We start from the raw sequence: 144,179 nt of genomic DNA, 5'->3' as shown, positions 1-144,179 counted from the left end.
GTCACTACTGGCTCTCCTCCACTTCCCTGGTGACCTGTACAAAGCAGCGGAGGCAGCCATAATCTTCTTGAGAACGTAATTCCATTGGCCTGAGAACCACACCCCATCCACTCAGTGGGGGCAGCAGCAAACCCTGCCCAAGGAGACTCCGAGCTCAGACATGCCCAGCGCTGCCCCACCTGAAAGTCTTTCTCTACGTGCTCTGGTAGCCAAAGACAAAAGACGAAATCTCTTGGGAGCTCTATGGTCTCGCCCATCACCTGAGAAACCTGAATGTTTATCCAAGAGACCTTAGGACAAGTTTGTATCCCCCCATGCCACCGCAGCTGATGCTTTCTTGAAAGCGCCACCTCCTGGCTGATGAACAACTAACTCAAGCCAATACAGCAACTCATAAAAGAACAACGCTGCTCCAAGAAAGGAGAAAATAACAGCTAATTTCACCGCCTGAAACACCCTGGCTAACTGGAGATCCTGCGTCTGTCCACATGATAACTTCACTGCTAGCACAACCAGCATTTGAGAAAACCAATGTACTAAACAAAACTATAACCAACGACCCTCACAGAGTGTATTTTACTCCCCTGTCAACTCCACTGGTGCTGGTGTCCACAACTGAGACACCTGAAGATGGATCACATCACAAGATTTTTTGTAAACACTCCCCAGTACCAGCCTGGAGCCTAGTAGCTCCACTGGGTGGCTAGACCCAGAAGTGCAATAACAGTCACTGCAGTCCGGCTCTCAGGAGGCCCCATCCCTAGGGGAAGGGGGAGAGTACCACATCAAGGGAGCACCCCATAGGACAAAGGAATTTGAAAGCAGACCTTGAGCCCCATATCTTTCTTCTGTCATAGTCTACCCAAATGAGAAGGAAGCAGAAAAACAATTCTGGTAATATGACAAAACAAGGTTCTTTGACACCCCCAAAAGATCACACTAGCTCACCAGCAATGAATCCAAGCCAAGAATAAATCTCTGAATTGCCAGAAAAAGAATTCAGAAGGTTGATTATTAAGCTACTCAAGGAGACACCAGAGAAAGGTGAAAAACAAAGAAAAGTTTTAAAAAGTACTGGTTGTGTTAGTCCATTTTCACACTGCTATCAAGATACTACAGAGACTGGGTAATTTATAAATAAAAGACGTTTAATTGGCACAGTTACATATGGCTAGGGAGGCCTCAGGAAACTTACAATCATGGCAGAAGGCAAGGGAGAAGCAAGCACCTTCTTCACAAGGTGGCAGTAGAGATAGAACACACAAAAGAAATGCCAGACACTTATCAAACAACAAAATCTCGTGAGAACTCCCTCACTATCATGAGAACAGCATGGAGGAAACCACCCCCATGCTCCAATCACCTCCCACCAGGTCCTTTCCTTGACATGTGGGGATTACAATTTGAGATGAGATTTGGGTGGGGACACAGAGACAAACCATATCATAGGATATGGACAAAAAACATCACCAGAAAAATAGATAGCATAAATAAACAACAATCACAACCTCTGAAAATGAAAGGCACATTTAGAGAAACGCAAAATACACTGGAAAGTTACAATAATAGAATCGAACAAGTAGAAGAAAGAGCTCAAAGACAGGCTTTTGAATTAACCCAATCCAACGAAGAAAAAGAAAAAAGAATTTAAAAAAATGATCAAAGCCTCCAAGAAGTTTGGGATTATGTTAAATGACCAAACCCAAGAATGATTAGTGTTCCCAAGTTAGAAGAGAAATCTAGAAGTTTGAAAAACTTATTTTAGGAAATAATCAAGGAAAACTTCCCTGGCCTTGCTAGAGATCTAGACATCTTAATACAAGAAGCTCAAAGAACACCAGGAAATTTATCACAGGAAGGTCATCACCTAGGCATATAGTCATCAGGTTATCTGAAGTCAAGGTTAAGAATCTTAACAGCTGTAAGACAAAAGCATCAGGTTACCTATAAAGGAAAATATATCAGATTAACAGCAGATTTCTCAGCAGAAACTCTACAAGCTAGAAGGGATTAGGGTCCTATCTTTAGCCTCTTTGAACAAAACAATGATCAGCCAAGAATTTTGTATCCAGTGAAACTAAGCTTCAGAAATGAAAGAAAGATAAAGTCTTTTTCAGACAAACAAATGCTGAGAGAATTCACCATTACCAAGCCAGCACTATATGCTTGGAAATATACAACCCCCCTAGATTATATCAGGAAGAAATAGAAACTCTTAACAGATTAATAACATGCAGCAAGATTGAAATGGTAATAAAATTACCAACAAAAAAAGTCCTGGATCAGATAAATTCACAGCTGAATTCTATCAGATATTCAAAGAAGAATTGGTACCAATCCTATTGACACTATTGCAAAAGAAAGAAAAAGAGGGAATCTTTCCTAAATTATGCTATGAAGCCAGTATTACCTTAATATTATACCAAAACCAGCAAAGGACATAATCAAAAAAGAAAACTATAGACCAATATCCCCGATGAACCTAGATGCAAAAATCCTCAACAAAATACCAGCTAACTGGATCCAACGGCATATCTAAAAGGTAATCCATAATAATAAAAAGGGTTTCCTACCAGGGATGCTGGGATGGTTTAACATATGCAAGTCAATAAATGTGATACACCATATAAACAGAATTAAAACCAAAAATCACATGATCATCTCAATAAATGCAGAAAAAGCATTTGACAAAATCCAGCATCCTTTTATGATTAAAACTGTCAACAAAATTGGCATAGAAGGGACATACATTAAGGTAATAAAGGCCATCTCTGACAGACCCACAGCCAACATTATACTGAATGGAGAAAAGTTGAAAGCATTCCTCCCGAGAACTGGAACAAGACAAGGATGCCCGCTTTCACTACTTCTATTTAACATAATACTGGAAGTCCTAGCCAGAGCAATCAGACAAGAGAAAGAAAAAAAGGGCATCTAAATTGGTAAAGAGAATGTCAAACTGTCATTTGCTATTGATATGATTACATACTTAGAAAACCCTAAAGACTCATCCAAAAAGTTTCTAGAACAGATAAATGAATTCAGTAAAGTTTCAGGATACAAAATCAATGTACACAAATCAGTAGCACTGCTATACACCAACAGTGACCATCATTCTTCACAGAACTAGAAAAAACAATCCTAAAATTTTTATGGACCCAAAAAAGAGCCTGCATAGCCAAAGCAAGACTAAGCAAAAAGAACAAATCTGGAGGCATCACATTACCTGACTTCAAACTATACTATAAGGCTACAGTCACCAAAACAACATGGTACTGGTATGAAACTAGGCACACAGACCAAGGGAACAGAATAGAGAACCCAGAAATAAAGCTGAATACTTACAGTAAACTGATCTTTGACAAAGCAAACAAAAACATAAAATGGGGAAAGGACACCATATTCAACAAATGGTGCTGGGATAACTGGCAGGCCACATGTAGAAGAATGAAACTGGATCCTCATCTCTCACCTTATACAAAAACCAACTCAAGACGAATCAAAGACTTGAAATCTAAGACCTGAAACCATAAAGATTCTAGAAGATAACATCAGAAAAACCCTTCTAGACATTGGTTTAGGCAAAGACTTCATCACTGAGAACCCAAAAGCAATGCAATTAAAACAAAGATAAATAGGTGGAACTTAATTAAACTAAAAAGCTTCTGCACAGAAAAAAAAAAATCAAACAGACAACCCACAGAGTAGGAGAAAATCTTCACGATTTACTCATCTGACAGAGGACTAATATCCAGAATCTACAAGAAACTCAAACAGATTAGCAAGAAAAAGAAAAACAATTTCTTCCAAAAGTGGGCTAAAGGACATGAATACACAATTCTCAAAATAATTACATACAAATTTATTTTATATACAAATGGCCAACAAACATGAAAAAATGCTCACCATCACTAATTATCAGGAAAATGCAAACCAAGGCCACAATGCGATATTATCTTACTCCTGCAAGAATGGCCATAATTTAAAAAATAAAAAAAAATGTTAGTGTGGATATGGTGAAAAGACAACACTTTTTTTTTTTTTTTGAGACGGAGTCTCGCTTTGTTGCCCAGGCTGGAGTGCAGTGGCACCATCTCGGCTCACGGCAAGCTCCGCCTCCCGGGTTCACGCCATTCTCCTGCCTCAGCCTCTGAGTAGCTGGGACTACAGGCACGCACCACCACGCCTGGCTAATTTTTTGTATTTTTAGTAGAGACGGGGTTTCACCATGTTAGCCAGGATGGTCTTGATCTCCTGACCTCGTGATCTGCCCACTTCAGCCTCCCAAAGTGCTGGGATTACAGGTGTGAGCCACCACGCCCGGCTAAGGCAACACTTTTACGCTACTGGTGGGAATGTAAACTAGTACAACCACTGTGGAAAACAGTGTGGAGATTTTTTTTTTAAAGAATTAAAAGTAGATCTATTATTTGATCCAGCAATCCCACTACTGGGTATCTACCCAGAGGAATAGAAGTCATTTTATGAAAAAGACACTTGAACATGCATGTTTAAAGCAGCACAATTCACAATTGCAAAAATATGAAACCAGCCCAAATGCCCATCAACCAACAAGTGAATAAAGAAAATGTGGTACATATATACCATAGAATACTACTCAGCCATAAAAAGGAATAAAATAATGGCATTCACAGCAACCTGGATGGAGTTGCAGACCCTTATTCTAAGTAAAGTATGCTAAGTAAAGTAACTCAGAAATGAAAAACCAAACATCGTATGTTCTCACTTACAAGTGGGAACTAAGCTAGGAGGCCACAAAGGCATAAGAATAATGTAATACAATTGACTTTGGGGACCTGAGGGGAAGCATAGGAGGGGGGTGAGGGATAAAAGATTACACATTGGGTACCGTGTACACTGCTCAGGTGATGGCTGCACTAAAATCCCAGAAATCACCACTAAAGTACATTTTCATGTAACCAAACACCACCTGTTCTCCCAAAACCTATTGAAATAAAAAATATATATTTTTATAAGTTTCTTGCTAATGGTCAGTTTAGAGTTTTTTCTGTCTTAAAATTTTTTGCAATTACAAAAACTGTAATGAAACTGACCTCATAGATTATCTTGGCAAAGTTAAATTTTAAAAAAAATTTTATTTTAGATTCGAGGAGTACACGTGCATGTTTATTACATGAATATATTGCATACTGGTGGGCTTCTAGTGTACCCATGACCCAAATAGGGAACATTGTATCCAATAGGAAATTTCTCAACCCTCTCCTCCCTCCCCCTCCCCCCTTTTGGAATCCTCAGTGTCTATTATTTCCATCTTTATGTCCATGTGTACCTATGGTTTAGCTCCTGCTTACAAGTGAGAACATGTGATATTTGATTTTCTTTTCCTGCATTATTAGTTCACTTAGGATAATGGCCTTCAGCTCCATCCACATTGCTGCAAAGGACATAATCTTATCCTTTTTCAGGGCTGCTTGGCAAACTTCTGTAAATCTATCCATAGTATATCTCCCTTTTAGTGGGAAAGCTGGGCCAAAGGTGCTGTAAATATGATAGTCACTGCCAAATGTTCTTCCCCAAGATTCCATCAGTTTATATTCCCAAAAGCCTACTTCCTCATGTCGTCAACAACATTGGCTAGCATCAAACTTTAAAATGTTTGCTAATCTCATAGATATTTCACTTTTTGTCTTGATTTGTACTTATCTAAGTTTATTTATTTATTTTTCATGACTGTAACTTTTTTTGAAAACTGCCAGTTCTTATCTTTTGTCTATTTTTATGTTGGGTTGTCATTTTCTTCTTATTAACTTATACAGGCTTTTTATAAATTAAGGAAATTAGCCTTTTGCTATCATATATACCGCAGTCATATATTTTGCTATCATATATACTGCAAATATCTTTTTTAAATTTGACACTGATTTTTAGACTTTGTTTAGGCTACTTTTATTTCATACTGAAAAAATTTTGTGTATTCACATTTACCAGTTTTTTTACTTTATGATCTTTAGATTTTACATCCTTCTTAGTAAGGCTTTTCATCTTCACTCATGCTTTCTTTTTGAAATTTTATGGTTTATTTTATGTTCAACTCCTTAATATATGTTAAATCTTTGATAATTTAAGTTTAAATCTTTGGGTCTTTTTAGAGACAGGGTCTCACTCTGTTGCCCAAGCTGGAATGCAGTGATGTATTATAGTTTACTCACTGCAGCCTCAAATTCCTGGACTCAAGTGATCCTCCTGCCTTAGCCTCCAGAGTAACTGGGACTACAGGTGCACACCACCACACTTGACTCATTAAAAAAAAAATTTTTTTTTAGAGATGGGGTATTGCTATGTTGCTCCTGGGCTCAAGCAATCCTTAGCTTCCTAAAGTGCTGGGATTACAAGGTGTGAGCTCCCACACCTGGTGTATGTTTAAGTTTTTGAGGCATCAAAAGTACAGAATGCAGGAGGAATCTAGCCTTTCCCCTTAACAATTTGTCAATGAATTCATGTTTATCCTCTTTGTTTAAAATGTAGCCTTTACCGTGAACTTAAATGCTCTAGGCATTTGGTTTAATTTTGGGCTCTCCACTTTGTTTTACTGATGTCTATTTTTTCTATAGAAACTGTTTTATGTTTTGCTCACTGCTTGGATTTAAAAAAGCAAAAACTTCTTTTTTTTTTTCCTTAATCAGAAAGTCAAAGCCATATGCAGGCACAAAGAATGCAAGCACTGGGAGCACACCTTAGCAAGGGGCTGTGGGAGACGGATTAATGTGTGGCCATCTGGTGCACAGGATAATGGATTGTTGGGGCCAGGGGTATATAGGTATAATCTTCTTGTTGATTCTTAATGGGAAGAAATGATCTGTATAAACATAGCAATGGAAAGTTAGGCACTATATATATATTAGTGCCAATATCTTGGGGCAAAGTCTAATTTCATTCAAAATAGTAGTGTATCTAGTAAATAGCTGATTAGTTGTTCTTTATTTAAGGAGTTACAGTGCAATCAAGCTGGTGTTTAGTGGCTATAAAAAGGAGATGAACAGTGGCCTACTTCAGATAGGAAGGAGAACTGGTGTAGTAAATTTCTGTCTTATATCCCCAAGAAATGGCTCAGTTTTCTAAAAAGACGAAGGCCTTTAAATACTACAGTATACTTTATATTTACTATTTTGAATGGATAAATTTCTTAGATGCATCACAATCATCCCTCTCATATTTCTAAAATTTTCGTTAATATAGATCAGGCACAATTGTGAATAAATCAGGTAGCACAGCAAAACAATACTCCTCAGTCTTACATACTCCTGGTATACTGGAGCAACTACATTTTATTTCTTTCTATGTTTGATTTTTCTGGTGGTTTCCTCCTTGTATATGTCCTCTGCATACTACTTTTTGATACGTCATCTTTAGACATTCTATTTTGCCTGTATGCTATGATAGTTGGTGTTTGCTGCCCTGTACCCACACCTACCCCGGCCTATGCAGTTACATCACCTTCCTCTCTTCTTCCATGATTGCCCATGCACTGTCAATTACTCATACCTCTACTGTTTTTTCTTCTTTCTTTTTTTTTTTGAGATGGGGTTTCACTCTTGTTGCCCAGGCTGGAGTGCAATGGCATGATCTCAGCTCACTGCAACCTCTGCCTCCCGTGTTCAAGCGATTCTCCTGCCTGAGCCTCCTGAACAGCTGGGATTACAGGTGCCTGCCATGATGCCTGGCTGATTTTTTGTACTTTTAGTAGAAACGAGGTTTTGCCATATTGACCAGGTTGGTCTTGAACTCCTGACCTCAGGTGATCCACCCACCTCTGCCTTCGAAAGTGCTGGGATTACAGGGGTGAGCCACTGCGCCCTGCCCTCTATTGCTTTTTCCATGGGCTCCAGGCACCATCCCTTGACTTCCACTTTTGTCCTTTGTGCTTACAGTTTATTCTCCCCTTCCTTCTCCTTTCCATTCCTCTACATTTTTCAACTATGTTTTTACTTTTACATATCAAAGTTGATAACATCTGTTCTCTGTTCTAAGAACACAGTCAACTCTCCAAAGATTTGTTCAGTTATGAGGGTCAGAAGAAGGTGGTGCTGTCATAGGGCCAGAGGTAGCACCCACACTGCCTTCAAGGGGCTTACAGTTCAGGAGAGGAGAGAGACATGTAAACGAATAACAGACTGGGTGCCATGGCTCATGCCTGTAGTTCCAGCACTTTGGGAGGCTGAGGCAGGAGGATTGTTTGAGCCCAGGAGTTCGAGACCAGCCTGAGGAACATGGTGAAACCCCCTCTCTACAAAAAAAAATTAGTTGGGTGGTGTGACTGGCATCGTCCCAGTTACCTGGGAGGGAGGCTGAGGCAGGAGAATCATCTCAGCCCAGAAGGTCGAAGATGCAGTGAGCCAAGAGGCAGGAGAATCATCTGAGCCCAGAAGATGGAGGATGCAGTGAGCCAAGAGGCAGGAGAATCGTCTGAGCCCAGAAGGTCAAGGATGCAGTGAACCAAGATTGGGTCACTGCACTCTAGCTTGGGCAACAGAGCAAGATCCTGTCTCAAAAACAAAAAACAAGCAAACCAAGAAAACCACACACACAAAACAAATAAGGACGATACAAGTATTAAATGCTCTATAAAGATGCTTTTAGAGTGCAGTGGGTCTCCGGGCACTCTAGCAGCTCCCTCCTAATCTATGCATCTCCAACTCTTTCTCCAAATTTTCATCCTTCAGGTGGTGAAAGTGCAAAGGTTGCAAAACCAGTTTTCAGGAATGTTGTTTCCAGGCTCTGCTTCAAATTATGGTGGTGGTTGCCACTTAGAATTTGTGGCCTGAGCAAAACGAAACAAAAACCAACCAAACAAAAAACTAGTAATGTTTATTGTCTCTAGAGAGGAAACTGAGTGGTGCCAAGACAGGAGTGAAAGAGGAGGCTTCCCACTTTTGTATGTCTTGAATTCTAAGCCTCTGCTACCTGCCATAAATATAAATTTAAAAATATAGCCAAGAATTATGAAAAACATTTTCTGACATGTCAGTCTGAGGACTTCAGAAGGAGAGCACCAAGGGAGAGTTGAATTAAAAGAGAGTCTGGGTGCCTTGGAGGACTCTCGAGGAAAACGTGCATCTTCCGGTACAAACAAGTCCTGAGGTGAAGAGCCAGCCAGACGAAAGGAGCTCACGCTATTTTCGCATGTATATTGAATGTCCACGGGACGCCCCTTCTGAAAGCAGACTTTAAAACTTGAAACTCTTCTCATCCAGCGACAGTATCTAGTTTTCATAACATTTTTTACACCAGAGGTTGCAATGTAGACAAGCTGGGAAAGGTACAACTGATTGTGTTTCAAGAAGAGCGGTCTGCAGTGCGGCAGGTCTACCCTGCTCTGATCCAGGCTGTTTTTTGCTCCAGGTCCCAACTTCGCAGTCATATATGTAATCAAGACTAATGAAGCTCAATTTGTGAAATCAGTGAGGGCTATATTTTCCAATTGCGAGTAGGGGTCATTGTATCACAGTAAGAAATTGATGTCATGTTGCAAGCCAGTATATACATTCATAAAAATTCACACATTCATATATACATTGGAAATAAATAATACTTCCTTTACACAATAATACTTTAAATAATACTTCCATTATTTCCATAAAATAATACTTCCTTTAATCACATGAGATGGACTCAATTTTCTTTATTTTTTACTGTTATTATATATGTATATATTTTCTTTTCTTTTTTTTTGAGACAGGATCTCATGCCATCACCCAGGCTGGAATGCAGTGGCGTGATCTTGGTTCACTGCAACCTCAACCTCCCAGGGTCAAGGGATCCTCCCACCTCAGCTTCCCAAATAGCTGGGACTACAGAAGGGCACCATCATGCCTTGCTAATTTTTGTATTTTTTTGTAAATATGGGATCTCAAACTTCTGGGTCCCAGGGATCTGCCTGCCTTGTGCTCCCAAAATGCTGGGATTACAGGTGTAAATCTGGCCATATTTTTATGTTTATTTTTATTTTTTGAGACAGGGTCTCAATTTTGCCCAGGCTGGAGTGCAATGGTGCAAACACAGCTCACGGCAGCCTCGACCTCCTAGGCTCAAGCAATCCTCCCACCTCAGCCTGCCTAGTAGCTGGAACTACAAGCATGATTACTTTTTATTTTTTGAGACGGTCTTGCTCTGTTGCCCAGACTGGAATGCAGTGGTGCATTCTTTGCTTACTGCAGACTCAACCTCCCTGGACTCAGGTGATCCTCTCACCTCAGTCTCTTGAGTAGCTGGGACTATGGGCATGCACCACCACACCCAGCTAATTTTGTTTTATTTACTTTTTTATAGAGAGGAGGTCTCATTATGTTGCCCAGGGTAGCTCAAACTCCTGGGCTCAAGCGATCCTCCCAACTCAGTGTCCCAAAGTGTTGGCTTGGGCCACCATGCCTGCCTGGCTCTCAATTTTCTCTTTAATTCTTTCTGATTTGATTTTTTTTTTCAGCTTTATGAGCTGGAAGGGTCTGATTGACAAATTAAAATTGCAAGCGAGGACACTTGAGATATACTCACCTAGCACATTTCAAGTATGCAATACATTGCTATTAACTGTAGTCACTATGCTGTTCATTAAGTCCTCAGTACTTATTCATCCTATTTTATTTTATTTTTTTGAAACCGATTTCTCTGTTTAAGGCCAGTACTAGAGGGCTAATAGGTTAAAGTCACAAAATGATTCTATTCCTTCATAATTGTTATGATATCCCATAGCTATTCTGGAGACCAAACTCCAGCTAGGAAGTTCCTAGGACTGAGAGATGTTGTTGAGGTTGATTATGGGGAGATGAAGACAATAACTGCAGTGAATTTCCACAGATGATGCAGTATCTCTTCCAGATTTGGAGCAACCAGGTTTAGGCATCAGGGTTTGCAGAAAGAGCTGACTCATGTCATCATTAACTTCTACCCAGAGCATCCTGGACACTGACATTTGTGGTGTCTTGGGCTCTAAGAGGTGGTAATGGGGCATTGGAAGGAAGCCACTCCTGAGGGAAGGATCACAGGTTAGCCTTTCTGCTGGGACCTTGTGCTTTGGGAGGCTGCTGAGCCTTTCCCACTCTGAAGTAGCCATGTCTCTGGCTGAGGCCACTCCCTATTATTATTACTTTTTTAAAGACAGAGTCTCCCTCTGTCACCCAGGTTGGAGTAAAGTGGCGTGATCTCGGCTCACTGCAACCTCTGCCTCCTGGGTTCATGTGATTCTCGTGCCTCAGCCTCCCAAGTAACTGGGAATACAGGTGCATATTACCACAGCCAGCTAATTTTTGTATTTTTAATAGATATGGGGTTTAATCATGTTGGCCAGGCTGGTCTCGAACTCCTGATCTCAAGTGATCAGCCTGCCTTGGCCTCCCACAGTTTTGGGATTAGAGGCATGAGCCACTATGTCCAGTCCATTCCCTATTTATATGTAGCCTTTGATTGAGGGACAGGGAACTGTTCTGCCTCTTCAAAAGGTCTGGAGAGGAAGGAGTTGTAGAGAATACTCACAGAAGTGTAAAGCAATCCTATTTTAGTTCTTGATGGCACCTTTTCCCCTAAAATCAGGAGATACTTTATTATTCAATTGCTGCCAGACTTCCATTAATTTATGAGAGTCATCATTATAATACTATATAGAACATAGAATATTAACATTGGAAGAGACTTAAAGATCTAGTCCAGTCCCTCCTCCCCCAACTATTTTTGAGACAGGGTCTCACTCTGTTGCCCAGATTGGAGTGCAATGGCATGATCTTGGCAGCCTGAACTTCCTGGGCTCAGGCAATTCTCTTGCTTCAGCCTCCCGAGTAGCTGGGACCACAGGCACAGGTGCATGTCACCACATCCAGCTAATTTTTTGATTTTGTATTTTTTGTAGAGGTCGGGGTCTCACTTTGTTGTCCAGGTTGATCCCCAACTCCTGGGCTCAATCTATCCTCCAGCCTTGGCCTCCCAAAGTGCTGGAATTATAGGTGTGAGCCACAACACCTAGCCTAGTACACTTAATTTTGCATATGAGGGAAAGAGGGGAAACCAACATTTATTGAAGTAGATATTTTACATGTTACAAATCCTACAAGATGGATATTACCCTCATTTTATGGACAAACGGATGCCACTCACAGAATTAAGTAACTGGCCTAAACCTACAAGCTATGTGCTAGGGGTGGGATTAAAATCCAGGTCAGTCTACTGACTCCTAGGCCACTTGTCTTTGGGTAATAATTCCTTAACTAACATCCAGTCAGACACTGCTTTCTCAAGTTTAATGCCCTAATCTGTTTTCTCTATAGAAGATCATATCATCTAAAAAACTAAAACTGACACTACTCAGGAAACTCTTGAAGATTACATAAAGTCAATCAACAGCCTTCTATTACTCAGCCCTGTTGGACCCCAACTTGACTGGTGAAATGGCTAAATCAGTGGACTCTGCTGCATGCCTCACTTAGATTCTAGTGAATTTGTGACTTGGAGATATAGTGGAGGAACTCACTTTTCTATTTTATTTATTTACTTAGTTGTTTTTTTGAGACCGAGTCTCACTCTATTGCCCAGGCTGGAGTGCAGTGGTGCGATCTTGGTTCACTGCAACTTCTGCCTCCTGGGTTCTAGTGATTCTCCTGCCTCAGTCTCCCAAGTAGCTGGGATTACAGGTACCTGCCACCACACCTGGCTAATTTTTGTGTTTTTAGTAGAAACGGGGTTTCACCATGTTGGCCGAGATGGTCTCAATCTCTTGACCTCGTGATCTGCCCGCCTTGGCCTCCCACAGTGCTGGGATTACAGGCATGAGCCACCAAGCCCTGCCGAGCTCACTTTTCTGAAGGAGGAATTGCTGAGTACAGGACCAGCAAGCAGGATCACCTGGGAGTAAAGGGAATCCATGCTGAAACAACGAGAATTGAGACCTGTTGAAAGAAAAGAGGGACAGGGAAAGAGGACCACTGACTACAGAATGTGCGAGAAGAAAGGCATGAGGGTGTTTGCAAAGACAGCTTTTAAGGGCGCTAAGTTGTAGGAGGGTAGGGCAGCAGAGACAGAGCCCTTATGCAAAATGGAGTCACTTGGGAGGAAGGGAGTGCTCTGTGGTTGTCATCCTGTGCCACCTTGTGGCCATCTTATCACTTCTCATCAAATACTCCACCTTCTCTTATTCACTTTATATTTCTAATTGCTCCTACATCCTGGAAAGTCAAGGTCACTTGAGTTGCACCCATAGCAATGCTTAATTTTAGTGGTGGATCTCAGGACACTGATTTCTTTGAACTCTCCTTGGTAGTGTGGAAGGAATTGATTGTGGAATACTGAGTTACGAGAGAAAGAGGTAGAAAGCAGTCAAGGTTCTCATATATTACTTTTTCCACTGTGCTGCTAACACACTAATAAACTGTTGTAGAGAATTTCCACTATCAATGGATGACAATTCATATTGACCCTTGTATTAAAGTAGAAATGAAAATGGATTATGATGCTTTTACTGAATTCTAAGCAAAAGCTTGTTTGCTTAATTAATGACCTGGACTCCAAGTAGAGCCTATAGCAATAAAGGAGCAAATAACTATGAGAAAGAATGCCCTACTCTCCTTGCACAAAGAATGGTTGTGTCAGAGACACTCCTGTGGTGGCAAGATGCTGTGGGTTTGGGATTATGGCCCTAGAATAATGTTAGTCAATACCTATTCAGCACTTGCAAATGCCAGATGCTATTCCAAGCACTTTATGTGATCAACCTATTCAATTGTCACAACAACCCTGTGAAGTTGGTGCCATTAGTATCCCCCTTTTACAGACAAGGAAGCTGAGGTTGAGTAACTTGTCTAGGGTCACCACACAGTAATCACCACAGTGGAAATCAGAACCCAGGAGTTTGTGCCAGTAACCACTAGTTCACATATGTCTGTGAACTCTGGCCCTTCTTCTGTGTATCCTACTATTTCTAGAGTTGTCTGCCCTACAGTGTCATTTCTCCTGACTAGGAGCTTTTGAGAAAAGGCTTTCACTTCAGCTTTTTCCACTCGTCTTCGTTCTCCTCCCACTGCCTCTTTTCCAAACACTCAGACTATACTGATTCAGCAATGAATGAGAATGTCCAGGATACTGTGATATTTAAAAAAATGATGGAAGAGTAGGAGTTAGGGAAGGTGAACCCTATTTGAGTCTTTCCTCCCCAAGGCTTAACATGCAGAGAGCCATTTAGATGGCTACAAGGTAACATCAGAGAAAAACATACACCAACCTGCCTACATCGTGGGGAGTGATATTGAGCTCTTAAGGCCAGTGGATCTAAGGTCCAGATGTTAACAATCTTCCTTGTCCCCTTAAATGGCTTGAAAGCCTGAAATATAATTCACCTAAATTCTAGCAGCTAGAGTGACTTGAAATACCAGTAAGGTAGACCAGCTATATGAAAAGAGGAAAGAAAGAGTCAGGAAACAGTAGAAGCCAAAAAACTTTCTTCTGAGTTGTTAGAAAAGTAAAGAGAGTCAGTCTGTTGTTTCTAGTACCCTTCTCTCCGCTATACCATTTCAGAGCTCTATGGAGAACAAGATGCTAGACTCCTAATGAAGAGAGATTCCAGCTAAGGTTCAAAAATAAAACAAGAAAACCTCCCGAGGGACCTATGGAGAACTGACTGGGCAGAGCTGCTCAAATATGTTAAAATTATAGTAACACTGGTTTTATAAGTCAGAGCCCGGATCATCAAAGCACAACATAACATTGGTATATTTCCATAATGGAAAAGGAAGACCTTTCCTTTTATTAGTAATGTTCCTAGAAAAGCAACTCCATATATAGGAAACTCAGAATTACAGCACCCTTTCTGTAGTCAGAAACAAGCTTGGAAGTGAAGTAAAAACAGTATAATAATGTGAGCAATGGGAAGTGACTTCAGCAGAATGGAGGCAAAGCCATTGTGAGAATAGGAGAGATTCAGCCAGGCACTATCAGAAGAGAAGGGAAGGGGGTAACACAATGATTTGAAAAGTACAAAGGTCTCATGTATGTAGGGCTTTAAAAATTAACATTGTTTTTCCTTTCAGAAAATAGACAAGGTCTGCACAACTAAGAAGAACAATTCCATGTTTCATGTGCATTTGATGAAAAAACAACTGCAGTAAATCTAAAATAATTCTGACGAAGAACTGACCATAGTCTATGACTCCTGAGGGTTTCTGAAGAAAGTAGCATACATGCTCTGAGTGTTGATTGGATGCAAATTCTTTGCTGGTTATTCAGGCATCCTTCTATCCTTTCTCTTCTGGGCCTATGAGTTAAATCAGCCATAAGACTAACAAACACGCAGCTTGGATTTGCACGGGCAGGACTAATTTAAACCAGCCACTTTCCCCACAAGTTCAATAGTTGTTTTTTTTTTTCATCTTGTATCCTGATAATGAACCAGAAAATATAGTCATTTTATCCATGAAAGAGAAGCTTACAGAATTTTCATTTCCTTCTAATTTTCCCCCCATTGGTTCAGCTGTTGTCTTTCTTCTTTCAAACTTTTCAATTATTTCTTTTTTCTTTCCTCTCTGTTATCTTTCATTACTCTCGTATTTTCCCCCTGAAACTCTAGTCCTTGCTAGGTCTCACTAGTGTGCAGAACGGGGTTGGCAGAATACCAATCACCTCACCTCCTTTCCCTCCTCCCCCTTCTCCTCTCCCTTCATTTCCTCTACCCTCCCACTCCCTCCTTTCTTTCCTTCTTTCCGGCGGTATTCTCTTCCCCGGAAGCAGCATTTCCTTCTTCCACTCAGAACCTTACTTCACCAACATGCCCACGCCTTCCCTGAACCTGCACAATTACTGACTTTCTCCAAAGACCTGTTGCAACTGTCCCCACCCAGGGCTGTCATTATTATTACTGGGTTGTTTTGTTTTTCGATCTCAGGAGCAAACTCTGGAGTCGTGATCCAGTCACCTTCTTCAGCACATGACGCAGGGTACCCAGCAGGGTGTGATCTCAGACACGCAGGGGAGGGCTCCGTGGGCCCGTTGCATATCCCAGCACTTTCACTTCCTGGGATTCCTCTGAAACCATCCTCTTGGCCCCACAGGAACACTCGACTTAAAAGTCTCCGCTCCTGTTAGTCACTAACATCCACTTCACAGGCCAGGGGAAATACAGCCCCCTTCTCCGTCCAGTTTCTGTACCCTAACCCCGCCCTCCCAGGGAAGCTGACTACTCAGCTCGAGCTTATGTCGCAGCGCCTGATTGGTGGATCACGAAAAGCGCGCTAGAGAGGGCGGAACTCATTGGGCCGACTCTCCGCGCTTGGGAGGTGCCTTTGCCCAGGCAGGGACTTTGGCCGCTGCTCTGGGCGGCCTGTTGCCATAGCAACCGCTGAAGCTCTGGGCTGCTGAGGCCGCCTGGCAGCAGGCTGAGCCCCACTCAGGTCCCGGGCTTGCCAGGGATACAAACCCCAGTTCCTTCAGAAAGCCTTCCAGATCGGCGAGGAGAGGTGGGAAAGTCCCGATGGCTCCACCTCGGCCAGCCACGGGAAGCCCTAAGTTTTATTCGTCATCCCCAAGCTTATTATTATTCACCCTTAAAGTAAAAACCCACTTGCTTTTGACAGGAGCACAAGAAATACTTTTATTTTATGAGTTAGTGTAATTGCTTAAAATAAGTAAACTCTGAAAAGGTCGGCAATCAGCCTTTCTGTCACTTCCCTACTTTTGGCCTTTTATATGGAAAAACAAAACAAACAAATAAAAACCTTTCCTGCTGGTTTTTTATATACTTGCTAGACATTTGCATTTTGTTATTTGGGTGCCTACAGTGTGTTTCCGCCCACGTAGAGAGATTACACCACGAATCCCTGCCACCTTCTGAAAAGTAGGTGGGGTTTACCTACGTTCTGTTTTCAGATATGTTAAAAGATGCAGAAAGAGTAAAGGAATATGTCGAAGTTACTCCCGGTGGGATTGGGGTTGGCCACTGTAAGGGACATTCCCACCATCTCATTTCGAACCACCTTGGTTTACAGAGAAGAGACCTGGTTTTCTGTCAGAAGGTGGAGGGTACTGCTGGAGGAAGTGGGTAACAAGCAGACAAAAAGGGAAAGTGTGAGAATGTACCTGGCATTCTTGGATATCCTCACTGTAAAAATATTTCCCTTTCCCGAGTTGTTTTTATTTTATTTTTATGTATGCATGTATGTAGACATTTTAGCAAATAGTCAAAACGCATTTGCAATTAAGTAGATCAGTAAGCTAGTTGGTGCCATTTTCTTTTCTGTCTTTTCTGTTTTTTTTTTTTTTTTTTGAGACAAGGTCTCACTCTGTCACCCAGGCCAGAGTGCAGTGGCACTCTCGGCTCACTGCAGCCTCCACCTCCTAGGCTCAAGTGATCCTCCCACCTCAGCCTCCCAAGTAGCTGGGACTACAGGCATGTGCCACCACACCTGGCTCATATTTGTATTTTTTTGTGGAGACAGGGTTTTGCCATGTTGGCCAGGCTGGTCTCGAGTTCCTGAGCTCAAGTCATCTGCCCATCTGGGCCTCCCAAAATGCTGGGAAACACAACACCCAACGTAGGGCTCGAACACACGACCCTGAGATTAAGAGTCTCATGCTCTACCAACTGATCTAGCTGGGCACCCCGTTTTGGAATTTAAAAAGAAAAAGAAAAAATATGACTGTTAAAGAATGCACCGGTTTTCTTAGGCATTTGGATGTCTAAATTCTGATAATTAAAATTAGCCCATCTTTCTTCTTTCTTTCTCTCTGTCTCTTCCATCTTTGTCTCATTTTCACACAAAGGATTTGGAGAAATGGCTTAATAGAGTCATTTCATTTAAAGCTACTTTGAAATATAAAAAAAATACAAACGTGAAGTTTATTACTATTATTTTAGGCATTGCCAAATTTATTACCAAAATTCTTCGTTCAGGTGAAATCCCATCTCTACCAAAAAATAAAAAAATTGGCCGGGCATGGTGGCACACGCTTGTTACCCTAGCTACCAGGGAGGCTGAGACACGAATCACTTGAACCCAGAAGGTGGAGGTTGCAGTGACCTGAGATTGTGCCTGCCACTGCAGTCCAGGCTGGGCTACAGAGTGAGGCCCTGTCTCAAAAAAAAAAAAAAAAAAAAAAAAAAAGAAGAAGAAGAATTCTTAGTTATTACTGATTATATCCTGTGGTATTCAGTATTCAGATTAAAAGAGGCTACAGGTATGTCATTGAAAAAAATTATACAGCTGAAAGTAGAAAACATTGAACAAAATAATTTCCTGTTGACTTTGTAATTTGAGAAACATATTTTTAAAAAATTTTATTTCTTTAACCTTTTGTAGGGACTCCTAATACTTTTTTTACATTTTTAGCGCCAATGTTGTTAATGAAATGTATAGCTTGAATTGACAGAATTTGGGGGTTTTTGGGTCAAAAGGAGTCAAATATTTGCAGTTTCATATGATTCGACCTACTGTGTGAATAGGGAAATTTTGTTTAAAAATATTTTCGAGTTAATCCTTTTTTTGATATAAGTGATTACCTAAGTTAAGATTTTATACACTTAGAGCAGGACATAGTTAGACTTTACTAGACTTTTCTGTTTTGCACATGTGTATAGATATCCTGACTAGAAATTCAGGAATTTAAGGGCAACTAAAAATCTTTCAGCACATGTCTTTCACAGCATTAACCACAATCTTCCCTGACAAGTTGGAGGTTACTGACTTTGAAACATAGCCAGCTGCTGGGAACCCAATGTGTATTCTTTCCATGACCCTTAGAAACTGGCCTGTTTCTTATTAATGATTTTTTTTGTTTTGTTTGAGGCATGTTATGGTCCATTTTTTTGGTTAATTTCCAGATCTTCTGCCATTCTTCTTGTACAACTCATTTTCTTTGTGGTGGGTCTTAGCAAAAGATACCATGTACAGAAAAGGGGCTTCTGGAAATTATCATGTTTCAGCAACAAAATTGTTTAAACATCTGACAATCATTTACAACCAAACATCTCTGGTCTCATCCATGGAAACTATCACACATAGCAGAGAAAATTGAAAAGAGCTGGCAGAAGATATCTGTTGAGTTTGTATTGCACACTGTTCAAATGGGTTCCTAGGAAACCTCAGACCAGGGTTATTTTTTGTTTTACTTCAATTTAACTTGTTGAGTCTGTTCCCTTATGCTGAAAGTGAGGGATCAGAGTCTGGTTTTGAAGGTGAACTTGAGAAATTAATTAGTTCATTCTCCTCCTGTCTGGGAACACGGCATCGTGATGGACATAGAGCCTGACTCCAAAGGGCAGATGGAGGCTCTTTGAAATTCTTGGACAGGCGGAATATCTTCTGCCATCCCAGGATGCGCTCTGCCTGCCCAAGAACCTTGCTCATGAAGTCTAGTCTCAGGTACCACTGTGCTGAGGGCTCTGTAGAAGGAGCAACTCCATATGGTTTGGACCAATAGTTTGTCAACCTAGGGAGTAAGCCTGATCTTTTAATTCCTGGTTAGAAACTTTGACTGTATCTTGTCTTTAGGAGTCCATTGACCTGTAGATTTCTCTAAGTCCATTTTTCCAGAGTTGTTTTTGATAAGAAAAACGTGTAAGGAGCCCTGGTTAGCCTGAAAATAAGCCTTCAAGGTGAATTGGTTTAATCCTAGGATGTGACTAGCCTTTAGCTCACAATGACATTTCCATCTGCTTTAAAGACATTGAACTAGGTAGGGCTGAGAAGATTCTGCAGTGTCTTAGGAACATGCTTCTGAGGGGAATAGTAATAGCTCAGCTTTCTCTAATATAAGAAATGCAAAGTTATTGTTGAGCCTGATAGGGCATATTCTTCTAGTATATAAATCACACTATTATTAATGTAATCTTCAGGATAAAAATCTTTGGGATAATTAGGGAACAAATCAGTCACTCATAAGGCATATAACCAGAGAAAATCAGGCCTCATTAGTTTGCTCATGATGAGAAGCTCCCGGTTAATAATTATAGTTGTCTTAATTGAACCTCAGATGGCAGTTTTCTGCCTATCAACTGAGCAGGAAATAGATTTTGGTTTCATGCCTGTGATCTTATACTAATTAATGTATGAAATGCCTTTCTTTACAAAATCATGTTTGCATGTCTTTAAACCAGCGCTATCCAGTTGAAATACAGTGCCATCCAGACATGTAATTTAAAATTTTCTAGTAGTCCCGTTAAAAATAAAAACAGATGAAATTAATTTTAATGACATACTTTATTTAACTGGATATAGCCAAAATAGTGTCATGTCACTGTGTAATCAATATAAAAATAATTAATGGGATTTTAAAATTTTTATATGAAGTCCCAGCAATCCAGTGTGCATTTTACATGTACAGTGCATATCAGTTTAGACTAGCCTAATTTCAAGTACCAATGGCCACATGTAGATAGTGGCTGTTGAACTGCTACTGCACTGTATCTATAGTTAGGCAGAGGATTTTAGAGGGGAGAGGAAAATGGAGCAGGAAGGAGAAAGGAAAAAAAAAAGCCCCTACTGGATCAAGAGAATCCATGGTACCACATCTCCCAGCCCAGGCATCCCCTAAAGCTTTGGTTTCCTTTATTTAACACCCCAGCAGGAGATTGTAATTGGAACAATCTTATGTACTCAATATTTGCCTTAAAAAATTTGAAAAGTGAGAATAGGTGGTTTTGGCCTGTTAGAATGGGAATGGACTTTTGTGACAGGGCAGATAGACCTGAGTTCAACCAGCCCTGCTGGGTCTGAGCTGTGAGCTTATGCAAATCTGCAGCCTTTTTGGCTACACTCTAATAATAGGGGCCCAATAATGGAGACAAAAATGCCAGTCTTGCAGAGTTTTAGTGGGGATTAAATTAGATTCCTTATGTGCATGTACCTCATTGAGTCAGTGTGTGGTGTATGGGAGATGCTCAGTCTCCTGGTGCTGTTATCTTCCTCTTACTCCATCTGTTTTTCTAATAAGGGCGCTTTTCTCAGCCTTTACTTCCTCTATTCCCTCTTTCAGGATTTGAGCTGATTTCCTACTCCACATTCCCAGAATTAAGGAAAAGTACTAGAGTACTTACTCCTTCACATTCACTACTCTACCTTCCTACTCTACATCCTCAGTTTCTGCCGCAGCCTCTGCTCATAGGATTTAGTTGTGATTGTGTTATGACTATAAAAAACTTATTTTTGAAGCACCAGTAATGATGGTAATAACAATTCAGTGACCACACCTATTCCAAATCCATATGAAATATTCCGTTAAGTCGCTCTAAATTTGGTGCAAAGACCAGCAGTATTTCTATTTTTGATCGATAGGTGGCAGCATTGTCTAAGTCACTGATCTCTGAGCCTCTGGTCTGTCAGCCAGTTTCCTTTTTGGTGCTACAGTTGTAATTATTTATGGTTCATTTTCTTAACCTGGAAAACTTTTTCTTTTCCTCAAAAAGTCTAGGGTAACTGGCTGGGCGCGGTGGTACGTGGCTTGTAATCCCAGCTACTCAGGAGGCTGAGGCAGGAAGAATGCTTGAGCACAGGAATTGGAGACCAACCTGGGCAACATAGTGAGACTGCCTCAATTAAAAGACAAAAAGTCTAGGGCACCAGACTACCATGTCAAGGTGCCTATTAGGCCCCACTGGGGCTGGGTCCCTGGTAGGGGCCTAGGAGGGTGACGGCAGGAAAGAACACTTTCCAGTAGGAGATCCCCAGGGGTCAAGATGTGAGGAATGAGAGTGGAGAAGTGGACCCAGAAGGCTGGATGAAAGCTGGAACAGCTTCTATAGACAGAGACTGCTGATAGGCATCAAAGACTGGTCTTCTGGCAGGTTCACTGTAATAACCGGGAGTGGTTTTGTTGCTCTCATCCCCCCTAGTAAGATGTGTCATCTTTAAATTGGATACATTTGAAAAAAAAAGTTCTGTGTTTTTAAATATTCTGTCACCTGGAGTTTCTATGCATCTTCTCTCCCCTTAGTACAATGAGAGTTGGTATTCTGAATGACAATCTTAGGGAATCGCATTATTCAACTATTTGAATTAAAGAGAGTCTAATTATATTTGCAAACTTAAAGTTCTTACAGACTTTCCTTTGCATTTCATCAGGTGAGTTCATTTGACTTATTTGGTGTGGATCAAGTGATTAACTAGAGAACATTTGGAGAATGCAGGAAAGACACCAAAGACAAAATAAAACAAAGCTTTGGTTTATTTTATTTAACACCCCAGCAGGAGATTGTGTTCAAATATCCCATTAGCTTTAAAAGACATGTATCTTAGAAAATAGGATAGAAACTCTTAGTTATTATTCCAGAGGATGGACTAAACCAGAAAAACTTCTGAAATCAAGCTACATGAATTCTATGACTAATCATGCTAACAAAAAAGAGAGCAGGAAACCACTAGGATTATCTTGGTTTGTCTGTATTCAGTCGTTTATTTATATATTAAAAAAATTGGGCTGGACGCCGTGGCGCACACTTGTAATCCTAGCACTTTGGGAGGCCGACGTGGGTGAATCACCTGAGGTCAGGAGTTCGAGACCAGCCTGGCCAACATGGAGAAACCCTGTCTCTACTAAAAATACCAAAAAAAAAAAAAAATTGGCCAGGCACAGTGGCTCACATCTGTGATCCCAGCACCTTGGGAGGCTAAGGCAGGACGATTGTTTGAGTCTAGGAATTCAAGACCAGCCCGGGCAACACAGTGAGACCGTGTCTCTAGAAAATATAAAATTAGCCGGGCATGGTGGTGAGAACCTGTAGTACTAGCTACTACGGAGGCTGAGGTGGGAGGACTGCTTGAGCCTGGAAGGTCAAGGCTGCAGTGAGCTGAGATTGCACCACTGCACTCTAGCCTGGGTCACAGAGTGAGACCCTGTCTCAAAAACCAGAAACAAACAAACAAAAAGCCTAGCCATGTGAGGTGGCTCAAGCCTATAATTCCAGTAATTTGGGAAGTTGAGGTGGGAGGATCACTTGAGCCCAAGAAGTCAAGGCTGCAGTGAGCTGTGATCACACCACTGCACTCCAGCCTGGGTGACAGAGCAAGAACTTGTCTCAAAAAAAAAAAAAAGAAAAAAAGAAAAAAAAAAAATGCTGGGCGTGGTGGCTCATGCCTATAATCCCAGAACTTTGGGAGGCTGAGGCAGGCGGATCACCTGAGGTCGGGAGTTTGAGACCAGCCTGGCCAACATGGAGAAACCCATCTCCATTAAAAATACAAAAAAAAAATTAGCCAGGCCTGGTAGCACGTGCCTGTAATCCCAGCTACTCAGGAGGCTGAGGCAGAAGAATCGCTTCAACCTGGGAGGCGGAGGTTGTGGTGAGCCAAGATCACGTGACCGTACTCCAGCCTGGGCAACAAAAGCGAAACTCTGTCTCAAAAAAAAAGAAAAAAAATTAAGTACCTTCCATGTGCTATGTATTGTGCTAGAGGGAGGGCAGAGGAAGGAGAGTTGAACAATGAATGAAGCACAGTCCTTACTTGTAAGTCCTTATAATTTACTGGAGAAGAGAGACAAGCAAATCAATAATTCTAATGTGGTAAGTACCACAATAGGGAAATACACTTTGTTATAGAAATAGAGAGGCCACCTACCCGCCCACTGGTAGTCAAGAAAGCCTTGACAGGGAGGTGACACAAGCTGTCTTTAAAGACAGATTGTAATTATCTGAATTGGGTATGGGAAGTTGGAAGAAGGCTATTCGAAAGAAATGTGCAAAGACCTTCATATTAGGTGGCTCGATATTTGTAAGGAACGGCAAGTAAGTTGATATGAAGCAGAGCCACAGGGTATGAGTGCATTGGGGAATGGGAGAGTAGTGGGAAATGAGTTTGGACAAAAAGCAGGAGTGAGATAATGATGAGACTTTCATGCCATGTTTAGTAGTTTGGCATTGTGTCTTATAGGATTTGATGACAGATGGATGTGGGGGTAAAGGAGTGGGACAAATGTGGGATGATTCCCAGGCTTCTAATTTGGATGATAGAATGAATGTTGGGAATACAGAGGGGCAGGGTTGTGGGAGGTGAGAAAGACAATGAGTTTACTTCAGGACTTTGAGGGATCCTGCCCAGGTGACAACTGACTCTATAGAACTGGCTATCGGCCGGGCGCGGTGGCTCAAGCCTGTAATCCCAGCACTTTGGGAGGCCGAGACGGGCGGATCACGAGGTCAGGAGATCGAGACCATCCTGGCTAGCACGGTGAAACCCCGCCTCTACTAAAAAAATACAAAAAATTAGCCGGGCGAGATGGCGGGCACCTGTAGTCCCAGCTACTCGGGAGGCTGAGGCAGGAGAATGGCGTAAACCCGGGAGGCGGAGCTTGCAGTGAGCTGAGATCCGGCCACTGCACTCCAGCCTGGGCGACAGAGTGAGACTCCGTCTCAAAAAAAAAAAAAAAAAAAAAAAAAAGAACTGGCTATAGAGAGAGATCTAGATTTCCAGTTACAGATTTTATTCAATAATAATTACCATTTACTGAGGACTTCCAGCGTACCAGATTTCGTTTTAATCCTCATGTTAAATCCTCTTAACAATTCCACAACCACATTTTACAGATGAGGAAGATCAAGGTACATGACTTGTCCAAAGTCACATGGCCAGCCAGAGATAGAGCTGGAATGTGAACCAAGGCTGATACTAGCATCTGCATTCTTAGCCATTGCTTTCTCCAGGAGCCATCCACATAGAAGTGGTAACTGCAGCAACAGGTATAGATGAGACTTCAGGGACAGGATGTATAATGAGAACAGTAAATGACTGAGGCTGCAGCTCTGGAGAATACAACCATTTGTGGGACAAATAGGAGAAGAAGAGCTCATGGAGGTGGAAAGAGTTGCCATAGAGGGAAGAGGAAAATGAGGAATGGATACTGTTTAGAAACCCAAGAGGAAAATTTCAAGGAGGAGAGGGTCAACAATGGCAAATATCACAGAGATAAAGTAACTGGGACTGAACAGTATCTTTGCTCTTCCAAAGATACTTCTGTGACTTCCTGGCACCAGGCCCACATTTCCAGTGGATGACCAAACAGAAGCATTTGAGATTTCTACAGGCATCTTCACTTTCTGAGTTCCTTTTCTGTTGATAATATTATTATCACTTGATCTTAGCCAAAAGGCCGAGAAGTGATTATGTTGATAATATTATTATCTTTTCAGACATCCAGAATATACCCATCAGGATGATCTTTCATGTCCTTCTTCCACATGAGCACCAATGAGCAAATCATATTGACCCTAACCTGACAATGTTTCTCTCATCTACCTCCTCCTCTCCATGCCTTCTCTGACACCACAGTTCTTTGCTTTATACCCACACCATTGTATTTCTATCCTGATTAGTCTTCTTGCCTCTGCTCACATTTTCCTCTAATCTGCCTTGCCCAATTAATCCTTCTGAAGCCTCATCCTTGCCACGCCACTCCCCAGCTCAGAAACCTTCAGTGGCTCTTGTTTATGGCGTAAATTCCAAATTCCTATTGAAAGCCATCTATAAAATGGCTCTCACTTATTTTTCTACCCCCCTCCCCAAATTATGTGCCTTGCAGCCTATTCTCCAGCCAGACTGAAACAAATGTGTTGTTTCCTGTGTTTGCTTCCTTAGATTCATTGCTTAGAACATCCTTTCCACCTGGATGCACTTTGCTTTCATCTTTCAGGTTCAAATCCTGCCTACCCTTCAAAGGTCATCTCAAATACTATTTTCCTCTGTGAAATTTTTCTAGACTCTTTCCATCAGAAATAATTTCAGCCTCTCTGAACTCTCATGAGTGTGGCACTTTATACCCCTCTTAGGGCAATTAATGCTTTCTACCTTGTTTTTTGGGGGGTTGGGGAGGGTTATATATGTCTTAGTTTTTGAAGGCAAGGTCTATTTTTAAGCTACTTTTTTATTCCTCGCTTTGCTTGCCACATGGGTGTTCTATATGTAGGTGTTTTTATTGAATATTTATTGAATGAATGGACAGATCTGGCAAAGAGACCATTTCAATGGATGGTTGGTGTCACTGTCAGGCTGTGACAGTGGGCTATTTCTTTCTTAATTTTCTCTTTAAACAGAGACTTTCTAGTGCCCTGACATCTCAGCAAGATGGTAAAGACCTATAGTTAATGTTTAAGAAAAGTTCATTTTGGGTAGTGTCATTGTCTGTGACAGAAAGGTTTAAGCAGATATTTGGTTCCTCAGATATGCGCTAAGGAGCTACATTTTCTTATTTGGGGAAAAATCTGCAGTTCTCTGGAGTATTGCAACATCCAGTTTGGTTATTTTTGAAATTAATGTTGCCACCCACTGCAGAGGCAATGTTTAGAATGTGCCTTTGAAGGTGGGTAGATAGCAAGGTGAAAGGAAAAAGTGCTTTTCTTTGGAATGGAATCCTGGATCTCCTGGAAATGTCTTCATGTTTGGCGACTGTATACTATTTCTAGATTTTCCCTTGACTCACAGATAGAACCAGATTAGGGAATTAGAAGCCATAGCCAGGACACTGGACCCAGTTTGGTGGTGCCTGTCTGTCCTGCCTGTGAAATTCAATCTGGAGTATGGAGTTTCCATGGTTGAGCCTTCTATCCTGCGTGGGTCTCTTTGGCCTTCTCTGGCCTTTGAGGTATTTTCTTCTCTAGTCACATGTGGATGAGCTGCTTGTTAAGCAAAATGCAGTGGAACTCAAGGGAAACATCAATGGAAAATGTCTTATGGCATTGTATTTATTTAGGTTTCAATGTCAAATTTAAATTTTATAATTTGAGCACACGGACAGTTGGCATTCTTAGCCTCTTACCTACTTGGGCAGAGCTAAATTGATCCTTTGGGCTAAAAACAGACCACTGAATTGCTCTGTTTGCTAGTTTCTATGCCAGACAGATAATCAACAACAAATTTAATTTCTCTTCATCTTGTTTAATGAAGATAGCATGTCCTTCCCAGATGCTCATACCCAGCCTTTCTTGTCTATCTTTTTCCCTCTACTCACTGATGGGTTAGCCAATAGGCAGTTGTGAACCAAGGTAAATGCCACATCTTCATCAAAAGGTGAAGCACAGCCCATTCTAGGGGAGCGGAGGTAAAGATATCTACCATCTGCTGCATTTCTTGAGCAGGTGCTGCAGGGGCTGTCTTATTTTTTTTCATGACTGGGCCATAGCTACCCCTATCCCAAATGAGAAGCTCAAAGATTAAGAAGGTCCTAGCTATGGTTGCCACCCTCTGTTAGCTTGAATATCACTTTGTGCTTTCATCCTCGCTCTCCTTATACCCGCTTTTACCCAATCTCGACTTATTCACAATTACACCTTCCTACATGGAATCTAAAGGGATTGATTTGGAATCATTTTCACTGCAAATCAGTAAATTCACATGTGCTCACAATTTTTTCATATTCTATTTCAGAAGGAATGGTTTTGGTATTTTTGTGTAAGCACTCTAGTGCTTTTCCTTAATTCTTTGTTTCTTTGGTTTTGAGTTCTACATGCTTTTCTCTTCTAATTTGGCCCCATTTATTTCCTGTCCTCTTTTAACCTGTGTCTGATGCCTTTACCTGCCGTTCATTAGAAACTTGAAGGTGACAGGGGTCTTGATTTATAGAATAAGAAATTAGATAGGACTCTCTTTTTAAAAGGGGGGCTCAAGTCAGAAACACCTTTTGTGCTATGGTCAGAAATTTTATAAATTTTACATGGCGCCTGGAGTTTAGACATTTTATATAAAGTCTAGAGTTGAGAATTAGGAATTTAAATTTATAATTGATTCTCTAAAGACTCTGGATTCCAATTTATGGAGTATGCCAAAATGGGTTGGTAGAATCAGGTGACTCACTGCACAAGCAAAGGTAACCAACCTTTAAGACTTTAGTCAAGATTGTGAAGAGTGACAAACTTAACAAACTGTATCTCCAAGTAGCTGATTAAACTTTCTATAATGACATTGAATGATGTATATATAATATTCTAAGCAATGTAAAGAATTAAAGCCAGTGAGATTGGAAATCATGTACATAAAGCACTTTGTGGTTTGTTATTCTTATGGCAAAATATGTTTTTTCATTTAATCATCACCATACCCTTGTAAATAAGGCAATACTGTGACCTTGTCTTACACATAAAGGAACAGAGGCCAGAAAGCTTAGCTTAATTGCCTCAAAGTCACACGCAGTGACTGAGACAATCCAGGTCATCTGACTTCAGATCTCAGCCTCTTTCCATATATTTAAGTCCTTATCTTGGTGAGCAAATGTGACAAAGACAAAAAAATTAACATATGCACATTCAGAATCTTTCCATTCCTCCTGCCTTCTAAAAGAAAGTAGGTTTCTTGGATGGGCAGCTGCTTTTGTTATGTGGTATCTGATAATGAGAAGGGAGAATTGAAGGATTGAGCTACATTGGTTAGGGCAGAGAGGTACTGGAGGGAGAGAAGAATATTCCAGAAAGGGAAACAGGAAGGGGATGACAGCAAATGAAGGCTGAGATTTGAGAGCTAGTTTTTGGGTGTTTGGGGGAGTGTGAGACATGAAGTTGGTAGCACGTCTGTTCTCACGAGAGAGTAGGAAGAGGATGGAGAAAGAGGGTCTTGAGAAGTTTTATTTTTATTATGAAAGGAATGCTCCCTTGGTGCCTTTTAAAGAAATTGCAGTGACAATTTCAGTTGCTTTTCAGATCTCTTTGAAGGCTAACTTGTTCTTTCTTTAGATTTAATGCTTCTCTGCAACTGGTCCAGCTTTATGTGTGTTACATGGGCTCATTAACATGTAATATGTTAATCCAAGTTTTCACTTTCTCACATGCACTTAGGCAGGGAAAGAGAGGTCAACAATGTATTGAACACAAACTCAACAATGCCAGAGAGACCTCTGAGGAATAAGCAAAGGAGAAGTTTCTCTCTTCTTGCTCAGCTCTGTTGTTGGAGGCCACACTCAGGCCTGAGTTAAAGTCTTAGGTTTGCATTGTGAGACTCATCACTTCACAAGTTCTTTTCTTCTTATACTTAGGAAATTCTTCTTGGTGCTAATCTGATCCTTCTGTAATTGGGTAATGACCATGAATATCCTTTTATTCGTAGGAAGAGAAACAGCACAGCCCTAAAGGGAGGGTTTTTTTTTTTTTTCCTTCATATTCTCCTATTTCAAAGCTTGTGGTAAGCATGGTCTTGTGACTTGATTCCACTGTATAATAGTCTGGACAGCAGCAGTGGCCATGGGTCATGAACTGGGTATAGAAATGTGCTGCCTTGGCTGAACCGTTGATCTTGTCCCAGGAGAGAAGCCACTGAGTCTCAACTGAGTCAAAGTTGGGAACAGGAGAATCTGGGGCCAAAGGTAGATCCTGGCATATGACTTATCTGAACATCTGGGGACTTTATGTTTGATTTTGTTGAGATTTGATACTTTATCTGCAAGCTTCAGGCTAGTAGTTCAGGGAAAAGAAGCTGATTATTCATTAATTTTATACCAATGTTCAGAATGGACTGACAGATCAAGAGCCTGTAGTTTGAATAGGAGTGGAAGCAAGTAATTTTCTTTCTGTCCCTTGAGCTACTCCCTATGACAACACGAAGTAACTAGGCTTGCAAAATCAAGTACATTATTCATTCCAAAATACTGGCCAGTGCTTGATCAATACCACAACTTGGGGGCATTTTTTCATAGCATTTCCTCTGGTTGCCTACTTACTTGCAACTTCATTTTCCTTAAGATAGCTACTTCGAAAGGAACTGCTGTCATTTGGATGAACAAACCTTGGTATGTGAGTTTTTAAAAAGTCATCCACATTATTTTATTGTTTCACCTTGCAGGTGTTCATTTTTGTCTTAAATAGGCCTCTTTGTGTTGTAAGCAACAGTTAAAAAGTGAAGTTATTTTAATCGAAACTGCCATAACAAAATACCATAGACCAGGTGGCTTATAAACAACAGAAATTTATTTTTCCCTGTTATGGAAGCTGGGAAGTCCAAGATCAAGGTGATGGCAGATTGGTGTCCAGTAAGGGCTTGTTTCGTGGTTCACAGATGGCACCTATTTGTTGTGTCTTCACATGGCAGATCAGACCTCTTTTAAAAAGGCACTAATCCTATTAATGAGGGCTCCATCCCATGACCTATTCACCTCTCCAAAGGTCTTACCTCCTAATACCATCACCTTAAAGATTAGGATTTCAACATAAACACTCAGACTATAGCCAAGTCAAACTAAAGTAAAAATGGCAATTTAATTCCTCATGTGACTGAGAAGACTATAGATATATCAGTAAGGCTTGATTGTGTCTCGAGAGTCCATCTGTCTTCACCTCTCAGCCTGGCCTCTTCCTGGTTGACTGCAATTTTGTCTATGTTGGCAAGACAGTTGCCAGTACAGACCTAAAGAGATATGAGTAACTGGAGGGGCTTAAATAATTTGGAACTAGTCTGAGAAGCCTTATGACCTTGCTATACTTTGGTTTCCTCATCTGTAAAATGAGATAATAACACTATGTCCATAGAGTATTAAGTGAATATTTAATGAGCCAGTGGAAGATGTATACCTCCACAATTAACATGAGCTTTGGAGTCACACCTGGTTCCATCACTTGCTCAGTTACTTGTGTATGAGGATACTTATAACACTTGACCATAGGTTTTTTGGGATTTAAGATTCTAGAGTGTCTATAAAACCTCTAATAGGGTATCTGGCACATAGAGCCACTCAGTAAATGGTAGCTATTAATTGAGTAGAATTTTGAGAAATGAACATTGATGGCTTGAATGTAAGGTAAACTCAGGCATGGGGAAGGGCATGGGCAGTGATACATAAAGGGGGAACTTCTGGCTTGGGGCAGCGAGGTAAGCTTGGGTAGCACCTGTGGTTAGAAATGGGGCTCTTACTCTTTGTGTTAGAATTATGATAAAAACACACACTCCAAGAGACGGTCTGGGGCAGAGCCTGTCAGCCAAACAAAAAGTTAGCACCTTTGGAGGAGAGCTCTGGTTCCATCAGAGAGGCTGTGTTTTTGGAAGGATTCTTTTTGTAGAATTTCAGTACTTAGCTTAGTGTTCATTGCACTGACTTGAATTGCCTCTGAAGTCAGAGGGAGTCTTCTTAATATTCTTGATGGTGGCAAATCTTCCACTTATAAGGCGGATTCTACAATTCAGAGCCAAATCGAATGAATTAGGTAGGGGATAAAGCCAAGTAATTCTGATTCAGATTAAAAAAGAAGACCAAACTAGTGTGATTATTTTGTTTTCCCCTCTGGCTTAAACTGGCTTTTGAAAACAACCATATGAGTAAGTTATATAACACTTTAAAAATCAGTGTCATAATTTTATATTTTATAGGTGGAATACACACACACACACACACACACATATATTTTACAGGTTTAATTCACTTTCTTTTTATTGTATAAAAACCCTATGTTGTAGCCACAGCTGGAGCCTGGGTCCTCTGCACAAAGACTCTGGTGTGGGTCTTGGTGAGGTGGTCAGGGAATTCTTGCTAGGGAGACTTGATGAGTACAGTTGCCTTCCAGAGGTCGGGGGTCAGGTAGCTGTAGGTCTTAGAGAAGGCATCAAAGGTGGCCTTGGCGAAGTTGCTCAGGGTGGCAGTGCAGCCCCTGGCTGAGGTGTAGCAGTCATCGATACCAGCCATCATGAGCAGCTTCTTGGGCATAGGCGCCGAGACGGTACCAGTGCCCCTGGGCGCGCCCTTGAGGCACACCAGCACAGAGCCGCAGCGGATTGTCGCCTTGCAAGGGACGGTATAGGGCTTGCCGATCTTGTTCTGCCAGTAGCCTCTGCTCACGGGAACAATGGAGAGCTTGGCCAGGATGATGACCCTGTGGATGGCAGTGGCCACCTCCTTGGAGCACTTAACACCCAGCCCGACATGACCATTGTAGTCAGCGATGGCAACAAACTCCTTGAACCTGGTGCGCTGGGCCGGAGTGGGTCTGCTTCTGCACCGGCATAATCTTCAAAACCTCCTCCTTGAGAGAGGTCCCCCAGGAAAAACTCAATGATCTCAAATTCCTTGATGGGCAAGGAGAAGAGATAGATCTCCTCCAGGGACTTGATCTTCATGTCCTTGACCAGGCAGCCCAGTTTGGTGATAGGCATCCACACCTTATCCTCGGCCTTGCCTCTGCAAGGCCTGGTCCAGGGCAGCGACCCCGCCCCGAATGCCACTGCCGAAACCTGCAGGGAAGCCACCGTGGTTCCCCATCCCAGGGCCCGCCTGCTGCATCAGTGTCATCTGCCATTTGATGTTTTCTCAGAGAAGAAGCTACATGTGGAATATATTAACTCAACAAATTGTGTGTACTTGTTAGACATTAGGCATGATAGTAAGTGCTAGGGTTACAAAGTATTGCCTTTTGGGGAACCGATGGTTGTTGGGGAGAAACCAGAAGATCAGTCATCATAGTGCGGCAGGATCAGACTTGTGGTTTGCTCAGGTTCCGGGAGCAGTCACTGCAGTGAGAATGGGTGAGTTGGGGCACGCTGTGGTGTCTGGGAAATTTTAAAATAGAAGTGATCCTTGAGCAAGAAGTTGAAGGATGAATATGGATTTATAGAATAAGCAAGGTGTAGAGATGTGTGTGCATGTGTGTGTGTGTATTTCATAAAGAAAGACATGCATGTGTAAAGGCCTGGAGGCTGTTGATGTCAGCAGAATGTTCTGAGGAATGAGTAAGATGAAATAGATGAAACACTGAAGGGCATTTTTTGTCCATTAGTGGAGGCTAGGAGAGGCATTCAATGTCTAGTGTCTAGGGTTAGGATTTGAAGAATCTTTTTAAGATGTCTGGTCTTTTTTTTTTTTTTTTTCTTTTAGAGATGGGGTTTCACTATGTTGCCTAAGCAGTGGCTATTCATAGGCACAGTTATAGCGCACTGTAGCCTTGAACTCGTGGACTCAAGCTATCCTCCTGCCTTGGCCTCCCAAGTAGCTAGGGCTGCAGGCACATGTGACTGTGCCTGAGTAAGATGTCCCTTCTCAAAAGTCAGCAAATAAAAGGCAGCTGAGAGAAAGCCGTTGTTCCTACCTGATCACCCGCCCAACCATCCTGTGAGGATTTTACAGATGAGGACCCTGACGTCCAGTGGGTTTAAGCAATTTCCCTAAAGTCTCTGCTAGGAAGAAGGAGAACTGGGCTTTCCATTGGAGTCTGCCTCACTCCAAAGCCCACAACAAATTATGAACATAAGTTCATCTTTATCTGATGACTTGGGACTTTGTCTCACTTCAGGACCACTCTTCTGAACGTGAGATTGTCAGGTAAAGTTTGATAGCTGGAGATGTAGCAGCAAATGCAGGGGTGTGAGCACATGGACTGGCCTTAGGCAGTGTCCAGACTAGTGGGCCTCTGACTTCAGAGGGCCTAAGCATCCTCTGAGGGACTGGTAACAGTTCAGATTCCCAAGCCCTGCTTCAGAGGGTCTGTCTTGTTATGAAGCACCTTAGGGTGACTGTTGCAGATGGTACATGGTTCACACTTAACATCGCTCTTAATGAATTTCTTATATGAATTTGGTTCTCCCTCCCTCCCTTTCTTCTCTCCTGCCTTGCACTCTCTCCCTTCTTCCCTTCCTCCTTTCCTCTCTTTTTCCCTTCCTTCTTTTTGCCTTTATTTCTTTCTTGGTGTTTTGCTTGTTCTCAGATTGCAGTATTGGGAAAAGTCAAAATAATCAAAGCTTCTGTCAGTTGGTTCCAATGACTTGAGGAAATCACTCACAACTACTATTCATGCCTCAATATTCTGTGCTGTCCTGTGGACTTCCTGTGAATGTCCTCCACACAACCTCTGCCTTTTCTAGCTCTTCTGCCCTTCACACCATCCTGGAGAGTCCTTGATGGGTGGAACATACACTCATGCCTGGTGACTCTTTTCCAGTCTCAGCTCTCAGCATTTTCACAGCCTCTGGTGAAACTTCACCCCTTGGGAACCTCCGGACCTGTGCTTGCCTAGTCGTGCTCACCTATTTGATGCTTTTATCATCTTGTGTTTCTAAAAAAGGAAATCCCTTTTTGGTTCACTTTTGATTCAGCTCTCCTTATTGCAGTTGGCTTAATATCTGGGTAGAGCTGTATGGATGATCCGACCTTGTCCTAGTTAGGCAGTTTTCTCTTCTCTTCTGGGCTTTTAGTGACAAGAACCCAACCTTCTTAGCAGGCTGGAATCTTTGCACACCATCACACAAACAGGAGATTCCTGTCTGTCTTTCTGCCTTGGCCTGTCTACCTGAATTCTGAAGTCAGGCTCCATGGGTTTGAATTCTGCTTGCTGACTGTGAGCTTGGGCAATTTTTTTTTTTTTTTTTTTTGACAGTCTTTCTCTGTCACCCAGGCTGGAGTGCAGTGGCATAATTTCAGCTCATCACAACCTCTGACTCCCTGGTTCAAGAGATTCTCCTGCCTCAGCCTGCCAAGTAGCTGGGATTACAGGCATGAGCCACCATGGCAATTTTTTAAAGCTCTCTAATCCCCCATTTTCTTTTCTTTTTTTTTTTTTTTTTTTTAATTTTTTTTTTTGAGACGGAGTCTTGCTCTGTCACCCGGGCTGGAGTGCAGTGGCCGGATCTCAGCTCACTGCAAGCTCCGCCTCCTGGGTTCACACCATTCTCCTGCCTCAGCCTCCGGAGTAGCTGGGACTACAGGCGCCCGCCACCTCGCCCGGCTAGTTTTTTGTATTTTTAGTAGAGACGGGGTTTCACCAGGTTAGCCAGGATGGTCTTGATCTCCTGACCTCATGATCCGCCCGTCTCGGCCTCCCAAAGTGCTGGGATTACAGGCTTGAGCCACCGCGCCCGGCCTAATCCCCCATTTTCTAATCTGTAAAATGAGGATCATAATGTGGTTATGTGGTTTAAAGAAAAGGATGCTTGAAATGAGAGAGTACCTGGAGTATAGTAAATGGCTATTGCAATGATTGTTATTGGCTGATTTTTTTTTGTTCCTTCACTTTCCCAATTCACATTCTATTGGTCCTACAAGGCCCAGATAGAACTGTGCCCCCTCCACAAAGTTTTTCCTGTCCACTCAAGCCAGCAAGGAACTCTGTCCCAAATTCTCATGATTGCTGATGTCTGAGGTTCATGCTTGCTTATTTCCTTTAATATTTAATGTGTTACTACTGTACTGAATGCTAATTAATTTTATTCTTTCTCCCTATTGTGGAGAAAAGTCCTTGAGTACTGAAAATAAAGACTAATTTTTTTTTCTTTTGGCCTCTCCACTATCAGTTATGTTATTAGTATTAGCCCTTCTTTCAGGTGTCAGGATTAAGGACATATAAATCAATATACTCAACATAAAGTCATTTGGGATAAATGGAGATAAATTGGCAGCATCTACACTGCAAATGGCAACATCCTGTTGTCTGACATTCAGCCATCTTTATCCTGTTGCTCTTACTAGATGGGGAGGAAAGTCCTTATTTAAGGAGTAGTGCATTTTAGGCTTTGAGTGAGTCACTGGTAGAGAATAGGTGGAAGAAACCCGTCTCCTAAAGCTGGTGATTTGCAGCCCTGGATGAGCAGGAGAATTGCCTGAGGAACTTAAAAACAACACAGATATTAAGCCACATGGGCCAGTTAAATCCAAATCTCTGTGGTGATTAAGACTTACTAGAAAATACTATACCTGATACAGTATTTTTAAAAAAGCTTACCAGATAGTTTAATTATGCAGCCGAAGTTAAGAACCTTTCCCTGTTCTGAAGTCAGGTTCCCCAACCCCTATGCCTGATAAATGGACTTTGGTTTGAATTACCTGCATCCAGTCTATTTTTCTGGGATGTTGGCAGCAATTAGCTTGTAGGAATTAGCTTTTAATACAGCATGGATGTCTTAAGGGGCCAAACCATGCCATTAAAGAGGTTATGATGCCAGAATGCCTCGCAGCCTTGCTCACTGACACTCACTATACCTAGGAATAGAAGTTTCCTTGCCCTAGGTCACTAGTGCCATAGCAGAGAACTGACAGAGCTCTCTAAGGACCTAAAGTATTTATAACTCTTATAGTATTTCTGCAAGGTGAGCTTTGCTGCCAGAAGCCTGAATTGGGGCTGCTAAGTCTCTAGGCAGAGAAGTCCAGTACAGCTGCTGTAGGCTGCTGGGGGAGACAGTTCTTAGTGTGGAGAGATAGGAACTCAGATGTCCTAGAGGACACAAAGCAGATCTTTGCGTCAGAGGACACAAAGGAGAAAGGCTGGAAAGGAGATTTATCAGGCTGCCTCCTTTGCCTTATTTTTGATATTTTGCAAAGGAGTCATTAAGACCTTTTAAAAAACAGATTTATTGAGGTATAATTTGCATACCATAAACTTCATCTGTTTTAAGTGAACAATTCAATGAGGTTTCATAAATTTGCAGAGTTGTACAACCATCACCACAATCCAGTTTTAGAATATTTCCATCATCCCCCAGAAATCCCTTTTACCTATTTGCAGTTAGTTCCTGCTTCCAGCCCCAGATCCAGGCAACCAGGAATCTGCATTCTGTTTCTATAGTTCTGTTGTTATGCATGTTTCAAATAAATAAAATCATACAATATGTAGTATTTTGTGTCTGGCTTCTTTAATATTCCTGAGGCCATTCATGTTGTAGCATGTATCGTATTTTTTTCCCTGAATTGTTCATTGTGTGGATATGTCACATTTTATTTATTTATTCGACAGTTGGTGGGCATTTGGATTATTTCTACTTTTTCGCTATTGTAAATAATGCTGCTATGAACATTGTGTACAAGTTTTTGTGTGGACATATGCTGTCATTTCTCTTGGATAAATAGCTAGGGGTGAACTCACTAGGTTGTATGGTAAATTTATATTTCAGAAACAGCCAAATTGTTACCCAAAGTGGCCATAGTATTTTGTATTCTCACCATAATGCATACAGTTTCCAACTTCTCTACATCCTCACCAACTCTTATTATTGTCTGCTTTCTGATTCTAATGGGTGTACGGTGGTATCTTCTGGTTTTAATTTACATTTCCTTAATAATCAATAATGTTGGCATTATTTCATGTGATTATTTGTCATTCATATATCTCCTCTGTCTAAATATCTCTTCAAATCTTTTATTCATTTTCAAATTGGTTTCTTGTCTTATTATTTAGTTGTAAGAGTTTTTTTATTATTTTATTATTTCTTATTATTTAGTTGTAAGAGTTTTTTTTTTTTTTTTTACAAATTCTGGATAAGTATGTTTTTAGATACATGATTTGCAAATATTTTCTTAGTGGCTTGTTCTTTCATTTTCTTAATGGTGTCTTTTGAAGCTCGAAGTGATTAAGTTTGATGAAGTCCACATGTGATTTTTTTTTTTCCTTTTTGAGTCATACTTTTAGTGTCCTATCTAAGAAATATTTGCCTACCCAAGATCAAGAAGACTTTCTCCTAGACTTTAGGGGATTTTAGATTTTCTTCTAAAACTTTTATAGCTTTAGCTCTCACATTTAAGTATGTGATTAATTTTGAGTTCATTTTTCTATATGGTGGGAGCAGGGGGTGTACATTAATCTTTTTGCATGTAGATATCCATTTGTTCCAATACCATTTTTTGCAAAGATTGTCCTTTGCCCTTTGAATTGTCTTGGTGCCTTTGTTGAAAATCAATTCACCATAAATATAAGGGATTATTTCTGGACTCTCAATTTTATTCCAATGATTTATATGTTTATCTTTATAGTCAGTACTACACTGTGTTGATCACTGTAGCTTTATGATACGTTTTGCAATTAATTATAAGTCTTCCAACTTTCTATTTATTTTCAAATTGTTTTGGCTACTCTGAGTCCTTTGTATTTCCGTGTAAATATTAGAATCAACTTTTCAATTTCTGCAAAAGAAATAAAAAAAAACCTGCTGGGGATTTTATTATAGATCAATTTGGGGGAATTATTGGTACCTTAACAATATTGAGCTTCCGGTACGTGGATGAAATGTTTCTCCCTTAATATAGGTTTCCTTTAATTTTTCTGAGAAATGACTTAATTTTTGGTGTGCAAGTCTTACAATCAATACCTCCTTGTGAGTTTGTGTGGTCCTGCCAGGGACACTTGTTTTTTCCTCAGAGGTCTCATTGAAAGCAATGGAGAGAGATAACTGGCTGAGCAGCTAAGAGTAGGGGGCGGTGTGCCAAGTAGGAAAGGCGTGGGTCTGGGGGTCAGGAGGACCGGGTCTGAGCTGTGGCAAGCCACTTAACCTCTCAGTTTGCTGACCTCTAAAATGAATGTAATGCAGTTTGTTTTGCTTCAATGTTATAAGCATTAGAGTTAGAAAAATGTTGGGATAGAGTGGGTGTTCACGATTTGCTGCCTGACCTTGTTGGTGCCCGTGATGATGATTATACAGCATTGTGCATGCCATTAAAGGGGAGGGGAAGAACTTGAGAGGAGATCTTAGGGCCCTAGTCCTGGCCAAAGAGTCTCCTTACAGCCCAAGACAGAAGCTGATGATCCACAGTAGAGAAGAAGAGAATATTCCAGTTCATTTTATATCCACACAGCTAATTGAATTAGCTACTATCACCCGAATTTTACACCAAGAAAACTGATGTTCAGAGAAATAAAGTCGAGTTCCTGGGATCACCAAGTGGGTAAGAGGCAGAGCAGGATTTAAATCCAGATTTGTTTCACTTCAAAGCTTATGCTTTTTCACTATTTCTCATCACACCTGCTGACCCCACAATGTCTCATAATGGGATCTGCAAGGCAGCCCTAAATTCCAAGCAGGACGTGTAAGTCCTCAATGGAAAAATGGACACTGGTAAGTGATCACTATATCTTGCTTCTCCTTGTTCCTTAACATATTAAAGTTTTAACTTTGCCTCAAGATTCAGAAAGGTAGTGATGACTCCTATTGCCAAGGATCAGGTGCAAGCTGAATTCATAAGGGGTGATCATAGTGAGCTATTACAAAAAGTCACCTGGCTATAGAGATTGAGATAAAAATGAAACCTTTGTTGCCAATGTTTTAATGTGACCTGACTTGAGCACCACATTTCACCAAATTTCAAGCCAAAAAGCTCCCATGTTCTCAGCTGTGATAGTTTGTGAGAGGAAGGTGGAGCTTGTGGCAATATGAGCTTCGGATCTGGAGCTGTAAATATTCTCCTGCTGATTGTTCTTGGCTTGCTCAACAGTAGCACAACTGTCAATGTATTAACATGTCTTGTTTCCCATGTGGGAGACTTAGGTTGTGATTTCTAGGAGATTCATTAATATGGCAATATAGAGAATGCATGGGCTTTGGAATCAGTTGGATGAATTTTTGTTCCATTTCCATTATTTATTTGCTAGCTTTGTGATCCTGACAAATGTATTTAACTTATCTGAGCCTGTAAAATGGTGAAAATAATTGTCATGAGGATTAAGATGAGATAATGTCTAGAAACCACTTATTAGTGCCAGGTATATAATACAATCTAGACAAATAGTACTATTTCTTCTTTGGACTGGAGTTTAAAATAAGTAGCTTTAGTGTCAAAGATATCTCACTGTGGCAAGTATATTAGTCAGCATTTGCTGCAGTAACAAACAGCCCCAAAAGTTCAGCTGCTAAAAATGACATTGAGGCCAGGCGTGGTGGCTCATGCCTATAATCCCAGCACTTTGGGAGGCCAAGGTGGGAGAATTGCTGGAAGCCAGGATTTTGAGACCAGCCTAGGCAACACAGTGAGACCCCTAACTCTAAAAAAATTAAGAAAAAATAGCTGGGCATGGTGGCACACACCTATAGTCTCAGTTACTTAGAAGTCTGAGACAAGAGGATCACTTGACCCCAGGAGTTCAAGGCTGCAGTGAACCATGACTGGGTTACTGCATTCCAGCCTGGGCAACAGAATGAGACCTCGACTCTATAAAATTTTAAAAAAATCACATTCGTTTATGTATTGCTTATGTTGCATGAGGGCCTTGCTGGACTTTGCTGGGTTGGGTTCTGCTCTTTGTATCTTTTTATTGCAAGACCCTGGTTGAAGGAACATGCTGTTCTTATGGTGGAGGGCAGAAACTCAAGAGGACTGGAGCCAATCCATGTTAGTGCATTTCAAGTCTCTGCTTGGCCATGGTGTGTATCGTATTTGCTCACATTGATGATCATACGGTCAAGCTCAGAGTCACTTGTAGGTAAGTGTACTTCATCTAAAGGGAAACATGGTAGGAGGTTTGTAAATGAATAGTGTAATCTGTAGCAAGTAAGAATTTTAATAGAGGCAATTCTTGGTAATACAAGTATTGATCACTGCATACATGGAATATTTGAGCCTTTTCATTTCTATCTTTCCCTTTGGCTATGGAAGTTTGTCTCCTTATTCAGTTTTTCTTACTTAAAGCAGAGCTGATGAAAGATAATTTGTCAATATCTGAGAAAAGATTTCCTGTTTCTCTTCCAACCTCTTATTCTCAGCCACTTGTGATTCATCCTTCTTTACTGTTGGCATTCTCAAAGCTTTCGTAGGCCCCTTTCTCTTCTTCTATGCTTTTCTACAGGTGATCTTATACATAACCATGGCTTCAGTTAAGTACTCTCTGATGATTCTTATTTCCACATTCTCAGCACAGATGCCTCAGAGTCCCAGACCCATATAGCCTACTGCCTGCTCCACAGCTCTGGTTTGATTTCCACATAAATGTCAGTATAGTAAGACTTAACTCTGGTCACTGTAAGTGTACCCTCAAGGACCAGGCTGTCCAGCCAGTTGTTCTTGGCAAACACTTAGAATCCGTTCTTAGTATCTCCTTCTCCCTTACTCTCCTATCCAATCAATCTACAGATTCTCTTCTCTTTACCTCCTTGGGGACTCTGTGATCAGCCACTTCTTCCCATCCCCACTGCTACCACCAAACCATGATCCTCTTTCACCTGGCAATTGCAATGTCCCCTAATTGTCTTTTTACATCCTTTCTTTTCCCTTTCTAGTCAGAGTCTTTTTATTTAAATTCAAACTTGGTCATATCTTCTTTTGGCTTAAAACTCTTCAGTGACTTTCAGTAGCTTTTAGGATAAAGACCAAAACCCTTTCCATGGTCCTGTTGATTTGGCCTTTTCCTGTCTGTCCCATTTTATTTTGCACTCCTCTTCTTATTGCTTATATTGTAGCTTCAATGCTCTCTTCTTTCAAATCCTTGAATATGTCATGCTGTCACCTACCTTTGGGACTCTGCACATGCTTTCCTCAGTTGCAGTGTTTTTTCCTGACCTCCATCCTTGAAATCCCAGCTCAGATGTCTGCTTGTTGAAACGCTCCTTAACTTCTCCAGGCTGAGAGAGCTCTTTGCTCTTCTGTGGTCTGAAAAAGTCTATACATATACTTATGTGTGTAGAATCCATCTTGTAATGTTATTATTTGCTTATATGACACTCCGCCTGGGGTGCAAAGTCTTAGAGTAGGGTACCATCTCATTTTCCAAACAATTTTTAAACGTTCTTTTGATCTCAAAAAAAATTGTGCAAAACCCAGGCTTAGAGAAACCAAGATTCCCTACTTGAGGACTTCTTTTAAATGAAACCTTGTAATAACAAGCATAAAAAATTGAAGGCAGCCGGGCATGGTGGCTCACGCCTGTAATCCCAGCACTTTGGGATGTGGAGGTGAGTGGATCATGAGGTCAGGAGTTCAAGACCAGTCTGGCCAAGATGGTGAAACCTCGCCTGTACTAAAAATACAAAAATTAGCCAGGCGTGGTGATGGGTGCCTGTAATCCCAGCTACTTGGGAGGCTGAGGCAGGAGAATCGCTTGAACCCGGGCGGTGGAGGTTGCAGTGAGCTGAGATCATGCCATTACACTCCAGCCTGGGCAATAAGAGCAAAACTCCATCTTAAAAAAAAAAAAAAGAAAAAAAAAATGGAGGTAGGAGGAATGTCAGAGCTCTAGCCCACAACCTTTATTTTTACTTAATAAAAAAATTGAAGGCTAGAGAGATGGAATGGTTTGCTTATGATTATGCAGCTGGTGGTGTCAAGCAAGAACAAAACACGAGTGCTATCAGTCCATCTGAAAAAGAGCGTTCTTGTGTGTGGAGTGCTAAGGTGGCTCATTCTTTCCCCAAAGCTACCAGTTTTTTTTGAAGACCTAATTTGTGCCAGTAATTATATTAAAGTCCTTTGCATAAAGAGTCTCTAACTTTTAGAATCACAAGGCGAGTTTAATCCCCATTTTAATTTGAGGGAAAAGGAGAATAACAGAGATTATAATGTGTTCAAGTCTCATGTCACTGACTAGGAAATGTCTAACCATGTCAATGATACTTATCATTATATTGTATTTCTTTTTACTTGCTTATTGGGCAGGGTGAGGAGTTAAGACTAGATCAGCCTAAGGAGATTTTCATTGGAAACTGGTAATCCCTGAGAGGCTTTCTTAGTAGGAAACTTGCAAGGTTTTAGCGCTTTAATATAAGTTGTTGCAGTATGAGTTTCAGTGAGTTTGTAATTCAGGGAGCTTTATGAAGCCCCTGCCATGTGTACTGCACCATGCCAAGTTAAGTGGAGGTAAAGAAGAACTAGAAGCCATGAGTATGCACCAGTCCTGATCCATTTTGCTGAATGAGAATGAGCCCAGAGTCAGAGTCACTTAAGTGAGTCCGAGGAGTGGCATGCAAGTAAACTCTAAGTTATGTACCTGAGTCTGTTCTTTTTTTTTTTGATATGGAGTTTCGCTCCTGTTGCCCAGGCTGGAGTGCAGTGGCGCGATCTCAGCTCACTGCAATCTCCGCCTCACACATTCAAGGGATTCTTCTGCCTCAGCCTCCCTATTAGCTGGGATTACAGGCATGCACCACCACACCTGGCTAATTTTGTAATTTTAGTAGAGACAGGGTTTCACCATGTTGGTCAGGCTGGTCTCGAACTCCTGACCTCAGGCGATCCGCCCACCTCGACCTCTCAAAGTGCTGGGATTACAGGCATGAGCCACCACTCCTGGCTGTTGTTCTTAAATGTTAATCTCTTGGCCTAAATAGTCGGCCTGCTTAAAACATCAACCAGCCCTAACCCTTTCATCATCTGATTCTTGTCAAACACCGAGTGTTGCATTGAGAATTCCCCACATTCTTAGTGGTTCCTCTGTACTCCTTGGTAGTATCAGAACTATTATTGCCAGAGCTGATCGACAGCGTGCGGTCTTCACCATCTGGCTCCTTGCAAAGAACGGATAATCCTTTTAAAGTCTTAATAGTAATAGATGATTTGTTTGGCCTTATTTTCTAACATTAGCTTTTAGACAGACTGTGTCAAATCCACAGGTTTTGAATTTGCATCCTAGCCTACAGATGGAGAGCAGTTACTTAGAAACAGGAAAGAGCTGAGAACAGGGTCATGCAAAATCAGATCTGGAAAAGCTTATTTTGCTAATTTCCTTAATGTGGAAGTCTTTTTATGTGAACCTAGAGGAAGAGTAAGTTGGTAGAGAAAACGTGAAACGTGGTGTCAGGAAGACCTGGGTTGCTGAACATCTCAGTTCTGCTGGGGACTAGCCAGTGAAACAGGACAACCATGAATCTTTCTAAGCCTTAGTTTTTTTTTAACCCATACAATGGGGACAGTAATATCTTTCAAAGTTGTGAAGTGATTTGTGAGTTAGAAATCAGTCTAAAATTATTAGGTAGTGTCTATGTGGAGCCCAGTCCTTTCTTCCTCAGGTGGGCCAGTGTTGAGGAAATGTAGGGAGGTGGGTGAGGTTGTACACGGAAGGGTTGCTTGTGAGGTATACTCAGCCCAGTAACGACCTTGCAATCTCAGAAACAGCTGCTGTGTAGATGGACTTGGCAAAGACCCGGCAAAAAGAGAAACTTCAACAGATGGGCTCAGGAGAGGTGACCAGACACTGCTTCCCTCCTCCCCTTTTGTTAACCTCAGGTACAGAAGGTTGAGTTACTCAGAATCCTCCCTTAATGGTGAGTTATCATCCTTGTTCCAGGCTAGGCTCCTCTCTTATTTTGTTTAATCCTCTTTACCGCCAATTCCCATTCATCATTTTCTGCATGCGCATTCATATAATGTGTTTAAAAGTGTATTTAAAATAGTGCCTCTTTTGTGACAGGTTTTGCTGTCATCCTTGGGAGACATCAGTGAACAAAATAAGCAAAAATGCCCATTCTCAGGGAGCTTATATTCTAGAGGTAAAGGTGAGGGTGAGAAGACAGTACTTACTGCCTTTTAGACTAGGATAGAATTTAGTTATTATAGTTGATTGTTGTCTAAGTTAAACATTGAGCAGGGTAAGGGGGAAGGAGTGTGAATGCATATATAGGGGACTTTGAAGGGTTACAAGCCCAGGCAGAGGGAAGAGCCAGTGCAAAGGCTCTGTGGCAGTATCAATGCCCCATATCATTTCATGGCAGCAGGGAGGCCAGTGAGGCTGGGCAGAGTGAGCAACGGGGTAGTGATAGAGGATGACATCAGTGAGGTAAAGAGGTGGTGGGAGTAGGGGTGGAGGCACATCATTTAGGGCCTGGTGGGACATTGTAAAGACTTTGGCTCTTATTGTGATAGGGAGCCATTTCAGGACGCTGAGTGTTGTAGAGTGTTCTCATTATATTTATTCTTTTTTTCCCTACTCAGCTGTATTCATCTTGTTGCTAGATGTATGCCTATTTATTTATTTATTTATTTATTTATTTATTTTGAGATGGAGTCTCGCTCTGTCGCCCAGGCTGGAATGCAGTGGCATGATCTTGGATCACTGCAAGCTCCGCCTCCCGGGTTCATGCTATTCTCCTGCTTCAGCCTCCTGAGTAGCTGGGACTACAGGCGTCTGCCACCACACCCGGCTAATTTTTTTTTGTATTTTTTAGTAGAGACGGGATTCCACCATGTTAGCCAGGGTGGTCTTGATTTTCTGACCTTGTGATCCGCTCACCTCAGCCTCCCAAAGTGCTGGGATTACAGGCATGACTCACCGCACCTGGCTCCTAGTTATTTATTTCTAACTGTCCTATAGTAATCCACAAATTTTCCCTAGTCACTCTTCCAACCCCCTGCCATTACAAATAATACTGCCATGGATGTCTTTGTATGTGTTCCCTTGTGCACTTGTATGATCATTTCTGTGGAGAAACACCCAGGAACAATTGGGCTTGCTGGGTCCCAGGGTAGACAGACACTGAATTTAACTTAATAGTGCCAGATGACTCTCTAGGCTGGCTGCACCCATTTAGAGTCCCTTCAGCAAGGCATGAGGGTTCCTGCAGCTCAATATGCAACATCCAGATTTCAAAACTTTGCAAATCTAATAGGGACACAGTGACATCTATTGTTTTCATTTGCATTCTCTGATTACTGATGAGCGTCAGCATCTCTTTATATGCTTGCTAGTTTTTTTTTTTTTTTGCTTCCCCTATCCATTGCCTGTTCATATTCTTAGCCTTTTTTTTTTTTTTTCTATTGGAGTTCTGTGCTTTTCTTTTTGATTTGTAGGAGCTCCTTGTATGTTCTGGATATTATCCAGAGTTGTTTTTAGAAGCTTAGATTTAGAGGTGACCTTTGAGGTAATCTAGTCTAACTACTTCATTTTATAGTTGGGGAAACTGAGACCCAAGCAATGAAGTGATTTTTTTCAGATTACATACATAGTGGAAAAGCTGAGACTCGAAATCAATACTTTTTCCCTATATCATATTTAGTGGGAGGACTTGCACTGAGGCGGGAATGAAAGTCAAAGGTGAGCAGGAGCTGTAGGGCATTGCTGCTTCTCCACTATCTGCATTTCTTTGCAGGCAGAAGAGCCACTTTACCTGACTCGTTGGCCAAGGCTAGCTCCGGACCCAAGAGACCCTGGGTCTGATGACCATTTCCTCCTCCCATTCACACTGTCATGACCTTATTTCAGGACTTTATCCTTTTGCTTAACTTGTGTTTCTCATATTTTGGTGTGTATGAAATTCACCTAGTGAACTTATTAAAATGCAGGATACTGCCCATCCTTCCTGAGCATCTGAAGGAATGAGAGATCCTCGGAATCTTGATGTGGGTCCGTGAGCCTTCTTTGGAGAAACATTGACCACTTTTGTCAGCTCCCTGATTGGTCTTCTGTCTCCATTTTCTAGTCACCTTCATTGGTCTTCATCTTCTAGTCACCTTCATTTCTCTTCCAGGCTCCAAATACAACTACAACTCTTCCCCTAACACATCTGTTTGCCATACCTCCATACTCACACCCTTACCATCCATTTGAAATGCTCCTTCCTGTATGAAATTCTATGATTTTTCAAGGTGTAGGTCAAGCATAGTCTCCCCTAAAAAGCCCTCCCTGATTTTTCTGATAATTAAGTGCAGGAGCCTGTTGCAAATGGGGAAATGCAGCAGATGGTATGAGTGTCCCATTGACTAGTACCCTACCCTTTGTAATCACGATGGACACTTCGCCATTTAAGGTGGTTAAAGACAAAAGACACCTCTCAGAGGAAAGGAGAAACATCCTGGACCAGCTGGTCTTTCCTTTAAAAAAATTCATTTTTATCAGATATACATGCACATAGTTTAAAGAGTAGCAGTTGTATAACAGTTTTTTATTAAACAGCAGTCTTCCATTTTTTTTGTCCTAGTGTTTTTTCCTCTCCAGAGGCAAGCACCTGGAACTCTTTTTGCTGATTCTTTTGATATGTCTAAAAGGTATATGCTTTTATTGCTCCTATTTGATTTTTCAGTGTTAGGCACCAGCTATTGAATTTCCACTGAGACAGTGAGGATTTAACCCTCCCTCCTTCCCATATTCCTTCCCCATATTTTATTACCCAGCATGTTTTTGCATCCAGTATGCCATGTGGTGGTTCTCAGGTTGACTGGTGCTGCCAGGCCCCTGGCTATCCAAATCAGAAATTTGGGTCCTCTCCTTAACTCTTTCTTCTTTCTCTGAATCCTCCCTCCATTAATTCTTCCCCAACCTCCCATATCCAGTTACTCATGAAATTCTGTCAGCTCTACCTCTGACATAACCTCACAAATTCATTCAGTTCTGTTTGTTCCCACAGCCACTGCCTTTGGTCTATTACCCTCAACCCCCACTAGAATACTACAGTACTGCTAGTCTCCCCATTTTCCATCATGCCTCCCTCTGGTCTCTTCTTCACCTTATAGCCAGAGTGAGTTTTCTCAAACACAGGTTAACTAGACTCAGTGGTTCTCATGCTTACAACTCTCTTGCTTACTTCAGGAGCAAGTTCCATATCTTATCCTGGTGGGGCAGAGACAATTCCTTGTTTTCCATAGCATTCCTGGCACACAGACTATGTTTCTCTGCAGTAAGGTTGGGACCGTGTGAAATGTGAGTGGAAGTGACACGTGTCATTTCCAGGCCCAGCAGTTATAAGCTGTGTGCCTATGGCCTCTCTTTTTTCTTCTGGAGTAGACCTCTGAGGCCATGTTCTAGGTGCTGGAGCTACAGGGTGGGAGGGCTCCCTACCCACATAGGACTCTACATGAGTGACAAATTAGTCTTTGTTGTGGTAAGCCAATGAGACTTTGGGGTTAATTTGTTATTGTAGCATAGGCTATTATAATCCTGACCACCACAGGGATAGAAAAGGCCCTTCAGGATCTGGCCTTGCTTCTCTCTCTAACATTACTTCTCTGTTCTTCCTTCCCTTATATTCTATATTCCAGTTATAATGGCATGCCAGGCTCTTCCTCACTTCCAGGCCTTTGTATATGCAGCTCTTTTTGCTTAGGATGTCTTTGTGTCACCCACATCCACTTTACTACTTTGCCTAGTGAATCTCAACTCAACTTTCAAGCCTCAGCGTAGATGCCTCTTGCTCTGAGAAGCCCTCCAGGATACCCTACTGCCTCCTGGTTGAGGCGCCCTTCCTCTGGGTCCCCTTAGAATACTGTGCCGGCCCTTCACTTACCACTCTGTCTTGAAACGGCCTGTTTCCTTGTTTCTCCACCAAAGTGAACTGGAAGCTCCCTGAGCTTCCTGACTTTGCCCCATTCACTGTGATCTTCTCAGGCCTCGTCAGAGTAGGTGCTCAGATCATTTTTGTGGAATGAGTTACTGCTGGAAGACCCAGGCAAAATCTTGGGGAAGAAGCTATCGTGAAAAGCCGCAATTCACATTTCTTTTGCTAAGACTTTCTTAGTAGTTTAAATTCCTGAGAGACAATATTGATTAGTGATTTGGAGGAAACCATCTATAGTCAGATAGAGCTGGTTTCACTTCTGGTTTTACTAGATGTGTGCTATTTAGCAAGTTACTTATCCTCTTAAGCCTCAGTTTCAGGATCTGATGGGAATAATGCCTACTGCATGGGATTGTTGTGATGATTCAATTAGTTGAGATGCACGTGTTTATGTGTGTATGTGTATGTGTTTGTGTGTATGTATATGCACTTAGAACAATGCTTAACATATAGAAGGGCCCAATAAATGTTAGACGTGTTATTACGTTAAACATACCCTAATTGCAAATAGAGTATCCTAGATTGGGTCTTGGAACAGAGAAAAGGGCATTGTGAAAAAACAAACAACAACAAAAAAACCAGTGAAATACCAATAAAGTCTGGAATTTAGTTAATAGTAGTGTTCCAGTATAAGTTTTTCAGCTTTGATAAATGTACCACTGTAATGTGAGATAACGTTAGGGGGAACTGGGTGAGAGGTATATGGGAACTCTGTGCTACCTCTGTAGCTTAGTCCAAAGTTATTCCATCATAAAAAGTGTATTAAAATAAATTCTTCTTATAATTGATATTCATTGTATTCTCACAATATCCCTATATAAGTACTGTAGTGATTGCCACTTACAGATAAAGAAACTGAGGCACACAAAAGTTAAGTAACTTGCCCATGGTCACTCTTAGTTCAGCATAACAAAGTAGGAATGATTGGTGGGTTGGGATTTAAACAGAATGCAGTAATAAACATTTATTTTGTGTAAGTTATCACCCTATATGCTGTGTCCATAGAGAATACTGAAGGCAAGTGGTCTCTGCTGTCAAGGTCATTATAAGTAGGAAGCCCAAGTTCACACAGTGCTAAGTGCAGAACTAGGGATAGAGATCCAGCTCCTGAGTTTGGACCCATGCTTTTAAGCATTGCACTAAATAAACTGGAGGGCAAGTGGTGATTAGAGTCACATTCAATTCACAGTGGAAGTGCAGATGTAAAAACAGATCTGGTTGGGAGTTTAGAGACAGCTGGTTTCATGGGTGGGGGTTTGATCTGAGTTGTGAACATGAGTGTAATTTGATCTGAGTAGAGCAAAAAGGAAAACCTGGAGTGGGTTTTGGGACTTGGGTTGAGCCGACCCTCTCTTCACTCCCTTTCCCAGGACCGAGTGCAGGACATGCTTGTGTACACTTGGCTATTCTGTTTAGTACTTCGTGACAAACAGTAGCTCATAGTGCACAGGGCATGGACTTTGGCATGGGTCCATCAGTTGCTCTGCTCTTACCATCTATGTGATCTTGAGCTGGTGACTTCATCTCTCCATACCTCAGGAAAATAATGGTAACAATGACTATCTGACCTTGTTGTCAGGCACATTAGTCCAGGAGGAAATGTGTATAAAGCTGGGCACAAGGCTGGGCACTTGGGATGGACCCACTGGGTGGTGGCCACCTCTATGTGGCCAGGCTTATATGATGAACCATTGGTTGTGCTGCTAAATATTTATATTTCATGTAAAGGAAAGAACATGGACTTTGGGAAGCTGTGCTACTTACCAGTTGTGTGACCTCAGTCAGTTGTTTAACTTGTTCAGGCCTCAAATTTTCACAGTAAAATAGTATCAATATTATAGCATTGCTGTGATAACTACGAGATGGAGTGTGAAGATGGCCCATGGACACATTCCATTAATGTTAGTTCTTATCATTGTCTTATATGTTTTTCCATTTGATTAATATTAATCTTCACTTCCACTTAAATTGTTTGCTCTTTAGGAGAGATCTTAAATCATGTATTCCTTGTATCCATCCCTCCAGCACTTAGTTTGGGGACATAGTAGGTACTTATTAAACACGAGTTGGCTTACTTTTGGGGTAGGCTTTCTTGGTATTTAGATGCATCCAACAACGTTTCTAGATTTTGTTCTACCCCATCCTGCTGAGCTCAAGGAGTCATCCTCGGGCTGGTGAAGTGGGAAGGGACCAACCTGTGAAATGGCTAGCAGAGATTTTATTTATTTTACTAGTAGGTTTCAATCTCTATGACAGCTCCAAGGTGGTGGGATGGGGAGGGCAAGAGAGAAAGCAGGGAGCCTGGGGGAGGCACATAAGATAGTGGTCTCTGGCAACTAAATAAGCTGAGGGAACTCCTGGACCGAGCTCGTCTAGGTTGGAAAAATCTGCCTGCTGACTTCCACCCTAGTCCCGGCCTCGTCCTCGTCCTCTTCGCTTGACTTGCGGCGGGTGTTCTGGTAGAGCACAGCACACACACCTGTGAGCCAGGCAGCCACAGTTCCTGCGGCGAAGATGCCGAAGCCGATGAGCAGCAGGAAGAAGTAGTCTTTGTGGTCCAGGTGCGTGATGCACATGTACCGGAGTGGGTTCCCCACCCGGGTGATGGGCCACCCTGTCAGCTCTGTGGGCTCCACACATGTGGCATTTAGATCATCTAAGAAGAAAAACACAGCAGGCAGGGTGCTGAAACAGCATGACTCCCAGGGTCCTAAGGCCAAAGGAGATCTGGAGGGGCCATCTGGACCCTCACTGCTCCAAGTGTGGTCTGAGGGCCAGCAGCATCGACATCACCTGGACCTTGTTAGAAATGCAGAATCCCAGGACCCACCTGTGACCTCCTGAATCCGAATCTGCATCTCAATGAGACCTTCAGGGTATCTGTTGCACATTGGAGTTTGAGAAGTACTGGGCCTGGACTGTTCCTTGTCCCCAGGCTTTGCTGCATTCAGGCCATGAAAATGCTTCTTAAGGATGCTCAAGGAAGGAGAGGCCACAACAGGGGTGGGGAGGTTGAAAGGTTAAGCAAGATTGCCATGAAGTATTGACATCTCTCTGTTCTTTACCAGTCACCTCCTTCTTGCCCCTTCCTTGTGTCCATCCCAACTTTCCCTTCACCTTGTCCCTTTCTCTTTAGCAGTAGCTGAGTCCAACCTGGGACCACCAGCACCCGCCAAGAGCATTGCAAGCCACTCAACTCTAGGAAGGGACAAGATTCTCTTGAAATGTTTACTGTGTGTTCTACCCGCTCACCACTTCCCCACCCCCCGCCCCTGAACAAGTCAGGGGAGCCCAGGGTAAACAGGTTGCCAATAGGGAAAGCAGTTCTGCTTCTCAGAGGTGATGTTGGCCATCACTGGCTGATTATGTTATCGACATGAGTCTTCAGTCATTCTTAGCAGCTGACTCAGCTTCCTGGCTACTTCTCTGAGCACCTCCCCATATGTAATGCCATGGCCTTCACTATATAACAGAAAGAAAAGTGGGCTCTGGAGCTAGACAGGCCAGGCTTCTAATCCAGACTCTGTTACTTGCTAATTTTGTAAACTTCAGCAGGATACTGAATTCTTTCTCTGAATTCCATTTCCTCATCTTACCAGTGCAAAGAATGACACTTCTCAGGGTAGTTGAGAGAACGTACTGACACAGGTAAGAAGGCACAAGTGATTGTGCCTCAAGCACGGAATCCTTGGAGCCCTATCACTGCCCCTGCATTTTTCTAACTCCATATACTCTGCCATGCTGAGGCTGAGTGCTTGTGTGAGATGCTCAGGTGAATGTATCCAGCACACGCTAGATCATTGAGCTCCAGCTCAGCACTGAGGCCAGAGCTCGAGACAACCACAATCAATATTATAATAGCAGCCAGTATTTGCTAAGTGCTTACTATGCACTAAGTGAATTACAAATATCTCATTTAATTCTAATAATAACCTTGATACACATAATATTATTTTCCTTGTCTTACAAATAAGGAAACTGAGACTCAGGAGATCCCATAACTTGCAGGTTGTGGATAACTGCAGAATCTAGATAGAAGACAGAAGACAGAAAGACAGTGTGAGCTTGTTTTGCTTAAGTGGGATTTGCAAACAGGAGCTATTGTGGAGAGGAGTTTCCTCTAAACTTCAGGGCAGGAACTGCCTGACTAGTGAAAACATCACTAACCTTGGTGACCCAGGATGTTAGGAAAATCAGGTTCAGTTAGGGAAATCCTAATGGGGGCTGGAAGCAGCATTCAAAGAAAAAGTACAGAAGTAAGTTGGCAGGGGAGAAGGCATTTGGGATTACGGGTGGCTGGAAAGAGCTGTCCTCTTCACCTGAACACCATTACCTGCCTCTTGCTTCTGTATCAATGCACCTACAGCAAAGTCATTTTGTTTTGTTCAGGAAGATGGCCTGAAATGTGTAATGCTGTTTAGGACTCAAGCTCAGAAAAAGTTGTAGACACAAGAGGGGAAGCCAGTGCAGGAACTGTGTTGTATCCACTGTTTGTAATGATTACAGAGGTAGAGAGAGGAAGAAGCCTCTCTCTAGACTGAGTATGGAATGGTGGCCCTCAGGGCAAACCTGCCCCACCAGAGAGCTCTCAAGTAGAGGGAAAGGAGTTGAGGGCTGAAGTCGCAGGAACGCAATTATGCCTCTGTACCTCTTTCTAGTCAGCCTGGCTTGAGGACCTCTGTGGCTTTGCCCAGGAGGCCTGAGCATGGGGCTCCCATGAGCTGGGGAGGCGCCTGGAAGCTCTCCAAGAATTCTATCGAGAGAGAGCTCAGGTCACCTGCCCAAACTGTGGAAGACATGAATCTTCAAAGAAAGTTGTATTTGAAAAAGGAAGACATGGGATTCGGAGGGTCTGGGATGTGTCTAGAGGGGTTTATCTCATTCTATTTTTAAAAAGATTGGGCTTTCAAATTGCAGCTTGGGCGGCAGGGATGAGACTAAACATCACACACGTTTCCCCATTTTGGAGCATTAACTTTGAAAGGAGCAATTAGGCAGTGATTTTAATGCATTGTTAGGCTGCTAAGTGAGGGATGTGGGTGGCTTTGTTGGGAGGGAGGCCTGGGTTTCTCTCCCGTTGAATTATCTCCCCCTCTTCCCAGTCGCAGTGACTGCCAAGATTTGGGCTCTCCCCTCCCCGGCTCCCTATCTCCATTGTTTCCCTTTCCCAGCTCAGGGCCATTTCACACACTTCTGCCAAATTGCCTTCCCCAAGTACAGCTCTTCCTGGTCACACTCTGGCTCAAAACCCTCCTCTGACCTCCTGTGAACCTCAGAATAACACCCAGACCATTTGGCCTGGCATTCAGAGCCCCTCAGAATCTACCCCTTCTCCCCTTCTCTCCTTGCTTCTCAGCACTGCTGGTAACCTTTGCTCCAATCAAATTAAACTACATACTATGCCTTGATTACACCTCACCCTTGCCCTCATCTGTAGTTACTTTGTTACACTGCTCCTTTTGTATCAAATGCCTCATACTCCTAGTTTTGCAGGATCATATTCTTCCCATCTTTTAAGATCTAACTTAAATGCGTCTATTCCAAGGAGACCTTCCTCAACCACCCCGTCCTCAGAGCTTGGAGGACATGTGATTGTTCCCACTTGTGAACTCATCCCTAGCATTTCCGTGTGTCAGTCTTAAGTACCTATCACATTCTATCTTGCATGATGGTTATTTACAATGTGCATCCTTTCTCCCCTACTAGGTAGACTTTTAGCTCTTAAAGGTATAAACCATGTCTGATCATTATTGTTCTGGTTAATAAGAGCTATCATTCATTGACCGAATTGTGTAATTTGTAAAATTGAGGGATGTTCTGGTATTTTTTTTTAAATTATGAGATTCTAGGTTAATCCTACTGTTTTGGTTTAATTCTATAAAAACACTCTGTAATTTTGATCCTTTGAAATTTCTTGAGAATTTGCTATATGGCTGAATGTAAGGTCAATTTTAGTACATTTTCCATGTGCTACAAAAATATTATACAGTTGAACCTCTAATAACGTTGTTTCATTCTCTGTCATTTTGTTACAATATTAATGAGAAAAAAAATATTCCCAGCCAGGGCCACTGTTTGTATGCAGTGTGTGCATGCTCCCCATGTCTGGACAGGTTTTCTCCAGGTGCCCTGGTTTCTGCCCACATCTCAAAGATGTGCATATTAGGTGAACTGGCGTGTCTAGATTGGGCCAGTCTGAGTATGTTTGAGTGTGTGTATGTGTGGCCCCCAGTGGAATGGCGTCCTGGCCAGGGCTGCTTCCCACCTTACACCCTGAGCTGCCAAGATAGGCTCCAGCCACTTACAGCCCTGAACTGAAATAATTAGGCAAATATTATCTTACTTGTGTGTATGAATCTTTCTTAAATGTATGTATGTTTCATATTTCAATGCTAAATATCAGAAGTATTTTTTGATCTTTGTGTAGAAGTTTGGTGATATTTTTGTGACTAGAAACAAGCTTTAGAAACTTAACTCTTGCTTATATCAATTAGCCTATGGTAGAGTTGGTTTTGTTATATGTCATTTTGCTTAAAGTGGCAGTTTCCAAGAACCTATGGATATTAAGTGAGGACTTATTGTATTCTTTGTTGAGTACATTGTTCTATGCATGTCAGTTAGGTTGTGGTGGTGTACTGATCTTCTATACCCTTATTACCCTTATTGACTTTTTATTTATAAACATCTATTGTCTCTTAGTTATTATTAGACTGTTGTCTACTAGTCCCTGTAACTATGTAAAATTACCAGTTTTTACTGTGCACTAGTCCGCTCCATATAGTTCTTTCAAATTTTGCTTCACATTTTTTTTTTTTTTTTGAGATGGAGTTTCCCTCTTGTTGCCCAGGCTGGAGTGTAGTGGTGCGATCTTGGCTCACTGCAACCTCTGCCTCCCAGGTTCAAGTGGTTCTCCTGCCTCAGCCTCCTAAGTAGCTGAGATTACAGGCACGCGCCACCACGCCCAGCTAATATTTGTATTTTTAATAGAGATGGGGTTCCACTATGTTGGCCAGGCTGGTCTCGAACTCCTGACCTTAGGTGATCCACCTGCCTTGGCCTCCCAAAGTGCTGGGATTACAGGTGTGAACTACCACACCTGGCCTTCCCTTTACACATTTTAAAGCTGTGTTATTAGGTGCATACAAAGTTATAATTGTTACGTCTTCCTGGTAGAATTATCCTTCTAATATTGAATAATATCTCTCATTATCTCTAGTAATGCTTCTTGCCTTAACGTTTACTTTGTTTAACATTACTATGGCTGCATTGAAATTCTTTTGGTTAGTGTTTGCATTGTGTATCTTCTTCCGTCCTTTTACTTTTATCTTTCTATGTTCTTATATGTAAGGTATATTTTTGTAAGCAGTATGTAGCTGGGTTTTGTTTTTCATCCAAGCTAGCAAACTTTGTATTTTAATAAGCCCATTGACATTTAATGTAATTACTGATATATTTGGATTTATATCTAGTATCTATTTTTTTCATTTGTCTCCTTATTTCATGTCCTTTTTCTAACCCTTTGTTGCCTCCTTTTTTTTAAAAAATCATTTAACTTCCTTTTCTTTAGCTTATTAACCATACCTTCTTTTCCTATTCTAGTATGGTGACTTTAGAAGTTTTATACCCATCTACTGATCCTGGAGTGCCTGACATGTGCCAGGCACTATATGAGATGCTTTACAAAATTAAACTCTAAGCTCTACTCTTGATCACCCCACAGGGCAGTTTTAATTATTCCCATGCTATGGAATGAATAAACTATACATCAATTCTTCCTTCTCTGGCTTTCTTGATTTCCTTGCCTCTCACACAGGGCGTCAGCAAGTACTGTTGTACATGCTGTACACTGCACAACTCCAGGAGGTTCCATTCATTTTATAGACAGGTGACCCAGCTTTATGACACCACTTTACTCAGCCTCACTCCAGTGGCCCAGGGCATTAACTACAGATGTCATTAATATTGACCTTCTTATTTCAAATAGTTCCTAAGGAAATATAGACCACCATCTGGTTTATTTCTGTACACAGTATCTTGCTCAAAGGCAGAAAACCTCTTTGTCAGAATCAGATGCATGGAACAACTATAGGGTCTGGGGCCTGGAACCACACCTGTTAGTATAGCAGCCCAGGAGACCTCCCTTTCAGAAAATAGTCTTGAACCCTCTGGTTATAAGAGGAACTGCTTCTTTTCTCTGTCTTCCGGAGGGACCCCAGTTCTGCCCAGGGCTCTGCTGCAGGTTCCCAGTGACTTGGTGCCCCCAAAGAAGTCAGGCCATGGGCAGGTTGCTCTGAGCCCCTGTGGCAGCTTGCTCAGGAACCTTCTGGGCTGACTGGAGGGGAGAGCATCTAGGCGGTGGCAATGGAAAGCAAGAGGGTGGAATCTGAAGGTACTGCAATTACCTCTCAGTGAGTAAATTATGTTTCTATCAGCTTAAGCACCTTGTCAAGCACTTTGTCAACTTCTACCCTGGACCTAGAGAAAAGCCTAATTCCCCCATGTTTTCTTTTAGGCCCCAGTCCACCCAAATATCAGTAGATGTACAGTGTTTTGCCTTCTATTTTTTTTGCAAGGTAAATTATGTTTTTGTCAAGGAAATTGATTTGCCACCTATTCATTTGTCTGACTCCACTCATTAGATTACAGATACTATGAGGATAAGGATTTTTTGTCTGTTTTGTTCACTGACGTTTATCAGGATGCTAGAGCTCAGGGTGTATTTGTTGAATGAATTGATTGCTATTCAAACTCCTTGGGCTCACTGTCCCTGACATAATGCTCCGGTGGAGGAAAGGGAACCTGAGTGGTAGAATACCATACGTGGGTCAGCTGACCTTGAACTGCCTCAGACACTCTACACTGGGTGAGTAGCAATCCCTGTGAGAGTCTGGGGAGGTTCAGTGAGCTAAGTGAAGCTCCAAGGAGGCAGGAATGGATGCTCTCTAGGACCAAATGGAGGTATAAGCCTTGAACTGGGAAGGGCACCTCCTCTGTCCTGTGAGACCAAAGAGAAGGAAACAAGGGTAAGAGTACGAGGACAAACTGCTGCAGACATGATATCGAAAGGTAATTATTATTATTTCCAAATTACTTTTTGAGAACTGTTTGAGAGCAGAGACCCTTTTTCTGAACCCTTGCATCCTTAGTTCCTGGCACGCAGTAGGTGCTCAATAAATGTATGTCGAATGCAAGGGTGGATTATTGGTCTGATCTTCTATAGTACTTTTAAAAGTCTGATGTCTTTGGCCTGTTGTTTAGGACCGGTTCCCCAAATAGAATTCGAAGGGATCACTATTATATATACTGTTGTACTACGGGTGCCCAGAGGAGATGATTCCCTAGAAGGAAACCTAGGTTGGGCAATATGGCTGCTCAAGAACACCAAAGCCAACTGGCCAGCAAGGCCCCCTTCTCAGATCCTCATGCACAAACCTATGAGAATTTCAAGCCCTGGCACTGGCTTCTACCTTTGCCTTTGTGGAGCTCCACTTACTCATTGCCCAGCTGTCATCCAATGATGGCATAAGCCACGAGTCAGCAAACTACAACCTGTGGGCCAAATCCAGCCTGCTGTTTTGTAAACAAAGTTTTATTGGAACACAGTTTTCCCATCCTTTTACTTATTTTCTAATGCTGCCTTCACCTTAATGGCAATGTTGAGTAGGTACAATGAAAACCCACAAGGCCTAGAATATTTACTGTTGACCCTTTCTGGAAAGCATGTGCTGACTCCTGGTTTAATCTATCCTAGGCACCTTAAAACCTTAAGGATTTGTGTTATATGGGCTTGTGCAAAGTACAATTCTTATCTGGTATTCACAATTTTCCCCCCTTGTGTATACAGTCTGTGGATTTTTAAAGGTTAAAAGTGATTCATAGACTCATGGAACATGTAGACGAGACCTTGATGTTCAGCAAGTTCAACCCGATGATGCCTGTGCTTTACAGGTGTTTTAGGTTATAGAACTGGTCTTGTGTATAACCGGTTGCATGTGGGCATGATTCAGAGGCAAGAAGCTTTCTTTTTCTCATAATTCCGTCTCATGGGCTTATCAGTACCCAGAACTCTGTCAGTGGGAGATGAAACCTTTCATTTCACCAATAAAATAACACTCAAAGTGTAACGTTTTCTGAAAAAGAAGCAAATGATTTAATCCCTACTCAGGGGTAGCCCCCTGCTACCACCTTTTGGTGGGGTGAGGGGAACCAGCTGCATGATGGGGCTGGGGGCTGGGATCAGGTTCTTCTTGGAAGTTAAAAATTAAATTTTTTTCCTTCTAGTTTCTTCTCAGTTTGGCCTAAAGCTGAGCCTGCTTAAGAACTACCCATCTGCTCAGAAAAATCCAGAGGGCAGACAGTTGTCCTCATGGATAACAAACCATTATGAAACCCCAGGAGCCGAAGGGCACCATCATTCACCAGTCCACCAGGCAGAAACACCAGGCAGAAACTGTTTGCTTCCTCTTTCACATTCAAAGTTCAGATCATAAGGAAACCCTGCTAGTCCTACCTTCAAAATGTGTCCCGATTCTTACCTCTTCTCATCACCTGGACCATTGTCCTGGTCCCAGCCAGTGTCCTCTTTTGCCTGAACTGTGTTGGCCTCTGAATGTGTGTCCTTGCTTTTTCCTACAATCTCTGTCTGGAGACAGCAGTGGGAGCAATTTGTAATTACAGATCCTGTCACTTCCCTATTCAAAATCCTTCCATGACTTACTATCACACTTAGAATAAAATCAAAAGCCTCTCCATGTCCTATCTACCCTATGTGACCTGGCCTTCGTAATTTTCTATCTCATTCTTCCCTTTCTCCTTTTCCTTCACTCTGCTCCAGCCATATTCCCTTTATAATATGTCAAACTCATTCCAGCCCAAGGCCTTTGTGTTCGTTCTCCCCTTGGTCTAGAAAGAGCTTCTTCCTCCTCATGTAATATTTCCATGACTTCTCTCTCACTTTATTTCAGTTCTCTGCTCAAAATCACCTTTGCGGGCCCACTGAGCCTGAAGTATCTGCCTTGTTCTCAATCTCAGGCACACACTTCTCTTCCCTTCTCTTACTTTCCTCCATGGCACTTGTTGTTATTTGACATTATGTCATATGTCAATTTATTTATTGTCTTCTCCCACTAGAATGTAAGCTTCATGACAGCATGTTTGTTTCTGTTCACACCAGTATGCCCCGTGCCTGGCCAAGGTGCTGGTGTCTGATTGGTGCTCAGTAACTGTCAGTGAATGCATGCACTCAGATCTCAGTCTGGGCTCCTTACCCCTTTGTAAATGTCAAATAGGGATAACAATGCCTGTGCCTCACCTCAGCCAAATGCTGTGACCAAAACATCTTGACTGTTAGAAGAAAATGCGTTGAAAATTACGAGGGTTTGTCTAACATGACTTTAATTCCAGTCTTAACTATGTTTTAATTGGATGCATCAGGTTTTTAGTTATTCTCTTATTTGGGTTGAGGAGAAGGCCAAATTCACCTGTGTGATCAAAAAAGCTATCATTGGCCAGGTGCAGTGGCTCACGCCTCCCAGCACTTTGGAAGGCCAAGGTGGGCGGATCACTTGAGGTCAGACCAGCCTGGCCAATATGGCAAAATCCATCTCTACTAAAAATAAAAACGTTAGCTAAGCATGGTGGCACATGCTTATAGTCCCAGCTCCTGGGGATGCTGAGGATCACCCCGGCCCGGTAAGTCAAGGCTGCAGTGAGCTGGGATTGCACCACTGCACTCCAGCCTAGGTGACAGAGTAGCAAGAGTGTGCCTCCAAAAACAAAAACAAAAAACAAACAAACAAACAAACAAAAACAACTATCATTGCATATGGACCATGCAGCAGATTAGGTGTTTTTTAATGATATCATCTTGGAAGAGTTAACACTCCCCTCAAGAGCTCTAGCACCCCTAAGTTGAACTCCTTGCCTCTGCTCACCCTGTTTGTTTCTGCAAACCCACACTGCTCTATGCCTTCTCCACATCTCATGTGATAATCAGAATCACCACCAGGCAAAGAGTTTGTAACAACAACAGCTAGCATTAATTGAACATTTACTGTGTGCAGTTCTAAAATCTTCATGTGGATTTTTTCATTTAATTATCATAACTTGAGGTAATAGGCACTATTTTATCTGCATTTTGCAGATGAGAACTTGGGTTGGATGGAGACTGTTGCCCACAGTCAAGTAGTTGGCAAGTGACAGAAGCAGGATGAAAAGCCAGGTGACCTGCATCCAGAGCCCACCTTAGTGTTGCCTGCTCAACTAGGATGTGAATATCTCAAGGACAATGGATATTTTATAGTTGCCTAATTGGATTGGTGTTATGGAAGCATCATAGAAAATATTACATGAAACTGTGTACTTTATAGATATATAGTCATTCTTTGTTTTTTACCTCACTGAAAGAGAAATACAGGCACCAATTGGGCCACTCAATTGTATTTGTCCCCCATCTATATATCACACTCACCCCCATCTATGTTTACCCTTGCCTCCTTCTCTGCAGTCCCAGAGGGCAGAGGAGGTGCCACTCCTCTTTCAAGGATTACTCCTCCATTTGGTTCTGGAGACCATCCATCCACTCCTGTCCCCTTGGGAACTTTACCCCACAAATGACTTCCCCTCTCTCCTGTATCTTTGTCCTTTTTCTCTGCATCGACTCTTTCCATCAGCAGATAAACACATGGTTGGATTTCTTTTCTCCTAAAAATCCTCCTTCTTCATTTGTTTTCTCTCCAACTAGCACCCTATTCCCTTCAGTCCACAGCCATGCTTTCTAGAAGAGTAGTTTACATGGTTTACTCCTTCTTATCTTTGATGTTCAGTTCATAGCCCATCATGGATAGGTGTTCACTCCCATCATGCCAGTGGAACTGCCTAAGACATCAGAGATCTCCGGTGCTAAACCTGATGGACAGTTTTCTGTCCTTATCTGACCTGCTCCCACTTTTTGGAACTCTTTGGCTTCCATGAATTTATCCCATTCTAATTTCCTTTGTCTGGGGGCTTCTGCTGTCCTACATGGGTTGCTCTTCCTTACTTGACCCATTAGTATGTTGCATTCCCCAAAGCTTCTGTACTTGGCCCTTATCCTCATTTGAAACTCTTTTTCCTGGTTGAGCTTATCTTCTGTCAGGTTTTAATGATCACTAGTGAGTTGATGATCCCCAAATATATGTATATTTTATGCCCTGTTCTCTATTCTGAATTTCAGGTCAGAACATCCAAATGCCTAGTGTTTAACAGGGACTTCTCACTCAATAAGGTCTAGACGGGACTGGGCTTCTCCCCTGACTTCCTCACTGCCCTCCTCCAAGTGTGTTTATGTCAGCAAAGCCCCCACACTGTCCAAGTCAAAGTCTTGGGAGCTACCATTGATTTTTTTCCCTTTCCTATTTTTTTCTGTATCCCATTCATTCACTCAGGAAACACTAGTTGAGCATTTTCTCTGTGTCAGGCCTGTGCTTGTTTCCGAAGATTCGGATCTGCTCTCAGAGAGCTTCCAGTCTATCAGGGAAGACAAATGTTAAACGAATACACATTTATTAATTAGAATTGTGCTAGAAGTTACAAAGGGTGCACAAGAAACTATGAGAAGAGCTAGTTCAGTCCCAAATCCTGTTGCTTCTGCCTTCTAAATGATTCCTTCTCAAATGTCTACACCTCTCCTCCTCACTGTTGCTATAGGCTGCCATACTGTCTGGCTTGAACGCCTACAGAAGCTTCCTTCCTAGCCCTACCTCCAGCTTGCTTGCCTCCAAAGACTTCTTAGGATATATTGCATGTTCCCCAAAAAACCATTCAAGGCCCTTCCTAGCTGGGCCCCCATCCTTTTCTCTAGCTGCCTCCATCCTTTGCAGGATTACCTCCAGGAAGAGGAGCTCTTCACCTTTAAAGATGAGGAAACTGAGGTTGGCTGCTTTGGCCGGATTTGCACTGCTGTTGCAAGTTGCACTAAGGACTCACCAGAGTCCTTAGTGATACTGGGTGACCTGAGGGGCCAGGTGTAGAGATCTGGCATTTCTGAGCCTGGAGTGACCTTCAATCACCTACTCTCAGGGATCCCAATTGGCCTGCATCAGGGAGTGTGTAAGCATCACCCAGGGGTTCCTAAATGTCCCATGCTTGCTGCTCCTATCCCTTCTCAGCTTTTCTGGGTGGCTTAGGGATCACTGACTCAGCTGCACCACTCTCAGACCCCTCCTTGCCCTCGGGAGGCTGCTCTTCTGGCTTTCAACAGCCTTGGAAGGCTTGGAACTGCTGGTTGCCCAGGCTTTCTTTCTTTCTTTCTTTTTTTTTTTTTGCCTTTGATCTTTATTTTAATTTCCCTGATGGAGGACATGGGTAAGCATTGATAGTGGAATAACGTGAGGAACTGAATTCATTCTGGAAATCTAAGTTTGGGCACAGTTGTGGATGACTTTGTACTTGGTAGGTTGAAATGGGGCCATTATCCCATTACAGCAGTCTTGAATACAGGATGATATAACCTCATCATGAAACTAAGATGTTCTCTGCTCAAAACGCCCTCAAAATGACTTGGACCTGAAGCAGCACATGACTCAACCCATCTGCTCCCTGCAGATGGCCCTGAGTGGCTTTGTCCACTGCCTCTGCAGCACCCTTGCTCAAGCTCCTCTGATGTATGGGCCCCACCATCAGGCTCATTTAGGACTGGCTAAGGCTATCAGAGCTGACACAGAGGGGACTCTCTGTCCTCAGACCGCCCCACTCTGGCCCCTGGTAGCCTGTCACTTTCTGAATTCTCACTGTTTCTGGTTGTTCCCTGTCAAATTGCAAGTGTTCCCTGAGGGGATATTTCAAAACATTAGGCATTAGCATCTCAGTGCAAATTGATTCATTTACTAATTGGAACAGCCACGGAAGGTCCAGAACACAAGCCATGGTTCTCGGGTTTCTGAAAAGTGGCCTAAGGACCACTGGCATGAAGGGTTGACTGAATCAGAACCTTAGGGCATAGGACCTGGGATTCTTGTGCTCGTTAGAGTTTGAGAAGCACTGTTTGAGCAGGTCTGGCCTGGGAGGAAAGTTTGGGGCAATGAGTTCCTTGGGGTGGAGGCATTGTTTTAGTGAAGTTGAGGGTGCTTAATATAGGACTTGGGAGAGTGCAGGAGTTAGAGGCATCTGCTTCTTAATTGAATTTCCTAATTATGTGATGTAGCCCTCATCACTGGGAACACCTCCACCTCAGCACTTGCCACTATGCACTTGCTCACCTGGGACCCTGCCTGCTGAGCACTGTTCTCCTCTCACCTCCTGTGCACTTATCTTTCTATTTAGGCCCATAGGCTACCAGCTATAAGAGGCCTTTGAGGATATCTAACCCAAATCCTTTATTTTAAGGACAAGAAAAGTGACTCTTGAAGAAGGAAAGTGACTTTCCCCATATCACATAGTGGCATTTCTGGGATCAGGACAGGGCCTCCTGGCTTTTAATTCTATTTTCTGTCTCTTGTATCCTAGATTATCTTATTCAAGACAAAAATTATGACTTTTTTCTCTGTGAAACAGCCACTCCAGCATTATAATGCAATGTTGGGACATAATGAATATACAATAAATGTTTCAGAGTTAAATGGATCATGATGTGCCTGACAGCAAAGAAATATCGTGGCATCAGGGAAAAACATTGAACTTGGATGTCAAGATATCTCTGTGCTGGGCTTTTCTCTATAGCCACTTACCTGTGACTCTGGATTCTAAAGTTGTAGCTTAAACATCCTATGTTAAAAGGCTACCCTGACCAGTATGGTAGCCACTAGCCTTAGGTTGCTATTTAAATGTGTTGAAATAAAATAAAATAAAAAAATTCAGTTCATTTGTTCGAGTCAAATTTCAAGAGCTCAATGGCCACATGCGGCTAGAGACTACTGTATTGGGCACCATATATGTAGACTATTTACCCTATTGCAGAAACTTCTGTTGGATAGCATTAGAGCAGACTTTGCCGGTAGAGGGGAATGGGATGTATGAGGCCAGGTTTTGTATGTTTCAGAGCTTAGAGTTTGAGTGAATTTTCGAGAGCATCCTGAAAGGCATTCGACCCTATCCCCTGAGGGAAATCAAATATCGTGGGAAGAACTCAATGACCACTCTCACCTTCAAGTATCATTAATGACTGGAAAATAACAGTTCTGGCCAGGAATTAGTCCTCCCACTTGCTAACCTGGGCCAGAAAGGAAATGGAACGTGTGGGTCTGTTTTCAGTCTGTATTGATCAGGGCTCAGTAGAGCACCCTGGCAAGGGACACATTACAACACACCTCCATTTCTGCTGTAACTTTTGTGTTTAAAAAGTGACGACATTAACTCTTTGATAACTGAATACTTTTCAGTACATCTGGTGAGTATGCCATTGGAGAGTTTCTTTTGATTCAGAACTTTGATTATAGTGCCAAATCTCTTGCCAACTTGAGAAAGTTTTGATATTCTTGTTCAGTGTAGCCTTATGATAAAATAAAGTGAATGAAACACTTGGCTTCCTCTACAACCCCTCTACAGGGGATGTCCTTAGCAAAAATGTGACACAGAAGAAGCATATGGTATTGCCCTCATGTCTTTTATTTTAAGACCTCTGCACTTCCTTCTTGCACTTCTGTTTCCTTCAAGGTTCTCCACTGCTGCAGAATTAATCTTAGCTAATCAAATTCCCAAGAATTAACTCCCCCTGATGTGAGAGCTGATAAAGGCTTAAGGACACTTGTGTTATTCTTCCCAGGAGTTCATGTATTTTTGCAGGTTCTACAAGATCATAACACATACTTGGGACCCAAAAGGATGAACCTCTAGTGGCTAATTTCAGATTAGTGGTAGGAAGTGGATAGGGACACACTGGGGCAAAAGTATTTATTACTCAGTTATACCATGTAGGTGATGTCTTTCTCCTGAGGCTAGTGAAAGTTGCCTACTTCTAATATCCCCAGAATGTTGCCTACACATCCACACCTGCCTCTGGAAGTGGAGCTTGTCTTTCGGTAGAGCTTTGGTTCTAGATTCAGGTGACTCAGGAACAGGCACCCTGCTGCTGCTGTTCTAGCCCCAGGTCTCATGGCCCAGGCTGAGACAAAGCCTTGATTTGAGCTTCTGCTTTTGTTGACTAGGGTCTGAACACCCATGTTCTTAACTTACCTAATAATACCCAACTCAGAATGTGACATAGACTTGTCCTGTCCCTCCAGGATTCTCTTTGCCCCATTTTTGTTTGGGTTAGAGTCTTAGAAGCAGCTGCCCACCTTCCTACGTCCTATCTATATTCCTGCCTGCATCTCTATAGTCATGTTTCTAGACAGGGTGCATTGTCCTTTAACACCACATATGCTGAGCCTTCCTGAAGTCCACTGCTTATCTAGGGGAACACTTGACTGCTTTCTGCTATTCTACTCTCTTAGTATCCTGTACCTTTCCTCATCTACCAACCATTTGTTTTTTGATTGCTTGTAGTGTGTCAAGCTTAAATGCTAATGGCACTTCATAAATGTTCTCATTTCATTTTATGACAGCCCTAGGAATGTTGGTTCTATTATTATCCTTGTCTTCAAGATGAGGAGATTAAAGTTCAGAGAAGTTAAGTAACTTATCTTATATCCTGCAGCTAGTCAGCATGAGGGCTAGGATTGTAACCCATTGATTTTATTCCAGAACCTGAGCTCTTAACACTGGGCTCTGCTGCCTGAGGGTGGCTGTCCTTCATCACCTGGAGGACAAGTGGCTGCCCCAAGTGCCTGTCACCCCAGTAGGCACATGCTGGCCTCATTTGTCATGCCCTGTCTTGTTCTGTTATGCCCAACTAAACTATGGCACAGATATGGCACAGATGACCCAGAGTTACGTGAGTCTCCATATGCAGCCTTAGGTTTCTTGGTTAGATACCTTCATGAGCACTTGTTTGGCACACAGTAGGCACTCAATAAGTATTTAAATAGATGAATGGATGAACTGAATTGTAGCATGGAAGTCCTTTAGTTCACTGCATTGCTTTTCAAGGAATACGTGTGCATTCTTATATTGTCCTTAATATTACACTACAGTGAAAATTTTCCAGGGCTAAGGTTTCAGTATTTCCCTGGGTCTAAAATGAGCCTGTTTGTGAAGTGGATTCTGTTCTATAAACAACCAGATTACTCAGCTTATTTCATAGAAATCTTCCTATTTCCTGAAACATGGATATATGCGGAGAGATACATGGGCTCCATGCTAGAATATGTCAAAGATCACCATTTTGATAACAAATGTGGTATAAATAGGTGGGCTTAAGTTTGAGACTTCACTAAGAATGTTTGCCAATAGCAAAGATATTTCCACCTAGCAGAGACCATGAATCATCCTATGAAAGTCAAAAGAATTAAATACCTTTCCTTACATTGAGGTTTGGCTAGAGGTCAAGAGAAGCAGCCAATGTATTTTACTGTAAGGGTGTTCAACTTTATGGGTATGCATGTATCTGTTCATGTATGTGGGTGTGAACCTGTACATTTATATATGTATATGTAATATGCGGGTGGGTATGTAAGTAGGTATGTATGTATAAATGGTATATATGTGCGGGTATGTAAGTATGTATGTATATATGGTATGAACATATGTATACATGGTATATACAAACCTTTGTGTTTGCATATGTGTGTGTATGTATTTGTGTTTTCATGTGTGTTTGTGTGCATATTTGTGATTGCATGTGTGTATGGGAAGGGAGAACCAGACTGATTAAGGCCCAAATGAGAGCAAATGCTAAGGTTAGATTCACCCTTTTGGAGTTGGGGTAGACTGGGGTGAAACCTGGGTTTGCAAGGGAAGTACAGGCATATCAACGACTTTATGATGGTTAGTGCTTATTATCCAATGAAAATGATCTTGAGTCAGTTCCAAGTGGCAGCCAGATAGAAAATAAAGCTGAAGTTTAGATGCTGTAGCCATATGTTTATAATATGACTTATATTTATAACTAAATTCACTTACAGGATGATAGTTATGTAATTTGAGGATTTATGAGATAGTATAGTCTTGTGGAAAAAGACCTGCATTTGAAATCAAGTGGTTCAAATCACTTTCTTGCCATTTATCAACTGTGTGATTTGGGGTGGGTTAGTCTATTTTCTCATCCAAAGATAGGGTTAAAAATATCAATCCTAGTCTCTTCCACAGGCTGAGGGCACAAGTTTAAGTGTTGGTGTGACACTCACACTGAAGAAAATGAGGTACCATATGTGGAAAAATGGAGGGAGATGAGCAAATTAGCAGTGGTGGGTGCATGTGTGGGGTCCCACGACTGGGGGATGAAAGCTTTCTCTACCTCACAAAACAGACTCTTCATTCATGAGGAGCTTATAAGCTTGACAAGATAAACATTCCTTTTTGATGTCTTGGAAAATATCCAGTGAAAAAGATCTACTTTATAATCCCATTCAACTGTGGATTGAACTGAAGAGTCGAAGAGTCCGAAGTGGTCAGCCTGAAAATTCTGAGAAGATACAAGTGTGCAAGCAGAAATTTGATGAAGGGAGATGGAGTGGGAGGTGAAATGGTAGGCTTAGGTGCTGGGGTGGAAGCCAAGCTATGTTACTCTTGTCATCTGGGATGGGAGGTCCCACTTGCAACCTGATAGGCTCTACTCAAGGAAAAGTGCATATATGGTGGGGAGGGGCAAGAGAAGATGACACCCTTCCATAGGCTAATTTACAGGAACATGGACAGGGAGAATCCCTTTATGGACCACAGGTCATGCATGAGGATGATTAATATTGAACATCTTTGATAGTGCTTTCTAGACACTATCACAGTTTTGGAGAAAAGTAGAAAACATTATCTCTGGCTCCTAGAGATGGTGTTATAGAAAGGCAAGGCCACCTACCCCAGATAACTGCTTCTGCCTTCTAGTCCTGTTGGAAGAGGGTCTGACAAAGTTAGTTTGTTTTGATTTATTCTAACAACTCAAGATGAGGTATCTGGCAGTAGGGTCAGGTGTCTAAGGCACAACATTTAAGGAGGGACTGACTCACAATGTCTCATTCTCAGTGCACTCGCTCTCAGTGCCTCCTTAAATTTTGCCTCCTAAAAGCCCTGCTTGCCTCATCCCAGTCCAGATTCTGCCAGGAGGACTTTTTGAGACACACCCATTGGGAGGCCAGGGGGGCACGTTTTTTACTTGCTGTCACCACTTGGTTCTCTCTCCCCCAGTTCTCCTTGAAGTCTGTCATTCTGGCCAGGATTATTCCTAGCATATTGCCACCTGGGCCGGACTTCATGGTGGAAGCTTTAGCAGGAATTTTATGAACCTGCATCTATGAAAACATTTTCAAAGGCAAACACCCAGGGAAGGGAGAAAAGACATGGTTTTGCCAGGATTTGATTTTCTACCCAGAGTCCAATTTTGTTGGATTACATCAGTGGCTCCAGACTTTCTGTGAGGGGTTATTTCTCGTTTTTCTGAAGCTCTGACTTTCCTGGGTAAAAGTGCTATTATTGGTGGAGAGAAGAATTGGAGGGTAAGGATGAGACAGTAAAGTCCCTAAGATAAAGAAGGAATGAAGCACAGGCGCCATGGCAGGCCAGGTAAGGACAGCGGGTAGAGTGGTGGCAAGGAGCTTGGAAATCTCCCAGGTAAGAGTTGAGCATCTACCTGTAAGACTAGAATCTCTCTGCTTGACACAGTGAGCACTGGGACCCTTTCTCCATTGATTCATGCCATTCTCTCCTTCCGTAGGAGGCCAGCATCTTCAAAACAAAGCAGCTATCAAAAGCCCTGTCTTCCTTCTTCCCTCCCTCTCTCACTGTCTGGGTAGCTCACGTGCCCCTCCTTCCATCTGCATATTAAACTTTCCCTTCTATATATATCATACTCCTATTGAATTATCTACTGCTTATGAATGACTGAATTTACTTTTTGATCCTGGAAAAATTCAGTTGCTGAATTAAACAGATTAAAACAGTTTACCAACAGAATACAGTGTCCCTATATTACCTTGTTACTTTGCAATTACTTTATCATTTCTACACACATCATATATTTGATGCAACTCTGTACCTCAGGTAATATTATTGTCTGCACTTTATGGATTAGAAAACTGAGGCTCAGAGAAATGGTGATATTTTCAAGGGTAGCCAACTGATAAGTGCTAGTTTGGGACCAGAACTCAGCTCTTTGAATTTCTATTTCAGAACTCTTTCTTATTGCTACTCCAGTCAACCCAAGGGTGGGTCCTGCAGAGTAATAAGAATGCATTCAATCAGCTTCACCCAACTTTTTCTCCCATTCTGACCATCTTTTGAGTTCACCTTTTCTGGAGCCACTTCAATCACATCCTCTTCCCCACACCCGATCAAGCCCTCACCTGAGGGGTCCATATGGGACACTATTAAGAAGATGGCGAAGTCCAGGAAAGAGCAGTTGCACTTCCAGGGGTTTCCACTCAGAAACAGGGTCTCCAGAACAGGGAGGTGGTGTAAGGCAGCACTGTCCAGGGTCTGCAAGCCGGTATTTCTGAGGTCCAGGTACCTCAAAGAGGTGGTGTTGGCAAAGGTGAACTTGTGAAGCGCTAACAGGTGAGGGTTGTTGGCAATGTTCAGCTGCACCAGGTTGCTGAGGACCGAGAAAGTGAATGGGGAGATCGAGGTTAGGTTGTTGGAGCTGAGGTCAAGGTAGATGAGTTTGAAGACCCCGATGAAGGTATAATCCATCAACTCTCGAATCCAGTTGTTCTGACAGTCCAAATAAACAAGGTCACTGAGGAGTCCTAGATGCATTGCTGGCAAACTAGTGATTCTGTTCTCGTTCAGGAACAGCCTCCGGGTGTTCAGGGGTATGTCAAGGGGGTATTCGGTTAACTGCTTCGCTGTGCAGATTACTTCCTGGGCTTGACACAGACAATTATTTGGACACTTTGACCCTGATACCAGCCCCATTCCAAAGGAAAAGAGTAACCACCCGGGGCCAGGGCCTGAAGCAAGGGACATAGTAAGAAGCCGCAACCACCCTCCTTCCACCTTCCTGCGGGCTCTGTCCCTCTGATCCGAAGGCTGCCGGTGGAGGGTGGGGCGGGGGAGGGGCGCTGGAAAGAACTGTAACACTTTAGCTTTGTGCAGAGCAATTTTCCATTACAGGAGGACTGAACAGAAATTGAAACGCGAGGCTCAATGCCCTGCCACCCAGCTTGGTGGCTCTGCCTCTCGCTCCCAGACTGCTGCTGGAAGCTTGCCCACTTGGCAGCTTTGAAAGGTCTCACCCTTTCCCTGAATTTGCAAGTGAAGGGGAGCCAGGGGAGAGCCACATGACAATGAGGTTGCCAGTGGACACCTTTGTGATGTCAGCAGCCTCCAGAGACTGCCTGGCTGAGGGAAAGAGATTCCTCACCTCTCCTTCTGGGTGGTGTGGGGGTGTTTTATGTGTCTTGGTAAGCCAGCTGGAACTCCCTGGGGGAGTTGGGGCCTCATGGGTAGGAGCCTGCAGCATGCGTGTGTTGGGGACCAGGCTGGGTTCAGTGTGTGGATGTGTATAGTATCTGTACCCCCTCCCCATGGAGCTGTAGTGGAAGATTAGGTGACACTGGACCCCCTAATCTGCAGGCCATGGAGGGAACACAGGACATCTCCAGGCCAACTCCTTTTCTTAGGGATGAGCAGAGTGACTTGCTTGAGGTCAGTTCTCAGCGTGGGTCTTTTCTTGGGTATAGATTTGGATGGGTGCCAGTTTTTCAGTGTTGCCAGAAGAAGATGGAAAAGGGATTGTTTCTTTTGAAATGAGACAAAGGGAATTCCTCTGATAAAGTGGTACTCTTTTCAGACTTTATTCCTAGGATGTATACATCTCTGTCTGCATTTTGAATATATATATATATGAATGTATATATAGATATGTGTGTGTGTGTATTTTAAAAAGTTTTTGAACAAGTATAAGCTACTCCTCCTAACACAAAACTCAAATGTATGTATAAAAAAATCTGAGTGCAACAACATAACTATTTTTTTACCACTCGTATTCTCCTAGGACTTTTAAAATAGTGAGTGCCTCTCTAGTACTTCTAGTGTGAGTTTATATTCATTAATTACTTGTCAGGTGATAGGAGTCTTTTGGAGCGAGGGATAGAAAACCTGGAAGCTGAAGAGTTGGGATGTATCACACACCCTGTGGAGGAAGGCATATCAGACAGAAATACGATAAAGCATCTGAGGAGTTGAAACTTTTATTTTTGGGAAAATTGGATTTCATTTTTTAAAAACATTCATATATACTGAGTTGTGAATATTAATAACATATTGAAAGCAAAGCAGAGTGCCTGGCACCTGGTGTATAATAAATGTGTGGTGAATGAACGATGTGAGAATGTTTCTGATGTTTTGTTTCCTTCTTTTGCTTCTTTGCCAAGAGAAATTAATAAAGTCAAATGGATTTGTGGCTAGTTAGCTAATGCTTGATTGTTTACTTACTCAGCATTCCTTGGGTGACTGGCTGTGAATTAATATGATGACTTAGGCGTGTTTACCAAATTGAAAGTGACCTTATTTAAGTAGACATTTCAAATACTTAAAGTAATGGCCCAAATGATAGCTGTACTAATTGAAGCATGACTTAATTGATAGAGCAGACACCCTCTCCTCATAATTAAAACAAATTCTATTAAAAAAATAAGTTCCTTCCTAGATCTTATGTGATTGCCGAGGAGAGAAATCTGGCATATGAAGTCTATAGAAAAGAATTAATTTCCAAAGTGGCTACTCTGGGAGCTGTGGCGAGGGTGTGTTCTGCTGGTGGAGTGTGGCAGGGATGCTTTGTTTGGAAGGGCTGTGCTTGTTGTCTGCTTTGCTTCGATGAGAAATGATCACTGATTCACTCACCAAAGCTCATGGAGTGGTTTTGCTGATGTTTCACCTTTTCTTTTATGCCGTTCTCCCTCTTTCTGAATTCTTCCCCTCAGACAGCCTCATCTCCAGGTTGCCCTACTTCATTTCCAGCCTCCTTATCCACACTAGCTTTCTCAAGATAGTAGCCTCAGGATTACGCCTACCTGTTTGGCTGTATAGTTACAAGTGCTCTCCTTAGAAAAGCCTTAGGTAAATATGTCATGCTAAAGGTTATTGACTGACACCCGTCAGCTATGCCTGGCTCTGGAGTATTACCATTTTCACAAAGCACTATGAGTGGTTTAACCTCAGGGAAGATTCTTTTTGTTTGAGGTAGCTGTATTTTTTTGTTCCTGAAGTCTGGACACTCATGGGCTAGTTTCGGCTTTGCCAGGTTAGACCACATCTCTAAAGTGTGTACCTCATTTTGAGACTGAATAAATATATGTTCAATAAAAAAGAAGTAGACTAGACAAAGGATAATAGAGAATGTAGCATTGCTTAAATTACGTGATTTCAGAACCTTAAAGAAATTTTGTTTTCAGAGAACAACTTGTGACACTATTATTTCAGAAATGCTGCGTTGGGAAGTCCTACACTAAGCTGTTTGCCCTTGGTTGAGGTGCTTAATTTCTCTTGGCTTTATTTCTATCATCTACATATTGAGGGAAATGAAGTAGATAATTTCCAAGTGTCTTTAGGACTTCCAAATTCCTTCATAATGGAAAGGTTTCAGGCATCACCCAGCAAACCAGTAGAGGCTGGAGTGCGATGGCGTGATCTTGGCTCACTGCAATCTCTGCCTCCCAGGTTCAAGTGATTCTTCTTGCTCAGCCTCCCAAGTAGCTGGAATTACAGGCCCCCGCCACCATGCCTAGCTAATTTTTTTGTATTTTTAGTAGAGACAGGGTTTCACCATGTGGGCCAGGCTGGTCTCGAACTCCTGACCTTGTGATCTGCCCACATTGGCCTCCCAAAGTGTTGGGATTACAGGTGTGAGCCACTGTGCCCTGCCGCCTTCCTACTCCTTCTCATCACGCCATATAGTCCCACCTATCATGTGGCTGCAAAAAGGGAAATCTCTCTACCAGCGAGCAGCTCATGCAGCTTCAGCTGCAACATGGTTGCCCTTCGTGTGTGTGGCTGTTTTATTAGCCTGCCCCTGCCGCTTGGATAGCTGGTGTGCCCATCCTTCCAGGAGGACAGGTGAAGTATCAAGTGAGCACTTGGAGAGGCCCCTCTTATCTCATACAATCGCGCTAGCTGACTCTGCTCTCAGGCAGGCTCCTATTTTTAGCTGTATCTGATGGAGGCACTGTCTTCCCAGCTTAATGATCCCTCTCAGATGCCAGCATGCCTCCAAACAGCTCTCTGGTGATCCAAAGGATAGGTGGGCACAGCCCCTGATATCATACAAAGAAGAGGCTGGGTGACATAGGGCAAAGTGAACACAATTGAGATGCTGAGGCAGTATGACTTTGCCACCTCTCAAGGCCCTGATTTTCTTTCTGTAAAACAAGACAGGACGCTCTCCAAAGGCTTTCCCAGTCCTAAAATTCCATCAAGCTTCGGTTGTGAAGGGAGAGAACAGATGATTGAAGCGTCAAAGCCCAAGCAACTAAGACAGAGTCAAGCGATTACAAAGCAGACCGTGAACGTTAGCTAGTAAATAGTCCACTCAGCTATCTGGGTACAAGTGGTAAGGGATATTTAATTTTGGCATGCTTTTATTTTCTCAGGAGAAAAATAGCAGAAGGAAGTGCATGTGCCATTTTATTCCATTGAAACTGCCAATGTGCTCAACTTAGGACTTACATGGTGTTAGCAACGTAGGGGCACACAAGTCAGTACTTTGTTAAACTGCTCCCCAGGCAGGGAATGTTGTAGGTTCAGGTCTAAAGAATGTCACAGTCTCAAGGACTTTGGTGTAGGAGCCACTTATGGTATCCAGTTCACTCCAGACTTTTGACACTGCCTGGGCCCTCTTCAGCAAAGTCATCTCTCAGCAGGTGTGGTGCCTGGGGACAAGAAGTTCAGCCTGAAAGTGGAAAAAGAGTTCCAAAACATGCCAGGAGGGCTGAGGCCTAAGGGCTAAATATGTATGTATCTGTCTATTCATGAGTCTTGGTTCTGTTTCCCGTGCCAGCTGGTAGAGACTATTTTTGTCTTTTCCCTTCAGGCTGCTGGAGTCTCCACTCAGGAGATCAGACCCTAACACAGTAAAGGCCAGAGGGCCAGAGGAAATCACTCCCGTTTGTTGCATTCCCCGGGGATATCTTTGATTTCTAGGCTTCATCTACATTCTACACTTCTGCAGGATTAATTGTCCAGAGGATCCAAGGGGAAGCCTGTAAATTGTATACCCTTTTTAGGGGCAGAATTGGATCATGTTTTCAGCTTATAGCAAATCAATAAACTGTTGCCCATGGCTAAGCTTATGTGTAGCAGTCCTTATTCTTGAATCTTGATTTGTAACTGCCAATAATGGCAGTTGTCTAAGCCCATTGATTTGGGACGAGAATATGGACCCTTTATAGGTGCCTTGTAGATTTCAGTATGGGAGAGAAAACTGTGGTACAGTGTGAGCTTTGTAGTGAGAAGATTCCTCAGTGGGTGGCTTTGGGCACACACTTTAGCTTCTATGGGCATTGGTTTTCTCTTTGGTAAAATAGAGATGATGAATATTGCTTCTCCAGTGTTGTTACAGAGATTGCCTGTGATTTAAGGAAACATGATAACCACCGTTTACTATTTACCCTGTGTCAAGAATGTGATCCTCCCAGCAACCCAATGAGTCATATTGCATGACCCTCATCTTATGAATGAAGAAACAGAAGCTCCAAGAGGTGCCACTCGCCTGCAGTCACAGAGCTGGTGAGTGACAAAGGCTGTATTGGAACAGGAAGTGTTACTACTGGGCACAAGCCCTAACTACTGAGCTGCAGTACAGCATCAGTGCCTCAAAATGATCATTGTTGTTTTCATCAACTCCATGGAATACATTGTCCCTCTCTAACACTAAATGGTGCCTTGACTTCAGACCAGATCAAACGACTGTTTTTAATATGCTCTATTTATGCTTTGGGTTTCCTTGTCTTTCAGGGGCTTATGACATGTGTCAGGCTTTAAGTTCTTATACTAACCTTTGAGATTAAGGTTAATGTATATATTACATATATATACACACACACATATATACACACACACATATACACATGGATATACATATATATATTTATTTTTATTTTTATTTTTATTTTTCCAGATAAGGACATTAAGTGGAAAAACAATTTGCCTAAGCTTACTCAGAAAATGAGTCAATATCTAGGTACCTAGGCTGGTGAGAATGTAGCTGGATAGAGCACAGATTTCCTGATGTTTTTGAAAGGAATTTCTTTTCTGGCTGGGGTGGCTGACAAAGAGATGAATGGAATGATGCAGTGAGGGCTATCTCCTCACAATATTCCTGAAAGGACAAAAGGATGAATGGAGCGAGAGCAAGGGCATTCGTAGGAAGAAGGCTTGCTCTCCTGTGGGCCTTGCAGAGCATCAGAACTTCCCACCTAGAGCTCATGAATCCACTTCTACAGGTAAGCTCTTCCTAGCACTTAACTTCCTGGACACACTGAGAAAGTTACCTTTAAGACCTGGCCATAGTTCCAGTGATACCAAATTAAAGAAAAGCAGATAGCTGAGTGGTCAGCTTTTGGATCTATGCTTTCACTTCTGTTGCCAGACATGCTGCCATTTGAACTCTTTACCACAAGAGCCTCCATGATGACAGATGTGGCAAAGGCATCCCTCTCCTACCTCTTCCTGGTGTCCTTGGATTAGTCTAAATATCAGAGGCAGCTGGGTGCAATGGCTCACGCCTGTTATCCCAGCACTTTGAGAGGCTGAGATGGATGGATTGCTTGAGCCCAGGAATTCTAGACCAGCCTGGGGAACATGGCAAAACCCCATCTCCACAAAAGATACAAAATGAGTCAAGTGTGTGGCACACAACTGTAGTCCCAACTACTCCAGAGGCTGAGGTGGGAGAATCACCTGAGCCCGGGAAGTTGAGGCTGCAATGAGCTGTGACTGTTCTACTGCATTCCAGCCTGGGTGATGGAGTGAGGCCCTGGCTGAAAGAAAAATAAAATAAAATCAGAGGCAGTATTGCTAATCTGTCATGGGGCTTCAATAGCTTCAGCTCCCTAGATCTTGCTATCTTCCTTCTTGGAAAGCCTGTTTCAAATGTCTCTACTCCCCAAACTGTAGAGGGTGAAAGGTCTAAAAAATGCCTATGTGAAGTCTTGATCCACAGGTCTTGCTGCGTCACTTGGCCACTTGCCTTCAACCCTGTTTTCCCAGCTTAGAGCCACCACTCTTCTGCGCAGAAACAGGCTACGACGGGTTCTCTCTGAGATAGGTTCTTTTGCTGTTGCCCTAGTAACAGAATTATTAAACCGAGTTCCAGCCTCGAGAGTATTTGTGCCTGGTGAGGTAATGTCTGTCGCATCCAGCCTTTCTTTTTGTTCCACTCCCACTCCCTTGCTTCAGGCCCTCTGTACCTCACATCTAGACTGATGCACTGGTCTCCTCCCTGGTCTCTGTGTTTCCAGTCCACCCTCACCGACGGGGCTGCCCCTTGCTCAGCAACACTCTTTCTCAGGTTCAGACACTCCTCCTTGGTCAAATTCCCCATCAGCCTGACATTCAAAGCTCTCCATGATTGTTTCAAAATACAACCCACTGTGTGCCTGTGCTTTAGCAGAGCAGGATGTGACCCAGGGGTGGTGATGGGGTAGAGCCAAGAGGAATTGGAAAGAGGAGCCTGTAGGGCTTAGTGAGCAACCTGTTGGTTGGGAGGCTATATAGTGTAGTGTTTAAGTGCATGGGTTTTGACTCAGACTGTCTATAAAATCTTCCTGCTCTCACTTAATAGCTGCGGAACCTTAGGAAAGTTTCATATCTCTAAGTTACACCTTCCCCAAATGCAAAATAAAGATAATGACAGTATCTTCCTCATAAAGGTTTTCTTCTGCTCAATTAAAGAAGGTCATCTTCTAAAGTGCTTGGCTTAGCATCTTCAAACTTAGAAAGGCACCAGAAATGTTACGTGTGATGATGATTATAGTAGAGGAAGGTGGAAGGGTGGTGGTTTGAGAAATGGAACTGAGAATGGCTCCTGATTTTGGTGAGTGGCTGGAAATCATGCCGATAGAGAATTCAGGCACAGAATAAACAGGGTTTTGAGAACAGATAATGATTTCATTTTTGGGCTTATTGAGTTTGATGCATCATAGCTCACTTTTATTGATTCTCATCGAGTGCCAGGCACTACACTAAGCATTTTGCATATGTTGTCTCTTACATAATTCTCACAAGAGTTTCTTGCGGTAAGGTTATCAGCCCATGCAAACTTTAGTAACCAGCCCACAGTTATTAACTTGCCCATAACTTGTCCACAGTTATAAAGGTGCAGAGCTGGAATTTGAACCCAAGACTTTGCGTCTCCAGAGGCAGCACACTTTATCACTATATACTCTGCCTCTTGAATATCTTTACTATGGATATTAAATTAATCTCTTTTTCATGTTTTTAGTGCTAAGATGGCCTAGTCCACACTGCTTCTTGCCTAGGTCGTGTTTTGTCCTCTCGCTTGCAGTCCCCTTATGTAAATTTGGCCCCCAGACTCCAGGATTTCTTTTATGACATGTGCCCTCCTGAGTTTGTGCTTGGAGTCAGAGGCTCAGTCCTCACCTAATTCTCACTTTGGTCCTTTTGTCTCACTCCAAATTCCCCCTGGATGGGATCTTTGATCTTGAAGTGAATTAGTGTCTCTAAGCATCAGTTTCCTCCTCTGAACGATGCAGTTATAGAATTGTAGTAAATGTCAAGAGAGATGGAGTTCATTGAGGAGTAAGGCTGTTTCTGATTTCTCTTAGCATTCACAATACGCGGGCCAGTGCTGGGCATATATCAGGTGCTCTCTCATCATTCAATGAATAGATGACCAACTGAATATATATTCTGGTGTATATCATGAGGGTTTGCCCCTTGTGTGTGACTAGTGGCACTGCTTCCTTTTTCAACTGCCCTGCTGTCCCAGGTGATTACCCTAATTTAATGTGTTTTTTTTGGGGTTGACTTTTAAAGAACATGTGGAGTCACGTACACCACAGTGGTAGAACTGGGTTATGATGTTAGTGTTGGGTGGTAGGCGCTGCCTACATATGTGGTGGGGAATGAGGAGATGTGGAGGTACCTGGGGTGGACTGGATCATATTTTCTTCCTTGACTTTCTTTGTAGTGGAGAAAGATGCTCTAAGAACCCAAGAGACATGGATTTAGCTGCAGTTGACAGAGCCCAGGGTGCAGTAAATTGTTTTTTAACAGACATTTTCTGTTGTTTTAATAACAATGCTTTAACATGGCAACTTTCTAAGTATTTTTGCCCTATCATTTCAGGTACTTACACTTTCAATAACCTGCATATGGATTTCAACGCTATTTAATTAAGCTCTAAACCTATAAAAATGCACATTTAATACTCAGAGTAAACCCTTGCCTTGTTCTTTCTGAAGGTAAACAGAGGAGATATCTTCTTGAGCTCAGAGTTCTGAGGTAATTACAATTAGTTGCCATAGAGAGAAAGAGAGAGAGAGAGAGAAACACATGAAAATGTATCTTACTTTCTGTGTTTAGGAAATTCATTTAATGAAATATTCAGAGCCACCAAATCTACCCAGACCCAAATACCTATTAATCTGTTAGCCACTTGGGCTCCAGAGGGATCTTTCTTCGCCAGGAAAGCTTTTTGACTGCCCTACTCCTGTGCTCAGAAACTTTTAATGGCTCACCGTTTTCCTGTGTGGAGACGGTGTTACATCTTCTTAACACGTGAGTTACTAGGCCTGTTATGATCTGGACCCAGCTGTCCTTCTCAATCTCATTTGTTATCACCTAGGTGGTAACACAGGTGCTTGTTGGCTCTGCTGGCACTGACGGTGGTATCCCAAGCCTCTCTGTGGTATTTTCCCTTTGAAGTTCTCTTTCATGCACTCTGTTGGCCTTGAAGTTCCTGCTCACCCTTCAAGACCCAGTTTAAATTCCTATCTAGTTCAAATGCCAAGCCCCCTTGGATTCCTCTAGACAGAATTACTCTAAGCTTTCTTAGACTTTGTACTTTCATGGCAATTCTAATCACAAATATAAATTTCTGCCACTAGACTGTGAGTTCCTTGGGGTCTGGGGACCTCATCTTGTTTTATTTATTTGTATTTTCATGTAATGAATAGCTCATAGCAGGTCCTGATTCAATCTTACTGAAGGAAATTACGTTAATGACATATTGCCAGTTAATAGTGTGCATTATGGTGTAATAAAGATTTTTTTAGGGGAATGAATTACCTAACCCAGATCTCAACTGTAGCTGTGCATATAAAAGTTCCACAGTTTCCTATTGAAGGAGGATTTTCTTCACATACATGGCAGCAGTAGTATGAGGATAAATCTAGTGTTTATTTCTGCCCCTTGGGTTAACTAGCAGAAAGCTCCAGGTTAGAGTCTACAACAGAATCACTTTCTTTATGATGCCTGTAGCATATTAGAAATGCTCTAAATACTCAGGAACGGGAGATCATGTAACTTGGTGGTTAAAACATGAATGTTAGAGTCAGGTGGACCTGACTTATCAGCTGTACAACTGGCAACTCATCAAACATCTCTTCAGTTTTGTTACCTGGGGATTATCATAATTTATTACTAAGATTGCTTTGAACATTAAACGAGATATTCAGGCCATTTGATTAAAAGGGCACCTAGCATACAGAAAAGTGTTCAATAAAAGATAGTAGCTATTATTTTCATTTTATTTTATGGTTATGAATTATTAATAAAATAGCAATCCAAAATAATATAATAATATACATTCCCCCAAAGGAATAACAATTGCAGTAAGAATTACTAATTTGCTGGTAAGTTAGAATATGGTTTGCTATTAGTAACTGAGTACTGTCAGAGGTTAGAGCCAGTCCCATAATTCCAAAGGAGCTGCTTGGCTAAGGTCATCCTCAGAAGCTGCTCAGATATCTGTGGTTCTAAGCACAGCAAGAGCAACTGGTGAGGTTTCTGCACGAAGCAGTCAAAGTCTATGTATGTTCAGGACCCTCCATGTGAATGAGGCTGGAACACAGCTATGTGGATACAGACCTGCAGCATTGCCACACAAAGCATACATGACGCAGGTAATGTCTCTGCACACAATGCTGGATTGTATGACACTGTCATCCCCTGCACTGGATAAAAACTCTAAACAATGAACTTTCTTGGGAGTGTTACAGGAAGGCTACTCCTAAAGCTTCCTCTTGATTCTCTACTATCAGACCTGTTATTCTCAGATCTTGTCGTGCATTCTGACTAGGACAGGTGAGTGTGTGTGAGTATGTAACCTTGGATGAATAAATTCATTAAAGATGGGATCTCATGTCCTTGGTGTTTTTTTAAACATTCCTCTTTATGATCATGCATTACCAAAGAGAAGCATTGCTTTTTTGATCATTTGATCTTTGCTTTTACAATTACCAACCCCCGGCTGGGTGCAGTGGCCTGTAATCCCAGCACTTTGGGAGGCTGAGGCGGTTGAAACCCTTGAGCTCAGGGGTTCGAGACCAGCCAGGGCAACTAGGGAGACCCCTGTTTCAATACCAAAAAAAAGAAAGAAAGAAAAAAAAAAAGAAATTACCAACCCCCTATCCTTTTTTTTTTCTTTTTGTATGAGGTTTCTGCAGGCAACTTAAAGTACACCTGACTCTGATTCTTTTTCTTTTTTGAGCACGAGAGGGAAATCGTGTGTGTATTGAGGTCTGCAAAGGAGGTCCAAGGAGATTACTCAGGTGCCCCTAAAAGAAACCAGAAGTGTTCATGAGCTGGCCTCTAGCACTTGCCAAATCCATGAGAGACCAGTGCCCCTTCAGAGGCTCCAGAAGCTGCCTTGGCTGGGAACTCATTCTCTCCTCCTCCTCTCTTCTTGCTTCGGCTCCTTCCAAAAGTCAAGCATGGAGTTGTGGGAAAGGCTAATTGGGTTGGACTTAGGATTGGGATGGGCGAACTAGCTGGAAAGAGCCTGGAACTAGAGATCTGGGGACCTGAATTTTAGTCCTAATTCTTTCTTTTTTTTTGAGACGGAGTCTCGCTCTGTCACCCAGGCTGGAGTGCAGTGGCCGGATCTCAGCTCACTGCAAGCTCCGCCTCCCAGGTTTACGCCATTCTCCTGCCTCAGCCTCCGGAGTAGCTGGGACTACAGGCGCCCGCCACCTCGTCCGGCTAGTTTTTTGTATTTTTTAGTAGAGACGGGGTTTCACCGTGTTAGCCAGGATGGTCTCGATCTCCTGACCTCGTGATCCGCCCGTCTTGGCCTCCCAAAGTCCTAATTCTTTCATAAACTCACTGTGCAACTTTGGACAAGTATTGTACTCCGTAAGCTTGTTTCCTCATCTGTGAATCAAGACAGCTATGGCTTTGGGTCTCAAGTTTTGCAGGGGCCAGGCCAGGGACAAACAGTGGCATGGGAAACAGCTCCTTCACCTCTTGCACATTCTGGCTGTCCTTTAAAAATTGTATTGTCCAAACTAATGCGACTGGTGCACCCTGGAATTGGCTGCCTAAGGTCTAGAACAACCAGGAGCCACTGGGAGAGGAGGGGACACTGTAACCTGGGGACAGCAAAGCTCTTAGCTTCCCTGGGAGGGGAGTAGAGAAGTATCCTTCCACAGAAGAGCCAAGAGGTCAGGAGAAGGACAGACTGTGGTCTTTGGTCTTGGAGGTGAGGAACCTCCCTCCTGCAAAACAAAATGAAACAAAAAGAAACCTACAGGAGGCGATGATCTTCATTCGGACAACGAAGTGAACTTGAAAAGCTTAAGGACCCTGGGAGGCAATAGATGAGGCTGAGGAATTCTGTTGATAAGGCAAATGTGGCTTAGTCCACTGGGCCAGTTAGAACGCCACCAGTGGTGACCAGACAGAAGGAGATTTTTATAAATTGAAAACATAATTCATGTCCCTGGGGATAATTGAAACAGTACAAAAAATTATCACTGAAAAGTAGGTTTCTCTGTTACCGGCTCCCCGTTGGTGTCCATTCCCAGAGGCAACCACCTTTTCCAATTTCTTGTGTGTCCTTCCAGAAGGAGTCTAAGCAGCAGCTGCACTTTGCTGTTTCATGGAACAATACACCTTAGAGATTGTTCTATAACGGCACACATATTCATTAATTAAACTCCTTGCCATGGTCACAGTGCCTCATGGGGTCATCCCCTGTCAGCTGCTGTGATGTCCTCTCCCCTGACTCCCGTGTCTCACTCTGCTTAACCACACTGGCCTCCTTCCTTTTTCTCTAATGTGCCAACACGTCCCCATCCTGGTACCTTTGTCCGTGTTGTTCTCTTCACCTGGAAGGCTCGTCCACCCTGTCCTTGGCATGCGTCACTCCTGTATGTCACCTCCCCAGGTTGGCCCTCCCTGGTCATCCCATCTCAAAGAGCTCCCATCATTTCTGTCCTCTTACTGGTTTTATTTTTCCACACAGCACTTACCACTACCTGGCATTACAGAATATAATTACCATTCCCTTGTTTATTTTCTGGTATTGCTGCTGGAATGTTAAGGAGGGCTGAGATTTTGTCTTGTTTTTCCACTGCTGTAATTTCAGTGCCTAGAACAGTCAGTGCCTGGCCCTTAATAGGCACTCAAATATTAATGAATACAATATTCAGAAAGCAATGAGATGTTTAGTTTAGAGGGCATGGCTTAGGCTAGAGTTGGAGATAGAAGTTTGGGTATCATCAGACACTATTTTAAACTTTGGGATTGAATGTAGAGAGAGAATATAGACAGAAGAAAGCTGGGGACTGATTCCTGGGTCCTTTTCACATTTAGAAGTTGGGAAGAGGAAGAAGGTCCGACACAGGTGACTGAGACGGGACAGCCAATCAGGGAGAAGGGAAATATGAGAATGTAGTGTCCCAGAAGCCCAGCCTAGATAGTACTGGCTAAGTCCCCTAAATCTTTCATATGTCTGCATAGTATTCCATTGCAACGACGTGCCATAGCTTATTTAATTAGTCCTCTATCCACTGGTGTTTGAATTGTTGCCAGTCTTTGGCTAGTAAATAATGCTGCAGTGAATGCAGTTGTCTTTATCAGTAGTTCTGGGTAAGGCAATAGCAGGGAACTATTTAAAGATCTCAGTTTTCTATAGAAGCAGAATGAGTTCATGCATTATTTAGATGTGGCATGACAATAGCACTGGCTTGCTGAGAGCATTATATGCATATCTAAATGAATGTATTAATTGCATATGTAATGCCCAAATAAATGAATATTGAGAGAGTCAGAGGTTAAGGGCAGGAAAGCCCTTTTGAAACCTCTAGTCCCAGCCACTGCTTCCACGGGCAAGAAAACAAATTGTCCAAAGTCATCTGACACCTTGAACACAGCCAGGGTTAGAACACAAGTCTCTTGACTTTCTGCCCACTCTTGGCAGAACTCCACATTGCATGCAATGGCGTTTCTGATGATCAGCTTTGCCAAATTTGCTGAGCTGCAGGATATGGATATTTCTTGATTGAAGGCACTAGGGGTAGGTGAATGAGAAAAGATTTGAGACCAAACTGACTGGAGTGAGTCCTGTCTCCACCTTTTACTAGATGTGTGGCTACATACTTGACTCTGTACCTTGTTTTTTGTAAAACTCCTACTCTTGCCCTGCATGTAGCAGGCAGTAAGTGCAAATTCCTGTCTTTGCCCACCCATACTCTCTCTCTTTCTCTCCAACGCAGTCCAACAATGAGAGAGAAATTGGAAACTTCCTTATAAAACTTGAAGAAAAATAAGACTGCAGAAAGCAAACCAAAAGCAGTACTCTGTGTATGTGTGTGTAATTTAAAGCCTTGTCTTGTTCTAGAAATAATGTCCTAACACAAATGTCTCTAAGCAAACCATTAATATGAATACATTAGGGCTACCACTCTCAATGGATGTGTGAAGATGGAAGTAAGAGAGACTAAGGAACACAGAAATCCCTAGATAGTCCTCATTTTAAAATTAAAAAATCCTATTTTTCTGAATATAATACTTTTTTTCTGATTATTATGCTTTCTGCAAAAACATGAAAAATATAGAAAAGCATAAAGAGGAAAATAAGGATAATGCACAATTCCATTATCACTATTTATATTTGGTGCATTCCCAGCCTTTATTGTATGTAGATACAGTTGTGGACCACTCAGCTCCCACTTCCAGAGACACCTTGACTCTAGCTGTTAGCTCCTTCAAGACTGGCCTCAGCATTCGAGCCAAGGTCCCACTGTTTTAGTGGTGGTCCCAGCAGGTGACTGGGCCAGCTTGTGCCACAAAGCCTAGCTGCTTCTCCTAGTATAGGGCTCTTCTAAAGGGCAATCTTTGCTTTGTTGCTACTTGTTGGCCTGGCACTGGTTTTCCACATTTGCACTATAGTTTGAGGGGCCTTTCATGCAATTCTGCTGTTTCTCTTTGTCTTTCACAGGTATTACTTCCTAATAAAATATTTTGCTTTCCTAACTCTTATTGTCTACATCCTGGAGAACCTGTCTGTTCATACATACAGTTATATAATCAAGATCATATTATTAAATATAATGTGTATGTGTGTGTGTGTATATATGTGTGTGTATATACCATATATCAAATGATACAATATTTATCATATTATTAAATACAACATATGTATATGTAATTATTAAATACAATGTGTGTATATATATACACAGTATTGCAAATGCCATGTGATATTTAATATATGATAATATATAATATCAATTACAATGTGTATATAATACAAATACAATGTGTGCATATATACATATATGTATATATAATACAAACACAATGTGTGTGTATATATAATTATGAAATACGATGTATGTGTATATATTTAAATATATATTTAAATAAATATATATTAAATACATATATTTAGAATATATATACACACACATCGTATTTAACATATGTATATAATATATGTATTAATATATGTATCTATTATGTGTAATATATGTGTATTTAATATGTATGTATATATACACATACACACATTGTATTTAATAATTATATGTACACACTGTGTTTAATAATATGATAAATATATCATTTAATATGTTATATGTATTATGTATCATATAAGATATTACAATACATTATATAGCATATCTTTTATATATGGTAAATATATTTGTTCTTTCATTATAATTCTTTATATACATTATTTTTTACTAACATTGCTTAGTATTTTCATTATTTACATATAATAGAATGTTGATTTTGCAAATTAATTATGATTTAAATATTGCTGATGAATATTAACATACATAAGTTTTCTAGAATATCTCTGATTGTTTCCATGAAATAGGTTCTCAGATTGGAATTACTAAATCAACATGTCTGAATATTTTTAGGGTCTTGGTAAGTAGTTATTAATTGCTCTGGGAGGATTACCTCTGTATATACTTTCATCAGTGTAATGCTTGTGTACACTTCACTGCACCATCACCTGCATTGTGTATTGCCATTACAATTACATTGACAGGCAAAAACAGTGTTTTAATATGTTATTTTGTACATCTTTGATTTTTACTAAAGTTGAACCTTAAAAAATAAGTTTACTAGCTAATTGTGTTTACTTTTCTACAAGTTATCTGCCCTTTTAAAAATGTCTTTTAATTTAGAGGGATTTAAAAAAACATATTTGCCTGAAATATATAGTTGAGAAGGCACTCCTTTCTCAGGCAATTCTCCCTCAGACTGTTTTGGCTTTCTATTTGGTTTTGTGACACATGTTTTATATTTTTTATGTAGACTGATCTTTTCTTTCTTTCTCTCTTTCTTTTTTGTGAGACAGAGTCTCGCTTTGTCGCCCAGGCTGGAGTGCAGTGGCACAATCTCGGCTCACTGCAAGCTCCACCTCCTGGGTTCATGCCTTTCTCCTGCCTCAGCCTCCCGAGTATCTGGGATTACAGGTGCCTGTCACCACACCCGGCTAATTTTTTGTATTTTTAGTAGAGACGGGGTTTCACCGTGTTAGCCAGGATGGTCTTGATCTCCTGACCTCATAATCCGTCTGCCTCGGCTTCCCAAAGTGCTGGGAGTCCCAAAGTGGTGGCTGGTGAGCCATCGTGCGTGGCCTGATCTTTTCTTTTCTTTTTTAATTTATAAAGGAAAGAAGTCTAATTGACTAACAGTTCCACATGGCTGGGGAGGCCTCACGATTATGCAGATGGTGAATGAGGAGCAAAAACACATCTTACATGGTGGCAGCCAAGAGCAGAATGTTTTTCTTTTGGGATTTTTTCCATAGCTTTTTCTTTGTGTGTGGAGGGGGACAGGGTCTAGTTCTGTCACTCAGGCTGGAGTGTAGTGATGTGATCATGGCTCACTTCAGCCTCAGTCTCCTGGGCTCAAGCGATCCTCCTGTCTCAGCCTCTCAAATAGCTGGGACTATAGGCATGTGCCACCACACCTGGCTATTTTTTTTTTCTTGTAGAGACAGGGTCTTGCTATGTTGTCCAGGCTGGTCTCAAACTCCTAGGCTCAAGTGATGCTCCTTCCTTGGCCTCCCATAGTAGTGCTGGGATTACCAGTGTAAGACATTGCACCCGGCCTCCATTGCTTTTATGTGTGGAATACCTTTCTTCATCTAGTGATCAGGCAAATCTTTAGCTATCTTTCTTCTTAATAGTTTTTTTTTTTATGTTTAACCATTTAATCCATCTGAGATTTATTTATGGCGTCAAGTGCAGCATCTACATGGAATTATTCTCAAATAGTTTTCCTGGCTGCATTTATTGCTTGACCAAAGGCAAGTTTTAAAATCTCCTTTAACTTCTATTTCCTTATTAAGAGAGGATTATGCAAATGGTACTTCACAGGGTTATGTTGAAGAAAAATAAAATAAAATCATGGATCTGAAAGCATTTTATAAATGCTATAGATATATTGGTTTTTACAGTTGCTATCATTCATATGGCTAAGTGAGGAAATACTGTGCGAACAAATGCTTGTTTGATGTAGTCCTGTCTCAGTTCATTGACAACAACAACCCCAAACAAGGCTAGTTCCCTAGATCCTAACAAGCTCAAGACTTCTTGGACTGCCAGAAAGGGTTTACAGTATCACAGATGACTTAAAATGTAGGCTATTTATAGTGAGTACACTTCAAGGGCACATATATTTAGGAGTGTGGAGCAAAGAAGAATGCAAAGCCTGATTGGGGTTGGGGGTGTGATCAGGGAAAGTGGCCAAAAGCCTTTCATGGGGAGACAGGATCTGAGAAAGGGAAGGACTTCATTATTCTTCTCTGAAGTCATCGGGGAGCACCCAGAGGGTGGGATTTCAGGAAGTTTTTAAATGAAAGGAGACACATGGCTTGGCACAGTGAGAGGGAGGATTTTCCAGACATCCTGTGCTGTCTTGGGGACCTGCTCAGAGGCTGGACCAAGTCATGCTCAGAAGCCTGGTCATGGCTTCAATTCATCGTTTAGACAAGAAGAGAGAAGTCTTGTTTCTCATCAGAGGGAGATGCAGAAGATATTTTCTGGCAGTTAGAGGCAATTCTTAACCACTGAGGGGAGAATGGCTGAAGATCTAACATTATAAAGAAGGCGCTGAGAATTTAAGCACTTCCCCTTAGAAGCCAAATTATTTGCTGGCTTGTCTTTCTTCTCTTTTTCAATCTACCAGCATGATTAAGATGTGTTCAGCAAGGAAGGGCTACAGAAGGTTTGATGGAACTCCTAAATGAATACTGTCTCTAAGAAATAGAAGAACAGAGAACTGTGACAGAAGAAAAATAAGAAGAAAAGATATTCCTTGAGGTTAAGAATTCTATCTTCTTCGTTTTTGAGTGATTTAGGGAGTTTAGTACATGGATTAGCACGTAGTGGGTGTACACTTTAAACTGGTTGGTGGAAATAAATAAAGCACAGACGGCTTCATCTATGTGAGAAACTGCCTTGGCTAGCGAGGAGTTAACATGGCGCTCTTAAGGAGTAATTGGTGGTGGCTGAGTTGTGGTAATACTGCACATTCCCTGCTTAAGTTCACATTTCCTGTGCAGGACAAGGATATGATGGGGCCTCTTAGAAGTTGGTGACTTGGGCACTTCTTTTTATTGGGGAAAAAAATGAAGATAATTTGGCCTGGCTTTAGAACCTAATTTCCCATTATTCTCATCACAGGGCCTTCATCCTAGCCGGGTGAGTCTACTCGTTATTCTTTACATCTAGACGGACTGTGCAGATCCTGCTCTGCGCCTTTGTTTATGCTGTTCCTGGCAAGTGCGGCTCCTGCTTCTCTTCCCTCTGCTGGGATTACCCTCCTTTAAGGTCCAACACTCACTGCTTTGGCAAAGCTGCCTTGAAAATCGTTCCTCCTTTTCCAGGAATTTCTCCCTCTCTGAATTCTATTTATTTATTTATTTATTTATTTATTTGAGACGGAGTCTTGCTCTGTGGTCCAGGCTGGAGTGCAGTGGCGCGATCTGGGCTCACTGCACGCTCCACCTCCCAGGTTCACGCCATTCTCCTGTCTCAGGCTCCGCCGAGTAGCTGGGACTCACAGGCGCCCGCCACCACGCCCGTCTAATTTTTGTATTTTTAGTAGAGATGGGGTTTCATCATGTTAGCAAGGATAGTCTCGATCTTCTGACCTCGTGAGCCACCCGCCTTGGCCTCCTAAAGTGCTGGGATTACAGGCGTGAGCCACCGCGCCCGGCCTGAATGCTTTAGCTATGATTGTCTATGTGACCTAAATAACTCATATACTGTGATGTAAAGTTAGTGTTTTACACACATATGTTTAAATCTCTAACGAGATAATGTATTTCTTATGCTCTGAAACCTAGTTTTATATCCTTACTGCTCCCTTCCCACTGTGCACATTTCCTGTTCAGGACAAGGATACGATGGGGCCTCATGACAAATCTGGCCCCATGTCAGGCGCTCAAAGATTACTTGATAGGTTATTTGATGATTTCAGAAGATTCATGAAACTCATCACCAGGTAAATCATGACATCTTATTCTCTTTGTGATGCTAACAAGGTAGGAACAAAGGCTGTGGCCTAATTAAGCTTAGCACATTGACAGCTCTCTCAAGCGAAACAAAATAGTTGCCATGAGGGTGGATAAGTAACTGGTCAGTGCTTCTCCTCTCGTATTCTCCTGGTAAAACTGGCTCCGCATGTTCTCACTCATAGGTGGGAACTGAACAATGAGATCACTTGGACTCAGGAAGGGGAACATCACACACCGGGGCCTATCATGGGGAGAGGGGAGGGGGGAGGGATTGCATTGGGAGTTATACCTGATATAAATGATGAATTGATGGGTGCTGACGAGTTGATGGGTGCAGCACACCAACATGGCACAAGTATACATATGTAACAAACCTGCACGTTATGCACATGTACCCTAGAACTTAAAGTATAAAAAAAAAAAAAAAAAAAAACTGGCTCCATGGATGCAAAGTCCGTTGAGGCATGGCCTGTCCTCTTTGCACGAGCTGAGTGTGGGACACAATAGGACACTGATGATTACAAGACATTGTGGTAAACGTTATAGTAGAGGCATGTATAATAAACAACGGGAGTCCAGAGAAAGAGCCTGGAAATGAGGCTGGGTTAGGCCATCAGGGAAGGCTTCCTGGAAGAGGTAGTGCTTGACTTGAATTTAGACTTAGAAGAAAAGAAGGAAAAGATTTTTTTCCATCACAGCCCTAGTTAGGAAAGAGTGTTTGGGGAAATTTAGAAGGGAAACTTTTCTAAGATAAAGTTATTTTATGAAGAAGCAGCACTGGGAAATCAAGGAGATTTAATTACAACTGCCTCACGAGCAGGATTTGAAAAGGAGTGGGAGGCTCATGGAAACCTTAATTGCTGAGAAAAGTTAAGAGGAGAAATATGACAGAAGTAATGGGTCTATATGTATGTCATGTCTGATTTGTCACTTTTCTAGACAGGCACTCTGCCTTCTGCCTTCTTCTAGGTTAGAGAAAAAAGGATCCTTCAGCAGCTAAGGTGAAGATACCATCCAGGATGCAGAAATGGGACCTGCAAAGACTCCTTATTCCTTTTAGGGAAGAAAAGGTCCAAGTTGGATTACCTCATTGTTCAGAGAATAATAAGTATTTGTTCAGCAATAACAATGTGTGAGATGCCTGAAACAGAAATCAGGCTAAATAATTTCCTCCTTCCTTTAGAAAATACAAAACAGCTTGCCTGGTTTCTCTTCCAATTTATTCTTGTGGTTTTTTATTCCTTTGGAGATCTGGGAGGATGCTTATTTTATGAAACTAGTAGACTAGCTCTTCCGTACTCAGGGAGGATGTCCTTGTGTGCATTAAGCTGGGTCTTTAAGATTAATGTAATATATGGGAAAATGTGATAAGTGATGCAGCATTAGCAGCTTTTAGCTTGTCAAAGTGGCTGCATGTTGAAAGTATCTGGAAAAATTGCAGACTGCAGCATGATCAGAGCATAGACAGATGTCAACACAGAGAAGTGGCCAATTGAGAGGGACGGAACCAGACCCAGCCTCCTGGGTTGTGTGCACAGGGATTGCTAGAGAGACGACAGGATTTAAGTGATGTCTTTTATAACTGTTAGAGCATAGAAGTGCTAGAAGGAACAAGTGTGTTGGTACAGACAAAAGGGAATCTATGTTACTGAGAAGAGAAAAGTTCTCATACACAAGTAAAATGATATGACTGGACCTTCTCTAATGTCCTGTCCAAATCGAACTGGGATCCCGTGACTCTCTGAAACAGGATTTAATGAGATTCTGCATAGGCTCTAATATCTCATAGACCAAGGGAGCCCTTGGATACATATATATTTTTCCACCATCCCTAAGCTTTAATAGTTTACATTTGTGTAATACTTTACAGTTTGTGGGAGCCTAATCTCCCAGACTATTGATTATCTGTTGTCAAAATAATGTGTAACAAACAACTAAGAAATCGCAGGGGCATACAACAATATGGATTTGTTGCTCATAAGTCTAGAGGTTTGCTACATGACTCTGCTGATTTTGGCTAGGCTTATTCACACATTTGGGGGTTTGGGGCTGTCAATTGATCTGAGGAATCAGATGAGCTGGGGGACTCAGCTCTAATCCATGTGTCTTTTATCTTTCGTGAAGCTAACCTTGGCATGTTCTCATGGAAATGAAAGAAAAGATAGAAGAGGCACAAGAAAGCAAACAAACCATGCAAGGTCTCATATAATGGCCAAAGCAAGTCACATGAATTCAGTGCCAAGGTGTCGGGAAATGTACTCCATTCCTTTTGATAGAGAAATTTCACCTGGCAAAGGGTGTCGATACAGGGAAGAGAAAATAATTAGTAAAATTATAGCAATTTACCATATAGGTATTGCCTTGTTTAATCCTCATGGTATAATCCTTTACCCATGAAAATTGGTGTTATTATTCTCTCTTTCACAGATTAAAAAAAAAAAAAAAAAGGACACCAAAGTAATAAGACATTGCTGGGTGTGGTGGCTTGTGCCTGTGATCCCAGCTACTTGGGTGGCTGAGGTCGGGGGACTGCCTTAGCCCAGAACAACATAGTGAGACCTTCATCTCTAAAAAATAAAAGCAAATTAGCTGGGCATGGTGATGCATGGCTGTAGTCTCAGCTACTTGGGAGGCTGAGGTGGGAGTATCACTTGAGTCCAGGAGTTCAAGGCTGCAGTGAGCTATGATCACACCACTGTGCTCCAGCCCGAGTGACAGAGTGAGACTTCATGTCTAAAATATAAAAAAGATTTTTTTCTAAGGCCACATGGCTGGTCAGTAACATTTCAGAAAGAATAATGCTAGTCTCCCTATTGCAAATGTAAGAAACTTTCCATTGTACCATACCATGCATAATTAAGAGGATAAATCCCAAGGATTATTGTTAGAAACTTTCTAAAGGCAGACTGTAAAATAGTGTGTGGCCCTTGATGTTGTGTGAGTTGGAGAATACACAAACTTTTACTTAGGTTTTCTTAACCTATTTATGAAATTCCTAGTATCCCTATAAGATATAACATTTTCACGTAATAATATATTAATCCAAGGAATTCACTAGTCATGTGAACTTTAGTTTACTTGTTAATTAGGTAGTTACTAGGTGTATTTGTGAGAGTAGGTGAGCTGCTGTAACTATATACTCCTAAATCTTAGTGATATAGAATAATAAAAGTTTATTTCTTATTCATATTGGCCAGAACTCAGGCACATGGCCACATCTAACAGCAAGGGAGTCTGGAAAACACAGTTCAGCTGTGTGAAGGATATTTATAAACATTTAGCAAGATCCAAAGGAATGGACCATAGCATAGATAAGTTTTCCAGGGAGACTAGGAGGTATATAACAGGTAAAGGAATATGGAAGAGAAGAGTCCATAGCTTAAGACTCTATCCAAAAATTTGTCTTGGCTTCTAAGACATTGCGCACAACCTACTCCCTACGTAGCAGGCAGAGTGATTATTATGAATTAGGATTTAAGAATTTGAATCTGATTAAAAACCTTCACTGTTTACCATAATAACGAGTGCTTAATGTGATTACACAGTCTTCCAAAATGAATCCTGTCTGTCAATTTTATCTATTGCACCTTTGCATTCACTCTTTTCGCTTAATTATAACAGTCTTTTTAATTTGCCTAAAGTGTGAGGATCTCTCCTTACCTGTAGGCTACTAATCATGCCATTTCTTTTGTCTCTTGGACCCTCTTCTCTGAAACATTGCTTACCCTTTCTTTTTCTGACTAAGATCTCATTCTTTAGTTCTCAGCTAAATAATTACACCCTAATGTTTGGCAAAGTTAGGTCCAAAATTAAGACACCAAATTACAGATCCAGAAAACTCAGAGATCATCAAGTAGGATAAAGAGCAAAATACACACATCTACATATATAATCCAAATCACTGAAAATGGAAGACAAGGGATATTCTGAAAGATAGCTACAAGTAAAAGACACATTGCATTTAGATGAACAAAGACAACAATTACAACAGACTTCTTACTAGAAACTGTACAAGCCAGAAGACAGTGGAGTGGCATTCTTACAGTTGAAAGAAAAAATTTGTCAACCCAGAATTCCATACCCAGCAAAACCATTTTTCAAAAATGAGGAAAAAATACAGATCTTAGGCAAACAAAAACTGGAAGAATTTATTTCCAGCAGACCTGAGCTACAAGAACTGTTAAAGGAAGTTCTTTGGGCAGACAAACATGATACCAGACAGAATCTTGAATCTACTCAAAGTAATGGAGAGCACTGAAAATGAAATAAATGAAGATAAATTTAAATACATTATCCAAACTTTTGCTTTGTGTTCTTCTGCGATTTCAGTTGCATTCATATTAAATTGTCACACAACTCTTGGGTGCTCTGTTCTGTTTTTGTTGTTGTTGTTGTAGTTTTGCCTACTCTTTTTTCCTTTGGGTTTCAATTTGGGTAATTTGTTGTTGTTGTTGTTAGATAGAGTCTTGCTCTGCCACGCAGGCTGGAGTGCAGAAGAATGATCATGTCTCACCACAGCCTCTACCTCCTGGGCTTCTCTCACCTCAGCCTCCCTAGTAGCTGGGACTACAGGCACACACCACTACACCCATGCTAACTTTTAGATTTTTTGTAGAGATGGAGTCTCACTATCTTGCCCAGTTTGGTCTCAAACTCCTGGGCTCAAACAATCCTCCTGCTTCAGCCTCCTAAAGTGTTGGAATTATAGGCATTAGCCACTACTTGTGGTAAATTTGGGTAATTTCTATTGGCTTATTTGAGTTTCACTTATTCTTTCCTTGTCTGTTTCAAGTCTACTGATGAGTCAATTGAAATCATTCTTTATAGCTGCTGTTGTATGTTTTATTTCTATCATTCCCATTAGATTCTTTCTACAGTTTTCATCTCTCTGCAAAAATTACCCATCTCATACTTGTCATCACTTTTTCATCTGGAGTATTTTAACATAATAATCATAGTTATGTTGAATTCCCCTTTAGATAGTTCTGCCATGTGTCATATCTGAGTCTGGTTCTGTTGATTGTTATTCCTCTTGACAATGTTTTTGTTTTTCTTGTTTCTTTGTATACCTTCTAATTTTGTGATGAATGCCAGACATCTTTTGTAGTTTAGTAGAGGCTGAATTAAATACAGTCATGTGACACATATGATATTTTGGTCAATGACAAACCACATATACAACAGTGGTTCCATGAATTTATAATATTGTATTTTTACTTTGCTTTGTGCTTAAATATGTTTAGATATACAACTACTTACATTTGTATTACAATTGCTTATAGTCTTCAGTACAGTAACATGCTATACAGATTTGTAGCCTAGGCGCCATGGGCTATACCATATGGCATAGCCTGGGTGTGTAGTAGGCTACATCCATGTTTCTGTAAGTACACTCTGTGATGTTTGGGCAACAATGAAATTGCCTAACAACACACATTCCAGAATGTATCCCCACTGTTAAGTAATATATGACTATAGTTGTTAGACCTGGAACTGGGCTTGCTTTTCCTTATTCTTGGCATTTAATGTGGGAGATGAGTCAATCCTCTCAAGAGTTGAACCAGTTTGGGATTTTTTTTGTTGATATGGTTGCCCTCGGTATAACACAGTTTCAATATTGCTCCATATCTTGTGTTTAGGGTGGGGCTGGTTTGCCAGAAGGTTTTTTCCAATGTCTGCTCTATACTCAGCTTTAGTTCTTCCCTTTGCATTGTGCACAGTAAGGGTCACTCTCCCTGCTTTTGCATCTCTCTCAGTAGTAGACTACTATTATTTGTTACTAGATTCTTGTTAGGCCGGTGGTAGATTATGGGGGAAGCATTCTCTGTTGTTCTAAATAAGCCTCAGTTGTAGAAAGTCCTAACAAAGCAATCGGTCAAGAGAAAGAAATAAAAGGCTTCCAAACAGGAAAATAAGTCAAATTATCTCTCTCTGTGACAATATGATTCTATACCTATAAAACTTCAAGACTTTACCAAAAGGTTCCTAGACCTAATAAACAACTTCAGTAAAGTTTTAGGATACAAAATAAATGTAAAAAAATTGGTAGCATTTTTATATACCAATAACGTTCAAACTGAGAGCCAAATCAAGAATGTAATCCCATTTATAATAGCCACACACACACACAATAAAACACTGCTGAAAAAAATCAGAGATAATACAAACAAATGGAAAAACATTTCACGCTCATGGATTGGAAGAATTAATATTGTTAAAATGGTCATACTGCCCCAAACAATCTATATTCAATGCTGTTCTTATCAAACTACTAATTACGATTTTTCACAGAATTATAAAAAAAACTATTTTAAAATTCATATGGAATCACAAAAGAGCCTGAAGAGCCAAAGCAATTCAAAGCAAGAAGAACAAAGCCAGAGATATCACATTAACTGACTTCAAACTGTATCATCAGGCTGTAGTAACCAAAACAGCATGGCACTGGTAAAAACAGACACATAGACTGGTGGAATAGAATAGAGAACTCAGAAACAATGCCACACACTTACAACCATCTGATCTTTGACAAGGTTGGCAAAAATAACCAATGGGAAAAGGACTGCCTATTCAATAAATGGTGCTGGCATAACCAGCTAGCCATATGCAGAAGAATGAAATTGGAACCCTACGTTTCCAAGTGTGGCTTTATACATACAAAAATTAATTCAAGATGGATTAAAGATTTAAATCTAAGACTTCAAACTATAAAAATCCTAGAGGAAAACCTAGGTTATAATCTTCTGGACATTAGACTTGACAAGGAATTTATGAGTAACTCCTCAAAAGCAATTGCCAAAAAAAAAAAAAAAAAAGACAAATGGGATGTAATTAAACTAAACAGCTTCTGCATAGCAAAAGAACTATGAAGAGGATAATCAGATAGCCCACATAATGGGAGAAAATATTTTCTTTTTTTTTTTTTTTTTTTTTTGAGACAGAGTCTCGCTCTGCCGCCCAGGCTGGAGTGCAGTGGCCGGATCTCAGCTCACTGCAAGCTCCGCCTCCTGGGTTTAGGCCATTCTCCTGCCTCAGCCTCCCGAGTAGCTGGGACTACAGGCGCCCGCCACCTCGCCCGGCTAGTTTTTTGTATTTTTTAGTAGAGACGGGGTTTCACCATGTTAGCCAGGATGGTCTCGATCTCCTGACCTCGTGATCCGCCCGTCTCGGCCTCCCAAAGTGCTGGGATTACAGGCTTGAGCCACCGCGCCCGGCTGGGAGAAAATATTTTCAACAATGTATCCAACAAGGGTCTAATATCCAAAATCTATAAGGAACTTAATTCAACAAGCAAAAAACATATAACCTCATTAAAAGTGGGCAAAGGACATGAACAGATACTTCTCAGAAGACATACAAGCAGCCAACAAATGTGAAAAATGTTTCACATCACCAATCATCAGAGAAATGAAAATGCCAAAACCACAATGAAATATCATCCATCAGAATAGCCATTATTAAAAAGTAAAAAAATAACAGATACTGGCAAGGCTGTGGAGAAAAGGGAACGCTTATATACTGTTAGTGAAAACATAAATTAGTTCAGCCACTGTGGAAACTAGTTTGAATATTTCTCAAAGAACTTAAAGCAGAACTACCATTTGACTCACCAATCCCATTGGTGGGTATATACCTAAAGGAAAATAAATCATTCTACAAAAAACACACATGTACTTGTATGTTTAGTGCAGCACTATTCACAATAGCAAAAACATGGAATCAACCTAGGTGCCCATCAGCGTTGGATTGGATAAAGAAAACGTGGTACATATACAACATGGAATACTATGCAATCATAAAAATGAAAAAAATCCTATTATTTGCAACAACATGGATGCAGCAGGAGGCTATGCTCCTAAGCAAATTAGCAACAGGACCACAAAACCAAATGTTGCATGTTCTCACTTATAAGTAGCAGCTTTACATTAGATATTCACAGACATAAAGATGGCAACAAGGCTGGGCACAGTGGCTCACACCTGTAATCCCAGCACTTTGGGAGGCTGAGGCAGGCAGATTGCAAGGTCAGGAGTTCAAAAACAGTCTGGCCAATATGGTGAAACTTCGTCTGTACTAAAAACACAAAAATTTGCCAGATGTGATGGTGTATGCCTGTAGTCCCAGTTACTTGGGAGGCAGAGGCAGGAGAATCGCTTGAACCCGGGGGGCAGATGTTGCAGTGAGTGAAGATTGTGCCACTGCACTCCAGCCTGGGCGACAGAACAAGACTCTGTCTCAGAAAAAAAAAAAAAAAAAAAGATGTCAAGAATGGATACTGGGAACTACTAAAAGGGAAGAGGAGGAAGGGAATAAGGGGTGAAAAACTACCTGTTGGGTGCTATGCTCACTACCTGGGTGACAGAAATATTCATACTCCAAACCTCAGCATCACGCAATATACTCATGTATAACAAACCTACATAGGTACCCCCTGAATCTAAAATCACATTTGAAATTATTTTAAAAAGAAGTCTCTCAGGTATAGGCAGGCATTGTGTCTCTGAGTCTTGGAGGGAGGGCTTTCTACAGCTACCGTTAGCTGTAGGTCTGGGCCCAAAACATATACTTGCTTCTTCCTATAGCTGGGGAGTTTGCTCCCCCCACCTCTCTCCTTCTCCCAGGTGCAATGGTTTCTTTATCAGTGCCCTAAGAGTGACAGGGATTGTTGCCTTCCACCAACATTTTAAGGCTTTTGTTCTGTAGGGGAGAGATCAGGGACAAAGATCCAAGTGTGGCTTTATGCATTTACCATGGGGGCAGCTGTTACTTTCTCCCAGGCTTGCAGCACATGGGATGCTGTCTGAAGTCTCTTGTCCTGCTCCCGATCTTTTTTGTGTGTACCCAGTAAGGTCTGTGGCAAAAAGCCTGCAAGAAGGGGTAAATTCTCCTTTGTCTGGGTCCCCAGGGGTTTAATAGTCTCTTGCTAGCCTAAACTCAGCCCTTAGCAATTTGCTAAAAATTTTCATTGAATTATCCTTATCTGGGACCAATGGCGTCTGCCCCTGGTAATCAAGTGCTTGTATTTGTCTCCCTTTGGAGATGTCCGTGTTTCCTTAGATTCTGGGTTTGCTAGTTTCCCTTGCAACCTCAGCTCTCTGATAGGTTCAAGAAAAGCAAATTTGTAGATTATCCAAAATTTTGGGGGGTGTAAGGGTAGAAGCAACATTCTTTCCAGTTTATACATTCTAAGTGGGAAACAAATAATTTAAAAACATTGTTTATTTTTCCAGTTGACAAGAGTTTAGAATACTATTTCTCATGGTGTCATCTCCAGACACCATGTGTAATCAGAATGGTGAGCATATTAAAAATGTTGATTCTGGCCGGGCACGGTGGCTCAAGCCTGTAATCCCAGCACTTTGGGAGGCCGAGACGGGCGGATCACGAGGTCAGGAGATCGAGACCATCCTGGCTATCATGGTGAAACCCCGTCTCTACTGAAAAATACAAAAAACTAGCCGGGCGAGGTGGCGGGCGCCTGTAGTCCCAGCTACTCGGGAGGCTGAGGCAGGAGAATGGCGTGAACCCGGAGGCGGAGCTTGCAGTGAGCTGAGATCTGGCCACTGCACTCCAGCCTGGGTGACAGAGCCAGACTCCGTCTCAAAAAAAAAAAAAAAAAAAAAAAAAAACAAGTTGATTCTGAAGCCACTCTCTAGACTTACAAATCTGAAAATCCAAGGGCATTCATTTTGTGAAGTTCACCAGGTGATTCTTGTACATTTTAAAGTTTAAGAATTGTTGGATTCAAAATGAGCAGTTCGAAGGTCAGAACACGATACTCCAAAATATAGTGCTTTGGTGTGCTACATACTTAGAACTGAAAAAGATTGGAAGAGTCTCAGAAGCAAGGTCTTTGTGACCTGTCTCCCACCTGTCTTTCTTTCTGGAAGTGAGTCATAGAATTCCTCTCCCCTAAAGCGGGTCACAGAAACTAAAACTTCTCTCCCCAAGGCAAGCCACAAAACCTAAAAAGTTCACTCTCTGATCTTCTTCCCCTTAAGTGACAGATGTTCTGTCCTATGCATGGAGGAAAGAGTGTTACACAGGCCGAGAAGTATCTGGACAGGCCTTCGTGCTCCCTCTCCCAACACCCTGTCCACTACTATTGGTTCGTACCCTTTTGTCCAATCACATTTTTACACAGCTATCCATTCTTCATTGAAACCAAGCATAAAAAATCAATACTTTTCCCTAGGTCGTTGGTTCTTCATTTCCTTCTTTTTTCTTTTAAGAGACAGGGTGTTTCCATGTTGCCCAGGCTGGACTTAAACTCCTGGGCTCAAGCTATCCTCCCACCTCAGCCTCCTGAGTAGCTGGGACTACAGGCAGGCACCACCATGCCCAGCTCTTAGGTCTTCATTTCTAAAGTGTCCTGTGTCACATAACATTTTGGTTTTAAATAAATTTGTAATGTTTGCCTCTCATTAATTTGTCCTTTATTATAGGAGCGTTGGTTGTAATCCTTGTGATGGGTGATCAAAAAGGCATTACACGTTTTTTCACCCCTACAGCAGGAAAAATGTAGTAGCACTTGTATGTAGGAAGAGAATTGCTTTCCTCTATTCTTCTAGGTTCTTTGCTGGCCTACAGACTAAATTGACATGAAACAGATTAACAGGAGAAAAGCCATTTTAATAGTGTATGCATGGGAGTCCCACAAAAATATGACTTAAAGAAATGGTCAGATGATTGAGGCTTATAACGGCATGCTGAGCTACATAAAAGAATAAGGGTTTGGGGCTTCTGTGGGGTATGCATACTAGTTACGAAAGAATGAGGGGAGGAAATGCATGGTGAACAAAGATTGTCTTGTTATGAAGATAAAAGTTTCTCCGGTGATAAAAGTTATCGTGGAATAGCTCTCTTCTTGGTACAGACATCTTTACTAATAAAAATTTCCTTTATAAATGTAAATTTCCTTTACAAAAGGGCAACTTTTCAGAGCTACTCTTGTGTCTGCAATTTCCCAAAATAACCTGCTCAAAATGATATGCCAAAAAGGTCTATTTTGGGGTGGTGTATTTTGGTCTCCTGCAGTCATATTTTGGGGTGGTGTGTCTTGAGCTCCAACACCTGTCACTTTTTTTTTTTTTTTTTTTGAGATGGAGTTTTGCTCTTGTTGGCTAGGCTGGAGTGCAATGGTGTGATCTCGGCTCACTGCAACCTCTGCCTCCCAGGTCCAAGCGATTCTCCCGCCTCAGCCTCCTGAGAAGCTGGGATTAGAGGTGCCCACCACCACGCCCAGCTGATTTTTTGTATTTTTAGTAGAGATGGGGTTTCACCATGTTGGCCAGCCTGGTCTTGAACTCCTGACCTCACGTGATCTGCCTGCCTCAGCCTCCCAAAGTGCTGGGATTACAGGCATTACACCATGGCTGGCCAACACCTGCCACTTTTTACAAAGATTATCTTATTTAACTCTCATAACAAACCTCTGGCATAGGCACATTGTTATTCTCTTTACAGACAATGTAACTGGGTCTCAAAGATGTTAATTAACATGCCCAAGATTACACAGCCTCTATGTGGCAAGACCAGGATTTGAATACAGGTGGCCTGATTCGAAAACCTGAGACCTCTTAAAAATTGAGATATAATTCACGTAACTTTATCTTTTGAAGGGTACATTCAGTGGTTTTTAGTATATTCACAAGGTTGTGTACCCATCACCACCATCTAATTTCACATTTCATTTTCATCACCCCAAAAATAAACCCCATACCCACCAGCAGTCACTCCCTCATTCCTCCCTCTCTCCAGTCTCTGGCATCCACCAGTTTACTTTATGTCTCCATAGATTTGTCTATTCAGGACATTTCATGTAAATACAATCATAAAATATCTACATAGTATATCTGGCTTCTTTCACTAGCAAAGCTAGAGATCTTAGTCACTATGCTAGAAATTCAGAAATGGGAATTGTACCTACGTAGACAAAAGGATGACCACCTTTCACCTGGCTCATCCAGGAGATAGGATAACCTAAAAACAAATGCAAGAATTCCATTAAATTTAATAAAGACTTGTTGAGTACCACCCCTGAGCAAGGCCTAGAGCTGGATACTCTTATCAGAATTACCTGTAGAGTTTGATAACAATAGATTTCTGAGTTTCACTTCTCAGAGATTCTGATTCTGTACTGGGCCCCAAGTTCTATGTCTAACAAGAAACTTCGGGTGATGCTGATATAACTGGTCAGGGACAAGCTGGTATGCACAGCTGGAGGGTAATGTTTCCCAACTTCCGATGTGCATATGAATCACCAGTGAATCTTGTTAAAATTCAGAATCTAATTCATTAAGTAGGTCTGGGATGGAGCCAGAAAGTCTGCTTTTCTGATAAGCTTCTAGGTGGTGCTGATTTGCTATTCTGAGGGCCATCTTTTGAGTGGCAAGACTGTAGGGGATGAAGGTGAAGGATAGGGAAGGCCTGGTTCCTTCTTAAGGAGCTTACTGTCAAGTGCAGAGAGACTTGAATACAGCTGACTAGGTCAAGTCGAAGTGGGCTAACTGTCCCAATCAAGACCCAAAGATGGTATGGATGGAGACCTCTCCCCAGCTCTGTGGTTCATTCCATGTTCATAAGGAGAGATCCAGGGAAAATGGTGTATGTAGTATTTGTTACACTGTTTAGCAAGATGGGAGAATGTATTACATATTTGACACATATTTCCATCCCAACTGGTTAATATCTTCAGAAATAAAAATATCAGAGCTGAAGAGGTACGCCCTGGAAAAGCAAACATCATCTGTGCTTACTCATATGTGGAAGCTAAGCTATGAGGGCACAAAGGCTTAAGAATGATACATTGGACTTTGGGGATTCAGGGGAAATGGTAGGCAGTGGTGAGAGATAAAAGACTACACTTTGGGTACAGGGTACACTGTCTGAGTGATGGGTGCACCAAAATCTTAGAAATCACCACTAAAGAACTTATTCATGTGGCCAAATACCACCTGTTCCCCAAAAACCTATTGAAATAAAAAAATTGAAGATTTTAAAAAAAGAGGTAAGCCCTAATTTTCCAGAAAATTCACTGATGTGGAAAACGTCATTTCCTGATAATGCTGGGTAAATCTGTGTTTTGTAGGATGTTCCATATGTTGTCAGTGCTCATGAATTGTTTAGTTTTATTATCCTCATTAACAGGGATAATGGTTGCTTTTTAACAATCATGATCACCATCTGGAGCCTGGAAAACCATAGTTTGAGGCTCAGGTAGAAAGATGAGACTGTTCTGACTGAGTCTCAGCCCATTTCCCCACTGCCAAGCCCTGTGTGTGCCCATGTGCTTGGCTGCCAGGCATGGCAAGAACCACACTGACAGACGTGGCGTTAGTTCAAGCAAAACAGAACAAAATTCAGAGAGTGCAGGGCACATTGGCTTGGCTGTTTAATCTCATTCTAATCTTAAATATTCACAAAGTAGCTTTCCTTGTGTGTTCCCCTCACAGCCCCGGTGACCCGTAACTTTGCTGTTGACATTGTGACAAGCAGACGATGTGACTAAGTCACTCCTCCCCCAGTTCTTGGGGTGAATTGGGTTTAAACATCTTCTCTTTGTGCTTCACAGAGAAGTGTTGCCTTATTGGGAGGAGGTGACTAGACAACCAAGCTGCCACGTAACCATAGCAACCATGCACGCCTGCCCTTGTGAGTTTTTTAGGACTCTTCTCCAGACCTTTCCCAGACCTCTATTTTCAAGCTCTCTCAGCCTGCAAGAAAGCAGCATCTGAGACCAACTCAGCCCTAACATGCAGGGGCAGTGAGGGAGTGCAGATCGGCAGCCTTTTCCCAGAACCTAAACAGCACCCCATGGGCTAAGGGGAGAAGCTGGAAGAACAGGGAAAGTGATGAGGACAAAGTCCGCAAGGGAAATAAAAGCTCAGCTTTTGATAGACTCAAAACAGAGGAGGGTAAGATGCTTACATTCAAGAATGCACTGGACCCACTCTAAGAAAATATATCTAAAAGTTTGCTAGAGGTACAGCCAGTGGGTAGATTGGTCAGGATGGTTTTCTAGAGGACAGTTTCTAGCAGGTTTCTGGGGGTCAAAAAGAGGGCTTCAGGGGTAGGGATGGCAGGGAAGAATACTGCGAGGCAGAGCAAATGGAGTAGGGGGCCTATGGCTGGGTTTGCAAACCTGGTTCACCATCAGAAATCCAGCCAATTCCAGGGAGTGAGACAGAGAAATCAAGCTTCCCCAGCTTCTGCTTTCCCCAAACCTCCAGTCTTTCTGTCTGCTGCTCTCCAGCTCATCCTTCACAGCAGCCTCTTCTTTGAATGTTGCTTCCAAAATGTCAGTGTCATTCCACCAATTGGTATCAATTTGAAAGAAACTGGGACACATGTTGACTGCGTTGGTGCTTAAGACACTGTTAGGTGTCAACCAAATCAACTCCTATGGTTTCTTGAACATTTCTCTGATCCCGTGTAACAATCGTGAATGTTTACAAGAAAGAATGTTGGACGATGTGCATTCTAGCTGCCCTTCACTTCACCTCCCTATCGTCTCCTACAAACAGGTGTATCATTGGAGATTGAGTGGACTACTACATCTTAAGGATAAGGAATATTTCACCATAGAGGGGATGAATAGTGGTGTTACTTCCTCCATCCCACTTTTTCGCAACAAGGCAGGGGTGATATTTTACATTTAAAAATAAAAATATTCTACTTGATCACTTTCAGAAGCTTTTGAGCCTTTGATCTGTATTTCACAGCATCTATCTTTCAATACGTCTGGGTTAAGAGTTAGATCTTCTGTGGTGTCTAAAAAGAGTGAGAAATAATGACTTAAGCTCCATAGCATTTTAAGACTAGCTATTTTCTCTTTTTGACTTTTTAAAAAACGCTCTTTTAAGTAGCTCATCTACTGTATTAGTGAATTAGTGCTTCTATGACAACATATCTGAGACTTAGGGAATTTATAAAGAACAGAAATGTTTGATGTCTGGTGGGGGTCTGATCTCTGCTTCCAAGATGGTGCCTTATTGCTGTGTCCTCTGGAAGCCTGTTTTCTAGCACAGTGGAAAGGTGGAAGGGCCAAGAGGGGCCTAGTTAGTTCCTTGCAGCCCTTTTATAACGTCACTAATCCCACCCATGAGAGCTCCGTCTTCATGATTTAATCCTCTCCTAAAGTCCCCACCTCTTAATACCATCACAATGGAATTTAAGTTCTAACATATGAATTTTGGAGAGAGACATACATTCAAACCACAGCACCTACCTAGCATATTTCACAGTGTTCTGTAGCCAAGTTTTAATAATTTGCTGATTGCTGCCAATCTACCACTCTAAGGGATTGGTATCATTACAAGTTTTAACTTTTCCTAAGGCTAGGTTTTCTCAATGGCAATTCAAATGAGATTGGCTGTATCTATGGTCCATAGGTAAGCCAGACCTAGGCTGCGAGATTAAGACATATTGACTAGTTGTTTGGTTTATTTTAGTGGCAAAGCCGTGTTTCTCTTCAGGATTGCTGTAGCTGTCTTCTGCACTCAGGAGATGGCAGCTTTGGTCACATACTAACAGAGTCAACTGAATGTAGGACTCAGACTCTGGCACACTCCACTGCATGCATAAATGAGTATTTGGTTATGTATGTCTTAACAACATAGCTTTATGACAGGAGTAAAATCCGCATTGGTAAAGTACTATACTTTTTTTATGGACCCCAAACTGCTGGACTGTTTAGGGTAGAAACATGCAGTCAGATTTGTATTATTTGTTATTTGGGGGATACATACATCATATTACACCTACCTCATGTTGCATTTGGCTTTGATTGGGTAAGATTAAGACCCTGTCTTCTGAAGCTGGGAGGTGACTGTGACGCTTTCTCATGGAACTCTTCTGTCATTTATTGGGTGATATTGGACACTGGACTTAGCATCTCTGGGCCCTGGTTTCCTCAACTCTAAAATGAGGGGAGAGGAGGTAGAGGAAATTGAACTAGATGATAATTAACACCCCTTCAGGCTTTAACCTTCCGTAACACTCCTGAGCACTGGGCAAGGCTCAAGTTTTAATTATAGAAATGCCCGTGAGTGCTTTTAGTCATAAGCTTTAGTACCATCCTCTGTGGCTGTGGGTAAAAGTGATCCCTACTGTGGTAGGGGCTTTGGGCACATGTCCAGTTGCCTAATTGGAATGTGCAAGACCAAGAAGTACCCAGGACATAGCATAAGAGGCAAGAAGGAAGCTCCTTGAGAGGAGGGGTGATCTGCATCTGAAAAGTTAAGTGCAGCTATATGCAATGAAAAACCTAAAATGACTGTCTTAAAGCAGTGGTTCTTAAAGTGTGGTTCCCTAACCAGGGATATTAGACTGACTTGGGAGCTCATTTAAGATATAAAATCCCAGGCCTCATAAGAATGATATAATGGACTTTGGAGATTTGTGGGGAAGGGTTGGAGGGGAATGAGGGATAAAAAACCACACATTGGGTACAGTGTACACTGCCCAGTTGATGGGTGCACCAAAATCTCAGAAATTACCACTAAAGAACTTATCCGTGTAACCAAAACCACCTGCTCCCCAAAAACTATTGAAATGAAATAAAATTAAATTAAAAAAGTAAAATATCGGGCCTTCCCACCATAACTGATGAATCACAAATTGGAGCCCAGAAATCTGTGTTTTAAGAAGTCTTCCAAGTGATTCTGAGGCACACTCAAGTTTGAGAACCATTGTCCTTCTACTGTGGAAAAAGAGGCCTGGAAGAAGGACACCCTGGGCTGACTGAATGTTACCCGGAAACCAAACCACTCAAACCTGCTTTATCAGATTCAGGTCTGAATGACTTCAACTTTCTCCCCCAATAAAATCCACTCTCAAAGCAAAACATTGAATAGCCATCGAGGACATTTAAGATAATTTGGTTCACCTACTGAAAATAATTCCCAAATATGAATTCTAAAAATATTTTGAGCAACAACACATCATTGGGCTAAATGCTTCCTAAGAAGATATACCACTCACATAGATAGACAGTCGGTATATTTATTTGAAAATTAACCTCATTAATTCATCGTCATATATCTTAACAATACAATAGAATTATAAGGCCATATCTTATGATATTTTTGTATCTCCCTCATAACATATCACTGATCACTGAGTAAACTTTCTGTAAATATTGAATTAAACTGATGACTGTTACAGAGACCTAGGCAAGACACAGGTTGGGCAAGATAAAATCAAGAATCAAAATTCTGGATAACCAAATCAGTGCAGATAGCAATTGCAAATGCTTCATAATTTTACACATTTGGTTCTCAATAATAGATACATATTTTTTCAATATAGTTTTGGTTGTATTGATTTGAGCAGTGGACTGGGAGCTGAGAACCAAATTTTACCCTATCTCTGCCTCTAAAATTAGGCAAGTTACATAATTCACTTTGTATCTCATTGTCCTTTTCTTATGGGCAAGGAACGCTTACAAATACAGGGATTGGATAAGAAAAACTTAGTCCATGAATGCTTTCTTCTCCTGAGGGAATATGTATGTGGAGCCTGCCTTTAGGAGAGAAAGGGTCAGTAGCACAGTTAAGGCACACCAGGTACTCATCCCTGATTCTACACTTCTTCAGATGAAGTCACTTTCTATTAGGTCAGACATAGTTGTGCACACCCATAATCCCAGCAGTTTGGGAAGCTGAGGTGGGAGAATCACTTGAGGCCAGGAGTTCAAGACTAGCGTGGGTAACATATCAAGACCTCATCTCTATAAAATAATAGTAATAATAATAATAACTTAAAAAGTAGAAAAGAAGAAAAGAAATTACTTTCTGTTGATCTGTGTGAATCTGTAGGTGGAGAATCACTGGGTGAGTCTGAGGACAGAGAATGACACAGTGAGTTTTCATTTCTTTTTTTTTTTTTTTTTTTTTTGAGACGGAGTCTTGCTCTGTCGCCTGGGCTGGAGTGCAGTGGCCGGATCTCAGCTCACTGCAAGCTCCGCCTCCCGGGTTTACGCCATTCTCCTGCCTCAGCCTCCCGAGTAGCTGGGACTACAGGTGCCCGCCACCTCGCCGGCTAGTTTTTTTTTTTTTTTTTTTTTTTTGTATTTTTAGTAGAGACGGGGTTTCACCGTGTTAGCCAGGATGATCTCGATCTCCTGACCTCGTGATCCGCCCGTCTCGGCCTCCCAAAGTGCTGGGATTACAGGCTTGAGCCACCGCGCCCGGCCGAGTTTTCATTTCTAATTTAGCTAAGAAGTCTTAGTAGCTTAGAACATTGAGGTAACTTCTTTTAATTTTCACACATAGCTCTGGTTTCCAAGAGAGAACATCGATGTTTTTGATCAATTTGTAATTTCAAAGACTAAAAAACCAGGCTTATATGCTCAGACTCTGTTCTGAGGACCAGACTAGAGGATGCTTGTTTATGCCAGCAGAAAGAAAAACCACTTCTAGATCAGATCTCCTGCTGCTGACAGTCAGATCAAATCAACAGCATTGAATGAGCTCCTTCCAGGGACAGGTACTCCAGAAGACATGAAAGTGGTGTGGTTGATACTGCAGGTTGTCTACTCAGCATTCATTCTCTTATTCCCAATCAACAGAGCTCTTACATCACTGAGAGCAGCAATGTGCCCACTTAAAAACTACATTTCGTAGATTCCCTTGCACCTATCTGTAGCCTTGTGACTACATTTTGGTCATTGAAATCCAAATGCAAACTTTATACAGATCTCCAGGAAGGCTCTTTAAAGGGAACTGACTCTGCTGAAAGTGTGCCTATTTAGCCTTTTTTTCCGTTTATCTTTCTGGCTGCCTGGAATGTGAATGTGGTGTCTGGAGCTTCAGTAGTCATCCAGGACTGTAAGTGTGAAAGCCATGCACTCAGGATGGTGGAACAGAAGGTTAGAAGGAATCTTAGTCTCTGTATCAATCATATGTTGCCTTCTTCTTCTTCTTCTTTTTTTTTTTTTTGTAGGAGAACAACTTTTTTGTGTTTAAGTCTCAGTTATTTTGGGCATTCCATTATATGCTGCTATACCTAATCCCAGTTAATACAGGTGGTCCCTGTTTTTAGTTAGGGACCTTTGTGCCTCTGGTTACTTGTACATTCCAGGGACATGCATCCCTACCACGGAGTTTATCATTTTTCAATCAGAGCAATGGAATATGAATCCAAAGGCTGAGACAGAATGACTCAGCAGATATTGAGACTTAAGACTTCCCTATCACCAGTGAAATGGTCACAGAATGTTAGAACTGGAAGGGATGTTAATGATGACCCAGTTTAGTTCCCCCCACCCTACCTGCCTCTCCATATTTCAGAGATGAGGAGACTGAAGCCTAGAGACACTAAATGAAGTGTCCCAGATGACTCAATACGTTGTGGGAGAGTTCTGATGTAGAATCCATGGGAAAGTATTCTCCTTCCCATCAGCAGAAGAATCTTTCCATCAGTAGAGGGGAGCAGCATGGTCTCACCCAATAAGGACCAAATACCAACATGAGGGCTAGCGTGTTATATAAGGTCTGTGTATCAGGCCTGGTTTCCTGGTGTGTTTTTAATCTAACTCTCAAAGTTAGTTCAGATGAAAACTCTCAAAATGTTTTAGCAATGATTTGTTCATGTATCTTTTATCCTCATTCTATCTCCACTGTTGAGAGGTTATTGCAGTGAGAATTAAAAAAATTTTGACTGACACACAGAAAGTCATATGAAAGTTTTATAGCATTCATATTAAAGCAGATGTCTGGGAATCAGATCTTTCAAATTAGTCTCCAAGTGAATGAGTATGTGGGGTAGGTTCAGATATATGCATTACCCATGGGAAAAAGGGCGGCTACAAAACAAAGCGATTTTGCAGCAAATATATCAATGAGCCCCATCCTCAGAGGAACAGGTTAGTGGAGTATTAGGAGCTTTAGGACTAGAGGTGGTGGTAGATAAGAGATGATTATAAGGTAGGTAGAACCAGGAAAATAGAAGAGTATAGGTGGCAGGTGTAGTTTTTGTACAAGTTTCCTATAACTCAAGAGTAAGCATTGATCTTAGCATGGAGGGTCTAAATTTTATTACTATTTTGGTAATGTCTTTTTACCTAATATTAAATCCCATTCAGCTGCTGGTAAAACACAACCTGCTGAATAGGGAGCCCACCCAACTTGAACCTATGAATGTACTCTGAACACCATGTTGTAGAAGGACCTTAATTATAGAGAACATCTACAAGTATCACTTTGTTTACATGTGGTTGGTGATGGCCTTAAAATTCTCTGGGCTCTCGAGTGTCTCCCTGACCACCCATGGCCTAGGACCTGCTGAACCCAAGAGGTTTCTTGCTTCTGCTCCTGTTCCAGGCCTTCTCCAGTTTGGGAAGTTCTCCGATCTTTGATAACAGGTGTCTCTGGAGTCTTCTGCTTTTTCCTTATGACACTAGAGCACTTTACACATCTTGTCTCTTTTTTCACCATTTCTGTACTTGCTCCTCCTGAAACTCTCCTCACCCTGACCAAAAGCCAGAATGCAGAACTCCTGATGGTAAATATGCAGTATCCCACAGTACTTCACATTTGCAAGTCTTGGGGAATCTTTTGAAGGTTTGGAGTTGAAGGGTTGTATATATGTATTTTTTTCTGTTGCTGATTTATTCTGCAGAGACAGATCAAGTTCAGTATCTGGTACACGTACAATGGAGAATTCAGAAAAATCATCAGGGGTTACTGGGGCTTGGAATGAATGCTTGGACCACTGAATCAACAACTCTGCTTCAAGCATGAAGTGGAGACAGGATTACATAGATAATCTCTTTGTGTTTATCTGGATTTTAGCTGCAGAATGCAGCTAAGGAAATAGGTTTACGCTTGGTTCTTTGGGTCTGAGTGCTCTCTTTGCACATACACAGAAATTTTTAATTAGCTGCACCAGTCTCAATTGAAGTTGACCATGGATCCCAGTTTATAATTCCAACTAAAGGGGCACATAATAGGTTTATTATTTTATTTTATGTTTAAAAACATACAGTAAAATTTACTTTTTGGGAGTGCAAAGTTCTATGTATTTTAACACATGCATAGTCTTGTAACTACTACTACAAACAGGATACAGAACAATTCCAACACCACAATTCCCTCATGCTACATGGTAGTGTGTGGTTTTTTCTTTTTCTTTTCTTTTTTTTAAGACAATCTCACTCTGTTGCCCAGGCTGGAGTGCAGTGGTGCGATCTTGGCTCATTGCAACCTCCGCCTCCCGGGTTCAAGCAATTCTCCTGCCTCAGCCTGCCGAGTAGCTGGGGCTATAGGTGTGCTCCACCATGCCTGGCTAATGTTTTTGTATTTTTAGTAGAGATGAGGTTTCGCCATGTTAGCCAGGCTGGTCTCGAACACCTGACTTCAAGTGATTCACCCACCTCGGCCTCCCAAAGTTCTGGGATTACAGGCATGAGCCACCACGTTTGGTCCATGGTAGTTTCTTTTAAAAACAGCTTTATTTGAGATATACTTCACATAACAAGGCCAGGCGTGGTGGCTCCGATTGCCTGAACTCAGGAGTCTGAGACCAGCCTGGGCAACATGGTAAAACCCCTTCTCTTAAAAAAAAAAAATTAGCCAGGCAAAAGGGCACATGCCTGTGGTCCCAGCTACTCAGGAGGCTGAGGTGGGAGGATTACTTGAGCTCGGGAGGCTGAGGCTGCAGTGAGCGGAGATTGTACCACTGCACCCTAGCCTGGGAGACAGAACAAGACCTTGTCTCAAAATAATAATAATAATAATTCACATACCATATAATTCACCCATTTAGAATGTGCAATTTAATAGTTTTTGGTATATTGACAAGTATGTGCAACCATCATCACAGTCAATTTTAGGACATTTTCATCATCACAAAGAGAAACTCTTCATCCTTTAGCTATCGATTACCTATCCTTTCACCCTCCCCCAGGACCTAAGAAACTAGTAGTCTATTTTCTGTCTCTGTAGATTTGCCTATTCTGGACATTTCGTATAAATGAAATTTTATAACAGTCTTTTGTAACTGGCTTCCTTCACTTAACATACTGCCTTCAAGTCTCATCTGTGTTATAGTATATATTACAGCTGCATTCCTTTTTATGACCAAATAATATTCCATTGTGTGGAGATACAGCATATTGTTACTCATGCATGAGTTAACGGACATTTGAATTGTTTCCACCTTTGGCTATAATGCGTAGCACTGCTTTGAAGACTTGTGTACAAGTTTTTGTTTGAAGACCTATTTTTTATTCTCTTGGGTATATACCTAGGAGTAGAATTGTTGGGTAATCTGGTACTTTTATGATTAACTTTGCGAGAAACTGCCAAACTGTTTTCCACAGTGGCTGCACCGTTTTACATCCCCACCAGCAATGTATCAGGTTTCCAATTTCTCCACATCCTCACCAACACTTGTTATGATCTGTTTTTGTTTTGTTCTTTTGCTTATAGGCATCCTAGTGGGTGTAAGTTACATGGTAGTGTTTTGGGTTGTAAGATTCTCACAGACTGGGAAAAAATGTGGAGAGATTTTTGTACTTTTTTTTTTTTTTTTTTTGCCTGCTGCTGATCCAAACAGTAAAACATAAACTTTCAGAATGACAGCTGTAAAAGGGAATGGGAAGAGAAAATACATCAAAGGGAATTGTCAAATAAGCACTGCCAGAGAAAAAGCAGAATGTTATGATAGGAAAATCATGAGTTCAACGTACTTTAGATAAACACATATAATTTGTTCCCATGTGCCAGGCTCTGTGCTAGGTGCCGAGGCCCTAAAACGAGTTAAATAGAACTAAGCCTTCAAAATTCTTATTGTGTGAAGGAGAGCAGAGAGTAGAGTTCTTTACAGTCTAGGTATCAGAAGGGGCTTCCTGGGGGTGGAGGGATGAAAAATACAGAAATTCTCATTAGATAATAAGGGCCTGTAGCACTATATGGGAAAAACCTATGCTGAAATATTTGAGAAATATCCTCCGGATGGCCTACTTTTCTTTGGTCTTTGGGTAACAATCTTGATTAAAGTTTGGTTTCTTTGATTTCCCAGTCAGTAATTGGTGGGTACAATTCTTTCTGGAGGAAAATAAGCCATAACTAAGACCTTTGCAAATATTGCTAACTTTTGCTTATTTGCACTGATTAAAGGGGAACATATAATTCAGGATAGGACCAATCTAAACAGAGTTCATATTTTGCTTTGGAATATGTTTTTTCTCTTACCTCCCAGATGTTGCTATGTCAGATGTTCTCAGAACTCACAGATCCAACTAAGTTATGAAGCCCTAGGAAACAGGGACTGTAGTCTCTCAGGATGATGTACTGGCCTAAGCAGAACAAGTTTCTTTTGACACTGCTTCTTGTTCACACCTTTCCCGTGGTGAGAAATAATAATTTGTGGTTTATATTTTCTGTCTGACTTCTGCTAGACAGGAAGAATCATCCTGAAACCTTTTGATCTATTTTAGATGTGGTAAAAAGACCCAGAGATTATCTTTGCTGCTCATTCCCTCCTGGTACCATAAAAACTTTTTGCCAAATTCATGAGAGGAAAATAAATTCCTTTGATGAGACTCTGTGGCTTTTTAAATAATCACAAATAACTTATTAATTCATGTCCCAAATAACAGCCTAGATATCATCACAAAATATACCCAAATAGTCAGTAGACTAACTTCCCAATGACTTGTCTCTGGTAGGCCCCCAATGGAGAACAGACTCTAATCCCAACTGGTTGGTCAAAGTCAGAGCAGATTCACATAAATACAACAAAACCTGAAATTTATTTGGGCTATTTATGGGGAATTCACAACAACTTTTTATTAAATATTTCCTAAGTTGTAGAAAATAATTGTCCTTAGGTTTCTGGTTTGAATGCCTGATAATAGTAATTTGTAATTAGCACATGAGTTATATATTGGCTTTCTATTGCCCATAACAATTATCCCAAATTAAATGACCGAAGACAACAACACATATTTATGATCATACATGGTTTCTGGAAGTGGGTTAGCTGAGAGTTTCTGGCTAGGGAACTCTCACGAGGCCTCAGTCATTTGCAAGCTTGACTGGCACTGCAGGATCTGCTTCCAACATAGTACACTTGCGAGGCTGAAAAATGGGTGCCTCAATTCCTCTTCAGGTGGAACTCTCTCTAGGGCTGCTTATAGACAGCTTCTCACAACATGGCAGCTAACTTCTCTCAGAATAAGTGGTCCAAGAGGGCAAGGTAAAAGCAGCAGTATCTTTTATGACCTAGTGTAGGAAGGTAGACATCATCACTTACGCTGTCTTTTATTTGTCACACAGACCAACGCTGGTAGGATATAGGAAAGGACTATACTAGGGCATGAATACCCAGGAAAGGTGGATCACTGGGAGGCACCTTGGAGGCTGGCTACCACAAGTTGTTAATATATAAATTGTAAATGAATCACTTAAAAAAAGAATTGGTTGAAGTACCTCTCTATTCCTGCAATTAGCATCTGAATATTACTGTTAGAAAAATTCCAAATGAGTGAAGCCAGACTATAAAATTATTAGAGTTCTTTTAGGGAGAAAAAGATTTATGATCAGAATCGATGGATCATTATTAGTCTAGGGCTATGCAGGACCATCTGTAATTAGCTTGATTCTTCCTTCTGTTGCCATTGTGAGCATAGAGCACTGGGGTCTTTGTACCTCCCCGGATTCTCTGAAATACATAGCAGGACTTCAACAGCTATTCCATGTCATCTCTTGTGTTATATCCATGAGGCTACTCAGTTTTCTTGTCCCCAGCACTGGTTTCCAACCATTTCCTTCTATAACTGGTTAAGTTCCCTAATGTCATGTCACACCCATGGGTAATCCTCAGATTTGTGCAATTCCCAGACTACTGGCTGTTTTCCCACTCTTTCTGTTTAATTCAAAGAAACCATTGGAATACCAGTAGGAGACGAGTTATCACTCAGACAAACTCAACTCGGTTCTAATTTATATAAGTAATTAAAGCACATATATAAATAAGACATTTACAAACTTTCACACATTAACCACTGCTAGAAACAAATTCTTTAACTCTGAGGCTGAGAGCCTCAGGAAGGACACCAGTTTGGTGAGTCTGAGTTCGAAAACTGGGCTGGCCTCCCAGTTCTTCCAGTTTCATGGCAGGCTTGCAAGTATGTGCCATGACTGGTAAGGTGAGCTGGGTGAGAGAGTATCTGTGTGATCCCTTCCTGTCCATCTAAACAGGTCCAGTTGTGGATATTGACTTGCCACTCCAGAATTTTCCTCAGCCTGTCCCCTATTGTCCTGTTGCAACTCACTGCGTTTGTTCTTATGTCTCTTTATTCTCCAGCCCTGTTTTCTTTAGATGCTGGTTCCTGCTGTCCACCAGATCCCCGTGATGCAGTGACTGATATAGACGGGCTTGTTGAATTCATTCTCTGGATCTGAGCAATGTTGGCTGAGCCGTGATGAAGTACTCCTATTCATCCAGTATGCTTCACAGTGGGAATCTCTCTGTCTTCATCACCACTGCCCTAGTAGCCTCAGGTGAAGGATCACACACGCTGATGATTGCATCACTGCTTCTAGGGGGGAAATAGTAGTAATTTTCCCCTAGAAGCAGTAATGCATTAGTACTTCTAGGGGAAAACAAGTCAATGACCATTCTTGTAGTTAAGGTCATTCTTGTAACTTTAATTCATAATTATAAGAGTCAACATTTGTTTATTCTGGTCTTTTATTCATTTCTTAAATGAGAGTTTTTAGGTGGTGAGTTTTCTTCTCTCTCATTTAACAAATGAGAAAAACAAGGCTGAGAGAAGTTAAGCCACACAGCCACCAAGGAATACGGACAGGATTAGAATCTCAGCCTCTGATACTTGGTTTAAGTGGTTTTCATTACGCTACAAATGGTACAGAAAAATGTCAGAGTAGAGGATTTCACAGACCAAAACTAATGAATGGGTGATTTGATGAGAGTGCTTAATGATACACCTTTAAGAGTCATCTTTTGAGAAAAACTGGACTTTTTAAAAAAGAGATGATATGATGGCTTTCACTATGAGGATGTACTAATAGTCTTTGAGCACTAGGAAATGAAGTTCAAGTTAGCAAGGTAAGTTGGGTGGAAGTTTGGTGGCAAAAGTACCAGAATTACAAGGCATTTGGACAGAAGTGTGGTTGCAGTGCTTCATACACATACTTTGAAGTATGAATAGTGATCCAAGTACTGAAAGTGTTTTTACTTCTCAAATATTTATTGCAACCTACTGTAGGTAAGGCATTTGCCTTGACATGTAGCTCCCTGAAGGGTCTATATTTTGTGGAATATTATAGCCTAGAGTGTGCTTTGAGGGCTACTCTAATAAATGTATTGTGAAACATTTTTTTTTTTTGTATTTAACTTGGGGATGCTGTGGAGAACATTGTAGACGACATCATGCAGTATGCCTTTTAATGACAGAAATATTTTTTAGATCTCCATGTGTCAAAGAGCTTCTAAGAAACTGTAAATCTTCGTACCTGGTGTTTTTCCTTCTTTGACTTTGTCTTATGGTTTGCATCTTCGTGTGCTAACTTTATCCTGGCTTCATCTTACAGAATTGCTCAGTTTGTGTTTTGTCTGTACTATGATTTCCCCACCCACATATGTGTATTTTGTTGTTCTACATATTTCTGAAGTGACTCTGAAGTGAATAAATAAATGAATGAGCTTATAAGCTAACCTGGGGAGGCTGGGCACGGTGGCTAATGCCTGTAATCCCAGCACTTTGGGAGGCCAAGGTGGGTGGATCAACTGAGGTCAGGAGTTCAATACCAGCCTGGCCAACATGGTGCAACCTCATCTCTACTAAAAATACAAAAATTAGCCAGGTGTGGTGGCGAGCACCTGTAATTCCAGCTACTCGGGAGGCTGAAGCAGGAGAATTGCTTGAACCTGGGAGGCAGAGGTTGCAGCGAGTTGAGAACACACCACTGCACTCTAGCCTGGGCAACAAGGGTGAAACTCTGTCTCAATCAATAATCAATCAATTAACCTGGGGAGATATGATAACTTTAAAAACATCCAAAAGAAAGTTTTAGCAAACAAATGAGATTTACTCTTGCATTGTCTTATTTTTTTAGAGACAGAGGCTCCCTCTGTTGCCCAGATTGGTTGGAGTGCAGTGGCTGATCTTGGCTCACTGCAGTCTCAACCTCGTGGGCTCAAGCGTTCCTCCCGCCTCAGGCTACTGAGTAGCTAGGACCACAGGTGTGTGCCATCACACTTGGCTAATGTTTTGATTTTTTTTTTTTTTTTTGTAGAGATGGGAACTTGTTGCCCAGTTGCCCATGGTGGTCTCGAAATCCTGGCCTCTAGCAATCCCCCTTTCTTGGCCTTGCTGTTACTTAATAACACTCTTATGTTTAGAAACAATGTGTTATCAACAAAGGAGTGAGTTCAGATAGAAAAATGAAGAGGCGCCAGCCTGGACCCTAATTTCCCATGGACTGCATTTCCAGTCAGTGGCCCAGAGAGGCCCCACCCAGAAGGCTGGGATTCTACTCCTGGGAAGCCCCATGGGTCTTGACACAATGATGTCTGAGAAATAGTTGAGCCCTCCTGAAAGACTGGCTAGCTGATCTTGTGACATTACTCAGTATAACTCATCTCTCATGGAGCTTTGTATCTGGAGTGGAGAAGTGTGTGGGGAAGAAGAAGGAGTTCTATCAATAATTTTCTCCAGAGATAGAATAGCATAGACAGTGATTCTCAAATGTGTGGTCCAGTATCATCAGCGTCACCCTGGAATGTGCTAGAAAAATAAATCCTCAGGTCCCACCCAGGACTACTGAATCAGAAACTCTGGGAGCAAGGCCCAGCAATCTGTATTTTACCAAGCCTTCCAGATGCTTCTTCCTGCTCTGGTTTCAGAGCTGCTGGGATATAGCAGTTAAGAGATGGACCCTGCAGTCAGACTTCCTTTGCTAGAATCCTGGCACTGTTACTTATTTCTTGTATGACTCTAGATAAGTTGCTTGATTTCTTTGTGTCTCAGTTTCCCCACCTGTAAAGTAGAGATAATGATAGTACCACCTTTAGAGAGTTTTTATAAGGATTAGATTAGGGAGTACACTTAGAATAGTGCCTAGCACATAGTAAAAGTTCAATAAATTTTCGCCGTTATTATTGGCAGACATGGTGTCATGGAAGAAGGTGGGGAGTTTCTCTCCCTAGCCACCCTCTTTCCATGAGAACCCCATGAAGCTTTCTAATGCAGCCCTCTCTGAGGAGCAGGTATAGGCTGGAGTTGCTGGGATAGGGCCAGAACTAATGCTCAAAGCCTTATCTGAACACGTCATACACGTTGTCCTAGAGGGAGCCTTAACTTTGGAAAAACTTTGCTCTCCTTCTTAGCATTGGTAAGACTATTTCCTGACCTAAGGGGCAGAAAGTTGATTCCTTGCTGAATTTTGTGGGAGAAACCCTAAGTGTCTAAGAGAATGCAAGGTTATAATGAAATTCCCAGAGACATCTCAAAATTAAAATCATTTACAATTTACTTCAAGTATTTTTAAAAATTTCTTTTGGGGGGCTGGAAGTTGAGTTTTAATGATAACATACGATGGGGAGAGGGCAGAGAAAGTTGTCCGAGCTGTCTGGGGTGCTGCAGCATGATGGGCTGGCTACACTAACTGCAGCTGCTGTTTGGGGGATCCCTGGCTGGCTGGGTCCTTGGCCTTCTCTGTAGCTTCCAGTGCTGTCTCCTTTGCCTTGTCCTTGGCTCCTTTAGCTGTCTCAGTAAGTGTTTTGTAAGGGGCCATACTGTGCAGCTTGGCCAAGATGTATTCAAAACCCTTCCCAGTCTTAATCACGTTGGTTTTGAATTGGGCGAGACCAAATTCCTGAACAGCTCTGGAGATGGTTAAATAAGCTAAAGGAGACCCAGGCTTTCCAGTGGATTTGGGTCCAGGCACTGCTGTCAGAGTAAGTGCGTGGTTCCTCCACAACCACAGCCAGATGTGGTTGATGTTCCAGGTGAGGTGGTCATGTCTGATTCTGTGGCTTCACAGTAGAGTGTTCCAGGATGGACACCGAGCGAGCGGCACTGGCAGGAAACAGTTGCTCAGCTCAGCGGGGCATCTGCTGGTCTTGGTTAGGTTGCCAGGGCAGGAGCTTCTGCTCAAGGGTCAGCACCTCGTGTACTGTGTTTGCTGTAGGGATTTGTGTACCGCTGTCATTAGGTGGCAAACACTTGGTCCCATGACCTCCAGAGCACACTCTGGCCCAGGAAATACTTCACCATCATCCTGGCTGGGATGGGGTTGGCACCTACTCAGCATCAGAGTGCAGAGGGTGGGGAGTACATGGGATCAGGCCAGGCTGGGCACCTGCCTCTGACCAGGCCCCATGGCGTGCCCAGGCACCGGCATGGTCAACTTTAATTTATATGTTTGGGGACAGAGTCCGTACAGAACCAAATGGCTATGTGATGTTATAACCCCTCCCAAAGTTTGGAGGTCATTGTTGCAACTTTTAAATGGACCATTTTCCCCAGAGTTGCTATAGACACACGCATCAGCACAGCCTCAGAACCCAGTTTTCAGTTGAGATAGTTGACATGGTGATTTCCCTTCTTCCAAGGTTTGAAACTGTCCCAGGTTGAAATACAGCTTGACTGAATTAAATTGCTGTCAATAAGATTTTTAAGAAACCCACCAAATCAACTGGGGTTTTACTTTTGGCAGCCCCCACAGCCAAACTGACTCATCCATATGGCTGATCTATTAAATAATGCACAAGTAGTTGATGACATGACCAGAAAAAGTGATTTATCTGGGGAAAAATGTTTGGAATTGGAAAGGGCTGGGATTTAAGCTCAGGAGCTCACGGTTCCAGTCTAGGCCTTAATAGCCTCAGGGTTCAGGCAGCCACTTTCCTTGCTTTTAGCAGGGTCATTGACTAGAAGGATAGGATAGAGCTGGAGCAGGCTAGGTCAAGGTCTTTCCAGTCAATGTGTATCTTTGGACCCATGCAGGCATGTAGGCTACAGTGTGCAAACTGGTGTTCTGAAGATCAACCCAAGAGCCTTGCATCTCCCTCTCTTTATCTTGCTCTAGGTCTGAGAACCTTTTGAGGCCAAAGAAAATGAATTCTAAAGCTCAGACTTAGATCCAGGAGTCAGTGTGAAAGCATGTGCCATGGAGATGCAGCCCAGCATTCCAGAAATGTGTTCTCTGAGGACCAAGTGCTTTTCTTATCTCAGTATGTTTTCCTCCTATCCCACCCCTCCCACCTGACCATCTCTCCTCATTGAATCTCCCAGTGAATTATCCTGTTGCTTTGACAACAGCTGGAAAGCGGGTGTGGGGGATGGTGAAGTGGAAGACTGGAAATACCACATCACCCTGTGGTAGAACTGCTGCTGAGATCCAGAAGGGAGCGCAGCCAGAATGAGATGTTAGTTTGAGGCTTGGAAACAGCAGCGTGGGATGATTTGCCCTGGAACTGAGGGGCTTCTCTTGCTCCTTTTCCTGATCCTTGGAATCCTCTAGGACTCTGAAAATAAAGGATTTATTTCAGGGGACAGAACTGGTATCTTTCCAAAAGAAAGGCAAGCTGATGGCAAGAGGCTGAAGCCTCCGGTTGTGGTATAATTTACGATGGGGGCTTATCAGCCTGAAGGAAGCAGTTTGGGGGCGGCCTGTTTGGGTCTCTCCCCACAGGAATGCTCTGCTCAATCCTCCTGCTACTTGAAAAATGAAGTGTGGTAGACTAGTGGGGAGACCTCGTAATGCTTGGATGATCACACAGATTTGGATGTGGAGCCTGGCTTCAGAGCATAAGAATGGACCCAGGCAATACCACTTAGGGAGTGGAGATAAATAATGGCAATTCACATAAGAAGGTCAAACATCTGACTTCAAATAACATGATTTTTTCTCCAGCTGAATTGTCTAGAGTTGAATGAGGGTCAGATTTGCATTCACGCATCTTTCCTTAGCTCAGCTCATAACTTTCTATGTTTTCTCCCGAGGGGGTATTAAAAACAGAGCTGCTTCACATGAACGTAATGGTTCCCATTCAGAACCCTGTCACGACTTTGTCTTTTCTCTATCATCTTGAAGGGAAAATTATGTTCCATAGTTTCAAGGTCAACTGTGAGCTATTTGGGCTTGGAAATGAAATGAGACCCTTGGAAAGGTTGTCCCTCTCTTCATTCATATTTTGCTGATGTTTAATAAAACTCAGTTATTCTCCAGCCTGGGGTTGGAGGTCAGGCAGCCATAAACAGGCAGCTATAAACCTGTCCAGAAAATTTCATTGGGTAGAATTATTTTTTCTTTTTTTTCCTGCTATAAAAGGAAGTGTGTGTGTGTGTGTGGTTTTATTTTTATTTTTGGTTTTGTTGTTTTGTTTTTAAAATGTTTGCTTTTGCTTTGTGTTTTGTTTCTGTGGCTTTTTAGAGCTGGTCTTATAGCCTGAAGGAGCGCCTGGAAATGGATGTGTAAACAGCAGTGGCCTCTCTGCCTGGCCTTCCACCCTGCTCCTTTAACTTTCAGGCTCAGAAGCTGGAGTACCCAACCTCAGCATTGGGGTTGGTTTTATTCCTGGCTGAGGGAATATCAGGGGGCTAAGGTCAGGAGTGGGATGACTTGCTGCTATCTGGTCATGTTCTGATCTGGTGCCCTCCATCCCAAATCAGACCCTGGTCGTAATGATCTGTCTTCAGCCCTCTTCCTGTTTGTCCTCTCTGCAGCACTGGCCCTGTTGACCATCACCTGCTCCTCCCTTGGTTTCCAGGCAACCACTTGTTTCCTGGTTCTCCTCCCACCTCTTCTCAAGTTTTCCCAGCCTCCTTGGCAGGCTCTCCTTTGCTCTCCCTAAAATGTTGACATTCCCTAGGGCTTTATCATTTGTCATCTTCTCTGGACAATCTTCCTTACACCTGTGACCCTAATCACCAAGTCTAGGATACTGGCTTCCAACCATTGCTACTGAACTGCAGCTATAAGTTTCCAGGCTTTCTGGTCATATCAACTGGTATGCTCTTTAGTAGCTGAAACTTAATACATTTCAACATGAACTCATTAACTTCTCTCTTGTCTTAGTCCCTTTGAGCATCTATGACAAATTATCATAGGCTGGATAGCTTATAAACAATAGAAATTTATTTCTTACTCTTCTGGAGGCTGGGAGGTCTTAGATCAAAGTGCTGGGAAATTTGGTGTTTGGTGAGACTTGCTTCCTGGTGTATAAACGACTGTCTTCTCACTGTGTCCTCATGTGGCAGAAAGGGCAAAGATGCTCTCCCGGGTGGTTTTTTTTTTTTTTTAAATAAGGGCACTAATTCCATTCATGAAGGCTCTGCCCCCTGATCTAATCACCTTTCAAAGGCCGCACCTTCTAATACCATCACACTGGGGGTTAGGATGTCAGCATATGAATTTTAGGAGTACACAAACGTTCAGCACCTCTCAAGGTAGATCTTCTTGTAGTTTTGATTTTGATTGGTAGACTACCACCCATCCAGTCCCTCAGGTCAAAATCCCAGGGTTATCCTAAACAATTTATTTTTCCTCATTCCTTGTGTTCAACTAATCATTATATTCTGATGTTTTTACTTCAGAAAATTTTCTTGAATCTTACCTCCCCTATCCATTTTCACTGCTACGATTTTGGTCCAAACCCCCATCCTCCTTCACCTACAAAAATACAATATTATGATTCTTAAGCATAAGCTCAACAAATAATAAATGAATGAATGACCTATCTGGTACCAGACAGACTATTGTGAGGGTTAAATGAGGTACTTTATAGAATGCACACTCAGTAAAATGATTGGTACATAGTGGGGGCGTAATAAATGAGTTATTATACATTGTGTATAGGAAATATTTGAAAGTATGGACTTTGGACCTAGGCAGCCTGAGTTCAAATCTAAATTCCACCATGTACATTTATTATGTATATGATCTCTGTGCCTCCATTTGCTCATCTGTAAAATGGGGATGAATATAATAAGGCTGTTGCGAAGATTAATGACTTATTTATGTAAAGCACTTAGAACAGTGCCTGGAAGATAGTGCATGCCCAATATGTTAACCGTCACTATTATTATTGTTATTAGTTTCTTGTTTCCTATCTTTTATAAGTAAACATGTCAGCTTTATTAGAGGAAGAAAGTTGAGTTCTTATGTATGGCACCCTAAAATTACATAGAGAAAAAATCATTACCTAGTTTTCCCCGAGTAAAAGTCATATCTATCAGTTAAGAATTTCATAAATGCTGAATCACAGTCTTTTTTCATAGTACAGTGTTTATAATAGCCCTTTTGGGTGACCAGCCATCCTGGTTTGCCTGAGATGATGGTGGGGGACACCAGGGGGGTTCAGTTTTCTGGGATGGTGGACTTTCAGTGCTAAAACTAGAACAGTGTTGGACAAACTAGGATAGTTGGTCATCCTGTTTTTTATGCTTAATATGGCTCCTCTTCTGAAGTTCATCTTCCAAACATAATTCCCCAAGCATATTTCAAAGATGAAACAAAATATACGAATTAAGGTGAGGAATTTGAATGGAAGGTTGGGGACATAACCTAGGAGTCCTCATGTACCATCTTCAGTTCTTATCCATCAACATGTCCACTTTAATGGGATTTCTGGGACAGATGAAGGATTTTTCTTACGGGTGAAAAGAAGAACTAATTTCTGGCATTGTTTGGAAACACTGCAGGTGTTTGCATTGTGTCTGCATTGAGCAGCCAGCTAAAGTCCTGTTTCTCATCCCTCAGGTCTTCTCCTCTTCAGATGGACTGCAGGGACCCACGAGGCCCCAGTGGCAGCCAACAACTCTGAGCACAGCCACTGCATAGAGGGTTCGGTGAAGTGAATGGGGCTGTTACCCCCCACCAAGCAGTGAGTGGCTTTCTGCTGTTCCACTCCGGAGGGCTCACCTCCTGTGTTTTTAAACTCCAGTTTCTGTCTTTCCCTGTTGGCACCAAACTTATCTTAATAAAATATAAATCAAATCACATTATTTCCCCATGAAATCTGTTGACGCCTGTGGCTAGTGGGATCAGTGCCAAATCCTCGGCTTACTCTGTAAGATCTTTCACACTCTGGCTCCCAGCAACTCTCCAGCACTTCTCTTGGCACTCCTCGGGTGACCTCTACTTTAGAAACCCAGGACTCACCACTGTTCCTCAAAGCTCACTATGACTTTTCATTAACTCAAGCTTCTGCATGTGCTATTTTCTCTGCCTTGCAAACCCTTTCACTTGCTAGGCAAATTCCCACTTGTTCCCGTATAAAAGATGATCTCCTCTATGAAGGTAATCCTTGGCTCCCCTCTGGGTACTTACAGCGCTTTGTTCAAACCTTAAAGAAGTTACTGCTTTGTATGAGAACACATTTGCACATCCAACCTCCCTGGAGGTTTTGTGCATCTTGAGGGACTGGACCACTGGTGTATTCTTCTTGGAATTCACTGTGTCTGGCACAGGTCTGTTGAATGATGGAATAACAGCAGCAACAAACCCACAACCACGACAACAACAGTTAACCTTGACTGTGAGCATTTACACTGTGCTGAATGCTTTGCTAAATGCTTTACAAGCCTCAGCTCAGTCCTTTAAGGAAAGTGACACTACTACCCCCATTTTATGATGAATGTAAGTGCTAATTTGGTCAGGAACTGGAATTCATCTTTGTTCTGCCTAGGGAACAAAAGCTTATGAGGTTTACACATATCACCAATAGAGTGTTTTAAAAAAACTTTAAAATACTTGAGAATAACCTTTCTTAATTCTAACATGTTAGAGGCTCTTGCTCTCATACACAAAGAGCTGATGTGCCAATCATAAATTCAATCTAACTGCTAAAGCAATCTCCAAAGAAAGAAAACCTGTTTAAAATGTTTCCTTAACCCAATGTCACTTTTAGCTTGTATCTGAAACTTATAAAAGTGTTTCCTTGGAAAATATCCTTAGTGAAGGTGTTTAATGGAGCCACCTTGGCCTTGCCCTGGTTAATATGAATCAGGCTTAACAGCCATTGTCAGCTATGCCTCCTACTCATTTCCCAAGCAATATCCATGTTAGCCTTTGCCAATGCCAGTGCTTTGTACCACATGCCCTGCTCTGGTGTACAATTAAAAGTGCCAAAAACACTCACTGAAAACTTAAGCCAATCCACAAAATATGGCTCTGAGAATCCTTACCATAATGGATTCAGTTATAGTTTCATCATTCTAGGTAATTATAGAGGATAGTAAAGATAACTATAATTTCTTGAGACCCTCTTATTTTTCAGCTGTGCATTGCCTCAATCCCCATATTCCATTTTCAGAGGAAGAAACTGAGGCTCAAGAATTTGTGTAACTTGTCTAAGATCTCCCTGCAAGTGAATATAGAACTTGGGAATGGAACCAAGATTAGTCTTATAAGTCCTGTGTTCTTCACTAGTGAGCTATACAGCCTTATGGTGCAGATAGTGCAGTGTCTGTGGGCATCCAACACTCGAATAGTTTGGAAAATCATCAGCCTGTGTTCCTCAAATGAGATCTGGTGCCTATTCTTGGCCTCAGTATTTCTAGGGGAATTCCGCATTCTGTGTTATCAGGGTAGGTTAATCCTAAAGGTAACTGGGTACTCGTTCACTATTCTGTAGGGTTGGAGATTTCCTTTGGACATTTTCCTTGAGCATGGTGATGAGTGGGAGTAGGGTAAGGATGTGGTGGACGACAGCTGGCATAGTAGCCTAAGAGCAGGTTAACTCAACAGGCTGACCTGTTGAGTGGACCATGTTTAAATCTGTCCTGACCTTTTCCTAAGCACTCTGTTTCTATCTTGTTTCTACTTCTGGCATGAAGGATCTAGACGAATTTAATGATGAATAATGACAAAACTCAAGAAACCTTCTTATTACTATGATTTTTAATCTTGAAAATGAGAATTATGTGGGTAAGCAGAAACTCCAGGCCAACTCCCTATAAAAACTTGGGTGGCCCTGCTAACTCTTTCATATACTGAGAAAATCTTGGGTTTACAAAGATTGTAGCAATTTGAAAATAGTTTTCTCTAGGCTATTAAATTTACCTGACTAAAACCAATCTAATCCTTTGATCCAAAGACCAAACTTTTTGCCAGATATAGTTTTACATTGTCATTTTAACCTTCAGGTGGGAAAGCAATTGTTCCTAAGTTTTAATATAGAGAAACTGTCTCCATAGCCAAAAGGAAGTGCAGGTGGAAGCAATTAACTGGACTGTTCAGTCTATCAACTTGGAAATGTACTGACCAGAGTGTTTAGAGCTACCTACCTTTATTCTGGTTTTAATTTTGTAATTTATCAGAGCCCAGAATTTCAGTCTGGATCATAACTTTTATTTAAACACTTGATTTCTGAAACTGGCCTTGAACTGGTGCTTCTTTGGGCTTTTTTTGTTTGTTTGTTTCTCCCTTTGGTTTGTTCTCAACAGCTGGAATGAGAGACTGGATGGCGTTGAAATGAAATGCTGGAGCCATCCATCCATGTGCTTCCAGCATGGCTTCCTGGCTGTGAGAACACAGTGACCCTGTGAGGCCAACATGGAATCAGTTCTCCTGACATAACATGGCTGGAGGAGCTCCAGCTCTGGGATGTTATCTTGCTGTTTTACACTGATGGTCGAGCCAACCCATGGGAAACTGAACTTGGGCTGGGAGACCTGGCAGCCAATTCAAACTGAAATAGGAATCAGCACTTCGAGTCCAACTGTGAAGCAAATGCAGGCCCGAGGCCTAAATGCCGGAAAGACATTGGGAAGGGTGGAAGTGGAATCAAGAAAGCTTTTGCTGACACTATGGGAAGGGCTCTTGAATATCTTCTCAGGACAGTACAAAATGTCAGAGGCACAGCCTATTTAGAAACCTATTTTTAAAGCTGCTTTAGATTTTTTAGCTTGATTGATATGTATGGTCATTTTTTAAAAAAGGAAATGGTGACTCTCTTAAGAGGCAAAGTACTAGCCTTGAGTGTTGTGGGATGTATCCATCATTGGTTACTAAGTCTTCTAATGGCTAAGACACTCCCAAAAGCCAAGACTCCTAAGCCCAAAGGAAGATGAGAGCTGAAAGGAGCATCGAGCTCATCCAGTGCAGTGCTTCTCAGCTTGTGCCCACGTTGGATTCACTTGGAAATATTTTAGAAATACTGATGCCTGGGCCCCATTCCAGACCAATTAAATCATACTATCTGGGAGAGATACCCAGAAAGTGGTATGTTTTAACACCTCCTTAGGGATTCTGCTGATCAGCCAAGGTTGAGAAGAATCAAACTAGACTCATTTTACATATGAAGAAATAGAATCTCAGATATTGAGATAAAATATGTTGCCCAAGTCACGTAGCTAGTGTCAAAACCTGACTCTTAATTAGTGCTCTTATGTCACACTAAGTTGCTTCTCTTTATTGTGGTTTTGCCGTAAATTAAAAGTATAAATGTTAATTTACAAAGTAATTTTAAGAAATGGAATTCATTTTAAGGAAAACAGTGATTCAGTGGCCAATACACTGATGCTTTCTGCATGATCTTCAGACCAGTCTACATGTTTATTATGCTTGGGCCTCTGCGTCAAACACTGGCTCCTTTGCTGCTTCTCCATTGTTGGCCTAGCATGCTTGAATTCTGTTTTGCTTCCGGAAACCTTGCACATCACTTTGATTCACTTTGTGGGAAAGTGGGAAATACTCTCTACTTTTTTTTTGAGATGGAGTCTCACTCTGTCACCCAGGCTGGAGTGCAGTGGTGTGATCTCAGCTCACTGCAAACTCCAACTCCCGGGACCAAGTGATTCTCTTGCCTCAGCCTCCCGAGTAGCCAGGATTACAGACGTGTACCACCATGCTCAGCTAATTTTTGTATTTTTAGTAGAGACAGGATTTCACCATGTTGGCCAGATTGATCTTGAACTCCTGACCTCAAGCGATCCACCTGCCTCAGCCTCCCAAAGTGCTGGGATTACAGGCATGAGCCACTACACCCGACCCTCTCTATGATCTTTAGCTGGTGATACGTTTCTACCAGAGAAACATTTTTTTTTTTTACAGAACTCACTTCATGTGGGAGCCATGCGTCCAAGAGAGCCATCATTTTGGGTGAAGGGCACATCCAGGCATGTGCCAGCATTACCCTACAAGATATTTGGTTATCAACTAAATGTCTACATTGCATGTCCGCAACCATCCATGGAAACTTACTATTTTTTGTCCAACTCACTCTGTTTGCCACATTCCAACTAAAGTTCATAGCCAGGCTTACCAAAAATACCATTTAATCACATTTTATAGACAAAACTTCATGGCGTTCAGGTCCATGTATAAAAATTAAAATGTCTTCTTGTGTTAAAAAATGGAAAAATCTATGATCCAAATTTCAAGATATTTAGAAAAATTGCCTTATCCAGACTAATGGTCCTCAACCTTGACCACATTAGACACCTGGGGATTTAAAAAAAATACACTGATGCCTTGGCCCCACCCCAGAGATTCTGATAGAATTGGTCTGGAGTGGGCCCAGAGCCCTAATATTTTCAAATGTTCCTCAGCTGAGTCTCACAGGCAGCTTGGTTGAGAACCATTGCACCTGACTATAAAACAGGGCTCTGAGCTGGGAACTTTTTGCTGTGACCTTATTGCTCTAGCATTTTTATTTCATTTTACATATTCAGCAAATGTATGTTTAAGAGGGAAATATTTTTAAAAGACTTCTTTGGGTATCTTTCCTCCCAATAATCCATACACTCTTCTCTTCACCTTGCAACCTCATTATGGCTAAGCAGAGATTTATCACCCCTGGGAAGGAGAAGCTGGGTTCTGCCAAGAACGGTGATTTGCAACCCTAGATGCCCTTTAGAATCACCTGGGGAACTATAAAAAAATTGCCAGTGCCTGGAATCCACTTCAGACTAATTAAATCAGAATTTGGGGGGATGGGCTGAGAGATTACTACTATAAAAGTACCTCAGGCATAATACTTTTTTATTATGCAGCTAACGTTGAGAACCATGGATCTAATAAGAAATGACTTGTCAACTTAAAATAAGATTCTTATTTCTTAAAATCTCTCATGTTCCAACCCAAACTTTTAAAATTCAGAAAAAATAATTTATTTACCTATAGTTGGAGGTGATAGAGGTTATTGACAATATAACTTTATGATTTAATCTAATATTTATTGAACAGTTACTATATGCAAGGCAGATGTAACTGAAAACACCTCCTGGAAACTTTTTTGTTTATTTACTTTGGGTCAGCTAGAAGGAGCCCCAGGTGAATGTATGAGTCTAGGTCCTTGCAGGAAAGAGATGGCACACTCAAACTGGAGATATGGCATAACAGTGCTAGATAAGAATTTGGCTTTGATACTAACTAGCCACACAACATCCTAATGTTAGAAATTTCTGTTTTCATTTTCCTAGATATAGAGGTGTGACTTGGGCACCATGGAGGTAAAGATGCTCCTGAAGATATTTAGGAAAGTAGCTAGGGATGGTCTCCAGAATAAAGAAAAGATTTCCATTCATTCAAAAAACAATTTATTGGGTGACTATCATTGTATAGACATAGGGCCAGGTGTTAGGAATCTCAAAATAAAGACAGAATCCCTGCCCTCAAGGAGACTGGTTTCATGGAGATTCAGGAAAACATGTAGAGGTAAATAGTAACATGTTTTACCTGGTGGTTGTGGAGTCAGCTTTCTGGAGCCTCTTGAAGGTGGCTCAATTGCTTTTAAAGAGAAGGATTTGAGTATCTGCCAAGTATTTGTGAGTTGTGCATGTGTGTGTGTAAACATACATGTGTATGCTTGTACACACATTCTTCATATAGAAAGAATTTTTGCTGGGGTATAGTGGGGGAGGAATGAGGGAAAATCTAGTGGCTTTTTTCTTAACATTTTTTCTGGTGTGAACATAAGCAGAAACTCAGCACAGCACAGGCTGCGAGGGAAGGAAAATTCATCAAGTCTAAACTATCTTCTCTCTTCTGGCACAAAAGTAAGTGACATCAACAGGATGTGGGGTTTCAGGATGAGCCTTGAGTCCGATGAAATGAATTAAACCTCACAACTCCTTGGAACAGGAACCTGTTTTCATGTGAGTTCCCCAACAGCTTTTGGGGGAGCCTTGAAACAAATGGATTTAGCATCTGGGGATTTTTGGTAGGTTTGATTTGCTTTTCTAACATCCGGTACTTTTGCAAAAATCTTTGAACACAGAAAGTTAAACGAAAGCCCAGGAGGAGGCAAATGTCCAAGAACATATGGAAGCCTAAGAGGTTAATATGCTCCTCTTTGCTCTGTCAAGATGTACATCCTTTCAGCCTTGACTTTTAGCAAGTGACCTTTAGCAGAGATGTGAGGGTCTGTCACTCTGACATTTGACAGCTATGAAGATTCATTCTCAACAGAACAATAGTTACGGGTTCAAAGGGCAGGCTAGTTGGCCTATTCTAGTTTTTGTGAGGGAGAAACAATACCTTGGGAGACCGATTCTCTAGTAATACGTATTTGGTTGTTGTTCAACCTCAGTGAGACACAGAGACTGAGATGGGTCCCAGAAGGAGTAGGAAAGAGGGACTGAAGAGGGTCTGAGTGAGGGATGGAGGTGTTGCTGGCAATTATTTAGGGGCACTGCAGAGTAGCCTTTTAAAGAGATATCTTCAAAGACATTAGAAAGGAGTAGAGACCGATCCCTTTATAACGTGGGGGGTTTAGCATTATCTCGTTTCCGATATGTAGAAGGATATCTCATTATTGTGTTGGATGCCCCTTAAATGCTTCAAACTTTCTTTCTGGATGTACTCAGGGCAACTTTGGGGGTGTTAATGTGGCCTCGCAGGCAAGGGGAGATGAACAGCAATGACCTATTGCAAGGTAGTCCTAGCATCTCTAACCCTACGGTTGTCAAGCCTCTGATACCATTCTGCTTCTGATGTGCCTCTTAAACTTCAAGTGACCTATATTTAGGAGATTACGTAAAAAGTATTGAAAGCAAATGGCCATTCTGCTCTAAGGTCAGAGTTCTGCTGTGGCTCATAGTGCTGCTTTGATCTCCAGGCCCCTGCCTGTCTAGATCTATGGTATCTGTCAGCCAACTTCACTCTGGACTTGACCTTTTGCTGGCCTAGACCTGTGGTTACTGTCAGGGATCTAATCTCTTAGCAAGTCACTTCTGGAAATTTTTTTTTTAAATCCCCAAATCTTACAATTCAGACATCCCAGATTCTGCTTCAGCCCATTGCAAAGGCGTTTTGAAATAAGTAAAAAAATAGAAAGAAACAAAACAAACAAAAACAACAACAACAACAAAAAAAACAAGATGGCAAAGAAATGGTTTTAAGAGGAAATTTCAACAAATGATAAGATTGATGATGCAGTAACAGCAGTTTGGCAAAAACCTTATAGAAGACACATAGAATCATAAATGAATTCTAATAGAGCTGGGTAAAATTGAGAGATTATTTGTTCCAGTGCCCTGTCTGGGGGCAGGTGACCCTCCAACAATCAAAAATAGATGCTTATCTTTTGTCCTTTGAAAATTTCTGGATGTGCTTTGATTTGCTCATTTGATATTTCATAACCCTGGTAGCCAAAAAGTGCTTCCTCATATCCAGCTGGAATCTTTGCTACTTAATTAAAAAATCTATTTTCCATCCTGTGGCAATTTTGGTTATTTTTTTATGGATCTCTTCCAGATGTGTGCATGGTTTTCACAATGTGGTGAACTAAGTTGGACATGATACTCTGATAAGGGTCTGACTGCTGCAGGGTATATTGGAACCGCTGGGCTAGGATTCAGAAAGATTCTTGCTCCTTGCCTGCCAGGAACCAATGGTTTGACCTTGGACAAGCCACTTCCCCTGTCTGGACTTCATGCTCTTCATCTCTAAAGTGACAGTATCAGACTACATGATCTCTTAAGATTTCTTCCAGCTCTGATGCTTATGTTCAATAATTTTGCTAAAATTAACATACCTCAGTCAATGAATCTGTGCTTAGCATGCAATAGATGGACAATAAATGTTTGCCAAACTGAATTAAATCATAGGAATTTCCACTGAAGTTTCCTCTCAGTATGTACTAAAACTTTTCATCACCCTGATGTCCTCTGTCCCTTCCAGGAAAGATGTATGTCTTTTATAGAAATCAGAACCAGCGCGCAGTGGTGAAGTTGCTGTCTTCCCAAAGTGTCGCAGGCACCAGCATTGGAGGAGTGAGGATTCTCAGGTTTCACAGACAATCAGGCCCAAACTGTTTCTAGTCACTTCTCTACTGCCATAGCCAATCTATTAAAATGCCTGTGTGATTCTGGAAAGAAAACAAGTGCCCATGAAAAGGAGGTTATAAATACATCCAATTATAAATATATCCCATTAAAAATAGATATTGACAAGGAGCTCCAGATAGAGTTGTCCTCAGCAAACTGAGCTGAATAGAACAAAGTGGCCTATTATCCAGAAAGCAATAATACTTTCTTAAGTGATTCCTTAATAATATCTTTGGAGTTATATATGCCTCATAACTAGCTACTAAGTAGTGTTGGTGGTCAGTTAAGAATTGGACTTGAAAAGTCCAGTAAAGATAGAATTAGGACTTAATGCATATTTTTCCTCTCTATGTCACAGGACTGATAAACCCCAGTGACTATGTTGCTGAGAGGACTGAGCTGAGTTTCAAAAGTGAGATTGGCATGTGGTCCTTAACATCTCTGGTCTTTAACAACTCCCATGGAGACCCCTGGCCTGGTGTGGTGGAGGAACCACAGACCTGGAACCAGAGGGCCTGGGCTTCTACCCCTGGTCTTGCATGCTCTACCTTGGTGATCTTGGTGACATGGTTTGGCTGTTTGTCCCCACACAAATCTCATGTTGAATTGGCCTGGTGGGAGGTGATTGGATCATGGGGGTGGCTTCTAATGGTTTAGCACCATCCCCCTAGTGCTGTCTTGTGATAGAGTTCTTTTTTCTTTCGTTCTTTTTTTTTTTTTTTTTTTGAGATAGAGTTTCGCTCTGTCGCCAGGCTGGGGTGCAGTGGCTTGATCTCAGCTCACTGCAACCTCTACCTCCCGGGTTCAAGCAATTCTCCTGCCTCAGCCTCCCGAGTAGCTGAGACTACATGAGCATGCCACCACGCCCAGCTAATTTTTTTGTATTTTTAGTAGAAATGGGGTTTCACCATCTTGGCCAGGATGGTCTTGATCTCTTGAGTTTGTGATCCGCCCACCTCAGCCTCCCAAAGTGCTGGGATTGAGTTCTTACAAGATCTGGTTGTTTGAAAGTGTGTAGCACCTCCCCTTTTTCTCTCTTTCCTGCTCTGCCATGGTAAGACATGCTTGCTTCTTGTTCGCTTACCACCATGATTAAGTTTCCTGAGGCTTCCCAGCCACATTTCCTGTACAGCCTACAGAACTGTGAATCAATTAAACCTCTTTTCTTTATACCCAATCTCAAATAGTTCTTTATAGCACTGTGAGAATGGATTAATACACTTGGGGAAACTACTTAACCTCTTTTGAGCCTCAGGTTTGCATTAACAATTAAATGAGGTAATGTGTGAGAAAGCAGCCTAATATAGTGTCTGGCAGGTGGGAAAACTCAAATGTTAGTGTCTTGTAGTAATGGTCTGAGGTCAGGTTGTGATGTAGGAATGAAACAGCAGTGATTTGGCTGGCATGTGCTGAGGCCCTCTCAGGACACCACATTCAAATTATATGGGGCTCTTTCCCCAGTGTTTTGTCTGCTAGGGTTGCCATAATAAAGTATCACAATGGGCACCTTAAACAAGAGAAATCAATTTCCTCACAGTTCTGGAGGCTGGAAGTCAAACTCGAGGTGCCAGCAGAGTTGGTTTCCTCTGTGACCTCTCTGCTTGGCTTACAGATGGCAGCCCTCTTGCTGCCTCTGCATGGGGTCCCCTCTCTGTGCACTCTTGTTCCTGGTGCCTCTTTGTGTGTTCTCATCTCTTCTTTTTATAAGGACACCAGTCACATTGGATTAGGGCCCATCCCAACAGCCTCATTTGAGCTTCATCACCTCTTTAAAGGCCCTATCTCTATAATCACATTCCAAGGTACTGGGGGTTAAGATTCAATATGGGAATTTAGGCAGGGGGACGCAATTCAGTCCATAAAACCCAGGAACTCACAGACTACAGGAGGAGCTTAAATCACAGGGCTGTGTGGGTTTTACAGTGCGGCCCTGTTTGTAATGTATGAAATTCTATGCTCAAGGCTAGTCTTCTTCCTTCCCCCCACTTCCTCTTCTTTTCCTGGTAGGAAGACTCAAGCGAACATCTCCCTTTTGACAAGTATATATTTCTTCTTTCTTTGCAGGGATTCTTCACCCATGGTTGCTTAGGTTTATAAGCAAGGAAACTGAATAAAGTCCCTTTCCTTGTGGGTGAGCCCCTGGGTTTCTGAAAGATTCTTAAAATCATCCCTAAATGGCTTCCAAGCAATGAAGCCCAAGCTGTTAGCTGGCCTGTGTGGGACCTTGAGACAGAGTGCCACAGCCACACCCCAAGGATGCTGAATGGGGTTTCCCTCCTCTGCGGTTTTCTCCTTTCTTCCACCAGCACTCCTCCTACATGGTGAGTCATCCAGAACTCCAAACACACAGCCAGCTGTTTGGAACACAAGAAATATCCATAGCCAGGGGCATCTTGGGTCCAAACTCTCTTCTCTCTTTTATTGCTCATTCCCCAAGTCACTTCCTTTCCCCTCCCTTACTTCCCCTCCCTGTTCTTCTTAGGACTTAACACAGGTATCTGGAGACATTAGGTCTTTGTCAGTCAATGTCGGACCTCTCCTAACATTGATATTTATCAAAGTAACGGTTACATCATAGTCCTCTTTCATATACTCGGAGTATTGTCTCTTTCTTCTTTTTTTCCTTCCTTCCTTCCTTCCTTCCTTCCTTCCTTCCTTCTTTCCTCCTTCCCTCCCTCCCTCCCTCCTCTCTCTATTCCTTCCTTTCTTCTTTCCTTCCTTCCTCCCCCTCTCTCTCTCTTTCTCTCCTTTCTCTCTTTCTTCCTCCCTCCCTCCCTCCCTCCCTCCTTCCTTCCTTCCTTCCTTCCTTTCTTCTTCCTTCCTTCTTTTCCTTTCTTTCTTCTCACTCTGTTGCCCAGGCTGGAATGCAGTTGGAGGGATCCCAACTCACTGCAACCTCTGCCTTCCCAGTTCAAGTGATTCTCCTGCCTCAGGCTCCTGAGTAGCTAGGATTACAGGATTGTGCCACCACACCTGGCTAACTTTTTGTATTTTTAGTAGGAACAGCTTTTCACCATGTTGCCCAGGCTGGTCTCAAACTCCAGGACTCAAGCAATCCACCCGCCATGGCCTCCCAAAGTGCTGGAATTACAGGTGTGCACTATTGCACTGGCCTGCATTTCTTTCTTAAGGTGTGATCACTTTCCTTGTTGAATCTAGAGTATTATCTAATATCTAGAATGTTAGCTTCTTATGAACAGGGATCATACTGTATCCTCCATGGCCAATGCTTTACACATAGTCATGCTCAAACACTTTTTGAAGAAAGCAATGAAACTTTTAAGAAAAATATTATTCTCCGAGAGGTATAGGCTTGTAGTTAGCTTTAAAGAAACTTGAGGAGTCCCCTGAGGTATGTAAACCTGGAGTCACAGTGTGCCACTCGTACAGGTGTTACCAGTTACTCTGGTGATACCATTTCAGACACTAGGCTTAGCCATAGGTATAGCTTATTTTAAAATATATATATAACTTCTTTTGATACTAAAATGTAAAGCAGATAATCACATAAAGTCATTTTATAGACATAAATGCTTAGGTAAAATGTACCACCATATCAACTAGATATGATTTTATCATGTTTATTTGTTGTGGCACATGTACACCATTTAATACTATGCAGTCATAAAAAGGATGAGTGCACGTCCTTTGCAGGGACATGGATGAAGCTGGAAACCATCACTCTCAGCAAACTAACACAGGAACAGAAAACCAAACATCACATGTTCTCACTCCTAAGTGGGAGTTGAACAATGAGGACACATGGACACAGGGAGGGGAACAACACACACTGGGGCCTGTTGGGGGGTGGGGGGCTAGGGGAGGGATGGTATTAGGAGAAATACCTAATGTAGCTGATGAGTTGATGGGTGCAGCAAACCACCGTGGCGCCTGTATACCTATATAACAAACCTGCACGTTCTGCACGTGTATTCCAGGACTTAGTATAATTTAAAAAATATAAAATTTTAAAAATTGTGACAAAAATAAATTGGTATATAATATAGTTACCCATTGACTCTCACTTTCATTTCCATGGAAAGAATAGGTTAATTCTGATATGTAATAAAAATCATCCATATGAACCTTAACACACACATATATATAAATATATAAATACATATATATGTGTATATATATATAAATATATAAATATATAAATATATATATGTATATATATAAATATATAAATATATATATATATATAAATATATATATATATATATATATGTATATATATTTATTTCCTTCTTGTGGCTTCAAAGTTAGAAATATGCTCTTAGATACCTTCTCTGGTATTAAAGTCCCTGAAGTTTCATTGAAGTTAATGCCTTCAAGCTTTCTTAAACAGATGTGGGCAGTGGGCTCTGACCCCATCCTAATCTTGCTTGCTCTCTTTCTCTCCTTTCCCTGCCATCAGAGGAAGAGGAGGGCAATAAGGAGATCTAATGGATCTCAGTTTTTCATCTCTGACCTTTCCTGCACTCCTTTCCACTTAGCAGAAATAAGAAATAAAGATGGGGCACATGTGAAACTTGTACTTATTCATTCAACAAATATTTAATATGAACCTACTGTGTACCATACATTTTGCCAAGTTCAGGCACTAGAAATGAGAAAGTCACAATCCTGGCCTGCAAGGAGCTCATAGTCTACTGGGGAGTAGAAATGCAACCGGATCATTCTTATAGACTGAGATATTGGAAATATGTACAAAAGACTATGAGAGTACTGAGGAGGGGTTTGCCTCAGTCCAGAGTTTCTGTAGATCAGAGGTTCTCCAAGTGAGGTCTCCAGACCAGCAGCATCACCTGGAAACATATTAGAAATGCAAATTACTTGGCTCCAGTCTAGACCTATTGAATCCGAAGTTCTGAGGTTGGGCCCAGCAATCCTCATTTTAACCAGCCCTCTGGGGGTTCTGATGTTCACTCAAGTTTAAGAAACTCTGCCCAACCCTAAAGGATTTTCACAGTTGAAATCAAGTTAAAATGAACACTAGTAGAAGATTAAGGAGAATAAAGGCAAACAGAAATGGTAGACTGGTAACAAGTTACAAATAAACAAGATGGGAAAGCTAGACTCAATCCTGTGCTGCTGAATCAGAGTCAGAGGTATCAGTATAAACTCATACTGATTTTAGTGTATGTAGGCAGATAGAAATAGGACATATAGATATGTGTATATGGGCTGGGCATGGTGGCTTATGCCTGTAATCCCAGCACTTTGGGATGGCTGAGGCGGGCGGATCATGAGGTCAGGAGATTGAGACCATCCTGGCCAACATGGAGAAACCTTGTCTCTACTAAAAATACAAAAAATAGCCAGGCATGGTGGCAGATGCCTGTAGTCCCAGCTACTTGGGAGGCTGAGGCAGGAGAATCGCTTGAATCCAGGAGGTGGAGGTTGCAGTGAGCCGAGATTGCACCACTGTACTCCAGCCTGGCGACAGAGCAAGACACCATCTCAAACAAACAAACAAGCAAACAAACAAACAAAAGGATATGTGTATATGTAGGTTAGTACACATGAATATATTTCCTACCTCTGTCTGCTGAGAGGTCCTAAATGCAGGATACCCCAGTAGCAATGAGCATGCCTAGAAGCCAGATTTTGGTTTCTAATTATTGTTCTCTGATAAAAGAAATTTAGGGTCCTTTGGAGAAATGGCAGATTCTAGGGGGAGCAGGAAAAAAATACAAGATAAACCTGGAGCATCTTATAGTTTTAGAACCCCTAAGGGAAGCAAAGAAGTTCTAAGGAAACAAAAAATTAAGGTACATCATAAGGACACAGAAGCCAACCTGGAGGAATTACCAAAGGCCAGAGCTGGAAGAATTAAAAAAATTAATGTTATTTCAGTAGTTTTAGGGGTACAGGTGGTTTTTAGTTCATAGATAAGTTCTTTAGTGGTGATTTCTTAGATGTCAGTGCACTCATCACCCAAGCAGTGTGTACACTGTTCCTCACCCCCTCTCAACCTTCCCCCACAAGTCCCCAAAATCCGTTATATAATTCTTAGGCCTTTGCATCCTCATAGCTTAGCTCCCACTTGTAAGTGAGGACATACGAAATTTGGTTTTTCATTCTTGAGTTACTTCACTTAGAGTAGTTGCTGCAAAAGACATTACTTCATTCCTTTTTATGGCTGAGTAGTATTCCATGGTGTATACATACCACATATTCTTTATTCATTCATTGGTTGATGGATACTTACGTTGGTTCCATATCTTTGCAATCATGAATTGTGCTGCTTTAAACATGCACATGTATGTGTCTTTTTCACATAATGACTTATTTTCCTTTGGGTTGATACCCAATAGCAGGATTTCTTAATTGAATGGTAGTTCTACTTTTAGTTCTTCAAGGAATCTCCATACTGTATTCTATAGTAGTTGTACTAATTTACATTCCCACCCAGAACTGGAAGAATTTAAGCAATAAAATAAATGATTGTATTATAAAGTATAAATAAAGACTTGTATTATAACAACAATATATATATGTTATACATTCACTAGTCCATGCAGACTTAAATAAGTGATTGAATAATAAATAAATGATAAATAAATAAACAAGAGAGGAAGGGACAACTCCTTTTTATAGAAGAGTTTTCAATAATATATGTAGACCATTCCTCCTTCAGAAAGTGAAGCTTAAATCCTCTTCCCCTGAGTGTAGGCTGGACTTAGTGATTCATTTTCAAAGAGTAAAATACCAAAAGGGACAAATAGTAGCTTTATGGAGGACTCTGGCAGACATCATCTTAAACAAGCAATGGGATTAACATCACTAGTGATGTCATACACCCCTGCTATGATGACGAGAAGCATCGCACCTCTGTGGTATTATCTTTAAAAATCCATAACCTCAGTCTAAGTATGCAAATCCATCCAACAGACTCACATTGGGAGATATTCTACAAAATATCTGACCAGTACTCCTCAAAAGTATCAAGGTCATAAAAAACAAAGACTTAAAGACCATCCCAGACCAGCAGAATCTAAGGAAACAAGATGACTAAATGCAATGTGGTACCCTAGGCAATTCCTGGAAGAGCGAAAGAACATCAGTGGGAAAACATGTAAAATCCAAATAATGTTGGTAGTTTGATAGTAGTATTATATCAATGCTAATTTCCAGTTGTGATAAAGGTGCCATGGTTATATAAGATGTTAGCATTAGGGGAAATTGAGCAAAGTATATACATGAACTTTCTGAACTATATTTGTAATTTTTTGTAAGTTAAAAATAATTCCGGCCGGGCGCGGTGCTCAAGCCTGTAATCCAGCACTTTGGGAGGCCGAGACGGGCGGATCACGAGGTCAGGAGATCGAGACCATCCTGGCTAACATGGGAAACCCCGTCTCTACTAAAAATACAAAAAAAAAAACTAGCCGGGCGAGGTGGCGGGCGCCTGTAGTCCCAGCTACTCGGGAGGCTGAGGCAGGAGAATGGCGTGAACCCGGGAGGCGGAGCTTGCAGTGAGCGAGGTTGCGCCACTGCACTCCAGTCTGGGCGACAGAGCGAGACTCCGCCTCAAAAAAAAAAAAAAAATAATAATAATAATAATAATTCCAAAATACAAATTTATTAAAAAATAAAGATAGCTTGGTGAAGGTAAGATAGCTTGGTAAGGCCTAATATTACGTGCTGCCTTAATATCTAGTGCAACTGGGAAGGCTTCAAATGACCTAACTGCAAGGTCTCCTCTCTACTCCACTCCTGCAGCTAACATCTTCTAGTCAAACAACTCGCCTTTTCAAAGGGACCAGGCACAGTTTCTGCTTACCCCTGAGTAGCAGTTTTCAGTTCCCTGGCAGTCTGTGGAGTTTTTCAAACAAGCCAATCACCTCCTCCTGTGGGAACTGAGAAGCACCCCACCCTCTCCATACTACAAATCCCCTGCTTGTTCCCTAGTGCAACTCCCGGGTGGTCCTGTGGAGCATATGGTATCTTCCTCTCCTGGGCAGTGAGCATATGTGACTAATAAACTGTCTATCTCATCTGTTCAGTGCCAGGTGTCATCTGTTCTGCCATCCCATGACCTAGGGTGGGGATTCCCTTCACACTAACAAGGTGAATGCAAGGTGATTAAAACAAGAAGCCTCTTCAGGATCTATATCCTAGGGAAAAAATTCAACACCACCAACAACAAAACAAGAAGCCTCAACTCTGACCCTGTATTCCAGATGTGTTACAGGGGCCTGTCTCCCCGGAGCCACTCTCCAGGTCAGAGCTTCCCTCCCCTTGCTCAGGGTTAGGAGCTCTGGGCAGGAAAAGGACATCATGGTGAAAGCCAGAGATGAAGAGGGGAATATGGTAATGAGGAGACAAAGGAAGAGAAGCCAAGGAAATAGAAAAAGGAGAAGATGACACACCTTGAAGGCTCCAGCCAATGCTTAGGATCTGCCAAAAGGCTTTAGGGGGCTTTAGGCCAGTGTCCCCACAGAGCACCTGGCATGTAGTAGGTACTCAATTAGTACTGGAGGAGTCTGAAATTTTTACTGCCATAAGGCTTGGAGCAGGCTTCAATGGAAAGGGACTGGATACAAGCAGTACATCAAGAACTTGATCCAGCCATGCGATGGGCACTGCATTGGGTGTTACAAGCTTGGAATGTTGTCCCCAACACACCATCTAGCTGTATGGCCTTTGACAAATTCTCCAGTCTCTCTGAGTGTATATATTCTCAACCATAAGTGAGGCTAATGGAACCCATGTGGCTCATACTTATCAAACTGGGTGAGACCCAAATATGATGTTCTATGTGAACATGCAAAAACCGTTAAATGTCATAGCTTTAAAAAAACATATTAAACACACTGATTTACGGGGCAGGAAGATTATGAGAGAGTATCAGAGTAACGATAAAAAGATGTGGCTTCTGTTCTCAAGAAAGCTGTAATCCAGTGGGAAGGAACACACACAGAGGTCACAACAGTTCCAGCAAAGTCAGAGGTTCCATGGAAGAGGCAAACACAGCATGAAGCAACAGGGAATATTTGACCTGGGGATGGATAGAGATTCCACTGAGAAGGTATGGCATGAACTGGACCTTGAAGCGTGAGTAGTTATAAAGGATTATGTGAGGTAACACCAGCGGGGTTGGAATCAAAAGACTGGTTCAAATATTAGTCTCTATTCTTACTGTTTCTGTGACGTTGGGCAAGTTTGAATCTTTCTGAGTCTTAGTTGCCTTGTCTTCAGAAGGGGATAACAATATCTGTAGTTGTGACGAGAATCGAATGGGAGATACAAGTGAAAGTGCCCCACAGGGTGCCTGTCATGCAGTAGGTGCTCAGTTAGTGTTGGCTGAGTCTGAAGTTTTTATTGTCATAAGGCCTGGAGCGGGCTTCCCTGGATGGGAATTTGATCCAAGGAGCAGATTAAGAACTTGGCCCATCCTTGGAGTTTCCCAGACATCTTTAGACTTGTTCTGTAATGCTTCCATCAGCCAGAGAGCCCTCAGAGCCACCGAGGAGATAGAGAGTGGGTCAGGGAGTGAGGCCTGCATAACTGGGTTCCCAGTGATTACAAAATGAGGTGGGGAAGTAAGCCTCCCTCATGCGCTGTCCACTCTGGGGACTGGGCAATGGAGACAGGCACTGCCTTTCTGGCCTGGCAGTTATCAGCAAACGTATGGCAGCTGGCTTCAGTGGCTGCCACCTCAACAGATGGTCCACTTAGCCATCACCTGCCATCTTAAGCTCAACACATCCAACCTGAACTCCTGATTTTCCACACCTACCTGCTTCCTCTAGCCTTCCCCATTCAGTGGACGGCATCTCCATTTTTCAGTTGCTCAGGCCCAATTCCTCAGAGCTGACTTGGATCCTCTCTCCTTGTCCTCCTCTCCCTTCCCTCTCTCACAGCCCACCTTTCAGGAAATCCCATTGGCTCTCCTTTTATAATATAGCCAGAACTGACCACTCCTCGCCACCGCATTGCTGCCCCTGAGTTCAGACACCATGGTCCCCACACCTGGAACACTGCAGCAGCCTGTTGGCTGGTCTCTTTGCTTTTACCCTTGACCCTACTTTACAGTCTGTTCACAAGAGGGCAGCCAACTGATCCTACTAAAACTTAGATCATCTTAGTCCTCTGTTTGAGACCTGCACGTGTCCCCATTTCACTCAGAGTAAAAGCTAAGGTCCTTACAATGTTCTACAGGATCCCCTGTGACCTCACGACCTGGTTTCTGTTCCCTCTCTGATTTCATCTCCTGCAACTTTCCCCCTTGAGTCCTCTGTTCCAGCCATGCTGGCCTCCTCCCTGTTCCTTAGGGCTTTTGCTCTGGCTGGCTCTCTGCTTGGAATGCCTTTCCTCCAGATATCCATATGCCAACTCCCTCATTCCTTCAAATTTTTGCTCAAATGTCAACCTCTCAATGAAGGTTTTGACAATCCTATTTAAAATAGTAACCTGCACAGCTCTCCACCTTCCCCCAGCACACTCCAGCTCCACTACCCTGTGCCTCTTTTCTCACACAGCACTCATCATCTATGGACCTTTTAATGTACTTGGTCTTTGTTTTCTGTCTCGCCTCACTAAAGCATAAGCCAAATGAAGGCAAGGGACTTGGTCAGGCCAGTTCATGGATATTCTCTAAGTGCCTGGAGCACTTAGTGGTTGCTGCTAAATATTTTCTTCCTGTTTTGTCCTTGGCCCCTCCGTACTGCTGGGTGGAGCAGGTCTGCTGTACCTAGGAGTCAATCCGTGGCCTGGGTTAGCAGCCTGGCCTTCCTGTAGGATCTCTGAGTTAGGTTCTTGGAGTGAACTGACTTGCCTAAATCCTCGAGCTGAAGTTATGGCTAGACCTACCAATGACCTCAGGGGATCTGACTCCAAATGGGTCTTCTGCGTCTCTGAGTGTCCCGAGTTAAGAGAGGATTGGAATGGGAGATTGGAGCAGGAAGGAAGGGCTCCTGGGCAGGTGAGGGCTTAGGGACCCCTGTTTGTTCTGAGTGGGGAGTTTAGCACACCTGCAGGATGTGCCCAGGGTTAGCTGTCTCTTTTTAAAACTGCCATCTCCACCCCACGTGGGCATCTCTGATGTTTCCGTAGCTGAGAGGGATGGGGAGGATTTCAGATGTTAGAGTTGAGCTTGCCAATGAATGGACCCTGGACTCTGAACTGAGCCTCCAGCAGAGGGAGAGAACCATGGGCAGAAGGTTGGGAGCTCGGGGATCCCCTCACTCCAGCTGCTAGACCATGGAGTTTTCATCTGTTCAAAGGGAACAGTTAAGCCTGCACTGTCTCCCTTTTGGCATTCTGAGGATCAAGTGAAATAATGTATATGAAAATGTTTTCAAAACAATAAAGAGCATTGCCAGGATAAGAAATTGCTTTTATTCCAAGCGATAAGTCAAGGATGAGATTTCTAACAAGTATTTGTGTGTGGGCTGTTTTATTAAATTCTGTTTTGTTTGTTTAAAAACAAAAAAACCTCATGATCCGCCCGCCTCGGCCTCCCAAAGTGCTCGGATTATAGGCGTGAGCCACCACGCCCGACCAGCCGGGCCTGCTCTATCAAGAAAGGGTGGAGTGTGCTGTGCGGCTTCACAAATCACCCATCTCTCTACAACTCAGTGTTCTCTCCCACGGCAGCCTGTTCTTACATGGGGATGTGCTGGGCTGAGTGTCAGCCCACTAGCACAGCCCTTGTATACCTGGGATGGGGCTGTGGTTTTGCAAAAGCCAGATCAGTGCTGCTTGGTTGTGAGGGTGAACCACTTGTCCCAGAGCTTCATCGGCACCATTGGGAGGTAGGGAGATGTTGGGCCAATCCTTTAGTTTGTTCAGGACCTGAGTGGGGAGCAGTGGAACAAGAGGAAGAAAGCTAATATTTGTAGGATTCTTTTCTGTGCCAGGAGCCACCAGTCTTTACACCTCACAACAAACCTGCATCTCTATAAGATTCATCATCACTGATTTGAAAATTAGAAAACAGACTCAGAGAGGTTAAATAACCTGTCCCAGGCTTATTAGTCACCAGCAGGAGTGGCACTAAAATGAAGATCTGTCTGGTTTCCAAATCTGTGCCCTTCTCATGGTACTGCATTCCCCTTTGCATAGATGGATGGACTGGGTTCCAGTCTCAACTCCTTCCCTGACATGCGTGACCTTAGGCAAGTCACTTAACTTCTGCTGTCCATTTCCTCAGCTATAAAATGCAATGATAACTTTCTCCCTCAGTGGGTGGTTGTGAGAATCAAGTGAGATAATATATGTGGAATGATCAGAAACATTGATCTAGATGTTACATGCAAGCAAGGAATTGCTATTATAATTTTGATTATTATATTATAATAAGCCTGGGACAGGTTATTTAACCTCTCTGAGTCTGTTTTCTAATTTTCAAATCAGTGATGATGAATCTTATAGAGATGCAGGTTTGACTTCATCTTGACTTCATGACTTCAACAGTGGAACCGGGGACACAATTTGGGAGAAATTTCTTCTACCCCCAAGGAAGTCCCTTGTGTTATCATGTACCATAATGCCCTGTTAATTTCCTTCCTAGCACTTCTACAATCTATAATTACTATGTATGTGTACATGTATATTTTGTTTTCCCATTAGAATGTCAGCTCCATGAGAGCAGGGAACACCTCAGTCTTAATCACCACTATATCCATACCTCCTAGAACAATGCCTGGCACTTAGTAGGTGTTCAATAATTTTCGGCGGTGTTCCCTTCTCTTTCCACAGTATATAGCACATTGTCAGCCTGGGTGTCAGGAAGATAAAGGGTCTCCTGTATACCACTCAGAAAGCTCCGGTGAGGGCACGAAGGGTGGAGCGTGCACATGTCAAGAAGGAGCTTCTACAACATAAAAACCTTTTCTTCAGAAAGAGGAAGACAGGTGGTGGGGGTGGAGGGTGGGGACAAGTGCTGGTGACCTTTTCATCTGAAGCAGCAGAACAAATGCTGCTCATACCAACTGAGCTGGTTTGGGGTTTCCTCTGCCTCCGCAGCTGGATGCCTGGAATCCCCAGGTGGTGAGGATGAATCTCAGCTATTTCTACCTAACAGGCAGGGAGCTGCAGGGGCTGGGACATTTCTGGAAGACTAGCCTGGTCTTGCCCTCCTTCCTGCCACCCAGCCCTTGCCTTCCCAGTACTTAGGTAG

The 144,179-nt window shown here is 42.0% G+C and overlaps 1 protein-coding gene, 2 long non-coding RNA genes, 1 other non-coding gene and 1 pseudogene across 4 annotated transcripts; 2 read left to right on the top strand and 3 right to left on the bottom strand.

Moving 5' to 3' along the window:
• Positions 1–17,532: 17,532 nt before the first annotated feature.
• On the bottom strand, positions 17,533–17,605 carry TRNAK-CUU. The gene has a single exon. It is a non-coding gene; the product is annotated as a tRNA-Lys (tRNA).
• Positions 17,606–31,434: 13,829 nt separating this feature from the next.
• Positions 31,435–32,054, bottom strand: LOC117076564 (annotated as a pseudogene).
• A 17,989-nt stretch (positions 32,055–50,043) lies between these two features.
• On the bottom strand, positions 50,044–70,074 carry LRRC52 (leucine rich repeat containing 52). Its single transcript, XM_033198647.1, has 2 exons — positions 69,188–70,074; positions 50,044–50,496 (listed from the first exon to the last, which is right to left on the bottom strand). Exons 1-2 carry the CDS (start codon positions 69,807–69,809, stop codon positions 50,213–50,215), a joined length of 906 nt encoding a protein of 301 aa, XP_033054538.1. The 5' UTR covers positions 69,810–70,074; the 3' UTR covers positions 50,044–50,212.
• An 83-nt stretch (positions 70,075–70,157) lies between these two features.
• On the top strand, positions 70,158–134,080 carry LOC117074544. Its single transcript, XR_004433612.1, has 6 exons — positions 70,158–70,246; positions 74,390–74,567; positions 114,106–114,302; positions 122,532–122,655; positions 133,109–133,365; positions 134,042–134,080. It is a non-coding gene; the product is annotated as an uncharacterized LOC117074544 (long non-coding RNA).
• A 12-nt stretch (positions 134,081–134,092) lies between these two features.
• Positions 134,093–139,058, top strand: LOC117074543. Its single transcript, XR_004433611.1, has 2 exons — positions 134,093–134,137; positions 138,776–139,058. It is a non-coding gene; the product is annotated as an uncharacterized LOC117074543 (long non-coding RNA).
• Positions 139,059–144,179: the final 5,121 nt, after the last annotated feature.

The sequence above is a fragment of the Trachypithecus francoisi genome, unplaced genomic scaffold, assembly GCF_009764315.1.
Source record: "Trachypithecus francoisi isolate TF-2019V2 unplaced genomic scaffold, Tfra_2.0 Lachesis_group5, whole genome shotgun sequence".
Taxonomy (NCBI): Eukaryota; Metazoa; Chordata; class Mammalia; order Primates; family Cercopithecidae; genus Trachypithecus; species Trachypithecus francoisi.
The sequence above is the reverse complement of the archived record's forward strand: the minus strand, read 5'-3'. Positions and strand labels throughout refer to the sequence as shown.

Excerpts from the sequence above, each read along its gene's own strand:
- LRRC52 (XM_033198647.1), bottom strand. The coding sequence starts at position 69,809 with ATGTCCCTTGCTTCAGGCCCTGGCCCCGGGTGGTTACTCTTTTCCTTT. Across the intron at positions 50,497-69,187 it reads GTCCCATATGGACCCCTCAG|ATGATCTAAATGCCACATGT; the intron begins GTGAGGGCTTGA and ends TTTTCTTCTTAG.